The sequence below is a fragment of the Melanostigma gelatinosum genome (assembly GCF_949748355.1).
Source record: "Melanostigma gelatinosum genome assembly, chromosome: 19".
NCBI classification, from domain to species: Eukaryota; Metazoa; Chordata; class Actinopteri; order Perciformes; family Zoarcidae; genus Melanostigma; species Melanostigma gelatinosum.
Window position 1 is genome coordinate 9,588,140 of NC_136652.1, and position 142,312 is coordinate 9,730,451.

General features: G+C 40.9%; 10 protein-coding genes across 12 annotated transcripts; 4 read left to right on the forward strand and 6 right to left on the reverse strand.

The window, feature by feature from the left end:
* Window positions 1–2,952: 2,952 nt before the first annotated feature.
* On the reverse strand, window positions 2,953–20,531 carry knl1 (kinetochore scaffold 1). Its single transcript, XM_079290904.1, has 34 exons — window positions 20,387–20,531; window positions 20,033–20,067; window positions 19,125–19,161; window positions 18,972–19,031; window positions 18,696–18,778; window positions 18,557–18,609; window positions 18,443–18,464; window positions 17,963–18,006; window positions 17,818–17,870; window positions 16,864–17,617; window positions 16,681–16,733; window positions 16,229–16,447; window positions 14,398–14,856; window positions 12,591–13,049; window positions 10,752–11,241; window positions 10,505–10,545; window positions 9,659–10,198; window positions 7,956–9,449; window positions 7,751–7,871; window positions 7,592–7,647; window positions 7,401–7,499; window positions 7,196–7,311; window positions 6,723–6,813; window positions 6,438–6,554; window positions 6,254–6,341; window positions 6,053–6,115; window positions 5,940–5,979; window positions 5,750–5,854; window positions 5,496–5,596; window positions 5,001–5,066; window positions 4,587–4,696; window positions 4,300–4,421; window positions 4,030–4,155; window positions 2,953–3,634 (listed from the first exon to the last, which is right to left on the reverse strand). Exons 2-34 carry the CDS (start codon window positions 20,059–20,061, stop codon window positions 3,538–3,540), a joined length of 6,408 nt encoding a protein of 2,135 aa, XP_079147030.1. The 5' UTR covers window positions 20,062–20,067; window positions 20,387–20,531; the 3' UTR covers window positions 2,953–3,537.
* A 257-nt stretch (window positions 20,532–20,788) lies between these two features.
* knstrn (kinetochore localized astrin (SPAG5) binding protein) lies at window positions 20,789–23,457 on the forward strand. The gene is made up of 9 exons (XM_079290376.1): window positions 20,789–20,868; window positions 21,266–21,310; window positions 21,424–21,559; window positions 21,647–21,676; window positions 21,772–21,871; window positions 21,998–22,112; window positions 22,210–22,271; window positions 22,502–22,576; window positions 22,670–23,457. Exons 2-9 carry the CDS (start codon window positions 21,280–21,282, stop codon window positions 22,793–22,795), a joined length of 675 nt encoding a protein of 224 aa, XP_079146502.1. The 5' UTR covers window positions 20,789–20,868; window positions 21,266–21,279; the 3' UTR covers window positions 22,796–23,457.
* An 8,531-nt stretch (window positions 23,458–31,988) lies between these two features.
* Window positions 31,989–35,220, forward strand: mtif3 (mitochondrial translational initiation factor 3). 2 transcript variants are annotated; one of them, XM_079290644.1, is made up of 4 exons: window positions 31,989–32,057; window positions 32,959–33,421; window positions 33,539–33,690; window positions 33,996–35,219. In XM_079290644.1, the coding sequence occupies exons 2-4, from the start codon at window positions 32,962–32,964 to the stop codon at window positions 34,257–34,259; spliced, it is 876 nt and encodes a 291-aa protein (XP_079146770.1). In that variant the 5' UTR covers window positions 31,989–32,057; window positions 32,959–32,961; the 3' UTR covers window positions 34,260–35,219. The 2 variants fall into 2 exon arrangements, with proteins under 2 accessions (XP_079146770.1, XP_079146771.1); XM_079290645.1 differs by having other exon boundaries at window positions 31,992–32,099; window positions 33,996–35,220.
* Window positions 35,221–35,358: 138 nt separating this feature from the next.
* heca (hdc homolog, cell cycle regulator) lies at window positions 35,359–43,359 on the reverse strand. Its single transcript, XM_079290643.1, has 5 exons — window positions 42,934–43,359; window positions 39,986–41,027; window positions 38,508–38,674; window positions 36,688–36,842; window positions 35,359–35,769 (listed from the first exon to the last, which is right to left on the reverse strand). Exons 1-5 carry the CDS (start codon window positions 43,088–43,090, stop codon window positions 35,605–35,607), a joined length of 1,686 nt encoding a protein of 561 aa, XP_079146769.1. The 5' UTR covers window positions 43,091–43,359; the 3' UTR covers window positions 35,359–35,604.
* Window positions 43,360–45,195: 1,836 nt separating this feature from the next.
* Window positions 45,196–49,530, reverse strand: abracl (ABRA C-terminal like). The gene is made up of 3 exons (XM_079290534.1): window positions 49,429–49,530; window positions 48,538–48,603; window positions 45,196–47,770 (listed from the first exon to the last, which is right to left on the reverse strand). The coding sequence occupies exons 2-3, from the start codon at window positions 48,596–48,598 to the stop codon at window positions 47,586–47,588; spliced, it is 246 nt and encodes an 81-aa protein (XP_079146660.1). The 5' UTR covers window positions 48,599–48,603; window positions 49,429–49,530; the 3' UTR covers window positions 45,196–47,585.
* Window positions 49,531–52,297: 2,767 nt separating this feature from the next.
* On the forward strand, window positions 52,298–66,536 carry reps1 (RALBP1 associated Eps domain containing 1). Of its 2 annotated transcripts, XM_079290694.1 has the most exons (19): window positions 52,298–53,018; window positions 55,803–55,926; window positions 57,382–57,611; window positions 58,157–58,319; window positions 58,946–59,070; window positions 59,959–60,121; window positions 60,232–60,295; window positions 60,571–60,725; window positions 61,212–61,342; window positions 61,749–61,829; window positions 62,641–62,728; window positions 62,935–63,033; window positions 63,298–63,358; window positions 64,145–64,343; window positions 64,438–64,632; window positions 65,171–65,260; window positions 65,470–65,639; window positions 65,721–65,826; window positions 65,915–66,536. In XM_079290694.1, exons 1-19 carry the CDS (start codon window positions 52,866–52,868, stop codon window positions 65,981–65,983), a joined length of 2,466 nt encoding a protein of 821 aa, XP_079146820.1. In that variant the 5' UTR covers window positions 52,298–52,865; the 3' UTR covers window positions 65,984–66,536. The 2 variants fall into 2 exon arrangements, with proteins under 2 accessions (XP_079146820.1, XP_079146821.1); XM_079290695.1 differs by lacking the exon at window positions 61,749–61,829.
* Window positions 66,537–70,114: 3,578 nt separating this feature from the next.
* clu (clusterin) lies at window positions 70,115–78,763 on the reverse strand. The gene is made up of 10 exons (XM_079291004.1): window positions 78,690–78,763; window positions 75,063–75,228; window positions 74,454–74,602; window positions 73,979–74,149; window positions 73,455–73,625; window positions 73,149–73,350; window positions 72,684–72,824; window positions 71,848–72,074; window positions 71,204–71,379; window positions 70,115–70,858 (listed from the first exon to the last, which is right to left on the reverse strand). The coding sequence occupies exons 2-10, from the start codon at window positions 75,178–75,180 to the stop codon at window positions 70,846–70,848; spliced, it is 1,368 nt and encodes a 455-aa protein (XP_079147130.1). The 5' UTR covers window positions 75,181–75,228; window positions 78,690–78,763; the 3' UTR covers window positions 70,115–70,845.
* Window positions 78,764–84,769: 6,006 nt separating this feature from the next.
* Window positions 84,770–102,878, forward strand: scara3 (scavenger receptor class A, member 3). The gene is made up of 12 exons (XM_079290699.1): window positions 84,770–85,206; window positions 94,159–94,194; window positions 94,579–94,620; window positions 94,799–94,918; window positions 96,929–97,009; window positions 97,368–97,486; window positions 97,662–97,906; window positions 98,324–98,543; window positions 98,900–98,988; window positions 99,418–99,610; window positions 100,048–100,225; window positions 100,299–102,878. Exons 1-12 carry the CDS (start codon window positions 85,200–85,202, stop codon window positions 100,787–100,789), a joined length of 1,821 nt encoding a protein of 606 aa, XP_079146825.1. The 5' UTR covers window positions 84,770–85,199; the 3' UTR covers window positions 100,790–102,878.
* Window positions 102,879–115,189: 12,311 nt separating this feature from the next.
* Window positions 115,190–120,680, reverse strand: LOC306793508 (uncharacterized protein; the record flags this gene model as incomplete). Its single annotated transcript, XM_079291150.1, has 3 exons — window positions 120,300–120,680; window positions 117,520–118,350; window positions 115,190–115,218 (listed from the first exon to the last, which is right to left on the reverse strand). Exons 1-3 carry the CDS (start codon window positions 120,553–120,555, stop codon window positions 115,190–115,192), a joined length of 1,116 nt encoding a protein of 371 aa, XP_079147276.1. The 5' UTR covers window positions 120,556–120,680.
* Window positions 120,681–127,050: 6,370 nt separating this feature from the next.
* LOC306793069 (adenylate kinase 7-like) lies at window positions 127,051–132,378 on the reverse strand (the record flags this gene model as incomplete). Its single annotated transcript, XM_079290520.1, has 18 exons — window positions 127,051–127,107; window positions 127,217–127,375; window positions 127,506–127,723; window positions 128,228–128,425; window positions 128,560–128,625; window positions 128,712–128,840; window positions 129,150–129,255; window positions 129,402–129,530; window positions 129,716–129,865; window positions 129,991–130,068; window positions 130,282–130,372; window positions 130,523–130,611; window positions 130,729–130,812; window positions 130,965–131,075; window positions 131,153–131,247; window positions 131,332–131,446; window positions 132,046–132,195; window positions 132,295–132,378. 18 exons carry the CDS (start codon window positions 132,376–132,378, stop codon window positions 127,072–127,074), a joined length of 2,088 nt encoding a protein of 695 aa, XP_079146646.1. The 3' UTR covers window positions 127,051–127,071.
* Between the last annotated feature and the right edge of the window lie 9,934 nt (window positions 132,379–142,312).

Consider the following 142,312-nt stretch of genomic DNA (forward strand, 5'->3'; position numbering starts at 1 on the left):
CAAGGCATGGAGTTGTTCTACGAACAAACATGGCCACCAAGGCCAGAGGAAGGGAGGGACAATGGAGGCGAATTACTTCAGACTGGAGGTGTTGGCAGGCTGTCGTTACAGTTAAAGCAATGGTTGTTGGTATGCTTGAACTCTGACCTTCTTTAAAAATCCACATGAATTAAACTGTGCTAATGAGCTTCTGCATATCCACATGCACATCCACAAAATAAAAGTAGATATATACTGATAGAGGTCTGGCTTAGCATTGCAGACACAGCAAAGCCAAACAACACTGATCTCAGAAGGTAGCTTTGGGTGACTCCAAGTTATATTTATGTGGAAGTATAACGTCCAAACCATTATTTATGTCTCTAAATATCAAATCATTATCCAAGCAGGACTTGGAGCCGAGGGTTGCCGCGACAGGTGCTTTTGTTTCTAATCTTGTTTCTAGAGATAAAAATGAAAAACAGTCCTTTACTAGATTAAAGCGCATTCTCCATTTCCCTTTCTTTTCTTTATTGCATGAAGCACCAGTTTCCATCTTCCAAAACCAATTCTGCCACCTCCAAGCTCTCCCTCCCTGGTGAAATACTGCTCCTGGATCTGTGGGTAAACAGATTGGGACCAGGTTGCTTGAGGCCAAATGTTCCCACTTTACAGAATTAGACATTTGGACTGTCGCCATTTTTTTCATCTAAATCCCAATAAACTGTTACATTTGTCGGTCATGAAGGAGCTTCATTGCACCTCTCATATGTGGTGATGCATTTAATGTCAAGTGGAAACGATCTTGACATTATTGGGCAACACAGCAGTGTATCTTTAATCAACTTGGATCAATTTGATTTCTTGTTTCATCCCATTTTGGATCCACCCTCACAGTTTATCTGATTCAATTGGTTTAACGCCGTGCAATGGTGACTGGGTTGAGATCATAGCTGTTTTACAGGTTTCACTTTTACGTTAAAAGATAATGAATTACAGATTTTTAGCGACAGTAGCAGCATGGCAACATGTCTATTGATTCCTTTGAAATATAGTCGGGGTTCCCAGTGGCTAAATCCTGCTGACTGATCCCCTGACTTTTCCTCTAGTGCCACCATGACGTTGACATTTGCGGTTTTGAGTGAAATTTCTTGTGAACTATTGCGAATTGCCACAAAATTTGTTCTTGTCATAACTGACTGACTTCAAACTAATTTAACTCTTTTCATTGAGCATCATTATAAGGTCAAAAGTTGTAATATTTGGTCATAAAATATAATTTATTCCAATCCCATCTGGCTCATCTGTACTTTGTGTTTAGTGCTAATTACGTTAGCATGCTAATGTGATACAACTGAACACTTACTAAAAGTTCTGTTTTGTGCCTTTTACTATCAGTGCCCTGCAACTTACACAAACCCTTATTACAAGCACCTATTCAATCCCCCCAAATCTCTCACACACACACACACTCACACTCACACTCACACACACACACACCAGTGCAACCGCTCTGTCTGCACCGTCTATATTTGCAACCCTGCCATCACTTTGAATTCACTTAACTGGAGTAAAAACCAACTAATACCTATTTGTATTGTGTTCTGGTCTAATGAATGATTCAGGTTCCTATTGTAAACAAGGACAAATGCTTCAGCGGATCGATTGAAACTAATTTGAGTTTGCTACCAAATGCTACTTCAGCCAAACCTAACGCCCGCCTGGACACCCTGTGTGTCTTCGATCTGGTTTGACAGCAGCCGTTGTTTCTGGGGGAAGGGACGGAGGAACTCGTGTCCCCCGACGGCTCACTAGAGGGTGACGGTTTGGAAAGTCCCCTTTGACCTTTGACGTCGGGGCTTGAGGAATGGACAGCCCCCCCCCCAGAGTTTCCAATGAACTCTGGACACTGTCCATGTCAGTCATGTTTTGGCTGTCGCCAATGAGCTTTAGCAAGCTCTGCAGCTAGATACTACCATGTTTATGTTGGTTCAAGAAAAGACAGAGCCGACACAGATGAGCCGTCTTTGATTGATGCCAACGTGCAGCTGCTCTCTGGTCATTGCTGAAGGGTTACAAGGTGTCTAGTAGCCCTAAGATCTGTGAAACATGGTTAAACTCACCCGGAAACAAAACCAAGTCTAATTTTGTGTTACTAAATTGTTCATAGATGAAAAGCAGCACAATGTTGTGCTGCACAAAAGTATTTGTCATTTGCAGTTTATATACATAACATACATATCTTACATTCGCTCCATGATTATCCAGCAGTTCTTAACCGGTCACAAGATGGTTAAACAAATTTGGAAAGAACATCTATATTTGTGCTACTCAAAACTTTTACATTTTCGTCCGGCTATTTCTGGCCTTCAAAAAAAAAAAATCCTTCAAATCAAACAATCTGAGCAGGAAAAAAACACCACTGGTTCAACTGCTCACAGATATCCACACTACGGTCAGTAGACATTGAGGTCACAAACCAAAGTGTGTGTTGAACAGGTGACATGTTTTACAGAGCTATGGCGCCCTCTAAAGCATAACCACAGTATAGCATTTAACACTGAAGGCGTGTTTTAATAAGGGAATAATGTCAACTCGGTTGATGTCATGAAGTAGAACAGAGCAGCACACAGAAGAGTTAAAAAGACATTTTGTAGAGGATAAGTGCAGTGACAGATGTTGATGGTTGACATCTCAGCTGTTCAAACACAAAGCCTATCAAATCGGTTAATACGGTCTTAAAGCGCATTAGTCTCATCAATAACACAATGTCTGCCTCGTAAGATATATATTTCACATTCTGCAAAGTGATTTATATTATTGATGATACATTACTGAAACAGTTCAACCTACATGGTGTAGCAGATTAAGAAGACTACAGAATGTAACCTGTGAATTGATCTTCATTCAGGTGCATCCTGGGAATAAAACACAGTTCAGCAAACAATAGCACAGACAAAACAATTGAAACTATTTTTTTTAAATGCACTTACATTTATTTAACAAGTTTTGGTCTAATGACTAAAGTACAACACATCTTTGAAAAATGAAAAGAGGAACTGTCGTGACAAAATATAGTGAAATATATTTACATATGTTCAGAACTGTACAAAGCTACAGCTGGATGTGACGTGTTTATAAGCAAGACAAAGAACTGTAAGCTGGGTTCACGTTAACCACCTGGAGGAGACTCTGCACTCCAGACCAGAGAACAACAACCGTGTTTAATCTGTTCAAGGTTCACATAATCACGAAACAAATCTAAATTGAACCAAATTCTAGCAAGATGACATAACAGAACTTCGAATTACTTGAATAACCTAAAATAATATCTGTATCACATTTACATTCTTTCTTATCCAAAAACAAACTTGTATGTATGTCTTTAGAGACATTTCGGGACATTAATGTTGGCGATTGTAAATAATGGTGATAACGATTTGCAAAACATTTACATATATATTTATCATTTTTTAGATATAAAAAAAGCCAGACAACACATTTCAAAGTTTTAAACATCCATACTGTACAAAAGAGTTTGAATAGAAACGATGGGTCTCAACAGAGCAGATTACCATGAATGGTTTTGACAATCTTGGTCAGGAGGTTCTTGGCTGGACTGATCGACGCCACAATCTCCTCGATCTGCTGGATCCTGCAAATAAATGAAAACATCAAATATATATCAAACTAAATAGCGCCACGTCAGCACTGCGCTTACGTAGCGCTGAAGTGTCTGTACCGGTTCCTTTCTATGCACATAAAAGCCTCGAGCAGCCAAACCAAATAGGCAAAGAAAGAGAATATGATAAAAGTTGAATCATTTAAATAATAAAACCCTAAAATATGTCATAAATTCATTCTCCCATTTACATGCGTAACATGGGGAAAGAGAGCGAAAAAAGACTAAGTATAAATAAACTCTTTGGTTTGTGGTGAAAAACACATTTTTGTTTACAGGCTTTTAAAATTGCATTTCCCACAAAACAAAAAGGCAGGAAAGCATAAAATCATCTATTTCTACTGAATTCATATTTGAGTCAAACTTACGTCGCGTTTCCGAACACGTTGCTGAAGCTCTGCACTTGAAGGACATAGCGGTGGTCGATCACGTCGACAGAGAAGATCACTTCAAACTTGGAAAGTGTCTTGAGAGAGCTGAAGACAATGTGCACTCTAGAAGAAGACGATGAAAAGAAAGGATATTAAACAATATAATGTGAGCTTTTATTCTATTTCTGTTTATCAACACTAGTTGAATTGGTTTGTGATTCATCATTATATTCTAATATTCAGATTTTGGTCGGGGAGAGTTCTTACCGAGTGTCCACACAGCTGATGTGGAGAATATCAAGCCTCAGACCTCCCCACATTTTCAGCAGACGCAACTCCTCTCCCAGCAGACGACAGCGACTCACCACCAGGCCAACATCATGGAGCAGCTACGCACAGCAGGAGACACAATGAAGTTTCACATAGACTGTGTAAAACCCTATATCCACGAAAGGTAGAACACAAGTATGAGACAGAATACTACGGGTCCACAACCTGCAGCTGCACACGTGGCCGTCTTGCAGTAAACGGAACACATCTCCATTGACACCTACCATTGTAACATGTCTGCTTGTTGGATACTTCTCCACCCAGTCATGTTCTCCCTCCACGTACTCTGAGAGCAGCTTGTGAACGAGGCAGGCGTGGCCCTGTGACTTCTCATCTAGTTAGAAAACAAAATTTACAGTAGTCGGCTTTTTGTCTTACAATAAACAAATTGCCGGTAACAAGAATGTCCTCAATCCTCAAAATGTATCCTCATTATAAAGCCCACACAGACCACTCGAAGAAGCATTTGATCATTTGACATGGAAGGTATTTAGACGGGCGAGTAGATGAGAAAGAGACACGAATCAAGATTTGAGCTCATGTAAATCCAAACACACACGTATACATATATAATATATATATAAAATATTCATCACATATTCTGACATGACACGACTTTTTGCATCGTTTTTTCTCACCATCAAGTTGAAATTTGAATGAGACGTGTGATATTTTCCTCTCAGGCTGATCACCAGCATCCGTACCTACAAAAACAATAAGAAAAGACAAATAGTATTAATTGGAAAAAACATTTATATATATATAAAAAAAGAAGCTTGACTGTAAATGCAAACGCATAGTCTTTTCAGAAACACAAGTCAAGTAAATATACTTTCACTCAATGTCTGCCTAGTACACACACTACATGTCTGTGTGTAGTTTGGCTGGTAAACAGTAGCTTTAACTGCAAAGCTGAAGTTAGAATGGATTAGTGTGGCTAAAAGGGCAACATGGTTAAAATGTTCAGCCTTTAGAGACTTATTGGTGGATGCACATGTTAAATTAAAAACAGAAATTCTTGTAGAAACAGTAGGACCGCGGTCCACCATGTATAAGCCGTACCAGCTTATCTAAAGTTTAAAAATCAACTCCCTGCTCACTCCCTCTGTAGCGTCCGTCTGTTGAAGACTCACCGCTGGACTGTTCATACAGCAGCTCCAGCCGCAAGGTCTCATTAAGGAACGTGTAGGTGGTGCAGTCGTCGGTCTTCTCTGCAAACCTCCATTCATTCAGCCTGAGGTAAGAAATGTACAAAAAGGCTTTTAACTTTAACATCGTTGTGTAACATGAAAGTGGTTCACGGTGCAGCATGAGCAGCTTTTTTTTTTTTAGGTCCTCCGTGTTTTGACACTTAAGCTGTGAAAGTTCATTCAAATGAGAAACGGACATGTGCAGCACGTCGACGGGGCTCTCGAGGTTCCTCGTCTCAGCTTTCAGCCGGTTCAGTTTATTGGAGTTCTGCTTCTTCTGCATCTCCAGTTCGGATATTTGTCTTGTGGCAAAAGCAAAGAAAATAATGAATATCTAAAGTGTCTAAACATTAAAAAAAAAGACATTCATTAATATTCTCAACTCACCGTTCATTATCCGCCAAAGCCTCAGCGACTGTCTGCATTTCTGTAAAAAAAAAAATCAACATTCAATTCACGCAGATAAAAATAAATAATAACAATGAAACGGTATTAGTTACCTTCCTGACGCGAGTTCAGACTTGGTTTGCCTTCGAAGCCCTTTTCTTCAACTGCAGTAAGTTCTAGAGGACGGGAAAAACAAATCATCACATCCACACCAACACAGCCCGTTTCTGTGGGTGTGAATCATTAACCAGTCACACAGAGAAGGTGGCACAGTGAACTGAACAGCCAGGAGTCAGTTTCCCACAGTAGCATACCGATTTCTGTTTTCCGAATACAATCGTCCAAACTTTTCAGGATCTCATCTGCTTCCTCAAGCTTTCCTTTCAACCTCTGCTGCTCCTCCTGAAAAGATGAGAAATATCTTTAAACCTTCCACGTGCCCCCAAAAGACCCAGGAGGTTGTAATTCAGTTTGGTTCTGTGTGTGGAGGACTCTTACCAGATCAGCCTGCACCAGGTTGGAGTACAACACCTCCTTCATTTCATGGGACTGAACTCTGCTCAACTTCCTGAAGAGGTTATTTCTCTCTTTTAGTTTTGCACCAAAAGAATTGAGCTGTGAATTCAAAGAAACACAGTGAGGGTCAGGAGTGGAATCATACAGCTAACCGATACTCTTTCCACTGCTACATCTACATGAACAGCTACATACACTGTAAACAGGTCACATGACAGGAAAATAAATTGCAGTTAAATAGAAATACACTGGGTGGTCCTTTCATACCTCCGTCTCTGTAAAATGTCTCACTTCTTCCCACAAAGGTCTGTTAACAACCTTCAGTGGTTTGTCTCGGTCCTGCATTCGCTCCTTCAACCTGGGCAGAGGACAGAACAGGCCTGTGTGTTATTTTAACCTCTTAGAACAGTTCCTTTCTTTGGATTTTCAAAATTGTATTCTGTAATTCTGCCACTAAATATCAAAACATACACGGGCTATAGGCTGAAGCCACAGGTGAAGATTCAGAGATAACGGTGGTATTTTGGCCTCAGAGCTTCAGCTGTTTGGTTGGTTCATGTGTATTCTTGCTATTTTACAATAACTGACGGCAGCAGATGGCCAAGTACCACACATTGCACCTTTTTAGGGGCCATGCTGACCTAAAGTGCGACACGAACCCCCTTCAAGGAAGAAAAACCACCCGGTTAAACAGCGTGACAAACTAAAGTCGTGAATGTGTTAAACGTAAGCGTGCATACCCCTCCACCCGTTCTGTGAGGTTGAGGACGTCGGTCTCATACACCATCTGTTTAGGACGGTAGATGTGTCTGTCTCTCCATAAGTCCATCGCTGTGCAGTCTGTGTCTGACAAACGCTGCAAAAAAAAAAATGGAAGTAATTTTACTACATTTGGCTGTTCTTCCATATATATATTTTTTTTAACATTAATGAAGATGAACGTACTCTGCCGGGAAGGATGCTTTGCCGAGGAGTATGGATGACGAAGTCTATGTTGAAGAGGTTAAAGAACTCCAACACTGTAATGGTGCCATCGTTGAGTTTCTGGAATCAAAACATTGAGGGCAATAAACAAAGGAATTTAAAAAAAAAAAGACTTTTTAACGATGTATTCATAACATATGTCAACAATATACCTGCACATCATTGGTGTAGTCTTCAAGCTGGGATTCAACCAGGCTTTGTTTGAAAGCTGAAAAAAACAAATACCGGCGATGATAATTGGCTGAGAATCTGAGGATCCCCAATTGTGTCAGGAACTTGATGATACTCGATGTGAATCCAAAACAACTTACTTGATTCAAATGTAGCTTCACATCTGGTGCTGGCGGAGTGAGAGCTGTTGGAGTAATCTGTGGTCTGTGACGTCGTGCTTGGAGCTCTAGCAATGTTACTGTCGCACTCCACAACATGAGACTGAACATCGGAAACAAATGAAGGATTTAAAGCACGTCAAGGTAAACAAAGTAAACAAAAGACATTATCCATTATTTGACCTACCGTTTCAACGTCAGTGGTCGCCTCAGTGGAGGTTTTCATTCTCTCTTCATCCTCCGTGTTTTCGTCTCCTGGCAGAGGTCTCTTTTTCCCGTGGACAGAACTAACAAAGTCCGGTTCAAACACGTCTTCCTCGAACAGCTTGTGCGCGTGGATCCCGCGGGAAGCACTCACTTCTCCAGTGGCTCTCTGAGGACTCATGTCCAGCATTTCAGACATATCTTCGTAGCTTAGAAGCTCTTCGTCGTAAATATCAAAGTTGCTCAGTTTACTCGTGATATCGACAGAGACTGTCCTCGTTTGTTCTCCCACAGGATTCGGCTTCTTTGCGTCTTCGGGTTTGCCTCTTTGGGGGAGTTTTGCCTTAAAGCTTCTCATTGAGAGTCTCGACATAAGTTGCTTCGTCTTCAGGTTGAAAGGAGTTGCAGTAGTAAAGGGTTCTTCTTCTTCTTGCGTAAGACTTTGGGCTTGTGTATTTTCCTCCGTGTTTACCAAACCCACTTCAGGTTCAGCCTCCATTACAGCTGTGCATTCGGTTTTGTCTTGCGAGGTTCTGTCCGTGTCGTGTTCCAGTCGAGGCACAGCTGCTGTGCAGGCATCCATGGCAACAGGTGCTGTAGCCGTTATGTGGCTGAAATGTCTTACTTTTGATTGAAGATCGGCCAAACTCATTCGCCTGGACTTCCGTGAAGGCGCTGCATCAACGTCATGGTCGACAGCACTGGGTGAGCTCTCCATCGTCTGCGGCAAAGTTTGATTTCTCGGGTCGCACCCGGTCACCGTTTCATTCGAGGGAAGAGAATCGGGAAGGTTTGTGATTTCAGGGTCGGATGATCCCAGTGCTTCACTGCCTGACTGTGAAGTGACTTCGGTTTTCTTCGACTGGTCAGAATTGGGGCACATGTCCTGGGTGGACGAAGGGCACCGAGGCGGCTCCCCTGTCTGTCCCAAAATGCAGCCCGTCTGAACTTCCCTCGTATCCATGCTTACATCTTCCCCCATCATGGTTTCATTCATTGGCTTCTTCACGGCAGCTGGAGCTTCCTTTTCAGGACCCACCTCAGGCTTCCGTGTCTTCACTTGGTCCAGAAAGCCATTTGTGTCTACATCTTTTTGAGGAGACACTTCAGCAGGAGCCACTTCAGCAGGAGCCACTTCAGCAGGAGCCACTGCGCCGGCGATCACAGCCCAGGGGCCACTTGTCTTAGATAATGAGTTTCTAAATCCTGGATCCAAAGCGTGTGCTGGTAAAAATCTGTTACTCTGCCGAAGATGTGAATTCGATGCCGATAAGTCGGCAATATTGACAGTGAGGCACTGGGACTCATCCATAGCTGCATCGGTTGCAGCTATGGATGAGTCCACATGTTGGCGAGACCGGGGTGCCAAATTGGTGGCAATGTCTACAATGTGATTTCTCGTCACATCCATACAGTCCTCTTCAGCAGTAAACCTCACTGTCTTCTCTCTGCAGTCGTCTTCAGCGTCGAACTTGACCTAAAGGAGAAAGTCATAGAAACTGGGTCAACTTTTATAGGACAGCAAGTTAACATTATCATTTCATAATTAAAACATGAAAAGAATGGATTCGTGCAGCTTTAACGGAGGTTTAAAGATGCAGTATTGGGTCAAGTGCGCAGCATCGTGATTCCTTCGGTAAACATATTTGTGTAAAAGATCAGATTAAGGGAAGGTTTAAGGCTCACCTGATGTTTTTGCACCTTCGTCTTTAAAGAAGCAGTCAATGAGGTATCCAAAGCTGATCCCAGCGCTTCATTGTGCTGCTGTCCTGAAGTCATCTGTTTCTTCACACTTCCACAGGAGGTGTACATGTCTTGTGTGGGGAAAAGAAACTGGAAAGGCTCGTCTGAGCCAGTGAGTCCTATAGTGCGACCCGTCTGAGCTCCAGTCATGTCCATGCTCACATCCTCTTCTGGACAGTCTGTCCCTCCATTCGATGAGTCTCCGATGTCAGAGGACTGTGCAGCTGTAGGCGTCATTCTTCTGATCACAGGATCACCACTGGGGCCACTGGTTTTTGAGAGGCTTGTAGTAAAACTTGGATTCAAACTGTGTGCTGATCTGTTTCTAGGCCGACCATCTTGTTTCTTTACAGGGAGAAGTGCATCTGATAGTAAATTACTTGTAATATCTACATTGAGGACCTGGGTCATATCCATCGCTGCATCCTGTGCAGTGAACCGCACGGTTTTCTCTCCGCAGTCGTCTTCAGTAGCAAACTTGACCTTTGGAAGGGAAAAAATAAAACGCTGTAAGAGTACAGTCCTAGAAAACATCAATGACAATTACATTTTTTTATATGTATATTGGAGACAATAAATATTAAGTATGCTGCCATTTTCTAAAAGAAATAGATAAATGTAATCACTGAGATTCTGCACAACTTGAATCAATAGGTAGCAATGCTGCACGGACCACAAACAGCTCTTAAAACACAACTTAGTTTTAATATCACAGGTGATTTATATGAATTAATTCTGCAAAATAATTACACACTTCAAAAATGATAGCAAGTGAATGTTTAAGCTCACCGGATTTCTTTGCACCCTTGTCTTCAGAGAGGTTTCCATACCTGACGAGAGGAGAAAGGGAATCAAAGTAAATGCAAATGAGAAAAAGCAATCAGACCCATTTAAAATAGTAGTAAATGAAATTAAAGGCACTGTAAAGTTGTTATTTGTGCTGAAGATGAAATTAAATGTTTGCTCAGATGTTAAAATTTTTGTCCTCTCATCGTCTCTTTTTGGTTTCTCTCACTTGATTATTTGAGTTCCGTACCTTTGCGGTTAGATGATCCCAGCTCTTCATTGTTCTTCTGTCCAGAAGTCATCTCTCGTTTCTTCACACTTCCACAGGCGGTGTACATGTCTTGTGTGGGGAAAAGAAACTGGCAAGGATCGTCTGAGCCAGTGGGTCCTCTAATGCGACCCGTCTGAGCTCCAGTCATGTCCATGCTCACATCCTCTTCTGGACAGACTGTCCCTCCATTCGACGAGTCTCCGATGTCAAAGGACTGTGCAGCTGTAGGAGTCATTCTTCTGATCACAGGATCACCACTGGGGCCACTGGTTTTTGAGAGGCTTGTAGTAAAACTTGGATTCAAACTGTTTCTAGGCCGACCATCTTGTTTCTTTACAGGGAGAAGTGCATCCGATAGTAAATTACTTGCAATATCTACATTGAGGACCTGGGTCATATCCATCGCTGCATCCTGTGCAGTGAACCGCACGGTTTTCTCTCCGCAGTCGCCTTCAGTAGCAAACTTGATCTTTGGAAGGGAAAAAATAAACGCTGTAAGAGTACAGTCCTAGAAAACAGACAATTACATTTTTTTTTTTATATATATTGGAGACAATAAATATCAAGTATGCTGCCATTTTCTAAAAGAAATAGATAAATGTAATCACTGAGATTCTGCACAACTTGAATCAGCGTCGGAAATACACAAGGGCAAAGGGCAAAACTGCCCCTAAGAAATATCATTTTGCCCCTGATATCACTAGGAGAGGGGCAAAAAATGCCCCCGAAAAAAATGGAGCGCTTCCTAATCAGACCTGTGACTGCGGTCAACTCAGCAGACACTTACATGTTAGTGCACCTATATGCTGACATTCACGGTAAACGCATTTAAACGGCGCAGATCGGGAGCGAGCGAAGGACCTTGAAAGTTAACGGAAAGATTTACGTGAGACAACATCCGGTTTTCAGAATAAGATGCCAACAAAGTATACATATTGCATTATGGAAATTAGATTAAATGAATTATAGTCACATTAAGTACAAAACATGCTACCTGCATCTCGTGAGTTAAAGGGAAAATACACCTAAATTGTGCGTAAAGTGTCTTTATTCTTTGATTTGAGGGTTGCTGGAAATGAATAACACCTGACTGACAGTCAATTAAGATATTTTACTAAGTAAAAACTTTGAACTGAATTTGTACCTTCAAATGGCATATTTAAAAAAAAATTGAAGGTGCTATAAAAATGTTTTTCTCAAAAACTCCACACGACTAATGCATAAGTTCAGGTCAGAAGTGGGTAATATCACAATATTTGAGGTGCTACAAAAATATTTTTTCTCAATAATTCCATACAATGACTGATGTATATGTAATCATCGAGGCATCGTTGACTTAATAATTGTTTAAAACATTTAATAATAACAATAAATAACTACAAATGAATAAGAATAAAATTGAATGTGATTGTCTGATTTATGTTTGTTTTTTGTTAAATAAATCTAAGAAAACACTTTGAATCTGTAGGCTACTGCCTAATAGTCTTATTATTGCCATTTGATGACAATTGTTCATATATTGTAAGCATATGTATTATTTTGAACAAAGGTTAAATGTTATTTCACAAGTCACAAAAAATGCCCCCAAATTATTGTTGAAAATGCCCCTGGATTTCAGTCAGTGGGGGCAAAAAGTGGCCCCAAAACAATATGTGAATTTCCTACCCTGACTTGAATCAATAGGTAACAATGCTGCACGGACCACAAACAGCTCTTAAAACACAAGTTAGTTTTAATAGCACAGGTGATGTATATTAATTAATTCTGTAAAATAATTACACACTTCAAAAATGATAGCAAGTGAATGTTTAAGCTCACCGGATTCTGTCCTGAAGTCATATCTTGTTTCTTCACACTTCCACAGGAGGTGTACATGTCTTGTGTGGGGAAAAGAAACTGGAAAGGATCGTCTGAGCCAGTGGGTCCTCTAATGCGACCCGTCTGAGCTCCAGTCATGTCCATGCTCACATCCTCTTCTGGACAGACTGTCCCTCCATTCGACGAGTCTCCGATGTCAAAGGACTGTGCAGCTGTAGGAGTCATTCTTCTGATCACAGGATCACCACTGGGGCCACTGGTTTTTGAGAGGCTTGTAGTAAAACTTGGATTCAAACTGTTTCTAGGCCGACCATCTTGTTTCTTTACAGGGAGAAGTGCATCCGATAGTAAATTACTTGCAATATCTACATTGAGGACCTGGGTCATATCCATCGCTGCATCCTGTGCAGTGAACCGCACGGTTTTCTCTCCGCAGTCGCCTTCAGTAGCAAACTTGATCTTTGGAAGGGAAAAAATAAACGCTGTAAGAGTACAGTCCTAGAAAACAGACAATTACATTTTTTTTTTATATATATTGGAGACAATAAATATCAAGTATGCTGCCATTTTCTAAAAGAAATAGATAAATGTAATCACTGAGATTCTGCACAACTTGAATCAGCGTCGGAAATACACAAGGGCAAAGGGCAAAACTGCCCCTAAGAAATATCATTTTGCCCCTGATATCACTAGGAGAGGGGCAAAAAATGCCCCCGAAAAAAATGGAGCGCTTCCTAATCAGACCTGTGACTGCGGTCAACTCAGCAGACACTTACATGTTAGTGCACCTATATGCTGACATTCACGGTAAACGCATTTAAACGGCGCAGATCGGGAGCGAGCGAAGGACCTTGAAAGTTAACGGAAAGATTTACGTGAGACAACATCCGGTTTTCAGAATAAGATGCCAACAAAGTATACATATTGCATTATGGAAATTAGATTAAATGAATTATAGTCACATTAAGTACAAAACATGCTACCTGCATCTCGTGAGTTAAAGGGAAAATACACCTAAATTGTGCGTAAAGTGTCTTTATTCTTTGATTTGAGGGTTGCTGGAAATGAATAACACCTGACTGACAGTCAATTAAGATATTTTACTAAGTAAAAACTTTGAACTGAATTTGTACCTTCAAATGGCATATTTAAAAAAAAATTGAAGGTGCTATAAAAATGTTTTTCTCAAAAACTCCACACGACTAATGCATAAGTTCAGGTCAGAAGTGGGTAATATCACAATATTTGAGGTGCTACAAAAATATTTTTTCTCAATAATTCCATACAATGACTGATGTATATGTAATCATCGAGGCATCGTTGACTTAATAATTGTTTAAAACATTTAATAATAACAATAAATAACTACAAATGAATAAGAATAAAATTGAATGTGATTGTCTGATTTATGTTTGTTTTTTGTTAAATAAATCTAAGAAAACACTTTGAATCTGTAGGCTACTGCCTAATAGTCTTATTATTGCCATTTGATGACAATTGTTCATATATTGTAAGCATATGTATTATTTTGAACAAAGGTTAAATGTTATTTCACAAGTCACAAAAAATGCCCCCAAATTATTGTTGAAAATGCCCCTGGATTTCAGTCAGTGGGGGCAAAAAGTGGCCCCAAAACAATATGTGAATTTCCTACCCTGACTTGAATCAATAGGTAACAATGCTGCACGGACCACAAACAGCTCTTAAAACACAAGTTAGTTTTAATAGCACAGGTGATGTATATTAATTAATTCTGTAAAATAATTACACACTTCAAAAATGATAGCAAGTGAATGTTTAAACTCACCGGATTCTGTCCTGAAGTCATATCTTGTTTCTTCACACTTCCACAGGAGGTGTACATGTCTTGTGTGGGGAAAAGAAACTGGAAAGGATCGTCTGAGCCAGTGGGTCCTCTAATGCGACCCGTCTGAGCTCCAGTCATGTCCATGCTCACATCCTCTTCTGGACAGACTGTCCCTCCATTCGACGAGTCTCCGATGGCAAAGGACTGTGCAGCTGTAGGAGTCATTCTTCTGATCACAGGATCACCACTGGGGCCACTGGTTTTTGAGAGGCTTGTAGTAAAACTTGGATTCAAACTGTTTCTAGGCCGACCATCTTGTTTCTTTACAGGGAGAAGTGCATCCGATAGTAAATTACTTGCAATATCTACATTGAGGACCTGGGTCATATCCATCGCTGCATCCTGTGCAGTGAACCGCACGGTTTTCTCTCCGCAGTCGCCTTCAGTAGCAAACTTGATCTTTGGAAGGGAAAAAATAAACGCTGTAAGAGTACAGTCCTAGAAAACAGACAATTACATTTTTTTTTTATATATATTGGAGACAATAAATATCAAGTATGCTGCCATTTTCTAAAAGAAATAGATAAATGTAATCACTGAGATTCTGCACAACTTGAATCAGCGTCGGAAATACACAAGGGCAAAGGGCAAAACTGCCCCTAAGAAATATCATTTTGCCCCTGATATCACTAGGAGAGGGGCAAAAAATGCCCCCGAAAAAAATGGAGCGCTTCCTAAGCAGACCTGTGACTGCGGTCAACTCAGCAGACACTTACATGTTAGTGCACCTATATGCTGACATTCACGGTAAACGCATTTAAACGGCGCAGATCGGGAGCGAGCGAAGGACCTTGAAAGTTAACGGAAAGATTTACGTGAGACAACATCCGGTTTCTTCAGACCAACATCCGGTTTTCAGAATAAGATGCCAACAAAGTATACATATTGCATTATGGAAATTAGATTAAATGAATTATAGTCACATTAAGTACAAAACATGCTACCTGCATCTCGTGAGTTAAAGGGAAAATACACCTAAATTGTGCGTAAAGTGTCTTTATTCTTTGATTTGAGGGTTGCTGGAAATGAATAACACCTGACTGACAGTCAATTAAGATATTTTACTAAGTAAAAACTTTGAACTGAATTTGTACCTTCAAATGGCATATTTTAAAAAAAATTGAAGGTGCTATAAAAATGTTTTTCTCAAAAACTCCACACGACTAATGCATAAGTTCAGGTCAGAAGTGGGTAATATCACAATATTTGAGGTGCTACAAAAATATTTTTTCTCAATAATTCCATACAATGACTGATGTATATGTAATCATCGAGGCATCGTTGACTTAATAATTGTTTAAAACATTTAATAATAACAACAATAAATAACTACAAATGAATAAGAATAAAATTGAATGTGATTGTCTGATTTATGTTTGTTTTTTGTTAAATAAATCTAAGAAAACACTTTGAATCTGTAGGCTACTGCCTAATAGTCTTATTATTGCCATTTGATGACAATTGTTCATATATTGTAAGCATATGTATTATTTTGAACAAAGGTTAAATGTTATTTCACAAGTCACAAAAAATGCCCCCAAATTATTGTTGAAAATGCCCCTGGATTTCAGTCAGTGGGGGCAAAAAGTGCCCCCAAAACAATATGTGAATTTCCTACCCTGACTTGAATCAATAGGTAACAATGCTGCACGGACCACAAACAGCTCTTAAAACACAAGTTAGTTTTAATAGCACAGGTGATGTATATTAATTAATTCTGTAAAATAATTACACACTTCAAAAATGATAGCAAGTGAATGTTTAAGCTCACCGGATTCTGTCCTGAAGTCATATCTTGTTTCTTCACACTTCCACAGGAGGTGTACATGTCTTGTGCGGGGAAAAGAAACTGGAAAGGATCCTTTGAGCCAGTGGGTCCTCTAATGCGACCCGTCTGAGCTTCAGTCATGTCCATGCTCACATCCTCTTCTGGACAGACTGTCCCTCCATCAAATGATTCTCCAGAAGCCCTGCTTGTATTTCGTGACTGCTATATATATATGTATGTATATATAGAGAGCACATTTAAAAACAACATTTGTTTGTAAGTGCTCTCCAGTCGAGGCAGATGGGTTATGATCTGCCTAAATACAGGTATACATAATTAAAGACATAAGGTGCATAATTGGCAATTTAGCTTCACTTAATGTCAGTACGGCATGACGGATTGTTTTCAGACTTAAAACGTACGTAATACTTAAGTAAACATATTTTAAAACTCACCTCGTGTCTTTGATTGAAATCATGTTGAGATGGATTCTTCAAGGACGTCATATCTGAATTTGGAAATAGAACTAAAATGCTTATTAAACTGTAAATTGTCATCGTATCATAAGTTGTGAAACAATATCAGCAAGGAACATTTACGCCATTAATCAGTCAGCTGGTTGATAGAAAATGAAATACCTTGAGGGTTGAATGGTGCCTGTGGTTTACTGATCTGCTCCTTCTTGGTCTTCTCTTTTGTCTGAGACACTCTGCTGTCATGGTGGGAGTACATTTCTTCTGTGGGGAAGAGCCACTGGAAGGGACCATCGTCATCAGTGAGTCCCAGAATGCGACCGGTCGGAGCTTCAGTCCTATCCATGCTTAAATCCCCTTCAGGACAGAGGGACCTTCCAAAAGAGAATTCAGCGAACTTCCTGGATGAACTCAGTGACTTCTCCATCACAGCTGAAACAGACGTTGGAGCCTGATTTTCTTTATCCACATCAGCCCTTTGTGTTGGAATCTGGGCCGTGGAGCAGTTTGCTCTTTCAGACGATGCAGCAGGCGCCAACGTGGTGATCACAGGATTAACGCCGGAGTCACTCGGTTTGGAGAGACTTGCGAGGAAGTTTTCAAATCCAGCATCCAAAGTAGGTGCTGGAGACAATTTGTTTCTGTTCTCTACTCTCAAATCCATATTTCTGCTGGTGGGCACTGATACTGACCCAGTGCTCAGATTGTGACTCAGGCTCATATCCATGGCTCCATCACTGGCAGTGAGCTTCACTCTGTTCTCTCCTCTGACAGGTAAGGAGTCATAGTTTTGGAGGGAAATGTCTGCAACCAATCCTGCAATGTTTATTGTGTGACTGTGGGTCATGTTCAGGAATGCATAATCAGTACGAAACATCACTGTCTTCTCCCCAAAATCCTGCCCAGTATCAACGTCGGCCTGGTGAAGAAAAATGGCTTTATGTCAATGAATGGTCACTAAATATCAAGTTCTACATAAAAACTTCTCATGAACATCATAATGAAGCATTGTATTAATACAATACATATGATCACAACAAAGAAACTTAACCATTGGTGGCTGCGACAGTTATAAGAACACAACTCGGACAAAAACAGCAAAAGTAACTTCAAGCTCACCGTGTCCCTTTGTTGAGAGGCATGCAGAGGAGCATTCAACAGGGTTTCCATTCCTGAATTTGAGAGATTTGAATTTAGTAAGAGTCATCTTACACTGTAAGAAATAATGTGAGTATGTGGTAATAGCTGTAATGAATATCTCTACCCATTATTTGTTGAATCCCATCTTCAGTGACCACCACCTGGACCCTTATGAAAGCAAACACACAATATTAATTTTGCTACCACAGAACATTTTGACTGTAAGTCAAAGATTAGCATCTTAAAATTAGTGCTGGGCAAGTTAACGCGTTAATTTAGCGTTTACGCATTCATTAATTAACGCCGACAATTATTTTGTCTGCGTTAACGCATTTTTTTTAATTTATTTTTTTTATTTTGATAGTCTGTTGCTAGGAAGTCTTCAGCAGACTACGTTGATGCAGCATGTGGGAGAAGTATAGTTAGATAAACAAAAGCAAGACAAGCTAACAAAAGCCACAGAGAAGTGGAGACAAACTGCAGCCGATTAGTATTCTCACAGCGTTTGGTGTGAACGCACCAATCGTTGCCCAGCACTAACTAAAATCCAACATTTTCAACAGGTCAGCAGCTTAATATGTGCAGCTTGAGAAGATCACCGTACCTGTTTTGTGTGGCTGTCGCTGCTGTGGAAAAACAAAAAAAGGACAAATATTACAAGGCTGCTCCAAAAAAACAAATAAGAACTGAGACACTTATACATACTAACATTACATACTTGTTATTAACTCTTGTGAAGGACTTCGGGCAGGAGAGGCATTTTTTATATCCCTGTAAAGAAAAGAATACAGATTAGGTTGAAATGTCAGCGTCCTTGCGGTAAATCTGAGCCTGACTTTTTTTTGGTGGCGTCTCACTTTGAGAACAAAAGGACGTCGTTGGCCGCAGCAAAACTGACTCTTCTTGAAGTTCTCTTTGCCACCGGTTTGGCACACTCCACCTGAGTGAAAATAAAAACATATAAAGTAAAATATAAAGCCATAAAGTGTTTACCTCTCAAATGTATCCTTGTTAGGGTGACAATTGACACTATATAAAAAAATGTTATGATTGGAGCTCATCTTTCATGATGAGAAATATCCCCATTTTTACATATAAACACTTAACATTTTTAAATCTAGCAATTCAGTTACCACATGTTCCTGCTGCTGTGGTTCAGGGAACCTGACTGATCTCCATGGTGCTTTTAAAATCTAAAAATGAGAAATTGCAGAGGTTATGATTCAGGCCTATGATTTGAATGGAAACTACATGTACTTTGTCCATGAATGATTTGTAGCACTGACCGAGGAAATGCGTCGCTTGGAGAATCCACTGCCTTCACTGTAACAGCACATGAAACACAGTATTCAGCTGTGGTGGGTGTTTGTTCTTATAAAATGTGAATACAGTCTTATCACAAATAAATGGTAATGGTAGCTACAAAGATGGCCTTTAGGTTTATGTAGTCTGTTGCTTTGAAGACACGCTAGTGCAGGGGTGTCAAACATACGGCCCGCGGGCCGGACCCGGCCCACCACGTCATTTTATGTGGCCCACGAATCCGCCAGCAAAAAAAAAAAAAATAATAATAATAATAATTTTTTTTTTTTTTTACAAAAATTTAAAGTTAGATGTGAAAATAAAAATATCCCCATGGTCGAAATTATGAGATAGAAAGTCGAAGTGATGAGATGGCATGTTGTCTGTGTGCCGACATTAAAACTATCACAACAGGTGGACAGGAGATGCAACAGCCCATAAAGAGGATTTCCAACAAGTTTCTCAACATGCGTACTTCTCTGTACTGAAACGTCATCAGTCTCAGCCCAAGTACTGTTCCAATTCAAAGTTCACATCGAGCCAAGCACGGCCCTAATGCCCGGATGTGGCTCGCTCTGCCCATTTTACCCGGGATGCATCGGAGGTGACTTGTCTGTACTTGGGACAGCCAAATATCCCAGAATGCATTTTGCACCAGCAACAGGAAACAATGGCGGAGGAGAAATCACACAACTGGAAGTACGTGTTGTGGAAGTCACAGATATCCCGGGAAACTAAACTAACTATGTTAGGAGTACCGTAGTTACATTTACACGTCTTACATTTACAACCGGCCCTTTGAGGGCGACCGTGATGCTGATGTGGCCCCAGAGTGAAAATGAGTTTGACACCCCTGCGCTAGTGCTTTCTTCTCACAACAGTTTCTACTCACTCATTATTGGCAGGATCCAGAGGCTCCATTTTCAACTGTGAACAAATGAAAACAGAGCTCGATGAGGAAATCAGAGATTCTGCAGTGCATTGTTACATTTAAGTTGGTAAGACATGACATTATGTCACATTTACCTGACCTTTCTTCATCTTTAGCTAAAGAACCAGATATATATATTTTTGTGGGATAAAAAGATAGATCCGGTGCAGTGTTTCAGGTCAAATAAGTTGCTTTATGAGTACTGACCTCAGTAGCGAGCATACATTGTTTGTACCTACGCTAACGTTCGTGTTGGTCGAGCATTAACAAAACAAGAACAATAACTGAACCCAAAATAAACATTATAGCGCATACCTTGTAGTTGTTGTGAGATAATTCCTCGGTTTTACAGCGGATAACGTTATGTTTTTACTTCTTAACTAACGTGAAATAGCTTTCATGCTGCTTATTTTTAGCTGGGTCGACGTGCGAAGCTGTGAGCTGCAGCTAACGTCAACGAGCCTTGAGGCGAACGTCTTCAGTTTTGAATTAAACCGCCTCCACGCATGCGCAGTGACCTATTTCAGTGGGTTTTTGTCTAGTCTTTCGCTGCTTATTTCGACAAGTGCAGTATTGTTAACGCAACAATAATAACAGAATAATACACATGCCGCTTAGCTCGAATTAATCAAGACATACAAACCTTCTGACGACAAGAAATAGAGAAAAGTAGTTTTCGACATACAGGAAGTAACGGACTCAAACCGGAAATGATCACAGAGGGCGGGACGTTTTTAAATTCGTGCGGCTCGTTTTTGGGATTGTTGACAAGTCTTGTACTTATCGCATCCACAAAGGTAGGCGTTGATGTTGTGTTGCTGAACCCTGTCACACATATTGGTATGTTTCAGTTATGGCGAACGTTTAACGAGCACCTAAGCTAAGCTAACTAGACCCTTGATATGTTTATTTTTTGAAGTTCTCTAGCGAATGTTGAATTTGGAAACTCGCACCAAACTCTATTCAAAAGCAGTATGTTTGTATTAATCTTCCTGGTAAAAGTGAATATAAAGGTCCTAGTATTATATGATTACGTTGTCGACGCTTTAGTAAATGTTACGCAGAAACAGAACGTGTTTGAATATGTCAGTTCAACAGCTGGTTCAGTAAACATTTCCAGGAATTACTAAATTGTAAGTTACTTAATCAGATGGTTTCTTCTTACACGTGCCGTTTTCATTGCTTGCGTTGTAGTCATTGCACAACAGATGAAGCGAATGGCATCCAAAATTCCAAGAGGTGAGCAGAATTTGGTATTTTTGGACTGTGTTGGTGATTATATTTATGTATATTTTAATTGGATTTCAAGACAAACAAATCCGATGTCTGATTAACAATCTTGTGTTTTCCAGGTGTGCATTTACCTGCAGAAATGAAGAAAGCTGGTGATACGTTTGAATCCAAAGACAGGGCACCTCTATCTGCAACAGAAAACGCTGCCCAAAAGTCAGATGGTATCCTCAAACATCAAAAAGAAAACGTGCCAAAGTAAGACATGTGCTAATCAACACTATACTATGTATGGTTGCGTCACAGCTATTGAATTCATTTTTTTTTTTTGCGTTTGTCTTGCAGGAAAACTGTTGCTCCCAAAGCACTGAAAGGGTGAGTCTTGCATTACGTTGCATATCCTGAACATGCAGTGAGCGTCAGCCTTTTTTTTTCTTCTTCTCACAACTTTATATTGCACCTGTCTGTAGGGTGCCCACCAGGTATGGACAACAGGCAGAGCTTAAGGGGCAAAATCAGCATCTGATGGCTACCAATGGGGAGCTGCAGAAAAACCTCTCTGAGACACAGGTGCAGGAAGTAGTTTTAATGAAGTACTTGTATGATTGTAACATATCTAACTACTTGCATTTATAGAGTTCACTTGTCTGTTGTCCGCTGCAATTAACCAGCATTTCTTTCTTTGTCACTTTGCAGCAAAGAGTGTCTGAGTTGCAGCTGCAGTTCAGTGAACTTGAAAAGGAGAATGTAGAGGTTCGGAAAAACCTGAAGGACTGTCACATGCTCCTAGTCGCAGCCAAAATAGACCCAGGTGAATATGTATCCCCTTTTTTCAAAATGTGTTTTTCTTTGCTTGATTTCAGTTGTTGCTTGATAGAAAATAGCGTAATTGCTCTTTTGATGCTTAGTTTTGGGAGAAAGGGTTGGATCAGCTGCGCAACAAAATGAAGATGAAAGAAAAGAGGTTATGGTATGTATATTTTATTTCAGTTTACTTGATGTTATAAGTTGTCATGTTTTAATCACACTCACACAAATAACTACAAACATGCACTAGTTGTATACCACATATCTACACAATTAAAGTGAAAAAAAGTACATTTACAATATAGCTGTATCCTACACATAAAGGGTAACAGTCTGTTTGCTATCATAGGCAGTGCCATCTATTGAACACAACTTTCATTGTCTCCATTTCAGAGTGTGTCCACAGACCTGCTGACTGAATTAAAAGCGTTTGGAGACACTGCATCAGAGCAACGTGCCCGGTTAGAAGTGAGTTAAACTCACACTTTGCTGTTTGTTGTAATTGCTTTTAAGTGATGATCGCAGTGTATTTTAAATTATCCTCATTTTATACACTTCTAGGACATCCACACAATGATGTCAGAACTCTCAGAAGTGCGGGAGTGTATGCAGGAACACGAGAACTTCTCCCTGGAGGTGGCTGAAATTGAACACGCTCTCAAGGAAGCAGAAGCCCTCTTGCTGTAAAAGTTATAATAATTCCTCAACTAAACATTAGTTTAAAATTTAAAAAAATGCGTATTGATGCATAATGTATGTTTTAATGTTGGTCTAACTTAATCTGAATAAAATATTCTTTATCCTCGTGATCCTGATCTCATTTTCATATTCCAAACAGTCAAAACATGCTTTAGGAAACATTATTTTTACTGTAATATCCACAACTAAAGATATTTTATTGGTTGAAGATCAAATAGTCTTGAAAATGTAATTTTAATAAAATACGAATATTCATATTAGGCAGTTTTTCTATAGAAAAAAAAGTTTAAAAAAAAAAGACTTACTAATTAACTCCACAAAAAATACAGCCTTTTCTGATCTGCACTGAATGAAATTGTACAAACCAAATTCTGGTCCTAAGAAAATAAACTATAGTATTAAAATAATTTTCCCATACACCAATAACCTTCAATAAATGTCGGGGAAGATACCCGATACAATGTTACACACCAGTAAACTTTCTAGTTCATTCTACTTGCTTGTAGTCTCCTACTTCAAGCTGTCCATCATCACCCTTTAGTCCTCATTTTTCGACGAGGGCTTTTCTTTTTGGACGTTGGCGTAGGGGTTCTCGCAGCTGTGCACGCTAGTTTGAAGAGTGCTGGTGCTGACTGAGACTTCCTGATCCTTGATTATCTCTTCTGAGTGGCTGGTGTTATAGTAGTAGATGAACAGGAAGAAACCTGCCACAGACAAAGAAAGATGGTCACTCATACGGACAAGTTGAGCCTTTTGAAATGTAACGTATTCATAGTTTATTGCTACTTTACACTCATTGCTCATGCAGGTGGGTTTTACTTTCAGTCATCCATCCTTTTACAGCTTACTTTTATAATAATATTGGAATGATCACTGACACAAAGTAACTGCTGTGGCATCATGCTAGCTTTGATAGAACAATGGCATGTTTTTTTTTTGTGTACATTGATCCATTTGGAGGAAGTGAGACGACATCCAGCCGACATGGAGCAACATTATCATTCATTTGGTGCCGTGTCTCTGGCTACCAGTTGAATTAAGACCAATGTTCACTGTCCTCTAGCTCTTTTTTTTGGTCCTAACAACTCCTGAGGGAAATGTCTGTCTCTTAAGCTGCAACACTTTCCACTATGTTCACCAGCTCGCTAAGTTTGGCACTGGGGAGGTTTGCAAGACTGAACTCAAGAGAGCACTTCTCTTCAAACAAAAAAAAGCAGCCAGCTGGAAATGATGCTAGAGCGCTGTAAGAGTCCACCAAAACGGTTAAGGTGCAGGCTATATGAGTTCAATGTGAGTGTGTCACCACAAGCAACACTTTGAAATTCATACATATATAGATATTAATTAAAGCAGCTTAATCCTGTGAGTTAAGTAACAACAACCAAGCTATATGAGCAGTGATTATAAAATATGATTCAATTGAATTATTTGAAATGCAACAGAGCATTACATTATTATCACACGGACCTTGGAAAGAATTCAAGACTGTGAAAATGTAGTAGGCGGGGATCCGGAGGACACCGTAGGCGAAGAAGGCAAAACCCCAAGTGATACCCATCATGCAACACAGTCCCAGGATGACTGCAATGCTTTTCCTGTTTGTGCTTAATGCTCCACTTCCCGTTCTCTTGAGACAAAAGAGCCAGGACAGTATGACGATGAAGGTAGTGAAGGTGAAGAGGAAGACCAACGCATAGTAACCTATGTTGACAATGTAGTGCACGTCATTGTCCATTATCCAGCACCTTGGAACAGAGAGACATGTCAGTAAAGGAAGAGACTCGTATGAACAAATGTGTGAATTCTGTATATTAAATATATATTCCACACACTCACATGGCCACAATGTCTTCAGTGTCACTAGTATGGACGGATTGTTTGCCATATTTTCCTACGATGAGCAGGACGATCACAACTACACTCGGTAGGACTGGAAATGGACAAAGAAGATTTACCAAGTAACTACTGACTTGCAAATCTCATGTCCATGTTCAGATCAAACAGAAAATACCCGGTGTACTCACCCCAGCTGGTAACGGAGACTTTGAGTATGTAGTGACGGATTACAATTTTGCCTCCCACGTACAGCTGCAGGCCGAGGTGGAAGGCCTGCACAGCAAACCAAGTAAAAGTGGCCAACATAAAGTAGTGCATGAGAGCCCCCAAGATCTTACAACCCACTGAGCTGTTCATTTTTGCCACGAAGTCGTTGATCAGGAAAGTGAGGTTAAGCAGGAACATGGCCGACACCATGTGGATGAGAATCTTTGTTGATATACTGGCCTTGGTCTTCCTGTAAGAGAGACACATATAGACAAATCATTGTTTTTTTATGATTACCCCGTCTGGTGAAGGAGTTACAGCTGCTATGAGGAACTTTATTTTGTGTTTATAAAGCAGTAGTGTTTCCGAGAATCCCTTTAGAAGACTTCTTATTTTACTGCAGCAGGGTCTGACAGTCAGCCGCGCTCAGTCCTGGTAATAATAACTTTGAGGTTTGGATTGTTGTTCGGACAAAACAAGACATTTGAAAGGGTTTCTTTGAGTTCTGGGTAATTGTGACAGTATTTCTCATTATTTTCATACACTTTACAAACCAAATGATGAATGGATTAATCAATAAAACAAACAGCAGATCAATCAATAAAGAAAAGAATCATTAGTTGCAGCCTTATATTAAATGGTTAAAACTTAGCGCCACCTCACAAGAGTATAACGCTGCTTATACACATTAATGCATGAGTAATAATAATGTAATCATATTCTGTGTCATAGTATGTCATTAGATATCATAAACCCTCACATGGGCTATTTCTTTCCATTGAGAACTTTAACTTTTGATACTTTGAAGTACATTTCCCGATACTACCTTTCCAATACAGCATTTTTATTTGTAGATCTTTTTTACAGCGTAGTATGAAAATAGAAACGGAATTCTTCCTCCGCCTCTGTAAATTTGTCATTGTCATTTATCGTTGTCTCGTTATTTAATAAATCCGAAAGTAAACTTCCATAATGCTATGTGTATTTATTTATCTATAAACAGTGTTTAAATGCAACGGTAAGTGCAATAGTGGCTTGCAAATATGAATGCGTGAGGAAAGGGACAGATGGGATGTTAGCTTATTTTCATGAAGTATTCATAACACGGTTGTTTCCATAGCGCTCCTACAACAAAGCTACTATTCAGCGGTCTCATTTCCCGATTGCAAATGTATGACAGTGTTCTGCTGTCCTGAAGAGCACGCTTATTTACATGAATTATCACTCAATCAGCTGGCTGTGGGACAACACAGCTATTGACAAGAGATGTGTTTGTTTCCTTGTTTAAAGACCAAAGAACAACTGATCAATTGGTCGGCCGATGACTTTTTCCGATTAATGCCTTTTTTTAAGTAATCGGAACTATTTTAAAAGGCAACACTTTATTTTACATGGTCATAATTTCCTGATACTGAAACTATTTAATCTGAACCTAATTATGGAGACATGTTATCATTACCTCATAAGGAAGTGCATGAAGAGGACTACGCCGAGGAAGAACATGGACAAGCCACAGCCAACTTGGGTGATGATGGTGAGGTTCTTCAGGTCAGCACTAGGTATGGTTTCATTAAGAGGAGCCTGCGAAGAGCAACAATTCAACACTTTATCACATGGACTGGCATTAATGAGGATGGTTGATGATGAATTGCATTACAGAGGGGGAAATTCAGTAGCTACAGACGGTCATACAGAGGAATGTCCATATATGTGTATTCCACTGGGAATGCCGATTGAAAGGACGAAGCTTAGAATGCCATGAGAACATTACAAAAGACGTAAGACGTACCAATAAGACAGCAAAAAAGGTCAAATGCGAACACTCGCATGTAATGTTGGTCCCGTTTGTTATCGTCCGACATCCGTCATCAGTCCAGTTTGGTCGGCTTCCTAAAAGACAGGATCAGAGCATGCAGACAACGCAGAGCTGAAGCCGGAGGGTTCACGAGCACATTGAGTGAGAAACAACGCTCCATGCCAATAGTAGATTTCAAACATGTAAAATACGGGAATAGTAAACCCAGGTGTAAATTAAGGTCAACCAAAATCAAAATGTGTGAGACACTCAATCAATTTGACACTGTATCCGTTCTATTGAAGTGTCCCAGTGGAATAGAATTACATGGCCAATTACAGCTCAGCTCACTATTGTATCGTCTCTGTTATTTCACGTCCTTTTCGAATCTACATTATGGCAGCAGTCACATACTGGGATGTTGTCCCTAAAAAACATCGTTAATGTTGTTGATGACACTTGATGTGTCAAAATGTGTGCTGTGGGAAAAGCTCTATTCTATTCGTAGGTAATATAGACCGAAAGAAAATCTTCTTGCAATTACCATCACCATTCCATGAACGACAAGATGGAATTCTTTCCTGTAAAAACAACAGAACTGCATTAAAACGTGCTCTTGGATGGTAAACAAACTCAAACAAATACAAATAATACACATTCCATAATGCACAATATATATATATTTTTAACTTACGTCTTCAACGTTCTTGAAATTGATGCATATTTTGTCTGTGAGATTGGTGACCGTGGCTCCCATTTCAACTGCGAAAACCTCATCACCTAAAATAGTGCTGTTGTTCACATCCTGAAAAAAAAATGAAACTGCAAAATAGTAACATGATTATATTTCCTTTATCATTGAAGGCGACATTTTGATATTGTTTCTTACCAAAGCCAGATTGTTGAATCGTAAAAGGACTACAAATGGCACGCTAATGTTCAAAGCCAGGGATTTCTCAAACGCTTCTTTTGGCACTGAGACAGATCTTGCGAATTGAGCCAGAATATCACTGCCGTCTACAATCTGCAGGGAAGAACACAAGTGTGTTGTCACAATGGTGTACAGTGCTGTTTTAAACATTTAAGAAAAATAAAACTGTTTGTTTGAAGTCAATCCAATTATAATCCAGGAAATGACTTAGTATCTAGGAAATGACTCAGCAGTCTGCCTGCTCTGCTACATTAGTTTTGACCTTTCACCTCAATCTCAGAAAGACAAAAATGTTGAACAAAAGTGAGTTATTTCCAAATGAGAGACAGGATGGCATATCCTCAAAGTTGAGATGGACTACTTATTTCATGACTCTGAAGTGGTAAATAAGTAATGGTAAGTATTGCCTGAGGAAGTGTCCATTATTAGGAATTAACTTCAAAATTACATTACAGTCACTTAGCAGATGCTTTCATCCAAAGCGACTTACAATTCAGATTCTATCACAATTCTACACCGTAGGCACAGCTACAGGAGCCATTCTTTGGGCTAAGTGTCTTGTTCAAGGACACATCAACATGAGACTAGTGGAGCCCGAGCCGCCGATCCTCTGATTGAAGTTCGGCCCTGCTCTCCACTTCGCCCTATATATAATAATAATAATAATAATAATAATGATAATACACCCACCTTTATGCTGTCATTTGGGGCCGAATAACCAAAGAAGACATCATCTACATCCACAGGGTCTGTTTCTCTCACTATGATACCCGTAACTCCTTCTGTCACAGTCAGTGCAGCCGAAGACACGTTCATGGAGCTGACAATGTCGGCCATTTTGTCCATGACTTCGCTGTTGACGGAAGGAAGAATATTCAATATGTTGACAATTCTTCATATACATTTTTACATATATTACATTACATTGTGGTAAATATATATGAATAGCCCAAAAATGTTTTCTCCCTTTGAATTTCAATGTAAAATAAAACAGCACATTGTTTATTTCTGTAAATTGTCAATCTATTATTGAAGCATTATCAGCAATACAGACAAGGTGAATATGAATGCGTTGCATTACATGTCGATTTAGTGGTGCTCATGAAATTTTCAGTCGTGCTCCACAGTGTGAAAAGTCCGTCTGCTTTGAAAAGAACCAGTCTAGCTGTTTCAAATCTCAACAACCTGTGTTCTGGCTGTACAGTTGTAATCATCTTCTCATTTCACTCTCGGCAAGAAAGCAAATTAAAGCATGTTTCCCAAAATGTCTTACGCAGCTTTGGCAGCGTTGAAGGGTTTTCCATTTTCAGGTGTATTATTCCCAGGCACCGTAACTTTACTCTTCGGCGTTTGCGCTGGATTATCACACCTTAAACATGTTTTGATTGTTGTTGTTATGTTGATGATGAACTTGTTTTCTGAACCTGAAAGGAAGGGACATTGATTTTTATCTCAAGCGTTAGAATCTGTACAGTAAGATACACAGTTGGTGCCATTTATAGCCAGTGTCCGTAGCATTACAAGCATGATGTGCATTATAGAGCACAAACGGCAAGACATGAACAAATAGTTACGCAATCATTGCTCCTCTGAGAGGAACTCACCTGGTTTGCATTTGTTCACATCATATCTAGCTCCTTTACATACTGTGCTTGTATCCAAACCTGTAATCCAGCAAGGGTCTACAAAGAGAAACACTGTCAGAATCTTCACATACACAGTAAAGAAAAAAGTGGGACAACGCTACAGAAAGTGCACTGATAAAAATATTTAACAATCTCTTTGAAATTACAATTTTTAATTTTATTAAATTTGTAGCTAACACTATGAGGGATGGTAAAAAAAAACAAATTGAATTAAAGACTTAATTAAAAGAGACTTGTGTCATCATCCCAATTTTTACATTGAGCGTAAACGTAATGATACCTTTATGGAGACAGAATTGTAAAACAAAGTTGTTTACCTGTGACAGTGTCATTAATGATGAGCGTTGAATCTGAATAATTTGAGAATTCCATGTTGACAAAAGCAAATCAGCAAATTAGAACGGTTGTTTTACAGTTTCAAAGGGCCAAACACACACACACACACACACGCACACACACACACGCACAAGCAAACAGACGTATGTCCAACTTTCCTCTCTTCTCATCTGCCCTGTTCACTGAATAATAAATACAGTGAAGGTGAACAGAATGTCATTTCATGTTGCTCACAACATTTAAAACTGACATCGGAGAATGTAAAAAAAACAGTTATGTAATATCACCTGCGAGGTCAGATAATGTGTTGTTGCACTGCCTCCCGTCCATGACATGCAGGTGCCATTTATGGTCGATGTACAATCTTGCGAGGCGTAGTTCATAAGAACCGTTATATCCTTTCACTTGAGGATATGTATTCCCAAACTTTCCTGTTAATTAAAAACAGAAACACAGTTAGATCTTTATTTTGTTGAAATGCTAATGTAAATGCAAAAAGAAATGAAATATTCTTAGTGTAATAAGTTGGTTGTACTCACCTGCTGGTTTAGTCACGTTTCTCTCCACAAATAGTATGCAAGCCTTAGCTGCAGAGAGGTAACAGAGTAAGAGCAAAAAGGCTCAGTCTAATGTGTATGTACTTTAACAACAGCCATCGATCTACATGTGGTGTTTTCACCCGTCAGATGGACCCTACATTAGATGCTTAAGATATGTCACTGTATTTTATCGTTTTAAAAAGATAAATACAGCTACCAGCTGTAAAGGTGCACCTTTCCTCCCAGACTTCGTTTTGTTCCCCAAACATCAGTCAACAGCTACTGTAATTAAAATGTTTATAATAGTTTCAACTCACTCAGATTCCAATGGTCTGCAGTGATGAAGGCACTGAACTGATCAGGAACCACAAAATAAAGTCGTGTCGGTTTCTTGTTAAAACAACATTTTAATTTCTCCCAGGGGTTCTTCATCTTGTTCTTCATCTTGTTTTCCCCGCATTCACCTGTTATATCTAATGAGACAACAAGTTAAACAAAAAAAATCTCCAGACAAGGTGTTCTCCAGACATAATCGTCCCTTATGAGAATAATGCAATATGATATGTAGAGGCCACTAGACGTTATCATTTGGAGATTTTGATCACGTACAAACAGGATAAATCCACAGAAGCCCCACGAACAAAACCCAAGTCATCCAGCTCATGTTGTTTTGATGGCATTAACGCTCTGTCAGGACGTGCGATCGATTCCCTGCTGCAGAAGATGAAGAACAAGTATAGTTCCAAAGTTCTTTTTCAATACAGATTGTCAGCCAAAAGTATTTTACCGGTGCTTCTTACCTTTCTGTGGTTAAAGCGTCAAAGCACTGAAGAGGAGCACTGAAGAGCAGCACTGAAGACAGAAACACTGAACCTTTTGGACTCATGAATATGTTGTCTGACTGACTTTGCATCGCTGCCCGCTGAAAGCATTTTGTTTTGCAAATACACAGTTCCAAGAAATGTCCGTGCGCCTCTCTCCTTTGCAAAATAACCAAAACAACATTTTGAATATCCAGTTACAATGTAACCAAATTCAAGGAATGAATGGTGGCTTTGACGCACAGTAAGCTTGTATGAACATCGTTGTTGTTAGCATGAAGTAAAAATGTATAAATAGGCCTACCAATTAACTCTTTACCGTGTCCTTTTAAAAACAGCCTCAAGAATTGAGTCTGCTCATAGCCTACTTCTCTTTTATTATGTTTTGTTTTCTGAAAAGTAAATGGTAAATATTCCAGGGCAAAGTATAATCAATGGGGAATATTTCAGTTTTAATTGCATTTTGAAATTGATTTTCAAAAAAATCTTCAATCCATAAAAAGGAACTCTTTGTTTATTGTTCTTAAAGTTATTAAACGAATTAACTAAACATTAAAGTACTAATTGGGTCACAAAAAGTAATTCAATTAAAAAGTAATTTAAAAGTAAAAGTAAGCCTAAGTAATCAAATACATCCAAATGATTTCATGGCTCTGAAACAAGATGTTCAACATGAAACAACTGTGCTAAATGATCAAAACAATGAAATAACAATGAAAGGGTTTGTAAGGAAAAAACAAGTTTTATTTTTAATTCGTTTTTGAGAATTTTATAGGCAAGAAATCAACTGTGTAACATTGATGGAGAACTGAAACCGCTCATGTGTTACCTACTGTGGTAGCTCCATGTAGCCTACTAATCAAACAATTAGTTACATTATTTTCACCTCCATTGCATCAGGATGGATATACAGACATTTCAAAACCTGGGCAAAATACAACTAGAGCCACCTGGATGGTAAGATGACTAAGCTCAAATAAGAACGTATGATATGATGACGACGTGTCCCGCTCTGTGCGGAAGAGGGCAGCATCGGGGCTTGGCTGCAGCTGTTCTCGCTCAAATGACACGAAGAAGCACATGGCGGAAGAAGACTACAACAGTCACCCTGCAATATGAATACACGACATTGATCTACAGTGAGTAAACAGCACAACAACGGGAGATAATTGGAGAAAAGGGTAATACTTTACAACTGTTTAAGTGGCAATTACACTGACTTTTAGGCCCAAACTAAACGCTGCCAAGATGACCGTAAACGGCTCTCTCGGTCAACTCCAGACTCCCTTTTTAAACCGTAGTTTAATGTTGACATGTTAATTCCACACCAAGTGCACCGCAAGGCACTTACTGCAAGGCGTTTTTATGAATTGAAAAGGCTTGCTGGCCAGTTCGGCATAACGTTAGCTGATTAATTTTTGAATTAAATGTTAGCTTTTTACAATTTGCTTGCAGTTGTCACTGCGGCCAGAGTGTTTTACCTGCACGCGCACGCTTGTCAGAATGCCTGGTGAACGATATAAAGAGAAGGGAAAATAGGTGTTCAACTTCCTAAAGTAAAAATCAGGAAATGTGGTGTATCACGAATATCACAGCGGACCCTGAGGGGTTGTATACACATCTTATTTGGGGTGTGTGTGCAGTGACATTTAAGAAGGGCAAACTGTAATTGGCCGATGTGTAAATGGGGGCGGGCCTGGTCGGGTGCAACAGGAAATGATGTCACAACTGTATGAACTGGCTGTTGATACGAACGACATGCAGCTGATGATGCAGTTTGTGATGATGTTTGTGATATCAGAGCTAACTAACCCGTAGAGTACTTTAGCAAATAAATGACAATTATATATTTTAATTCAAGTGTACCTACAAGACATTACTTAAAATACCTTCAGAGGCAAGAGAAAACCCTGAGATAGCAAGCGAATAATGGTAGTATATGTGTCAAACACATATAAACCCACGTAGTATGCATTTAGCAAAATATTTTCGTGATGTATGCTGTTTCACATAATCCCCTCTTTCTTTTTTTGTATCTAGGATATGTCTGCAGGTTGTGTGGGGTGGATGCTGAGCCGTACAGTGAGAGCTGTGTGTGGTAGCAGCCGAGGCTACTGGACGCCAGTGTCGAGATTCGCGCTACCCGGTGAAAGATCTGACCTCGTTGCTTCCTCCTGGAGATGGTCTCAATTCTCCACGGCTGCAGACGACACAGAACAGACTCCCGCACCGAAGAAGAAAAACAAGCACGATCCCAAAGCTCATGCCACAATCGGCGCCGTCGGCCGTAAGATCCCACACCGTGAGATACAGGTGATAAGTGAGACGGGCGAGAACCTGGGCACCATGCACCGTTCAGATGTGATCCGAATCCTGGGCGAGCAGGGTCTCAAATTGGTGCTGCTCAACGAACGCAAAGATCCCCCCGTCTACCGGCTGATGAGCGGCAAACAGATCCACGAAGAGCAGCTGAAACTGCGGGAGAAACAGAAAGCAAAAGCAGGTATGTGGTGTCCCGGCAGGTACCCTCAGTATTCAACAGATCTCTACAGGAAGTAAAAGATGTTCACACAGTACGAAAGTCAAACGTGATGAAACACACGTGTTCTCTTCTCCACAGCCCCCGTGCAGGTGAAAGAGCTCACCTTTTCATCCGGCATCGCAGCGCACGACCTGTCCACCAAGATGAAACAAGTGGAGAATTGGCTGGAGAAGAAGAACCATGTCAGACTCACTCTGCGATCAGGACGCGGGGGATCGGCAGTCGACCTGGTGAGGGGGAAACGCTTTCTGTTGTCTACTCCGTCCTCTGCAACTGAGACAGGTTCAGAATAGCACAGCTGTGTGCGTTCCCTAATGAAACATCTGCATGGCAGAAATAGTCACAGATTTAACGTTATCTGCGTACAAAAAATGACAGTATGGAAATGTGTTCACAGTGAATAGTTTGTCCACCAGACATTACTGAGAAGTTTATTTTTCACTGTTCTTAAAAAAGCAAGTCAAAGGGATTAAAAAGACTTGTTTGTGTTAAAAATCTATTCCCCCAAAAAAACCCATTGTCTTATTTTCCACAGGACACAACTCTGGAGCAGATAGTGCAGCAAATGGAGGTGATGGTCGGATTCGTTTCCAAGCCGAAAGTCGTACGTGACGGTCAAGCAGCCATGTGCGTCCTCCGACCACCTTCAGCAAAGGAACTGTCACAGAAGAACAAGGACGCAGCGTCGCAGTCTGACGACTCGACTTCAAGAGCCACTGAGAGCGAAACACCCGTTCCTCCTGTTAGCAACACAGACACAACAGAGGAGTCTATACATGGAGATAAAACATTCTCATAAAAACTAATCCAATGCCTTAATTTCGTTGTGTATAGTGTTTAATAAAGCCTGGTGTGTAATAATCCAGCGAAATGGAATGACCATCGGCCCTCTGAAAGTGTCACAGGTGGCAGAGCTACGATGGTACCAACTTGTTGTGCAACAGCAGAGTGAAGTTTTTAATGTATAGCGCCCCATGTTTGAATACTGCATTACAGGCTATAGTGACCTAAACACTGAACTTTATTTGATAAGTGCGGGTTTCATTCTTAAAAACATACTCCTGGGTTGGTCCTCTCCACTAAAAGATGAAGGCGGTTTCTCAAATCATTCAGCTTTTTCCTTTTGAAGGTGCAGCGTGTAGGATTAGGCGGCATCTAGCGGTGAGGTTGCAGATTGCAACCAACTGAAACTCGCCCCATGTGCCGAGCGTGTAGGACAGAGGCTGACACAAAAACACAAATCCTGCGGAAGCCCTATCTAGAGCCAGTGTTTGGTTTGTCCGTTCTGGGCTACTGTAGAAACACAGCAGCCGGTTCATTCTAAGGTAACGATTCTGTATTTCAGCTTGTTACACACTAAAGGAAACATACTTAATAATCTATTCTCATTTCTGCCAATCGAGCCCCCTAAATGATACACACTGGCCCTTTAACTCGCCCTGTCTGTAAATGTAACCTGAATGGCCCAGATGTTTGTTATTAGATGGGGCTTGAGTCTTCACATGTGACATTGAGAACAGACTTTTGTACCCAAAATGTGATGAATACATGTTTCTTGTACAAGAACAAGGACTTTTTACCCACAAACATACACCGATGAACAGGTTGACGCCACAGGATAAGTGGAATCCATTGATTTTTGAGCTAAAGGATGATGATGATGATGATCCGCAAATGAAAGTTGAAGCATTTGGAAGATCGTCCCCGTTGAAGTGAAATTGTTTTTGGGATGAAGATATCAAACCGACACAAACGCATATCTTTCTCTTCTTTATTTGAGATTCATCTTTATGTTTTTGGTAAAAAAAAAAAAAAGTTAAATAAAAGCAAAGTTTGGCATACTGATACATTCATTTCTCACAGATGAGTGCGTTTGCTTGACTGATGTGTCAGTTCTACACTTTATCAACACCTTCCTGGAACTGCAGATATACTGTCTTGGAACTTTTTTTTCTTTCTTTTTTTTTTTTTTTGTTAAAAACTAGAGTGATAACTTTTTCCTATACATAAAACAACAACAAAAGAGAGTGAACATAAAAACATAAAATCACCTTAAGGCCCCAAAAATAATATCTTTCCTAGATTGTGTTTAAAAATAAATTGAGAACAAAAGCAGCTCAACTAGCCTGCATGGACAGCATTTGTCAATAAGCCTCGAGTACTTTGTAGGTGGAGAACGGTTTCACAAAGTGATAGTCCAGGTTGCCGCAGTGAGGGCACTGCTGGACGTTGCTGTACTCGGAGAAATACTGCATCCCGACTCGAACGTCCACCACCGGCTTCCCGCAGTGCTTACAGTTGAGACGAGCCTGAGGACACACAGGGAGGACGCAGGTCACTAAAGAGGACGTTTGAATTACTGCAAAACAAGATTTGACCAGGAAGCTCAGGACGTGTGTCGAAAAAATGTCAACCCAAGACTCCACTCGCTAAAACTAACTAAACTAAAAGCAAGACAGAATTGTATCCGACTCTCTTCTGTTTCAGTTGGATCTATGTTTCAAGAGCGTTTTTACGATTCTTTTGCACAAAGCTAAATTGGTATCGAGTGTACTGGATAGTAACATTTGAGCACCTCCTCAACTATTTTAGCATTCATAACAGTAAATTCATATGGCATACGGCTTTTTAGCAAAAGAGCAACAATAGCATTATGAAGTCATTTCTGGTCCAATATTTGCTCTCCTCTGGCTCTTTTGTTGGTCCCTCAATGCTCCACTATGTTCACCAGTTAGTCGTAAACTGAGTTTGTCTGCTGTTTGGTGCTGGACAGGTAGTGGACAGCTTTTTGCTGAAAATGGCTGCCTGCTGTGGGTTGATGACCAAAAACAATGAGCTGAAAGACACTAAAATGTTCCATAAGGGGAAAATCTGAGGGGAACTGAGTTGGATGATAATTCTCATGGTTCAGCCACTACGAGTGATGCCTCACAATTGAATCCATTGTTGATATACAGGTTCAAATTCACAAGAGGAGGTTATAACACTCAACCTCCATGTAAAATGTCAGCCTCCTAAGGCAAAAGCTGTGGCCGCCAAAGGGTCGGGAAATGTTTGTGGACCGAGTGACCGGCAACAGAGCCGCGAGTCGCAGCTAAAAACACGGATTAATACAACTTTAATTCCAGTGAGCAACCGGATGACGGCAGCATTGGAGAGTACCACTGTTTCTCTGCCCATTGACCTCCAGGACACGTGTGATATTAGTCAGAATAATCGGTTTCTACCTGGCAACACGGGGAAGCAGCCAGTATATCGTAGGTGTACATCGTGCCCAGTTGGTGCCAGCTCCCGTCCCAGCGTGACTTGCACTTGATGCAGACAATCTTGTGGACGCCTTCTAGACAGTCCACACAGATGGCGTAGAGGTGCATTAACCTGCCTGTTAGAAATAAAGAAGTATAGTTAAGTATTACGTTCACAGAATAACAAGACAGTCAGATAATCAGCCAGGGAAATTAAAAATAACAAACTCCTGATTGCTCCCATGGCTCATTATCATGCTTCTGCAGTGCATGCAAGATAAATAACAGTTTCTATGTCCTTTCATGTTGTATACAGACCAGAGACTAAGCTACCGGAGTGATCACATCCTAAAAGATCAGCCTGGCAAGGACCAAAACGAAACCTTCCCAGCTCTGCACAAATTCTGTGTGGAATGCCAAACAAGCCATTCTTGGAAAATAGTTGCAAGTGCTTTTATTTGGCGTGTTATTTTTAAATCTACCCAACAAGAGCTTTGAAACCTCGTCAAACTGAAGCTATATGGAGGAAATACAATGCAGCTGACCATTCAAATCCCATTATGAACATGAATGCATTCAGAGCCACTCACATCGAGAGTCGTGACTTTTTCGATGAAGACGTGTTGTAAAAATACGCCCCTGCAAACTTGCTCACCAATAAAACAAACAAACATGCATTTACATTTGTTCAGGACAAAATCAAGCTCTTCAGCTGTTAGCTACCGTTAAATAAACAAACAGCTCACTGTTTAACTGTACAGCATGATTCATTTCTCTTGCGCCAACATTCATATTCTGCCTGATGCAAAAGCATGAAGAAATAATCCTTTCATGCTGATGCATATCAAGCACCATACATATTCAAAGCTTGTGGGCCAGAACATCAAAGGAGCTTCGCGCTGCTTATTCCCATTCATGTGTGACTGAGCCAGCAAAAAACCGTCTGTCTATATTCACAGCGTGGACTGAGCTTACTGATGGATTAACCAGTTGTAATTTCTATTTGTAGAAAAGAAAGCTTGACATTTTAACTAGAATGTGAATTTATAATTGAGCAAACATAACATAATCATGGTTGCAATTCATGTAGACATTAAATGTTTGGTTTTTGTCATATTCGAACAATCCTGAAAGCTGATGTTCAGCCAATCCAGAGCTTAATAACAACACTTGATCAATGCGTTTGTTGGTTTTCAGATGAAACACTGTACCTACAATAGAAACTGAACACAGCGTAAATAGTTTTAACATGTTTTATATCAATCACAGATGGTAATTTTAGTTTTCTGTGAGATTATACAGGATAAATGCTTATGTCAGCATGCTCACAACGGCAATGCTAACACATATCTAATATTTACCGTGTTCATCTTCTTAGTTTAGCATGTTATATTTGCTGGTTAGCTCTGAACACAAGGTAGAGATGAGGCTGATGGAAACGTACAGGACACATTTAAATGTTGGTGGTGCTGGATAAAAAGTTAAAGGATCATCAAAGTTTCATCTTCTGGGAACAAAAAATGTCTGCGCCTAATTTTAAGGCAATCCATACAAATAGCATTTGAGAAATCAAACAAAAAAAAACACGAACGTCAACCTCATGGTTGCGCAAGAGGAAAAGTCAGAGGATCAGTAGAGTCGGTAGGATTCATCCTCTGGGCACCATGAACGTCTGTGCAAAATTGACTATGTCAGGATACAGAGACAGTTTGAGCAAATATGAAAAAAAAAAAGCTATTTTTTATGATCCGTAGCTGGAAGTATTTGTTTCGCACGCCATGCTCTTGCAAACCAGGTCTTACCTTGAAGGTGGCAGGGGACGTCATACTCAATCTCGTCGTGGCGTGAAGGGCTGAGAAACAGAGTCCCGTCCACCAAAGGAAACTGTTCAAACACAGGCAGCGCCCTGTGGCACAGCGCACAGTTGACCACGTTCCTCTGGCTCGCACTGAGGGCCGAGAGGATGAACCTACAGGACAACATGCACAGAAACATTAGGTCCTCCACACTGGATGGGGCCTCTGGCAGGTTCACGCGACATTCCTTCTGGTTTTATCAGAGTTGTCTTTATAAACAAAGAATCAATCCCGTGAGTTGTTTTGCGTGCCAACGTTTCAGGCTGAAACTGGTGATATTGTAACGGTTAGAGTAATAAGGTGGGCACGTCTAACGCGATAAGAGGTGATTACGATTCTGTAACAGCCCAACACACAGAAGAATAAAATGAAGTATTCTTTAATACATATTTGTGTTTCAAGCAGTAATAGTTAAAGAAGCAATCATGGTGTCGTCACGGATCTCTTCAATAAGTAAATGAGACCGCTGCATTTAATCATTTATAATTTGCAATGCACTCTGGGTGTTTTATCTACTTTAATCTGTGTCATGGTATGGTGTTAAAACAATATCTGATTGAGATTCATTTCCTGCAAAAAGGTAATATACTGAATCGCTCATATTAAAATACATGTTACGAGGTATGTTTCTTAGATATTTAACAATTAATTTGACTGAGCAAAACTGGTTTCATAATAACACACAAACTATAAGCTACAGTTAGACCACTTAACAAACGCAACGTTACAAACCAAGTCTTATTATACAGTGTAAAACATCATCTTTCGTCTTCTACTTTTCAGGTTAATTAGATTTAAACAAATGATCATGAGCTGTTTTGGACTGTTGGTTGGACAAAACAGGCCATTTAAATATGACACCTTGTGTTGTGGAGAATTGTGATCAGCATTTTAGCAGACCTCCCAGCATGCACTGCTTGAGTGTTAAAAAACTCTCCAGAGAGTCCATTGTTGTGTAGTAGAAAGAAAAGATGTATGAGGGGAACCTGCTGTGTGTCTTTATTACATGTTGAGTTAAGTCACGGTTGTTTCTTTTCATAATAATGAAAACTATTTGAACTGTGATGAAGGTCAGTATCAATTTCAGACTTTTCCCCACTGACACTTTCTCATTCTTTTAGCTTTTGAAAGTGCAACAGTAAGTCCAGAAGCAGCCATACCAGTAGATCTTGTCCATCATAACTGACTTAGAAACTGAGAAATGTAATGTAACGTCTGATTGTAACTAATTTCAGTTTGACGAAACACTTGTTGGCTCAACTTAATATCTTACATTGGTCAAACGTGTTTTTTCGTATCCAGTGAACCTAACTCAGCCAGTTACATATCTTCAAAACTCATGAGACAACGTTGAACTAACCACTCAACATCAGCTCAGTTAACTCACATTTTAAGGCAGAAGGGAAACATGTTTTGCGGTGTACCTGCGCAGCTCTTCTCCCTGGCCTGCCTGGGCATCGTCCTCCATGCGGACGTGGTAGGTGTTGAGTTTATGTCGAGGGATGTGGGTGAGGAGCTCCGAGAGGTCCAGCCTCCTCAGGAACTGCACCGGGTGAGAGTGCGTGACGTCGCCCACACTGCCGGAGGAGAGCCGGTGGTGGAGCGGGAGGGCGAAGGACAGCGGCAGGGGAATTACAGACCCGGGGTCGAGGTGGGGTCCACCGCCGGAGGCTCCCATCGAGCAGCCGCCTCCCCGGCCGAGAGCTCCCGCGACCAGCAGGTGTTTCCTCTGCGGGTCCATGTGGACAGCTGATTTGAAGAACTCTCCCAGCTGACGGGAACCTCGCAATCCTGCCCCTCCAGCTGCTGCTCCTAGGACGGCAGTGGGGGAGAAAGGGAAACCAGATGGGGGAGACTGTCCCGGGGAGTCACATGGTGACTTCTGAGGAGGCCCCAGAGAAAAGGGTCCCCCTGTCGGGAGCCCTCCTACTGCTCCTCTCTCTGAAGAGTTCTGACGGTCCATTGATTGTCTCCGAGGTAAGTCCTGACTAGAAGCTCTGTGGAGGAGTTTACCTCCTCCTATACCTGCTGCTCCTGGCGGCTTGCTTCTCTTGGGCTCATCAAAAAGCCCGTCCCCGGGCCCTGCGGCCCCTCCACTGGACCCGTTCCTGCTCCTCTCAGTTAGCTTCTTCTTGCGCTCGTCGGGCATACGTTTCACCTGATACCAGTCGGTGTCTTTCTTCAGGTGGCCCTGGCCGCAGCGGCAAGAGCAGAACCTGAACGCCAGGTCGTAGCCCTTCTTGGTCCACATGTTCTGCCTGCACTGCTTCTCATTCCAGGACCGCGCGCGGCCGATGCAGTTGAACTGGACGAGGATGGAGCTCTCCCACTCGTAGAAACACTGCAGGTGCATCCAGTTGCCGTAAGGGCAGATCTCGTTGTTGCAGACCACCCGCTGGTAGTCGTCCTTCTCCAGGTCGATGGGACGGGCAAAGCTGCAGCCGAGAGGGGTCGCACACTGGCCCTCTGGATGAGTAAAGACAGGAAGGGGATTAGTTCGTTGCGTTCTCATCACAATTTCCCACAAAATCGGGATTTATTCGCCTCATAAATGAGTAACATCTTACTGAGCCTATGCCGCATTGTCTATTAATCACTCAGTTACTTTTCTAATTAAATAGTTAATCATTTGTTCAAATTGTGCAGGGGAAAAAAAACAAATAGCATCTTGAAATTGCTCATTTTCGAAAGTCCAAAACCAAAAGTTTTTCAATTTAGGGCTGCAGTTTATGATTAATTTCATTATCATTTTTTTTTTTTGATTCATCATTGAATAGTTTGGTCGAGTAAACATCAGAAAATAGATTTTTTTTTTATGTATTGGGTGACTTCTTCAAATATCCAAAACCTAAAGATAATCAATGTCCAATAAAATAAGAAATTCTTCCATCAAAAGAAGCATGAAATGCCTTTCAAACGTGTTTTTGTTTCGTCCGAGACGACGGAACCATTCAAGCAGTCTCTCCATCATGAGTTGCATATCAACAACACGACATGAGGTGAACGTGTTCAATTTGAGATGTCCTTGCTGCCTCATCGCCATCGATTTATGAAATTCAACTCGGCCATCCAAGCCTGTGAGCGGCTCTTTTCAAGCTCCACACTGAGTTCAGCTTTAAATTAATCTTGCTTGGACACAAAAGAAACCACACATAGCTCCTTAATTAAAGATGTTTTCAAAACTTTACTTACTTTCCTGTCCTAATTATATATTTAATCGAATATTTTTGTGCTGCAGATAGACTTATCTGATCATTATGTTCTTGGTTAATCGATTCATTTGTTCTTAAGTGAATAAGAAAATAGTACAAAAATGCAAGGTGTGATATTAAAATTGCTTATTTTGTCCAGTCCACACCCAAAGACAATTCAGAATTATACACTTAACTCCTCTGAAAAACAAATATACATACAGCTGTGGTGCATTTACGTGTTTCTACAATAAAAGTGTAATAATAACATCATAAAGTGACTCAGAAGACCACTAATATCTGAAGTGCAAGAACCAGCTTATGTTCTGAGGTCTGTTTTAAACCAAATCTGAATGAAAAGCTGGAGGAGACGAGCAGCGCACGGGTCAGTTTGTCTTTATAGCTGTTTAAAGTGTCTCTGGGAAGTTGAGCTGAGTGCGCAGACAAGCGGTGAGTTGTCAGTATTCCTCTCGAGGAAGGCCACAGCCGAACACTGTGTGGACAAGGTGCACTTCAGGAAGCGAGAGCGGAGGCCTGCTGATTAACACCGAATGTAACAGCCTTTCACGCGGATGTAGTGTCATGCAAAGGAGTACTCGTTTCATAGGTGGTAATTGTTTATTTCCCGGAAGAGCTCGAGGCGACAAATTCCATCTGACAATTTAAAGACGTCTTGCATTTCGGGTGCTATTCAAACTCGTAAAAACAAGACGCCAGACTACAAAAACACGACTACCGCTCTCCAATTCTGCTATCAAGCAACACCTGTCTCAGTCACATTTCAACTTATTTCCCTGCTCTTGTTGTTTTGCGCCAAAACAAACCATCAGTGTAACTCAGTCACACAAACCGTGATTCCAATGCAGCAGAGTAGAAACTACATGCTGGTTCACATACACACAACGGACAAACAAGATCCACTCAATGCATACAAGGCCTAAAGTCGTGATCGACCATTATAGCCTATGCGTGCAGACAATCAGGTAACCATTACGCTAGGACATTTTTCAACCGAAGTTTGGCACAGTGTTCTCTCCGGATTGGAAAATGAGTGGAGCCATTTGGAACGTCGCAGTGCATGCATGTCAGAGGTGCACAGACAGGACAGCGCTCCCCCCCCCCACCTTGGCAGGAAGGCAGCATCACTAAACTTCTACATCTGTGTACGTTTCCTCTCTTACCACTTGAGCGCTCGTGCCTGGGTGCAGCGGCAGTAGCAGCCGCGGCCGCGGCCGCGCCTCCTGTTGCGGCCGCACAGGCTCCATTTTCCTGCTCATCTCCGCTGCTGTTCGTGCGTTTGCTTTTCTTTCCCTTGTTGTTGTTCTTCTGGTTGGGCATTGTACAGGATTCGGATGGCAGTGTTATTTTCGACCTCTATCAACGGCTGCTGTCAACGTCTGACATTTCTGTGGACTCCATTTCTGCAGTGGTGCTTTTTTGTTGTTGTGGTTGCAGTGCTTTGTCTTTGTGTTGTTGTTGTTTTTGGTGTCCTCGTGGATGACAGGCAGGGTTTGATGCAGCTATGACAGCAGCAGTTACAAAAATATAAGTTGCTATAACCTTAAAGAACGAAGGCGTGTCCGTCTCTTGTTTTGATTCCTGCTCTGCTGTTTTCTTCCACCCCTGACGTCACGGGACCCCGCCCCCCTCGTTGGCCGTCAACGGTCTGTGATGCATTCATGGCCTGTGGGAAAGCTCTGAATTTATAGTTTCGAAATACAATTGAATTCTTAACAACTCAAACCATTAATCGTTTTATTTTGTTTGTATACATGACAACCAGTGGTGGAAGGAAGTAAATAAGACGAGATAATCTCTTATTGACACGAGTGTATGTCCTTCCTTTTCCTGTTTAAAGCTGCACACATCACAGTAAACATGTTTTACTACCTAACAAGCTGTTAAACATCACAAATATAGATATATTATAATGTGTATATATATCTGCTGCATTACCTACATCTACATCCTGTTGTTACCAGTCCCTAACTGGTTCTCATTACAACATTACTGCACAACCTATAACCTAAATTCCAAAGATATACTTTATCATATTCCTATATTGTAACTCCTGCACTATTGTATGTCTATGTTTACATCTTTGATTGTCATTTACATTTGTACTTGCGTGATTTACGTTTCATAAATATTGTATGAGATTTGCTGGAGGTAACCTGAGTGCTGAGAATGACTGCTTCATGCTGAAAATGGCATTATGCAGAAATATTGCCCCTGTACGCTTTTATTATGAAACATTGTATTGTTGGATGGTTAAGTAACTACCAGTTTACTATTGTGAAGTGGAGATAATTAAAGCTGCTTTGTATATACCCTTGTACGTCTTCAACAGTGCTTAATATTCTATAAAGGTCATCTCAGATAGTGTATGTAAAATATGAATTAGCAACAATCACTCCAGCTGTCAGATTTAATGCAGTGGAGAACATGTGTAAGGTCGTATTACATGGAAATACTCAAATACAACTACCCCAAAATTGTATTTAACCACAGTACTTTTTCATCTCTTTTCCATCACTTATAATAATGCAAATGACCTCCCATAATATATGAGTAAGATATTCTCACTGTACTTGAATTCAGCAGCAGACTCAGCCTTGAGACTAGAAGTTGATGAGAAGAAGTAACATGTATCACATAACTGTGGGGAGGCATCATCTTATATAGCTCTCATGACAGCACATATTTCATCAGCCTGGCAGTGATCCCAAAAAAACCCTTGCAAGGTAACAGGAGCTTTACAGCAGAATAGTACTTAAAACATGGACTATGTACCTCAAAGTACCTGTGCAACAATCAATGGCATTTCAATTTTACCAAATGTTTGAACACCAGAGTGAATGGAAAGTATGACAAGACAAAAGAAAACAAATTGTTCTTCCTGGAGGAGATCAGAGGGGCAGACACCATTCATGAATCTTACAAGACTTATGACTGTGAAAAGGGACAAAACAACCTCAAGAAAACACAAAAGGACCACAAAGAGACACAAAAGGACTACAAAAAGGGGCAAAACAACCAGACAAAAATAACGACAAAAAGAGCTTCAAATTGACACATAATAACCACAAAGATACACAAAATGACAACAGAGACACCTAAACAGAGACACTAAACTACAAAAATAGGCAAAACAGCAGTGAAGTGTGTGTGTGTCTTCCTGTTATGCAAGATATGTGGTAAGGTGTTTGCATGTGTGTCCATTTACATGAAGTGTGATTCCACAGCAGCTGAGTATAGCAACAGTACTTCGATGACCAAAAGTACACTCCATTCATAGCAGAAGTTTTCAACCAAAAATGCACAAACATTGTAGCGTGCCCAGTGTCAGCGGCACATTGAAATAAAAACACAGTGTATCAAGTTTTAGATGAAGAGTCTTCTCACAAAACACACCACAAATCAGCTTCAAGGCTTCAAGTGTAAAGATTTTATTCCTCTGTGTTTATTCCGCAGTAACAGACCTTTATTCGTTCAGGAATGTGTTATTGCCGATACAAAAAGACAGTAATGACGCACGTGAACACATCATGCAGGCAGCCCACAAGTTCACAGAAATGGCTTGAGGTATTGGCCCTGCTCTGATCATAACTTTCTCCACTAAGTGTTATCTTGTGCTGCAATCTGCATTTACGATCCAGAGCAACACACAGCAGGATAATGAAAAAATGACAGTGATGCAAGCAGCTTGTTTCTTCCCAACTCTTGCTTTTTCTCCAATATTTCCATAACTTTTCAGACTTCTATTTAGCCTATATATCGTTATGTATTCTGATGCAAATACTGATGATTACATTTAGCATTTAAGGCTATATTTCAGCTTCATTCATAATCATTTTAAGATGAACCTCATTCAGTTTTCATGATTTAAACACATTTTTGATCCACCAGCGCTGTTTAGAGCACAATCTCCCATTGGGTTAAAAAAAAGAAGAAGAAAAAAGAGACATAATTCAAGTCAAGCTGAAACAAAACAGCAAACACCTGAGCATAAAAAAATGTGCTAGGTTGACACAACAGCAGTGAGTGTGAATTGGTTGTCATAAAACTTGCAGATGAGGCGTTGGTCTCACAGGGCAGAGTTGTTGTGATATAAATCTTGATATTATGCAGGTGAGCACAACCACTGCCAAGTATGAAATGTTACATTCAGGCAAAAATATTTGGAGATTGTTGGTCCTTCAGGTGATTATCTAAGACGATGGGGCAGAGCGAGTATGCGATTGGCTGTTTCTGTGGTCTGAATGAGTGAACAGCCAATCACGTGGCTGCATAATCCTCACTGATTAACAGTGGCATGGTGAAATACAATGGTTACTTGGAAACAATTGAATTTTGACGTTAAAAATATATATCAATTACAATTGCCAGAATTTCATTGTCACAATCTGAGTTTAAAAAAATATATCTATTGGATTATTTCACAAATTCATGTTTTATAACATTTGGTCTGTATCTATTCATATGGTATATTTATTTATATTTGATCACTTTAGGCCTCCATACAAAGCTTGGGAAGCTTGTCGAAACAAAGCAAAGTGATCACGCCTGATCTGCAAGTATCACTTGACCTACAGTACAGAACAGAGAATGGTCATATTTAATTTTAAAAAAACTAATAAAACTATAAATGCACATCTTGTGTCACAAGTAAGACACCTAATTTCATTTACTTAACATATTTTGGTTCTCTCGAGTCGGTCCTGAGAAACATCACAAATTCATCTTTTGCATCTGGCACCAATCACCCTGTAATTACTATACACTAATAAAAATTACACAAGAAATACATTCGCCATTTGCTCATCAACTGTTTCTCTGTTTCTCACAAAAGGCAAGTTTTAGAGGTTTTTTTTAGCAGAGAAAGGTCACCTTTGACCACATGTAAAAAGATGGAATAAAAACTACTCTAGTAGATTGCATCGAGTACAAAAAGGTGGACACGTTTTTTCTTGAAATGCACTTGTCTTTGTAGCTTCTATGAAGGAATTGTTCGTGTATTTCCAAAAGCACTGGTCTCATAAGGTCTTTTTACAAAGTCCACAAGAGGTAGTAGAGATGGCTCATGTAAACAATAAATGTTTTGGTGACACTGTTGGTGGAAACATACATCTCGTTGTCTTAAAGCTGACAGACATAATACACTATAAATGTGAAAACACATTATATGATTTGCAGGTAATGATGTCTTAACTCCCGTTGCCACTTGAGGCTGTTAAAGGGAACAATTAAAGTGCAGCTTTAAAAAAAACGAAAGTATTTGTACAAGCAATATGTGAAGATCAGAGTGCTCCAATTAAAAAAGTGAAGAAGTCTGTCAGAGTGTCTTGCTCTGTGTGCCTGACACCATCAAGAGAAGCATTTGGTTGTGAAAGCCACCTTAAACTGTAAATTCTCCAAAAAAATAACTAAAATTAATGTGTTACACGGATTATTACATTCCTGATTTGTGCGTTTATAGTCTTAAAAGTGTACCAAAATCACATGTTGATAACAGCAGCGCCTGAGAAGGAGAGAAACACGGATTTTCCTTGTCATCTGAAACCATGAATGTGGCTGTTTTTCAGTCCCCGAAAACCAAAAATATTCTCAAATTACTTTTCGTGATAGTTTGGCAAAGTAAAATCAAATGCAGACATGCCAGCTGGGTCCGTACCGTTTGATCTAATACGTTTGAATTCAAAATACTGAGCCCTGCAGATGACGCAAGATAACTGAAAACAGAAGCTCAGTGGCGAGCCGAGAGATGGCAGAAGCTCGGCATTCGAGAGGATTCGGTAAGTTGCTAGAAGACCCTCCGACACCAACTTTGGCCTCATTCCTCGAGCAGGACGATATCGACGTTATCATGGACGCCCTGCAGGAGCAACTCGCCCTCGAAACTGACCACCTTTTTCCTCTTGGCTGCCCGCAGGGTGCCCACCAACGCCTCGAAGATGTTGGCACACCGGTCGTCATTGAACAAGACCCCGAACTTCACTCTGGTTTGACCATCAGCACCTGAAATGAGAGACAGACTGATAACGTTAATTCCAAATGGGACGGATCGTAATCTAAAAGGTAGTAACGACCTGAGCGTTCGTGTATGATTCTAGAATGTTTTCGCAGGTAAGCCGCTCAGTCACACCAGATAAAGTGGACTTAAGTCGCCTATTTGATTCATTAACAAGTGAAAGCAAATGCATGAAGTGTATGGCTTCTTTTTAAATTGGTTTAAGAGATTGAATAAGTGTTATTCTTGGATCTTATTTTGATTTAACACCGAGTTTGAGGGCTTTTTCTTATTGATATATAATATGCTGATTATTATAGATTAACAAAATGTCACAAAACTGCTGAAAAGGCTCGTAACAATCTCCAATAGCCCATGAGGAGCTCTTCAAATATATAGTTTTGTACGACCAACTGTCCAGAACCCAAAGATTTAATTTACAATTAAAAACAAAACAGAAAAGCAGCACATCTTGACATTTGAGATGCTGGAACCAGTTGCACGCTTAAATATTTAATCGAAAACTTAAAAAAACTGAGAGAACGCAGTATTAGCACCAAAAGATGGCTCATGAAAACATTATTGAAGAGTTATTTTTAGACTAAATACAACAAGTGAAGACTGAGGGCTGGTGAGCTGGTCCTCCGGTCTGTTTGTGTTTCCAGCATTAGGAGCAGTGAGCTGGAACTAGACTGATCAAACATCACATGATTGCATGTTTGTGGTTCATTTGAATTCACGGCAGATGAAAGGCAGAATCATAGCACAGACTCACCTTTACTGCCGAGTCGCTGGATCTCCTGCACCAGCAGTTTCACTTCATGAGCGACATCCATTGTTGCTAAAAAGGGAAAACAACATCAAGAGACAAATATATCAACGCAAATAGACTTTTTTTGCTTGAAATTAATCTGCTTATTTTTCTTAAAAGTATCAAATACTCTGTGTAGGATGAGAGCAATTAACCTTGATAAAGTGAATGATTTTAAAAACAATTTAATTGAAATTATGTTTTGCTTGGTAAGCAGAGTTTTCAACAAGAGGGAAGTTATTCCGGAAAAAACAAACCTTGATTTGTATTACCCCCATGGTTACATTTTATTACCCTCAAGGCAATTCCACTTTTGCCAGATTAGTGAAAGGACTTTGGAACTAAACTAATCTTCTTACAGGAAAACGATTGTTATGACCATTCAAAATCAATGCAAAAGCATTTATGTTCATCGAATATACCCAACACACTAGCACGAGCCATCCCTTTAAAAGAGAAGTAACAGCAGCATTGAGATCAAACGGAACGAGCCTCAACATGAACAGGGCGGAAGACCATGAATGCGGAAATGGGTGGATTAGCACTCACAGCTAGCTACCCCGGAGCACGAATCCTCACTGTAACTCATGCATCTGTAGTGATGTGCAGTCACTCTTCAGTGCGGGTTCATGTTCACAATTCAAACATGGCATACATAACTTCAGGTGCAATAGAAAGTATTGAAATAAGCAGCAGATACGAGGTCGCCGGTAACGTTAGCTTCTAACAAATGATCTAGTGAGGGAGCACGGAGGAGTTTCAGACAGCTAAACCGATAATACGTGGTGGCAAAATGATGCCATGAAAGTAAACACTGAACCTGTCTAATTGTTGCATTGACATTTGTATGTTTACCTTTAAATCCGTCTTGAATCTAATAAGATGACGGACTGCTGTCTGATGAATCTGCTGCCGGTGGACAATGCTGCTGCGTTCAGGGTCTGCGCGGAAACTTCCACTACACTCACTCACTCTGCACAAAATCCGAGATTTAGCCAGCTTCTTCTTCTTTAATTGAATAGCGGACTACAAACCAACCTTTAAGGTGCATGCCGCATCCGACTGTACCGGAGTGTGTAACTCCATGGCTTTATGACAGTGTTTAAAAATAATAACAGTAAAAACAAAAAAGACTTCTGACTTCATAAAAAAGTTCTACTCTGGATATTAAACTCGCCTAAAGCCATTTTAACCTGAAATTGTTTGTCGCCTATCTCTAACAGTCTTTTGATGCTCCACACAATAAGCACATGTTCAACAGTTTCTTTACATTTACATTGAGTTCTGTATGTCTTGACCTTACTCTACAAAAAGTGACATCTTCTTTTCCACATTTACCTCTATCACTTCTCACTCTGACTGACGTCTGAATTCTGTTATAATTTCTACTCTGTGTCATTATTCCAAATTTCCTGCCAAAATGTCATTATTCTGTGCTATATTACTGCTTTTGTTTCTAATAATGATAATAATGCATTTTATTTGTAACGCACTTTTCATTTAAAAAAAATCTCAGAGTGCCACAGAGCCAGTACATAGTAAAAGCATAGTAAAAAAACATATTTAAAACATTCTGAGCTCCAAAAACAAATTTCGAAAATGTTAATATCATTTTTGTTTAATACGCTTTTGGCAAGTTTATCTGCAGCCTCTTTTCCCTCTATTCTCATCAAAGACCTGTATAAATATAATAATGCTTCTTTGTCAGCTCTCCATTCAAATCCGACCGCACACCTCATTCAATTTAACACCTTTGTACAGTTGGTCTCAATGATTTTTCCATGTATATTTTTCATCAAACAACAAACCAATATATTTAAATATGCTGACAATATCCATGGGCTTACTGCGTTGTGTTATACCTTGTCCATTACCTATTTTCTTTTTGGTAATCAGCATATAGCGAGATTTTCTACTGACATTTTTAATCCCCAATCATAAGCATCTCTCTACATTGACTATTGCTTTTTGCAAAATTTTGATCACATATGCAAAAGGGCGAAGGAGTTTCAAGCAGCTAAACGGATGTAATAAGTGGTGGGAAAACGATATCAACACAGTAAACACAAAACCAGTTTGAATGTAACATTAATATGCATTTACCTTTTACTTCGTCTTGATTCTGATAAGATGTTGGACGACTGCCACAAGCGAGGGAGTTCAGTCCAACTGGTAAGAGACCCAAGGTAGACCCAGAACCAAGAGATTATATGTCGTCTGGCCATTCGCCCCCATCAAGGGCTGGAACAAGTTGCTGGGGAGACTGACGTCTGGAATAACTTGCTGAGCCTGCTGAGCTTGTTGTCCCTGCGACCCGGCCCCCAGATGAGCGAAAGATAATGGCTGGATGGAAAAATGTTGCCTGGTCTGTTTAGTCTCGATTTCAGGGTCAGAATCCTTCTGACAAATTCTGACCCTATAGCATTGGAATGTTGCAGCAGAAATCGAGACTCATTAGACCAGGCAACGTTTTTCCAAACTTCTATTGTCTAATTTTGGAGATCTTGTGCTAATTGAAGCCTTGGTTTTCTGTTGTTGGCCTACAGGAGACTGGAGAAAAGGATGTTTGTCTCCTCATACCTTTAATAGGTGATTGCAGTGATAGCCCCTCTATGAGATGCCCTGGCTGCTTCATTAAAAATGAAGACAATTTAGGATAGCATCAAAAACATTTGCAAACGTGCTTATTAGACGTTAAGGAACATTTTAGACATTGGCAAGCTTGAAGTAATGTCTTGTTGTGTGGTGCAATTGTGCATGTCTATATACATGCAGATGAATCCACTTTTTAACAGTTTATCTATAAAACTGTCATTGGTAGAACCTCCACACATCTCTGCTCTCTACTCATCACCTTCAACAGTAACCGCAATTTACGCTCTGGCAAATTCATGAACATAGTTTCAATTGACTTATCTGGTTATATGAAGGTAAAATAAATACATCTAGATTGCATTTGTGCCTGTAGTATTCCGGGAGTGGTTTGAGCTCATTTGGCTCTGTGTTGGTGTTTGTTGACGGTGGTGGTCTGTAAGAGAATGTCAATGAAGAAGGACAAGGGATGAGTAAAAACCTATACTCATATCAATGTAACTAGATCATAAGACCCAGAACACGAGAGATTATACATCTCATCTGGCCCCTCGCTGGGCCCCCATCAAGGGCTGTAAAACGTTGCTGAGGGGACATCAGGAATACCCTGCGAGCCGGCCCTGCGCCATGTCACAATGCTCAAATCATGTCAAACTGTTTTCCTGAAACATGACAATGACTTCACTGTTCTGAAATGGCCTCCACAGTCACCAGAGCTCAATCCAATAGCACACCTTTGGGATGTAGTGCGTATACCTTTGCACCACATCCCAAAGGTTGCTGGCAGAGGTTTATAAGAATTTTAATACAAGGAGAAAGATGTTAATTTAGTCAATAAATGTCTACACAATATCCCACCAACACTCTTTTCCACCTCGTATTAAAAATACGAAATAACGATTTTTTATTTCAAAGAGTTGTTATTTATTTCAAAGAGTTACTAATGACACATGATTTTGATATTTTCATGTCTGGGAAATTCGGGATTAAATGGGTTAAATAAGAGCCATTTAAAGGGCGCTGGATTAAATGCGCGTCAACCGGTGTTTTATTTTGAAAAATCCTACCGGAAGTGTTACTTTACCAGGCTTGACACTGGTGGTAGGAATGGCGGCTAAGATTACTACAGGAAGGAACCCAAAGACCATGAAACTTTACTTCTAACGGCCCCGCTGAGGAATTTGTTTCCAGTGAAACGCAGTAAAGCCGGCCCACAACGGATCAGAGAGAGAAGAAGTGCCATAACGTGAGATTAACGCAGTAGACGTCCAGGCTGAGGAAGGGGACGCACTTTGCGACTTGCTAGTTAGCTTAACGTTAGTGCCACTGACTTTGATTCAAGGTAGCCTTTAGCTCGCTGTACTGCTAGCCAGCTGTTGGCTACTTGGCTTGGCTGAGCCCAACAAGTTAACTAAGTAATTAACTGTATGTAAACATTCATTGTTTGAGTACTTGAGTGTTGATCCGCTGTCTTTATCAACAGATAGTATTTGCGTTTTTTTTGTACAGAGTAGGACCAGGCGACAACAAGTCGACAGAGCGCGCTGATAACATTATTACTGCTAACCTAGCTAGTGCAGCAACGCTAGCTAAGTTGGGATCCTGAAGTCTCGCCCATTTTTTGGATCCTGCCCTAGCCATTGGCTAAGGGCTAACGAACGGCCAAGTAGTCTGGTTTTTCAGGGTCAGTTGGCACTACAATGGAAAGTCTAACGCTTACTGATGTCGAGCAGAAATATTACTCGGATTTGTTCGCGTACTGCGACACGGACAACACCAAAAAAGTGGCTTCCAATGGGAGAGTTCTTGACCTTTTCCGGGCGGCCCAGATACCCAGCGAAGTTGTCCTGCAGGTAAGCTAGCGTTAGCCAGTGCCAGTTTTGAAAGTGTTGTCCTCAAGACTGTGAGGCTGTTAATGGACATTTTTACAAACTTGCCTGGCTGTCAGAGCTGACCTGTCCTCCAGGTTAAGCTATGGCTGTGCCATGGTGGTTAGCAATGCTGCGCAGCAGAAGAGACACACCTTCTTCTGGCTAATGTTAGCCTTAGCCAAAGAGAGTGGGGCAGCCAAGTCACATCATTTACTTTAGCTGAACATCTTGGTCTCAAATTGACATCTTATTCATATACCAGACGCTTGTATGTCTGCTCTCCATGCATCTCTTTATGGGCATGTGTTGAACAGCGTCCAATGTACATAACGTTGTAGTAAATTATCTCCTCCATCAGCCCTTTGCTTCAGATTACTGTCCACTCTTTCCTGTCTTCTCACTCCATTAAACTCTGTTATTTTTGCTCGCCACTGGCTTGAGCTGACCTGATGGAAAAGCAGACTCAATGTCGGTGTATACATGTCAATGTGATTTATAATAGCTGTTGCCTAACATACCACCAGCTGATCAAAAATACCTGATTTAGGAATGGTGTTTTCATTCAACCTGCCTATGGAGTGGTCTCGTGTGACGTCACAGTTTAGCTGTCGGCCATGTTGGAGTACATGTTGGAGTACACACAGCCACTGGCATGCACGGCTGAGTCGCAGAACCTATCGATCATGGTGAACTTTTGTGCTGTCTTTGGTTGTGGCAGCAGAGCTGATAGAGACAAGAAATCATTCTTTGGTTTGCCAGCGGTCATTACACATCAAGGAAATGACACGAAGGAGCTATCCAAGCGACGTCGCCAGAAATGGCTGTCGCGCATCTCTCGGGATATAAAGGAATCGAATTTGGGGTACACTCGAGTATGTGCGGATCACTTTATAAGTGGTCAGTGATTTTATTTACAAATTCGTTTGTGAACAGTATTTAATAAAGGAAATATAAATTAAACATGGACATGAGAAGGTTACCGAAGCTTCATCGGCCCGTGACAGCAGTCGGTGCCAGAGATGTGTCGAGCGTGTACAACAGGCGAAACACAGCGATGCAGCCTCAGCATTGCTTGATATGAGTTTAACGTCGTATCATGTATATATATATATATATATATATATATATATATATATATATATATATATATATATATATATATATATATATATATATATATATATATATATATATGTGTGGGGGGGGGGATGAAGTTAGGAGTTAGTTGAAAGTGAATTCCTACACACACGCACACAATGACATGCACGTACAATGTAAACAAACACACGTGTCTGTTTGCGCTGAGTAAACATAGAATATTGCTAAATATCTGACCAGATCTGTATATATTTACCCTTCCAATGACGAGATGAGAATTCTCGACGACCGTTGCTTTGACGTCTCGGACCCATCCACTGACAAACTGATTATAAGCGTCGAGCCCTTTGTAGCACTCCAACTCGTCTTTTGTGTAAGGACTGGGGGTGTTCACGAGATACGTGTAGATGTTGGCGTAGTTTACCGATGGAAGATAAGTAGGATCGGCACTGAAACGATCTGCACTCATCGTATAAGGATCCAAGTTACCAATAACCTTCAATTTGGCAAGGTAGCGAACCTTTGATGCACTATCCAGTGATTCAAAGTATGGTATTTTCGCCGCACTTCCTTGTTTACTCGCCGCCATGGAGGATCTGTATGTACTCCAACATGGCCGACCGACCTGGTAACTAAGGAGATCGTGATGTCAGTGAGACCACTCCATACACGGACCTTAACCCACTGATACTCAAAATTCATGTTACGTTCACATCAACCTTGATGCCATCCGCACGGCCACTGCTCTGTTAACTAAGAGTTATGAGCAGCCATCTCAAATGCAGCAGCTCCATTTTTTCTTCTTCTTGTGTGTGTTGTGACTCCAGGTTTTCGCAACAGGCCGGTATTTGCAGTTTGTGAGTCAGAACCCTGTTTCAAGGTTAACAAGGGGGAGCTGTGTGGTGGAAGAATCGGGCAGTGTTGTAATCGTCTACTTTCAAAATGTACACTGTGGTGGCCAATCGGACACGTACAGCTACAGTGTCGCGTTGTAACAGGCGGAGAAAATCTGGACGTACTCCAGAATAAATCCTTTGTCAGCAAGAACGGGATCAGTCAGCTGTGCAGTAGTCGATGTTGTGCCTCTCAGCACTGAAGGACTCATCTTAATGTGATGAGTTTTTGACTCCCTGGTAGTCAATCGTCCACAGGTTCCTGTTGCCCACGTATTTATCATGCGACACCCCCCACGCCCCACCCAAATTACATTATCTCCTATGTGTTTCTTTCTGTGCACAGTTTACACACTTTGTAGTCTGTGTGAATGGTCAGTCTACCATTCTGGATAAATAAAAAAAAAAGCCTGCTCAGCATGACGTCAAGTACAACCAAATATGTGATAATAAGGCTTATTATCCCGCTGATCAGCTGCCAATAAGCTGAGTAAATGAGCCTGTTTCTTGTGTCGTTTATTTGTGACTTGAAGCAGGTAAACCACATCACATTAACTAAGTAAGTCTTGCAAAACAATCAGCATCTTGTTAAAGCAAACTCTGAATGATGGTTATATATTGTTTATTTTCTTGTTTAACTCTTCCATGTAAAATTCTGTAGGTTATGAATAGTCTGTCTGCTCGTCTCTCAGTAATGGTTAATATCAGAGTTTCATATGAATGCAGTATTGTTAACTATTCCTCCTTGTTCCTTTGCGTGTGTGTGTGGGTTTAGATCACAGAGCTCTGTGGAGCCACTCGGCTGGGTCACTTCGGGCGGAGCCAGTTCTACATCGCTCTGAAGCTTATTGCCATCGGCCAGTCCGGTCTGCCCCTGAGGGTGGAAAGCCTCAACTCGGGTGAGTCCAGCGATGAATTGAACCATTTATCTTTACTTCAGAACCTGCTCGCACAAGCCTGGGCAGATTCCCACTAAAAGCACCATCATATAAAACATACCAGTGACTCTGGACTCAAAAGGGTTTTGTGTGTCTACTCTAGGGCAGGCAAAATCCTGTTTCAGAAATGCTAGCTTAATGAATTTGAGGACGTCATGGGACAGGGAGCAGGGGGAGGGATAGCAATCTTCAAATTAAAAGTCTTAAAGAATGCAGCCTGTGTTAACTAACTGTAAATTATATGCTTAATATCAGTAACATGTAAAAAACAATTACACAAACGCTTGTGTGTGTGTATATGGGGAAAAATATTGTTTACTTTGGACAAAAATGTAATCAGAAATGATTTGAGCCATTTAGCCAGTCTGCACAGAAGTTGGTAGTAGCCCAATATTTGTGTTATCAGCTGCTTGATAATAAGAGCTTTCTATTTATCTTTGTACGAAACAGTCTGTAGTCAAAGCCCTCGAGGGTCTAACTGCAAAATTGCATTTTTCTGTTTGTCTTTGGCGTGACTGCTCTCAAAAACTACACAAGGGAAGATGTCACAGTCGCCCTCTGAGTTACTCGTTTTGACCTGAAATATTGCAACATGGAGTTGCTGAAATAATTTCATAATTTGAATAAATATAAGGAAACACAGGGGTGGCCACTTCCTCAAACCAAAAGTGGTCGTGATGTACAATGTGATGCGTGTTGGGTTTGGGGATGTTTTTTGGACTGAAGAAACCTTTGGCTCTTAAAGATGGGGCTGTCTCAGAAGTATTTCCAGGGAATTCAATGGTTTAAAATGTTCACTTGCTTTGTGCTATCAGAAAGCCTAAAGTCACCCTGGTCATGCTGATATATTGAATAGAAAGTTATTCTATATCATCAGTATATAGTTGTTTATCAAGCTATTTTTCAATGGTTGCAAATATCTAGTTTTGTCGTCGTTCGTGTGGCGAACCAAGAGCGAGGACTTTTCCCCACAATGTCACTATTTTGGTCTGACATTTAAATGTCATGCAAATCCACTGAAGAGGAGACAAACACACCGTTTACTGCAGCGGCAGTAGCATCAACAGACCAGCACTGAGTCCACGCTTTATTATGAGGAAGCCGTCGGACCTGTTTACACGCTGTCGTTTTCATTACTACACTAACGCATATAAACCACAGCCGATTGCAAAAAGGTCATGCTCCTTCTCTAGGCATTCTGGGTAATCTCTGGAGTCAATAACTGAAGTAGAAGCACACGAGGCAGGATGAAGGAAAGCGGCTTCACCAAAACAAGTAAACTCATCAGCGAGGAGTAACCGGCTGATGACACCTGACAAATTTCCTCCTGTTTAGTGCATCAGAGCACCTAAAACAAACAAACCAATCAATCTGAATGTTTCCTCTAATCCTGTGCATGGATTCCTGTCCCACCAGTCAAAGACCTGCCACTGCCCAGGTTCGTGGTGGGGAAGAATGAGGCGGAGGCGAGGCACGCGGCTCTGTACCAGGACTCCGACAGTCAGGGGTTGTACCCGGCCTCCGCCGCTGCAGTGATGCCCAGACCGCCAGGCAGGGGGTTCCAGAGCAAGAAAGGACCCCCGTCGTCCACTTCACTTCCTGCCCACGAGGTCATCCAGCCCCTGACACCCAGCACAGAACCACAGGTTAGTCATTGCACTCCTATCGTGTACATGGAACACTTAAATACTACAGATACGCCACTATCTATACTGGACTACTGTTTCCTGTGCATGTTTTAAGTCTTTCTAGTTCAAATTACGCTCAGAAATTTTGTCCGCTGCTGACATTTTCTTTGCTGAAACCCACAGTGTGTTGCGTGTCGGTTACACAGACCTCATATCGATATGAATCTGTTTCGCTGGCTGGCTGCTTGAACATCCATATCTGTGATGAGCAGAGAGAAAGCCTTGAAGCAGCATTTATTTGCGCGGATGTGGCATGTTCCGGATGGAAATCTTGTATTATAATGAGATTGGATCTGAAAGTTAATACTCATAACATGTGCAACCACGATAAGACAGTTGTGGCTGCACTTCTGCACGCTGAGCTTCTAATTAAGATTTTAAGAAGATTACATGTTTAATGTTTATTCTCATTTAATCTGCAGTTGTTCAGGTGTTTACTGAATGCCGTCTTCATCTGTTTGCATATTTCACAAGATTGATTGTATTTTTACGTGCGTTACCAGCCCGAAACGACGTCCCCCGTGGTCTCCCCTCACCAGTCTCCCCCCACCTCCCCTCACTCGTGGAGGAAACACAAGCGGCAGCCCAGCGGAGGAAACGCAGACAGACAGACGGCGGTGGCTCCAGCTGGAGCTGTGTGGACGCATTTCAGAGAACCGCAAGCAGGTAACGTCCACCGACCCACTGCCGCTCAAGAGAAGATGGTGATGAAGAATTAGAAAGTGAATTGATAAAGAAATACCTCGAGTGTTTCCTGCTTTTTATTCGATATCAGTTTATGTCATGTTAAACTAAATATCTTTGTTTTTTCTCTATTTAACAGTTTAACTAATACTGAAAATAATCGTTAGTCGCAGCACTAAATTACAGTCAATAGGAAGACACCACAAGGTGGATGCTAATATATATATATATATATATATATTTTTTTTTTTGGAGAAGAGTGTGCTTTCTGAAGTGTCGACAACAATGAAAGTACGACAAATTTGGCAGAAAAGGCGATGGCAGCTGTGGCACAGAGCACATACTGGTTGTGTTTGTGTTACTTCCTGGTGTTTGCTGAGAGTGGCAGTTTGTCATTAGAGGAACAAAGGAGACATCACATGCCCCGTGCCATGCTTTCATCAGCACAAAGTGTGATTGAGATATTACAAAGAACATGAATATAATCCTCTCAGGAGCTGAAGAGTCGATAGTTGCAGCCCTTCTCTTTTCCTAATGACTCTTGCAGTGTATTTATTTGTGTATCGTTGGATGTAAATGTGTGCTTTCCTCTCTCCCCCCCGCTACAGGTCCAGTGCCCGTTGATGGAATGTGGCCGTCCCACTCGCCCCCGCCTCCAGGTCAGGAAAGTTGGGTCAGTTTCACAGCAGACACCCCGCCATCCATCCCAGGAATGCATCCCTCGTCAGCCCAGGTAGGGCAGTGTCACGTGTCTGTCCCTCAGTACTAGCGCTGGTCAGACATACTTGTTGCTGAAGCAATTCAGTTTTAAATTCTTCAGCTGACAAGCAAACCCCTACCCTTTCATTCTGGCCCTGATGCTAAAAAAAACAGTTTGGGAATAACTTGAACTACAGACTGCTGGTCATGCAACACCATCAGCTAATCCCACAGTGGAAATGGGGTTTGTGGTGACAAAATAGAACCATAAAAATAAGCGTACATATAGTCAAGGCAGAGGGTAATACAATAAGACTTCAGTATATATTATGAGTGACTTCATCAGGAGGGCAAACGCCATCAACCTCTTTCATCAGATGGAAAATGTCCGTCAGACATTGCAAACATAGAACGTAATCTCACTAACCACAGTGGTGCCTCGAACATGAGCCAATATTTCAATATCAGTGCTTTATCTGCTAGTCGCCTAAAACTCAGCAAGCAACTTGTGTGACATTGCTCAGGCAAAGTGAAAAGCTGTAGAAGCCTCTCTGCTCAGTGCCTGACTTCAGACGGGTGACATGCTGATTTTTAGCGGTTTAGATGATGGAATTAAATTTGTCAAATTGTCATTGATGGGATCTGATATTTGGTCTCGTGTCTGTCCACATCCCTTTTGCTGTGCCACATTCAGACCACATTTATATGACTTTTTAACAGTTTGTACAGTCAAAAACTGGTCAGAAAGTCGACTACAGTACATACTGAAGAAACTGCAGTTGAATACGTAACGCGCGTTACTTAATTATGTGCTGAATCGCAATCTAAATTAGACAAATGTTTATTGCCAGTGAGGTTTTCACTTCACTCCAGTAAACAAACGCAGAAATGTTTGTGGAAATGTCCCCTGTGCTTCATGCAGGACAGCACAACGATACGAACGGTGGCCTCGGCAGCAACGACCAATGAGATCCAGCGACAGTCCAGCGGCTACGACGACCCGTGGAAGATCACAGACGAGCAAAGACAGTATTATATCAACCAGTTCAAAACCATTCAGCCAGACCTCACCGGCTTCATACCTGGTAGGAGAATGCAGGAACACACACACACACACACACACACACACACACACACACACACACACACACACACCAAGAGGATTGTTTTAATCATCTGTTCCGGTGTGTTTCAGGTTCAGCCGCAAAAGAATTCTTCACCAAATCAAAACTACCGATTTTAGAGTTGTCACATATTTGGTGAGTCTTCACTCTCTGAGCTCTGCTGTGTTTGTTTATTTCAATTCTGTGGTGTGTAATTTAGTCTGTTCAATATCTGAAAGGAAAAGGAGAAAATTTGCATTTTCTGATAAATGAGAATCTGTAGAAATCTAAATTCTTCCTTTTTTATACTTAATAAATTACTTAAATGATTAATTGAATGGATCCATTTCGAGAAAAACTCTCTTCTGCAGCTATTGCGATGCGTTTAGTGAGGCTGGCAGACTCACTAATGTCTAGCGTGTGTTTTGAAGGGAGCTGTCAGACTTCGATAAAGACGGAGCTCTGACACTGGACGAGTTCTGCGCTGCCTTCCACCTGGTTGTGGCCAGAAAGAATGGCTACGACCTCCCCGAGAAGCTGCCCGAGAGCCTGATGCCAAAGCTGATTGACCTGGATGACTCAGCAGGTACACCGTCTCGCTCTCTCTCTGTGACGCTCTGTGTCTCCTCTGTTTTGCTGCCTCCCCTATTTCCCAAGCTCAGGCCTCATAAAACCTGAGAGGTGACAGCTCTGCAGTGTGCTCCACCTGAATCGCGGTATCTCATCTATAGATTCACATTCTATGATGGAGCTACTGTACGTTTCTGCTGCCCTCTTAACGTCACGTCCTCTCGTCCTCTCATTAGCTTGCCAGAACAATTTACCTTGCAAAGAAAAACTGACACTTTTTTTGCAATGCAGATCATTGTTTTCTGTATTTGAAGAGAATTGCAACACATTAGACGGTTATGTATCTCTTTTGGGTGTCACGTTCCATGTAAATCTTTTTAGCCATGGATTGCGAGTAAATTTAGTTGAACAAGGGTGTGTTTTTATCTATTATTGATTGTTGTGTCGTTGGTTGTGTGGTGGGAACCCCGGCTAACCTGTGTGTATTGTTTTGGGGATTCAGAGGGCTCGGAGCAGACTGCTGACGTCGGATACTCGGGCTCCCCGGGCTCCCCGGTGGAAGTCACCCCCAGCAAGTCCCCCTCCATGCCTTCACTCAACCAGGCCTGGCCGGAGATGAACCAGAGCAACGAGGTGCACACACACACACACACACACGATTACCTATTGTATCTTCACACATACTGTGAGCTCCATGTTTGTTTGCTTTTGCGGTGTTTGCATTTGATTCATCATAATTAACTGCGCAGGGTTAAATTAGGTGCTTTTTCTTTTATCATCCTCTCCATCATCAAACATAATTACTGATAATCCAGCACCTCTTCTCTCACCACCTGGACTGTGGCGTTCAGCCTGCTGTTCTGTATGAAAGTCTGTTTCCTTTCCACGCCCACCGGCGATGTCTCATCGCCACGTCGTCCGGGCGGCGGCCGATGATGTCACACGACGGTAGCGGCTCCGGCTGATGATGTAAATGTGTGATGTCACTGCACTGGCTGACTGACGTGTTTTTTTCTCACTGTCTGTCTGTCTCCTGCAGCAGTGGGAGACGTTTAGCGAGCGCTCCTCCAGCTCACAAACTCTGACCCAATTTGACTCTAACATTGCACCAGCTGACCCTGTAAGTCAATCACTTAGTATGCATGGTTTGTTTCACCATTAATGCACAGACATTAACCCTCTCTGGATCTCCCTGAGCTCTCTCTCTCTCTCTCTCTCTCTCTCTCTCTCTCTCTCTCTCTCTCTCTCTCTCTCTCTCTCTCTCTCTCTCTCTCTCTCTGTGCATGATGTTCTTTCAAAGTGCAGTCTGCAGCCAGTGTGTGATTTGGCTGGCTTAGCCTCCACTGGACATCACCTTTTTTTTCCTACAGTGACATCCACCAATCACTTGTGCATTTGCTGATTGTGCCAGATACACTTTCCATTTATTGTCAAATGTTGTAAGTACTTAAAATGTTGCGGTTCTTTGTCTTTTACCTTTGCAGTGTCCAAGTCCTTTTTTTTGCTCCTGAGGCGGAATTTATTTTTCTTACAGCATTAATATGCTCACGAATAGCTCTGCACTATAAATCTGGTGGAAAGTGCAGTATTGATGACAACAATTTGCCTTATTGCAAGAGAGTGCATCTTTCTTTAAATAGTTTTTTGGGTAAAATCACTGAGCAGAACCTGAGCATTGCTGTACCCCCCCCCCCCCCCCCCACCAGAATTGTACTCCAGTACAGTACTTGTACAGAGTAAAGCTACTTAGTTAGGGTCTTTACTCTGTCATTTGATAGGCTGCTGTGTATCAAACCAAGTGGATTGATAGATGGAGGCAAAGCCTGACAAAGTAAACGGATAATACAGTGATGTGGACTACAAACGTATCTCCAGTGAAACGTCATAAATCTGTCTTTCTCACCTCCTGTCCCGACATATCCGTTCCTCAGGACACGGCCATCGTCCACCCAGTCCCCATCCGGATGACCCCCAGTAAGATCCACATGCAGGAGATGGAGCTGAAGAGGACCGGCAGTGGTGAGACAACATCTGGCCTCAAGGCTGACTCTCCACAGCAGAGATTACAACTTCATAAATCAGTGTTGTATACTAACGTCATCAAACATCTGTTTTAGTTTACTTTCTGAAGCTGCTACTGACTGTGACTCTGTGAACTGTTTGAAGTTATTCTCTAACGGTTGACTGAACACTTGTGGCCTCCCTGTTATTGCTCAATCCTTCAGACCACAACCACCCGACCAGTCCGCTGCTGGCTAAACCTCCGGAACTGTCCGAAGAAGCCAATTTACCTGCCTCCATGTTCGTAGCTGCCAACACTGTAGGTGAGTAAAGGATGGGCTGCCGTGCCAGAGAAACGGAACTCCACCAAACGCACTGACAGGCTCACTGTTGTGAATTTAAGAAGAGAAAAAAAAGGATCAAAATTGACACATTCTTCCTCCCTGTCCAAACCTGGTGCTCCCTGTGAGGTTGGAACTAACCTGTCATGGAATAAAATCTCTTTTGTATCTCTTGTAAACGCATGATAATCAGATCTTGATCAGATGTTTATGGGATGGTTTTTTTTCTGTGTGTCTGCGCTGAAGGTGATGGTTACAGCAGTTCAGACTCCTTCACCTCAGACCAGGAGCCAACCACAAGACAAAGGTCAGCGGCTATCACGTGATTTGAGTTTGCTTATGTTCTTTATTGTTGAGGTTTATGTTTTCTTACTTTTGTTGGACAATCAACCACTGTGTTCATGTTTTTGAGTTTTGTATCAGTTTATCTGGTTTCTTGACCATCTTTCCACCGCATTGGAAATAGATAAAGTAAAAATGTATATCCTCTCCATAACTCCAGTGTTGGGGGAACATCTAAATGACTAATCATTATGCATTTAATAAATAGTGACTGTTATACATTTACCATAAGCTCATGTCCTCCGTTAGTGTTTAAAGCTGTGTCCTCAAATGGTTTAGTGTGAACTTTCACCGACACTAAGCGTCACAGCTGTTTAGTCTATTAGGAAGCGGTTGACGGCCGAAAAAACACTTCAGCTGTTTGTCCTAAATAAGAATGATAATAAACTTGTAGAAGACGTCAATACTTACGAGCTGATTTGCCACCATGACTTCCTGATTACGATAAAGTGACCTTTTGTACGAGAACGAATTGTAAAAGTTCCAGATACTCTACGTAGACGCCCGTGTGAAACGCGATTCGTGTGTTATCCTTTGTGACGTAAGCGACCCTGTGCCAGCCCACTGCGTGTTGTTTACTCCGTATAAATATCAGAGACTCGGAGACAGATCTCCGAGCAGCCTTGATGTACATTCTGTCTGTGAATCAACGCTGTTCCTTCTTGCAGGAATAAATGCCCCGTGATAATGATTTTTACTACGGCTCGAGTGCATTTTCCTAACCTCCAGAAACATAACCGTTTGTCTTCAGGTCTCAGTCGGGAGCGTCTCCAGAGGCTCTGAAGGTAGTAGCCCCGCCTCCGCCTCCACCCCGCCCCCACCCGTCTCACTCCCGTTCCTCGTCTCTCGACATGAACCGCACCTTCGCTGCCGCGGTTGTTGCAGGACAACCACAATCCTCCACGATAGCTTACCCGCCCGCCGTGCCTCCTCGACCGCTACCCACACAGGTAAGGCGGATATCTCCTCGCCATGAATCCTGCATCAAGGGTTATCTCGACAATATGATGGCCTTCACCCTACTCTCTCTCTCTCTCTCTCTAGACGTCAGCACCACACACTGGGCATCGTGCGGAGGCTGAAGGTGCACCAGGAGGCGGTGCGGCGCTTACCACCACCTCCCCTCATCAGATTCCCCAGCAGCCCAATTTCGCTGACTTCAGTCAGTTTAAGGCCTTCGCTGCATCTGAGCAGCCTTCCAGCCTGCCGGAGGTCGATGTGCACAGTGAGCCGGGACAGGTATGTCGTTACCTGGAGTTTGTGTGTCTCTATCACGAGGTAGCTGTTCATTGTAAACACTTCACAGTTAACTCTTGTTACCTGACCATGCTGTGAGGAACACCGTTCCTCTCTGAAGGCGTCTGCCATCTTTTTTTATTGACGATGCCATTCAGTGTTCAAAGCTTTCACAGCAATGAGTCACGATGCAAACAATCAGCTGTCAACTGAAATAACTTAATTTGAACTTTATATTTACCAAAACAATATCGTCCAGTACATTTTTGTATTCAGATAAGATTGCGAGGGCTCTGCCATTCATGGTTGAGCAACATCCACGCATGATGAACATTTCTTATTTCCAACAACAATAATGGCCATGAGAGTCAGCGCTTTCCCGTTATAATAACACAAATATCATGATAATAAGAAAATTTAAGTTCTGATCATAATACAGTAAATTTGATGGATGTATGTGAAAAATCTATTGTGCATGGTAAAAATAAAATTTGCCCCATCATTTTACAGATAAGCTGTCATGTTTTTTTTGTGTCGGCAGGTGGAGAAGTCCTCGGAGGGAGCCGGCCCTTTAAGAACAGTCAAGAGTGACGGGCAAGCAGACGAGAGAGCCTCAGCTACTGTCAACTCTGTGAGTCAACATGAACATAAATACACTGAATAGACGATCTGATACTTCCAACAGTATCTAAGAAATTTCTCCTTTTGAGACTAATCGATGAATCAATTTATCGTTTTATTTGCAAATACATGAATTACTTAACAGTGAAAAGCTCCCTCCTTGCAAACAGCAGAACTACACAAAGATAGAACCTTTTTTTTCTCATGCCCCCCCATCAGGCCAAAGGTTCTGGTTCTGGTTCTGGGTCTGGTCCGCTCGCGCCTCCTCCAAAGCCTGTGCGGCGAAGGTTGAAATCTGAAGACGAGCTTCGACCGGAGGACGAGCAACATGGTCCCCAGAAATCAAACGTCATAGCTGCCGTCCTGGCCACTCAGCCTTCCATCCCCAGGTAAAAAGACTTTGGCAGTTGTTGTTTAATTTAGTTTTTGTATGTATTTTAGTAAAATAACAAACGTGCGTGTGTTTTCAGGTCAGTAGGAAAAGACAAAAAGGCCATTCAAGCTTCAATCAGAAGAAACAAGGAGACAAACACAGTGTTGGCGCGACTTAACAGTGAACTGCAGCAACAGCTGAAGGTACGTGGGATTAAGAAGTTTCCTTTCTGACTCTTTTTTTCCCCTCTGGTGAAAAAAAAAAGATCACTGATAACATGTCATTTTCCAGGACCTGCTTGAAGAGAGGATATCCCTGGAAGTCCAGCTGGAGCAGCTCAGACCTTTCTCTCATCTTTAACCAACGTGGAGGAGTAAAACTCTGCTGTAGTGAAGCAAGGCCGTGCGCCCTCGGTGTGACTCCCCCCTCCGTCCCTCCCTCCTCCTCCCACCATCACGCTGCAGGGTGCTCCGTTAAAACGCTTAGGCTCAATCACACCCTTAATTAATCAAGAAAAACGTAAGGACCCGAGAGCACAGTCGCACCACGAGGAGGGGACGGGAGCGCGGTGGGGAGGAGACTACACAAACTGGCACTTTTTTTATTTTCTCTAAAGAGAGGTGAACGTGGGGACGACATCAGACTGATGAGCGGTCAGGAGCAGCGGACAAGACGCTCGAACTGCTGGTGTCTGATTACTGTACTCTGAATGACTGAAGAAGAAAGTTCGAGAGTGTTTATCGTGTGTGTGTGTATTTGTGTTCCTGTTTATTGACTTGCTTGAATGTAGCACCACTGTGTTTATTCTCTCTCGGGGTGAAGACTCTGCAGCACCAAACTCCTGTTACAATCAGGCCGATTTAAAGAAGCCGTTTCGTACTTTTTGTGAAATACACTTTGCTTTTTTTTCAGAGTTCGATGGGAAGATCCATATCCATCTCATGTTTGTTACGTATGTGATTAGCTCAGCTTAGCTTAGCATAAAGACTGGAAGCAGGGGGAAACGGCTAGCCTGGCTCCATCCAGAGTTCAAACCTCCAGCACCTCTAAAATTCACTCAACATGTTTGTTTTTGCTTCATCGACTAACTAGAGAGGAAACCGTATTTGTATTTCTCCAAAAAGTAGAACTATTCCTTTAAATGACTTCTCATTTATTCTACTTCCTTCAAAACTGGACAAGAATTGTGGAAAACTCTAAAAGCATTTGTGATTTAAATATCCTCAAAGATGGTCCATCTTCTGAACATTGGCCTCCCGAACGTCTCCATCGTCAAATAATCTAACGAATAGATCACAGAGACACTTTAGAGGCTTTGAAAACCGTAAGCAAGGAACCTAAAATGTACCTTGTTTGTTTTTGACTGGGGTTTGGTGTGGCCGTTCTCCACTCAACATGACGGGCTACTTCTGGACAGGATTTTAATGCGTGTGTTTTTGTGAGGCCTTTAAACTGCTAAATCATCATGGTGAAGGCTTTTTTTTCTTCGTTTTTTTTTCTTCTGTGATGAATGCAGCCCACCTCTCACTTGTTACTGGCCCTTGAAGTCCACGTGTGTGTGTGTGTGTGTGGGTTGATGGCATGATGTGGTGAAAGAATGTATGTTAAACTGTGTCTGGTGTTGTGACTGAATGGTTTAACTTTATGCCAAATGACTGAACTGTCACTGCTCTCTCACCTCTATGTTGGCTCTGTTTAAACCTCTTTTCCCTTCCTCCAGGTTTCACTTGATTTATTTTTCAAACAACGGTGCATCAACGTCCCGGCTTTCTGTTAAACGTCTTATACGTGGTTGCTGTGGTCAGGTCCTGTCCTTTACCTTCACCTGGCTGGGAAGGTAAAGGTGTTTTAGTTAAACAGACATTCACTTGAAGGGTTTCGACGATATTCCAGCTGCTCGACTGCAGGAGGCGGCATTTATGAAGAATTGTGTTGCTGATCGGGGAGAAGTCTTTGTTTTGTTTTTTCTGTGATTTTTCCGATCAGCAAACACGCGTGCACAGATCCAAAACAGAAGGGGCAGATAAGAGTTAATATTGGTTTAAAGATTCATCTGGTTTCCCAAATCGGGCAGTCGGCACTATGCAAGCACGGCGATGCGGCCTCGCACACCAACTATACTTATGTTTGTACTCTGATAGTAGCAACTGTGTGAACAGTGTAGTCTGTATCTCAGATCTTCCAGAACACCATCTACTGTATGTTTGGGATTCATTTAGCCCTTTTCTAATTCTGGAGTCCCCCCCTCTCTCCCCTCTCCCCCCGGCCCAAGAGGGAAATCCAGATCAGTGTCTTATCAGGACAAGTCTGCAGGATGCGACTCTTGCTGGTTGTAGATGAAGCTTAACAGGTTTACAGTCTGAGACCAGTCAGCAGAATGGGGAGACCTGAATGACCCAACTGCACTTTGAACTCTCTCTCTCCCCCCCCTGTTTGCATGTTGGTCTTGTCTTTCACATGTTTTTTTTTTAAAGCTTTAAGAAGAAAAAGATAATAATTCACCACTCAAGTTTGGTTTTCTTCAGTACATCCTTAGAAACGTTGAGGTTTTTGTGCCAGTAAAAGATCCGGTGTTGTTTGGTTAGTTATTATTTGAACTGCTTTGTCCCTGGAGCTTCCTGTGTGTTCGTGAAGGATCTGTCTCCTACTAAAGCCTTACTTCCCCACAGGTGTTCAGGTGTCCACGGTGGCTGACTGACCCCTCTTCCTTGTTGTATCAAGGGTCGCCTTCTTTTTTTTGTTTTTTGTTTTTTTTCTGCTGTTGAGGATGATGATTTACTTCTGGTGTGTGTGTGTGTGTGTGTGTGTGTGTGTGTGTGTGTGTGTGTGTGTGTGTGTGTGTGTGTGTGTGTGTGTGTGTGTGTGTGTGTGTGTGTGTGTGTGTGTGTGTGTGTGTGTGTGTGTGTGTGTGTGTGTGTGTGTGTGTGTGTGTGTGTGTGTGTGTGTGTGTGCTGTTGTTTCCAGTTGTTTCCAGACCTGGAACTTAATACCATTTAAAACCCTCTTATGTTTGCTAGCACAATAGCTCCCCATTCACCCAAACGGTAATCCAGGCAGGCAGGAGCAATCACAAAGTCTTTGATGGGATTTTGAATGCTATATGCTCCCAGATCTGTGTTGTATATTGTATATGATACACACTTTTGGACTCCTATGTAAATTTGCATTAATTGCTGACTAACAGCGAAAGAATATTCTATTTAATTTCTTCTCTCTTGGCTGTGGGATCCTAGATGTTTAACTGCATGGATGTACTGTATCTCTGCAGAGTCAACTAGCAGCTGTGTGATTTTCACACAAAAATAAAAAACGGCACAATATTTTAAACGCTGCTCTCTTTGCTGTCTTTTTTTAAACGGTTTGTTAAAAAGCCCCCTTATTTCACTCTGCTTCTTTTATGAGCAGTAAGGCACTACATGACAACACCACGTTCTGCCAAGGTTAGAGCACTTTGGGATATTTTACATGAGTTTTATTTTTGTGCGGTTTGCTTTTTTTTTTTTTTTAAAGTGGACCAGGCTAAGTAAACCTATTTTAATCAACAGTTGCTTATTTTCTCACAGCTGCACAGTCCTGATGAAGCAGAGCTGAGTTTGTCACTAAAAGTTTAGTTTTTTTACTGATGGATCAATTGTTCCCTCTTCAAAAAAAAATCCCAAACAAATTGTTTTTCTAAGCAATATATTATTTTACAGCAATATTTTAATTTACAGGCCTGTGTGGTTTACATTTTCTTTTTAGTTCGGTTTATGTGAAATCTTTTATAGTTCCAGTAGCAATTAATGGGACAAAAAAAATCTTAATTACAGAAGAATTAATCGTGAAACAGCTCAAATTTAAAGAAAAACACCGTATAAGAGAATAATTTAGTACTGGAAGGATTGAGCAGACAATGAAGACTCAAGGAAAGTGAAAACACAGCAGCAACACCTGCAAATCATTATCGAATTAACCTTCATCGAGAGAAATCTCAAGGACAATCAAACCAAACAGGAAGCAGCTGAGCTGAGAAGAGTGCAGTTTTTTGACTTTTTGCCATTTTTGCAAACAGAATATGTTTTGCTGTAGAGTGGAGTAATATCTACCTGAGCAGAGAATGAAGGCGCTCTCCCGCTGTGTTCCAATAGAGCTTCTCTCTGCTTTGTTTACCGTGCTCAGTGCATGCTAGTGCATGTGAACGTGCCCCACTGGCTCATGGGTGCTGCATCGTGGATATTGTAAAAGATCTCTGCACTGCTCTCAGGTGGTTCGTTATAGCTAATGGCGTAGCGCCCACCTCAGGTTAGCACTGTTAGCTATGAGAGCCCAGAGGCAATAGACATGCTCTTATTTTTGTATTTAGCATCTTAAGAGACCTCCTGGGCTGCCTTAATCTTGAAAGTTGTTCGAAGTCATAAGAACTTTGAAGTCCCTGGCCACCGTGCACTCTCTGTATTAACACATTTTGATTCCTAAATGCATAAATCAACATTGCGAAAAAACAACTTTAAATAGAAACAAAGAAGCTGAGCATGTTTTATTAGATCTCCATTCCTTCATTATAGACTGTTGTACAGAGGGGCTCAAAGCAATCCTAAACATAATCAACTCCTGCTCCCCAACTTAAATCTCTCCAATCAATGAATTTAACTCCAGGAAACCAAGCACTTCCACCAACTCAGATAAGAGCTATAGAAGGGTAGATCAGGTCTTTACAGTCACAGAAACAGATTCAATTCTCTTGCTTTAAACTTTAGTTTTCTACAAATCTTTGCAACAAACAAAACATTAGTTTCTTTTTTAACTGTGGCGAAGGAAATGTCAGTTTAATCTTTATTGCTTTAGAAAGGCTGAATGCAGAGAAAAACAACCTTCCAGACTCAATTACAGACGTTTTGAATTTATACAGAAACACAAGCAGAAATCACTGAAGTTCTATGGCCCCTTTTTGCAAAGGCCAGCTCACATATGTTTTAAGGCCTTCATGTTGAAGGTACTATAGACATGAGTAGGCTGCTATCTACATCTACTGGATATCTTCTCTTACAGCAGAGCTCGAATGTAACAATACACATCTTTGAGGTTAAACTGAGTTGTTTTCAAAAGCGGGACTTGAAGAGGATTTCCAACAGATCCAGTGGGTTGTCTTCAGGTTTTATGTCTTCTCGGGTGTGTTTGTCGCCGGGGCCTCCAGTGTGTTTTGATGAGTCCAGAACATTCACTTGTCACCACAGGTTGGGACTTTATTTGACCACACTGGAAAAAGAGAGAAAGAGATCGTCCGTGATTACTTTATATCCTATCGCCTTTAGAAAGTTGATTTTCAGACAAACTGAAGTCAGAGGACTTTGAGTAGGTTGCGTTGCTAAATAACCACATGACAGCAGCTCTACTCTGTTACTTTGGTCCACTGCCGTTACTGTTCTCTACAAAATGAGAAATTCTAGCAGCTCTGAAGCTCAATCGTAGGTGACCTTGAGGTCATGTGGCAGTTCAATACGGAGAAACATAATCAAGTAACAAGAAAACATACCAGTGCTTTTAGAAATACTTTGAGCTTTTTGGAAAATAAACACAGGTCAGCTGTTCCTCGACACTCACACGCTGGCTTCCTTGTAGCGGTCCAGAGCCTCCTGGGCCACCACCTCAGAGAACTTGGGGTCGGTCCAGGGGATGTCTCTCGGCACGCTGAACTTCACGGGTGGAGAGTCGAAGAGTTGCACAGACACATCTGTTTCTCCGGGCTGATTTTTGTCATCAGTGTCTGTGCTGTTAACCTGCAGTACAGGGACGGTTTCAGTTCATCTGTTAGTGTCACTTAACAGCCTCAACAGACGTGCATTTCCAATACTGATGTACTGCAAACTGTTTGTATGCTGATATAGTGGCTTTTACTGCTGCAACTTTGTTTATTTGGTACTTTTTAAAGTTGCATTATTTTTGCAACGCCGACAACAACAAATAAGTACGTTATTAATAGTATTAAATCCAACTTGCAAGGTGGTCGTCATGCTAAGAGTATGTGTGTAAGGATGTATTGTCCCCCAAAAGAAACAATTGTCATGCATTAAAGGTATTGCTGACAAGAAAAAACAGGCGTGTCACAAAGTGACACTTTCAAACAATTAAAATAACCAAATAATTCATAAAAACATGTAAATTGTTAGGAATTCGTGTTCTTTTCTGATTTAGGAAAAGCTCCATCAGTGACTACACGACTAACATGAAGTAGCATGCGATAATACCATCTGAACCCGGAAGACGTCGTCCTTGGCGTTGGTGTTGTTCGCCAGAGACGACACCCAGCCGAACTCCCTGTTGAGTTGATCCAGGATTGAGGAGGTGTTGAACATCTGCTCCTTGAACGTCTTCAGGAGGCTGTTGTACTGCTGAGTGAAGCGCTCGGCCATGGCCAACGCCTCCTCCAGGTCCTCCTTCAGAGGGCCCTCTAGAGGTTTCGTCCCGGAGCAGTCTGTGAACGAAACGTCATCATTGTGAGCTCGAGTAAAGGAAGAAAAATCACTTTTCTTACGACACTGGGATTACATTAATTAGAAGAGGACACGTTTGTTTCATAGCATGATTTTTTAATGTTGCTTGGCATTTTGATCCCAGATTAAATCACGTCTGACCAAGGACTTTCACTGTGGTGTATTTCAAAATTTAAACAGTGGCCAAAAAGGTTATTGATGTTTAAACATTAAAGAAAATCCTTTGAAGCCCTTCCTGTTTCCAAAAATGATGATAAATCCTGATTGTGTTGCTCTAATAGAAGCATCTCTGTCATTATTCAGGTCTGAAGGAGGAGTCTGCATGAAAGGACACAGCTGCACCTCACTGCCCCCACTTGGAAGGTTATTATTAGTTTTAATACATTTTGCACTACTCATTCATTCATTCATCGAGGATGTTATTCATATTTTATTCCAATTCAACATATTTGTCCTCAGTATTGCGTGTTATTTGTTTTGTTTGGCAGCTCATATGTTACACATCTTGTATCAATGTCAGTGTGTTGGACTAATATTGATCACAGAACACAGAAGAAAGAATGAAACACTTCATCGGCGTGCTGTGTTACCGATATGCTGGATCTCTTTGCATTTCTGACACTCGTCGCGGAACTTGAGGCAGCCGGCTGAGTTGCGGCGAATCTCTCTGCAGGTCATCTTGCCGTTGCCAAAAGGTTTGGTGACGACCACGTCCTCGTTCACGCTGCCGTCTGCGACCAAACACACGGTTGTTTTTGCAATTTACATTTATGGTTTGACTAACGAAATGTTCCCAACCTTTTTCCTTCGGGTACCAACAACTATGATGACTGATCTTTGTAGCATGGTTTGAAATGGTGATTTATTCTTTTGTCATCAAGTGTTTTAAAATCATTTCTCAACTTCCTGTATAAGACACAATTGTAACGTTTACCTGTGAAAGATATTTTCGACTAAAATGTGCAGTTGTATCACACAGCGTCAAAAGACAATTAAAACCTGTAAAATCCTACGAAACAAGTAAAGAGAGCGTCAGAATATGTCAGAAAATGTACCTTCATTAGGAGCTGTGTCTGAGTCCATGTCCATCATGGAGCCCATAGAGCTGAAGAAGTTCCTGCCCATGCCCATCATGGGGGAGAACAAATTCTGGAAGCCGTGGAACGGATCTTGGAAGAGAGAGCGAATGCTTCTTCTCGGTCCCAGGAAATTGGGAAAAAAGAAGACCGGAGGGTTGTAGTGCACATGATCAGCCACCTGAGACACAAGAAGAACACAGAAGCCTGTTAACGCTCTTTGTTCTGCCGCTAGTGTGCTGTTGTATCCATATCACTTTTGTTGATAATGTAGGTAAACAGTACCTTCATACTGTCTGAAAATATGCTGTCCACACCATCGGCCATCTCTGTGTATTTCTCTTCCAGGTTCTTGAGCTCTTTGCTCTGACGCTGGCCCTCCTGCTCCAGGACGTCGATGTTCTCCCCGTTGATCCAGATGGAGAAGGGAGACGTCCTGTTTAGCACCTCCTCCAGCTGCAAATAAAAGGAGAACTTTTGATTTTCAATCCAAAATCTGAAATATCTATATCCAAAATATTTGCTGTTGCGCGACAAGAAAAGCCACTGAAATGATTATTTGAATCCAAAGACATCACTCATAAGCAACATTGTGCACACTTGATCCAAGGTTGCATTACAGTCACTTTAGTTTAAGGGCTTCCTCCAAACAACCAGCAGTATTGATGTTTTCTCAAAGCAATTTAATGACTCAATGAAACTGCATTACATCCCTTATAAAGGGAGACATTGACCAGCTCATATCTGGATTATAATCAAAGCATGTATAATCTAGGATGAGCACATGTGTGTACATGCGATTGTCTGACCTGGCGTCCCACCAGTCCAGATCCACTGTTGCATGTTCGGGAGTAGTATTTTACGCAGGTTTTCTTCAGACAGGGCTTACACTCGTCCCACAGAGCCCTCATGGTCTCGTTACAAACCTCCTGCTCCTGCTCCAGCTTGGCCTCCATCTCCTGAGCCGTAAGTAGTGCTTCCTGGCGCGAAACAGAAACGAAACATTCAAGAGGTAAGCTCTTATTTTGGTAGGATCTTTAGCACTCATTGACAGTTGTTATCGTAGCATCTGGTGTCAGTTGAGATTTGGTAAGTTAGAACAAAGTGATTGTAATATATTTTGATTATTTTTGGTTGAAGATTGTTTTTAATCGTGAAAGAAACGTCTTATTACAGCACTGTTCATCCATTCATATGAGTGCATCCTATACTATTTAAAGAAACACCGTCTCATTCATCAGTGCTGGTATCTGACGCAGAACGCGTCATCGGGCATGTTTCTACCTCTTTCTGCTCCTTGGTTTTCTCCAGAGCGTCCAAAAACCTCTGGTGGTCCTCTGAAGATTTCTGCATCACGCTCTTCATCTCCTTCACTCCGTTAACAGCGGTGACGATCTGTTTATCCAGATACTTTTCTCCCTGGAGTGAGATCTCTGTAAAAAGCAAACACGACATATTTACTGCAGGTGTCGATTCACAGACTCCTGAATGTCTGCCCTACTGCGAACAAACTCATTATGTAATGATAAAATACACGCGGGATGTTTTTGTGTAATGCTTTTCTTGTTTTTCTTTATTTATATGCAATATTATTGATAAGAAAATGCCCTTTTTCTTCTTTCTGCACCCCGTGATACAGCCACATCCCCTTATTTTCACTGTAGGCATTTTCACACAAATATAAATATTTTTCTTTCATTTCATAAAATCTTTCGTAGTTTTCAAAAAGGTTGAGTTTGTTTAAAAAAGACCAGTTCACCGAAATTACAATAAATTTTCTTAATAATTGTTCCTTCTCTTGTGATATGTAGACAGTCGTACACGGTAACTTTAGTTGTAGTTGTGCAGCCTTTCAGTTATTTCTGCTGCAGCCGCAATATCATGTCAACTTACGGTGAAGATCTTCTTTTGATGGCGGAAGGATACAGTTGACTGAGGCCAGAAGAAGAGCCACCACAGCCAGAGACTTGGAGCCCTTCGTCTTCTTCATCATCATCATCATCATCAACATCCTCTGACTCTCACGGGGCCAGCAGGCAATGATGAGAAGAACAAAAACCTGGGAAATGAAACATCAACATCCAGGTTCAGTTTAAACTCCCGGCTTTGGTGTAATGTTGTTGTAATGCCCCTCCATCTCCTCTAGAGGGAGACACAAGCTGCAAAGTATCCAGTGACCTACGCAGCAGAAAATAACTGTCGCTGATCAGCAGTTTAAAAATAACAGCACTGATCAATACCGGCTAATAATTCAGACTCATGCCTGCTGAGTGACTCATTGACCTCCTCTCCTGTTTCATGCGCTTAAACAATTAAAAAGGACATCGTCACCAAACTGACCTCCGATCAGTGTTTCCTGTGACTTTGACTAACTATGCATTCTATAAAGCGAACATCTGGCCCTTTCTCTGTTGACCCATTTGCTCTATGACGTGTGCTCAGTCAGCTGCCTGTATATTTAGCAGAGACTGAGTGTAGCTCCTGATTTTTTCCAAATTCCCATAGACACACACACACACACACACACACACACACGCGCGCACACACACACACACACACACACACACACACACACACACTAGACAGAGAGAGAGTACACTAGACAGAGAGTCATCAGATGGATGAACTGGCCTTCTCTCCTCTCTGTGCAGCTTTTCCCAGGCAGCATACATCTCTGTCCGTGAGCCTCCATCCTATTGATTATCTCTGCAGCCGAACATAATCCTCCCTTTCCCCTCTCAACACACAGCGCAGCGATCTAAATGCACCAATCGAATGACATCATTTTAAAGTGCCAGAGGAAGTTTGCCAGCTATGATCAAGCAGAATGGGCAAAGTGAATAAGTGATGATTAGCGTAGATTGTGGGCAACATTAATATGCTGCTGTAACAGCAAAGCTGTAACCTGTAACTCTTCTGGTTACAGGTTTTCCACAATATTTATGAAAGCTGGCTGCAGGGTTGTTTTCCCATACAAAATACATTTCTTTACTTGCTTTCTCGAGCACTGCACAAAGTGACCATAACTGATTCATTTCACCACTTGGGACGCAGCAGAAACACGCTCTAAATGCAACACTGTCATTGTATCAAGATTAAGTTATGGTGAACAGTAGCGTCTTTACACACTCGACAGCCACGGAGCAACATTATCATTCATTTGGAGTTGTGTTTGTGGCCGAATGTAAGTCGAATATTCACTCTTCTAGCTCGGTTTTTGGTCTAATATGTTAACACGCGTTTTTATGGCTGCACACATGGACGGATTATGAGACGATGGGCCTCTGGTCACGGACATGCAAAAGACCTCTTCAACATAGGAGCAAGACACACCAACTTAATAGTTGTTCAGCTTCTTTTTTAGTGTTTTCTTTATCTTCGTCACACATTTCTCTGTGGTTTGTGTCTCTTTATGGTCATTTCGTGTCTCTTTGTAATCGTTATGCATCTCTCTCTGGTTTTGTGTCACTTTGTGATTGTTTTTTTGTAGATACTTTTGTGTTTATTTTGCCCTTTTCTGTCATCATTTTGCATCTCTTTGTGGTCATTTTGTGTCTCTTTGCAGCCATTTTGAGTCTCCTTATAGTTGTTTTCATCACTTTCTGGTTGTATCGAGTCTCTTTGTGTTCTCTTTGTGCTTCTTTGCCTCTGTTTGTAGTCATTTTATGTGTCTTTTAGGGCCTTTTGAGTCTCCACCTGGTTGGCAGTGTCTCTTTCACCTTTGTAGGTGAAGGTCAGGGGGCCCTGACACTTTTGGGTATATTAGGAAACATCTGGATACCTTAAAAATCCTTTAAAATTGTGGGTTAAAAAAAGAGTATTTTCTGAGGTTTCAGATACATTTTTCAGCAACTATTATAAGTATTATAAAGAAGATTAAGTCAATGTGCTGATGGTATAACCTCTCTGAATCTCTGTGCTTTTAATCTGCAGTGAAAACCAGCAAAAACAAAAGGGCTGAAGGCCCACCTGGGAGCTAAAAAACCTGTCGGATTGGATGGAGGAAAGAATGAGCAATGCATAAAAAACAAACAAACAAACAGACAGAGCCAGAGAGAGTTAAACAAACAGAGAACGGTTGACAGAGAGAAAGTTCAACAAATAACAAAGGAGAAATAATTGACAGATGTTTCCTCCAGGGCCTTCTAGAAAGTTCGGTTTCAGCTTCGTGAAGTCAATAAAACATCCGACGCTTTGTCAGAGTCCATATCTAAAACTAGTTTATCCTCCATCGCATAGCAATACATATATCACGTTATAATAACACTATAGTAATATTAAATTGGTATTATTGTGTTTTTATATAACATGTTAGGCGACAATGTGGTATTCTCTTTCTTTTCTATACAGCGTACATTTCATAGCATTGTAATATTACTGTATAGTGTGTGTATATTGCACATACTGCAAGTTATATAAAACACAACTTTAATATGAACTGAAAGGTTTTGTGGATTCATTGCTTAAAAGCAAGGATTTTGCGCAATGTATTCATCATCTACGTAATTCCTGACTTCAGTGTTTACTTACCTCTTACTGTGCTGCTGTGACACATGGAGTCAGTAAAGATTGATGATATCTTATCTTTTTGAGCTGCCATGTGTTAAATATCTGTAACATTTATACATCAGCTGATAACTGCAGCTGATGCTTGTCTTCACTGTCGATTAATTCCCCTTCTGTTTTTGTCTCAAAGCTGTACACACACACACACACACACACACACACACACACACACACACACACACACACACGACTTCTCCAATGTCAGAAGATGGAACAATGAACTAATCTGGATCATTTGGGCTCTATTTGCTACAAATGGGACACGGTCACATGCGACCTCATTCTGGCCTCATTTCAGATGTTTGGAGATTTCTGCACCCAAAGGATTTACCTGTCATGGTTACAGAGAAATTAGGGTCAGTTCTAATGTGCAACATTCTCCATTTTTAGAACTGCTAATACAGCAAATAGCTTTTCTACAACATATACAGTTGGAGGACTATTATCATTATTATAACTGACAGCATTTTCTTAAAATCCTCTGTCACTGTACATCAGTTCTGTGTCAAATAGCAAGGTAATCTTCCTATTTTAAAGTTAGTATTGCTGCTGGCTGCGCCTAGACTAAAGTGTGTTAAAGTGAACCAACCATATGATGTCATCTGTCCTAATCCAGTTGTTTTGATCCAAAGATGGAGGTCACACCCGTAAGCAATACAAAACAACAGCTGTCACCTTGTCAGCCATGATGTCTGCACCAAGAAAAATAACTGAGGAGACCGGATTTAAAATGAAAAAATAAATACAAACACACACACACACACACACACACATTATACATACAAATGAAAGTTATGCAGACATTTCATAAGCTGAACCTGGGAAATGCGTTGCACTCTATTCTATTGTAATTCATCATAACACTATTGCCACAGCTGGAATAGAAAGAGAGCATTTTCCTCTGAGCATCACCGAGCTGCACACTGTCAACAAAATAAAAGCCCTCTGACTCACCTCTGTTTGTTTCCTGAGACTCCAAACCGTCTGAAGCTGATCCAGTCTCTCTGCTGCTCGTTTTTATACCAGCGGATAACGGGGACGGTGCAGACATGTGACTCATGCAGCTACACCAAAACAAAAGACAATTTCCTGTATAACCCTTCAAAATAAATCTCAATCGTGAACGTTTCTTGTAGGGATAAAGTTTGGGCAAAAACGGCCATACAGTATACTACAGGTGAAAATACAGTTGTAGAGGAAGTAACCTACATCTTTAAATCTTTTTAGGAATACTAATACCACACGGTAAAAACACTCCAGTACTAATAAAATACCTGCACTGAAAATGTTGCTTATGTAGGCTAAAAGTAGGTTATGCCTAAGTAGTGTATCACAAAAATGTATTGTGTATTCATGTAAAAGCAGGATCTTACATTTGATTTTAAGTTGGTTGAGGTGTGTGGAGTTCATTTTTAAGTAAATCATTATTTTAATCTGCAGATTTGTTTTTTGACTAATCGATATTTTTGTAAATATTTTTAGTATTGTTAAATGCCATCACAATAAATCAGAGCCCCAAATTAAATGATTGAAATAATTAAATGGAGGAGCAGTAAATCCTCCCATTTGAGAAGCTGAAACCAGTTTGTACTGGTTTGACAGTTTGTAATTATGTAACTTGTTGTTCAATTGATCACATTTGATAAAAGAGGAGAAGCCCTCCATGTGCCGATATGTCAGCACACCTGCAAAGCAACACTTGTGGTTTTAGTGGTACTGAGTAATTTAGAAATTGTTATAATTAATGCAAACAAATCCTTGGTTGTTGTTGATATTCATCATAATGCTTCTATTTAAAGTCAGTGGATAGCTTTTAAACGGTGTTTTACATGTGTTTGGCCCTAGAGGGGAAAGTCATGTACGATTTCTCCTCAATACAGAGAATGTATAAGGTCAATACATATATTGTAGTACCTTATATATGTAACATATAAAACTAGCAATTTCACTTTGATTAATTGTTTTTTTATGTATACCAATCCTGAAGAGTTACTCCATTTCCTCCACTCGAAGGAAAAATATTTTTTTTACATTTACTTTGAAATCTGAATGCGTTTTCCTGTCGTTATGGTGTTCAGCTCTACTTGACTTGATGCTCATGAGCTGTAAGACTTTTCCACACGTTTTGTAATGTGTTGGCAGCAGCTCTCAGAGGGACAAACAGTTGATTCATCCTGACCGTGACTCAACATTTAAGGACTTAACGTTCACGTGTCTCTGTCTGTACCAAACCAAACCAGATTACATGTGCAGTTTCACACAAAATATGTAACCTTGTCTTATAAATCAAACGTTACTAGCAACATGCATAGTACAGATAATAACACAAATCCTACAATGGCAGCATGCATTAAGCAAAATAGTATTTAAAAATATTTATTTTCCTGCTTGTACAAGCCGTCATTTCTGCTGCGAAAACCGTTTGTTTCTTTAGTCAAACTGCGGAACAGTATGAACAGAAGGGTGTGGGGGTTACTGATAATTACTCACTGATATTAAATCTATCGAATAAAAAACAAAGACGCAACAAAGCTAGACTCGGTGTCTTTTTAATGACACTGTTCTGAATGAAAATCAGCCTGTGCCAACATGAGTTGTCACTTTCTGTTAGTGTGAGGACGTTTTGGGGATTTTAAAACAGCACAAAGGGGTTACAACATGCATGCACAAACAAACACACAACATGGTTTCATAGTAACTGAGGAGAACTGAATCAAGCACCTGTCAAACTAAGAATTAATGTATACTGAAGTATGTTTAAACAAATCAGTAATCCTTTGATTCTTATAAACAAGTGAGGACTGTGTCATCAAAGGGGATGGATGTTCCAGTAAATCTCTCTCTCTCTCTCTCTCTCTCTCTCTCTCTCTCTCTCTCTCTCTCTCTCTCTCTCTCTCTCTCTCTCTCTCTCTCTCTGACACACAATTCTACACTTATACACAGATTCCTTAGTTCTGTGTCAGCACAGGGTCTCTGTGCAGAGTTTTGCATCCATATCAAAACTTGTGATATTTGTCATGTTTTGAGAAAGGTTCTGGTATCTAATTAAATAAATACATTTAAATTCCCCACTTTTGAAACTCTTGCAAAATAAAAGAAATACGATATACCTTAGATTGTTATAATACACTTAATATTCATTTACACACACCCCACATACAGTATACTGCATCCCAAATATGCTCTCCGAGATAAAAGTGGAACTGATCATCCAAATTATTCTATTTTAAGTATTGTTAATGATGATATCTTCACATAAAATTGAATAAATGAACCAAGTCTGTGAATTTGTCGGCCGTCTTGTTCTTTGCTGCCTGCAGCTGAAGCACGTCCACATCAAATATCAAAGAGTTTCACTAAAAACGAATGTTTTAATTGTTCTGAGTCAGTTACAGTGTGTTCTATGAGGGATCAAGCTGTGTTGACCCTCAGTGCAAAAGCCGAATGTGACACTAGGTGGCAGGAGCTCCATTCATATTCAGCAAACTATTTCCCCTGGAGATCCCATCGCTGTATACAATCAGTATTTCAATTCTTTACTGTGTCGGATATATTTATTTTCCTTCCCAGTACTTAAGAATTAAGTCCAATTATGATTGTTATATGAATAAATATTTTGCTGCTGTCTGATTTCTGGCTGCTGACAACATTCCAGTGTTGTTCATTTGCCAAACTGAGTCACTTTGAGCCTGTTAACAGCATCCTGTTGGGTCTAAATAAATCAATAATAGCGACCCAAAAACATCTGCGTTAAGATCATGAGGATAGAGAGAATACTGGATTTACAGACGAGAGTGAGACACGGTGAAAAAATGTCCTCTGTCCAATATGGCCCCCACGTATGAAATTCCAGCCAGCCATGACACAGCATCCATCTCACTTAACAGCGACTCAGCTGTTGACATGACAGCAGCTTTATTTGATTTACGTCGACAAAACAAAGTTTCTATCCATTGAAAACATGGAAATGGCAGCACTAAAACCAGTGATCATGTGTGACACAAACTATTTTAGATTTGTTCTATCACTTTGTGTTTTTCTCTTTTTCTACCTCTTTTTCTGGAGACTTGTTTGCTTCACGACGCGCTCCAAATGGAGCTTCATCAAACCAAGATGCTTGTTGTTGTGAAATAGCAGTTTTCTGTGCAGGAGATGGGACTCTTGGGGGATCTTGCAGTGTTTATCCTTTACTCACACACTCACAGCGTTCCTACAAAATGCTCCTCATCCCATAATGTACATGCAAAACAATAAAAACGAAAAGATTCTGGAGCATTTTTAGCATTTTGAAACAATGGTAGTGTTACCAATACCAGAATGTAGCTACAGAAAGTTTCTGATAAACAGTTCTGGACAACTCGTGCACGATTCTTTTTTTTAGTTCCAACTAATTTAGATGATGCTAACAAAAAAAAGATTGTTTTTTAAAGATGAATGTGTAACAAAGCCTCGTCTTTGTGTTCCCTATCAACACTTATTCTTGTTTTTTACTGTCTCTTGTTTGCACTATCCACCATGCTGCTGTAATCCTGTAAATGTCCCCACTGCGGGGCTAGTAAACGATGATCTTATCTCATGATGTTGGGATTGTCACTTTGTTCTGGTGTTCGTGTAGATAAGTTCACTGCACATCTTAATCACAGTGGCGTGTCAGGGAATGTGACGAGGTTGCCTGTGTACTTGCTTGGCTCATAATGTGTTTCTAGTTTCTGTTTTTTGAAATACATTTTTTACACCAGATTTTTTTCATTAACTTTCAACCTTGTTGTCTTCAGAACCAACCGACATTCAAAGCAGGAGTGAGGGACTTTTTTTGAGCCCTAGCCAAACAAAGTTCAAACTATGTAGATTAAGCCTATACCTGTCAGTGAAAGCTTTCTGTATTTCAATGTAAACTGGAGTTTTAGTGTCTTTGGAAGTATCTAAGTGGCCGCCATGATAAGAGCTGTTAGAATTCTCTAAATGCTAAGGAAAGGTGCTTCAATGCTTCCTTTATTATCTCCTTTAGCATTGGGAACACCATGAAGAAGATTCCAGAGTCCAAGTCTTGAAATCTCTTCAAGTCTACAGCTCTGGCCAAAGCAGCACTACTGAAGCGAGAAAAGGGTAACCAACCATCGACTCTTACTTCCTTTGTTTACGTAATTACCAGTAACTTACGTAAGCTTGATCTTAACACCACACAGGCCAACGGTGCACATGTGGAGTTGCAACTTGCTGGCCTCGAGGTTCGTTCAGTTTGTGTTGCTCTGTGTGGACAGTTTACTAGCCGCAGACCCAGTGTGACTAAACTAATTATCCGTTACGTGACCCTTTGCAAACGTTTTTACTCCACTTTGTCTGTGTGTGTGTGTGTGTGTGGGGGGGGGGGGGCATCATGTGCCAAGCTGCTTTGGTGTTTAATTGGCCATCTAGTGATTTTAAACCATGAAGCTCTGCAGCCAATCCTCAGCCAGTGGCATGGGTTTTAATTTTAATTCAACACACTGATGCAGGGAGCTTTAAATGAGCTGCTCTGGCTTCAAACACAAAACATGATTATCATCACGCTTAATTGGTCCCATTGGTGGAACTGAATGACCCGTGTCTGACGAGCCACAGATGAACTTCAAACATTTGGATGATTCTGGGATCAATTTAGGGGAAATCGTGTTTCTGACCATGAGTGTGTTGGAATGTGCATGAACCGAATGATTAAGAAACGTCACGTTCTGATCAAAGGCTATAGTGGCTTCGTGATAAAGTCCAGCTGACTGATGTTGGTCATTACATTACCTCATGGGATCCTCATTTTTACAAACCGTAGCATCCAAAACCAAAATAACCTGAAAAGGAGAAGACGGGAGAGAGAAGGATGAGGCTTCAAAGCCATTCAGGAATGTGGAAGTAATCATCAAAAGGGCATTATTCACTCAGATTAAGGTTGAGTTGTAATGCAGAAAAATTTGGCAGCACTGAAATGTCGTGATGAGATCTTCTGAAGATCTTCTGTGGTAATCTATTGCAATCAATGTCCTTTTGGGCCTGGAAAGTGTTTCTCTAAATAGTTTTTCTTTATCCGCTGACCATTTGTTGACCACCTACACTACCGCTTCTATCCACAGGGACCGCCAAAATCAACACAGAATTAAAGTTCCTAGTAGCTTTAAGCACATTCAAATTTGATTGCAGGAATTTAACTTGTAACAGAGTATTTCTACACAGTGCTGTTTCTGTAAATGACCTGAGTACTTCTACCACCACTGCTTAAGTCTCTGAAAATACACAGGAGTTGTGTTCACCTTTAATAACTAGAATATACACACATCTTCATGTTACTGTGTGCGTATGTATATTTGAAAGTGTCATAGCGAGTGCAGGAGAAGGAAATAAAGGAGCTGAAACTCCACAATGCCAGACAGCCGCTGCTATTGCCACGTCAGCCGGACGGCCGGATGTGTGCGTTGGTGAGAATATTACACCTGCTGTTTAGTCTTACACTCTGGTAGTCGAGGTTAGCGGGATCAAGCTGAGAAGACTGCGAGCTGGTGCCAGACAGGGATTATAGCTTTGTGTGGGAGTAAGTGTGTGTTCACTGAAACTATTTTCCTGTCTTGCAGGCCAAGGCCATAGATATTCAAGGTGCTCGCACCGCAATGTTCAAACATTTGTTAGCAATTAGCCTCGACCACGAAACTGACTTTCAACAAAACACATGGACCCTCCCTCCCTCTCTCCTCTCTCTCTCTCTCTCTCTCTCTCTCTCTCTCTCTCTCTCTCTCTCTCTCTCTCTTTTCTGTTTTTCAGCCTGTCCCTTTTCCAGTCCCTCCCTCATTTTCCAGTTTCTTTGTTCCCCTCCCATATCTCTCTCTCTCTCTCTCTCTCTCTCTCTCTCTCTCTCTCTCTCTCTCTCTCTCTCTCTCTCTCTCTCTCCCTCTTTCTTACCAACCTTCTTCTTTGTTTTCATCCCCTCTCGCTCCATTTCCTCCCTCCCTCTCAAAAGTTGCACATGGTTTCTGTCTGAAGAGGTTTAGTTTCCTCGGGCTCTGGATGGGAGAGGGATGATGCCAGAAAGCACATGTTCAAAACTCAAGAGGAGCTTTGTCCTTCAGCACTGATAGACTTGCAAAGAATATTTGAAATAATCCAGAAATCAGACAGTTTTTGGGTTGCACAGGTGTATTTGCATTTTGCCCATATGGAATAACATTCAATGTGGCTGAAACCTGACGTCTTTGCTTTTTGTTCACCGATTTTGAATATGTGGAAGTAAGACATTTTGGGACTTTTGGGCTTTCTTCTTTCTTTGCAAAACTGGAAAATGTTTCACGGATGACCTTTGGCACCTCAAAGCTACATTGCTGACTGCCTTTGTTGTTCCTGGACACTTGCTTTGTGGAAGAAAAGGTGAAGAGGACTGCCATATACCGCTATCAAGTTGAACATCAGCAAACTAGTTTGTAAAGGATTCTTGAGTGAAGAACCATGAAAGGTAGAGTCATTTCTCTGATTTCTTAAGGGTTAATATATCGTGTTAATTCTGAGCACCTACAAATTCCATCTTCCTCCTCTCTAGTCATGCAAAAAAAGAATCTTACCAATACCTGTGTGCATTTTCCACTGGTAAAAATACTTAAAAACATAGACATGAACAGTATCCGTCATTGTGGCATTCGGGCAGGCACCTGCACAGAGTACCAGCGACCACATATGCTTCTCATCTGCTGTGAATCTTGGCAGTGTGGCTCCATGAGAAAGTGCCGGTTTGTTGTTCTTGGATGTGAGACTTTGATCAGTCAGCTTTAAATCTCTATGCGTGTGCGCGCACACCACAGCACCGTTTCATAGAACATAAAATGTTCCCTAGCTCTGCCAATCTGCCGCAGATTGACTGAATATCCCCCTTTTAAAAGAGAGAGTGAATGAAAACATATAACATCTGAATTTGAGCTTTCTCACAACATGGCATGAAAGGAGAGCTGCCACCGGCCTTGAAGAGGGCCGGTGCTCGTTCATGGCTCCCAGACATATAGAAGAAGAAGTGAAAGGCTGACAGAGATGGGAGGATACAGTGGGAAAGAGGGGAATAAGAGGGAGCAGGAACAAATCACACACGTGTTGACATAATCATTACCAACTGTAATTGGCATTTAATTCCTGTATTTATTATTGTTTTTAACTTAAATCTTACTAAATTCTTTCCTGTTTTAAAAACGTAATGCCTCTTTCCTCTCATTTCGTTTTGATGGTGTTTCCCTTTGGTGCTACTTTAATAGACGACTCACTGAACCTAAACAGCAACTATCCAATCACAGCTTAGCAACTAACTACAATCCAGCAACCCCGCTAACATTGAGATAGCATTATGATTGTTTAGTCATCATCCCAACAGCCAATTCTCTTGCAACGTTGAATGCATATATGAATCTGAATCTGTTCAAATGAAAGAATATTACATTTTTCCTCATAATAATTACTGGAACACATTAGCTTCACACTGCAATGCAAGAACACTGTGGTTTCTTAGTTTGGTGTTAGTTTGTGATCGACATCAATCTTCAACTTGGGAAGATATCATATGGCCAGCAAGTTCATATCTAAGATCTCTTTTACTGGGTTCCCATTTTGAAATAAGTCAGCTTGAAATGTAGAAAAGTCTGGAGAGTTTTTCACTCAAGGACTTCGCTTCATGAGCTATCCACAGCCGATGAAGTCTGCTTGCAACATTTGTCAATCCAGCCGGACAAACGAAACGAGAAATTGCTCGAGGCTTTCTCTGTCCGAAATCAAGGACCTTGAAAAAAACAAGTTATGTAGTTTCTGTAGTAAATCTGCCACCATTATCAGAGACTGCATTTTGTGTTGTACAAGAACGGAAAAAAAAAGCAACTGCAACTACGGCGGCAGGGCTCAACAAACGTACGGTGGCTGTCACTGCTCACTGCTGTGTTTTTCTTTCGACACAGCAAATTAACTCCCAAGAACATACAGTTGTCAGCGAACAGTACAGGAGGTCTGTTAATGTGGTTTCCAGCCCTGCCCGACCAGATCTAAACATGCTGCCTCATACATTCCTAACAGGGCTGGAGGGGGGGGGGGGGGGGGAGTCAGAGGAGCTGAGGCAGGTGTATGGCTGGCAAAGGAGAAGGAAAGAGTGAGGGAAGGGGAGAAGAGGAGAGAAAGGGAGGTACAGACAGAGAGATTTTGTTGTTTTAAATTCTGTGACAGCGTTATACATTTACAGTCAAAGCATTTTGAATTTGGGTTGAAAAGAGAAGGATGTCATATTGACTTGTTCTTTCTGTGCGCAGTGTGTACTTTTTCATTTATTTTTACTCACATACTTCTGTGTATTTTGGTTTGGTTTGTTAACACTGGAACACAGGGATTTTCCACACAATTTTATGCCTCTAACTTTGGGTCAACAGTTTTTCTGGTTCAGCATAACAATGCCCCTGCACACAAACCAATTATTGGGTCATAAATCCGTGGCTGACTGTGTGTGAAGTCTGTCCAAACTAGTTTCATCGTTATTCAGGTAGCACCGTGAAAAAACAACAACAACAAAAACAGGAAGTTACAATAGCATCACAATCTTCAAAATTAGAGACAAATTAAATTATTTTTAGACAATATTTTGACCCATTATCTCGTCAATCTGAACACGTAATATATTAACAACCTAGTTAACGTCACCTTTGTTGGTTTTGTTAGCTAACAGTTACACCTGGCAGTTTCTTTTTAGTGACACTCAATGACAACTAACTTACCAATGACTAGTTTATGTGGTACAACCTGTTTTAATTTACAGATGTGTACATATCCACTTTAGTTAACACTGATGGTATAACTGTAGGCTAAATATGACAGGGTGTCCACATACTTTAAACCATAGATTATAACTTGCTTTCGGAAAGCTTTTCTTATTCTTATCATTATTCTGTCTCTCTGGAAAGTTCAAGAGGGTGAGCATGTGAAGTTAAAACGAAATACTGAGAGGCCTGCAAACAAAGCACTGGGGAATATTGCACACGCCCTTTGGCCTCGAAGCCCTGTAAACCGATCCGGGCTTGTCTCTGTGTCTGAGCGTGGCTGTCCAAATTGGTTTTATGATACGTTTGTGGGATCGTGACTCTGAAACTCTCCCATTTCACTGCCTGACCACAATAAAAGAACATTTTCTTGTAATGACTTGTCTATAACTTCAGCTTCGCCGTCTTCAGAGACACATACCGGGCGTTTATAGTTTTGCAAGAAGACCACACATTCCAGTCAGAGGGCACCTAAATGGCTTGGATGTCAACAGAGGTTTGGCGAAGGACTCATTTGGCTTCATGAGTTGTGGTCAAGACCTCCACTCTGATCTGGAGCAGGGCCCATCTCGTGACTCCTGGTTTCACTTAAAGCTGGCATTTACTGAGGTTCTTGAGGGGAATTTTCTGGTCGAAATAACTTAAATGAATAAATGAAAGACGGGAACACGGAACAGCGCGACATGTTTGATATATGCATCTGCTCGTGGGTATTTCCATGTTAAATTGTATCATTCAGTGATGTGACATTACAGGAAATTCAGGGCATGTTACCCACCAAGGACAACATTTTGCTCAATCCCCTGGCAAATGTTCTGTCCACGGGGTAATGAAGGGAGGGACAGGGTAGGAAAGGGCTTTTGAAAGTCCAAAAAGCCCCTAAGACAAACCACCAGACATGAAGTGGTGCTGAGGGTTAGCTGACTCAGGCCTGGCACTGTGTTCACAAACACCAAAGGTCCGATAAAACAGGATGGAGGGAGGCAACCCTGTCTCGACGAAATTATGTTCCCATACAACTAAACTGCACTCTCAATTACGAGTGTCTCCATGTGGATGAAAGAACAACATCCGATATTTTCATTTTTATTTTTTTGTACTTTATTAATCTTCTAGTCTTCTACTTTTACTTGCTCACATTCACCTGTACATGTGACCTTATGGAACTGATTAGAAACAATCAGAAATGTATAGAATAGCTCTGTAAAGTAACCTGTAACACGTCTGTCTCATATCCTGTGCGTGCTGTTTTAACTTGCTGCTTGCCTTGATATTTTCATAGGTGTGGTGGCTGGTCCACTGTACACCATCTGAACCAGCAATATACAGTACAGTATACCAACTGGAACCACTGCACGCTCCTTCCTATCTGAACAGCCTCTTTAAGAAGATACGGTTGCTTTGAAAGCCATTTATGAGAGGATTTTGTGATTGTGTGATTATCATTTTGGAAAGATGTTGGGCCTCATGCTATTTCATATTATCTTACTTTTTTCTGCGAAGTTTGCTTAACTTCTCTTAACGGCACATACTTGTCATATATTGCAAGTTGCAGCCTCCTCAGTTCCTGAGATTTGATCATTGACATAGTCAACGCCGCTGAAATTGCCATATAAGGCTAGCGGTTCAGCTTTTCGTGGCAACTGTTTGGGGGACTGACAACAGAGTCTGAGAGTCAGGAATATCACAACCACCTGAGTGATGGATGTGTTTGTGTCTTTCTCTGCTTTGTGATGGTGATTTGACGATCCGTGTTGGATCAAAACATTGCTCGATACAATTTAAATAGCCGGAAAGTATAGTACAGGGTGCGGATCTTTTGTCTGATTTTGGGAAGCAGAACAGTATACGGGTGTAATGTTGGGGTGTCGACATACTTAATAAGGTCATCAAGTTTATTTAATCAAATACAACATTTAATAGTATTGTAGTATTTATGTGGCTGGCAGCAGTATTATTTTTAGTCCAGTAACCTACACCAGTAATTAGTCACAAAAAGTATTACAAATTTGGAAATATAGTCTTTCCCGACCTTGTTGTACTTATGTTGAATTATCCACTGTTCACTACATCCTTTGGAAACAAAACCTCTTTGAAGTGTTTAGTTTTGTTATATTTTGTTTCATACATTTTACATTTCCAGCTTCTCTTTCAAATCGTATTTACTTCTTGTCACAGCACAAGTGCCATTTGGCTGCAGTGTGTATACACACTGCAGCCAAATGTTTCCATCCTGAGTCTGCCTCACCGTCTGGATAAACAGCCCAAATAACACGTCTCCTTTGGTCTTTTCTGCAGAACACCTAACTGCAGATAATCCAAAAATTCCTTATTTTAATATTGTCACAGATGTGTATTTTCATGGTCAATTGTTCGATTACAAGTCTTTGTATGATTACATTTTAAATTTAGATAAATATTCATAATTTTCTCAATGCCTCCCTATATTTTAGTAATTGTTAAAGTCCCGAGGAGGTAAAATTAAACAGTAAAGCAAAGTGCCTTATCTTTGAAACATGTCATGAAAGGTTTATGGAGATGCTCCATGTTTCTTTGCTGCAGCAAATTTCTGAGCAATGAAGTTGTTGACGAAGAACAACTCACTTGACACTTTGGAGCATTGTCGAATTGAAGTGTAAATCTGACAAAGAAAGAGTGTGTCCACTGATTAAGACTGAACCAATCAGTTTTTTCAGTAGTTTCACAGTGTTTTGCCGTTGCCTGACTGTGTAGGTGTGACCTGGTGGAGGCCATGTTGTGCTGCTGTCAGGTCAGCTCAGTTCTGCTCTGTGAGTGTTGGACAGGTTGACTTCCTCACTAACCAGACAGCCGTGAGCGTTTTTTCCACAGAGAGAAAGGAAAACATGAGGAAAGAGAAAAAGTTAGGGAGGGAGGTGAGGAAGGAGAAACGAGACGCAGGCAGATATTTGAGGGTGGACGCTGAAAGGCATATTTTGGAATTTTAGCTTCCAATAGGAAATAATGTGCTGACAATCAAACATTTGAATCTGACCATTTTTATGCTACATAAGTCCAAAAAATGAGAGGAATTCCGTTTTCCCCTCAAAAATGTATTTTAATCAGGGTGGGAAAATTCTCTGAAATGAGATTTAGACCATATGGGACATAAAAACTCAAAACCCCAGAAGTATGATATTATGTGATGTTACTATTTCAACTCCTTTTTTTCCTATACTGCCTTTAAATTAAAGTTGATGCTCATGTCAGCAAACAGTTGCATATTTACACATCCAGGAGACACAGACGTAATCATTCATGTTGTTTTTCAAGTCCAACATTCCCTCTTCTCTTCGCTCTGTGTTGGTCTTCACCAACTCCTGAGATAAACATTTGGCTCTCTAGCCACAGCCACCGATTGACCCTTTGCTAAGTCCCGCCCCCTGCTGCTACTCCATCAAGCTGTCAGAGCCACCATGAAGTGACACTGTCACTGACTGCACTCCCTGCGGAAATAATATTTAATTATTGGAAAAAACGTAAAAAGCATTTTTCTGGGAGAAGCAGACAGAGGGGTCTACAATATGTGTCCAAGATTAAGCAGTGAAAACAGGTTCAAAAGATAAAGACAGAAGCAAAAGCCTACAGATCACAGGGTAAAAGTGAACCAGCACATCACCTGGTGACCGAGACAGAGGACAATGAAATGAAAGCACAACTTTGTTCCTGTAAAGCGGGGTAGGTCTTTATTCACTGTTACAATCATGAAAAAGCAAAAACAGCACGTGTATACATTCAGTATACCTTCAGTAGCCATTTGGTTTGTCACTACAAACACCCTTGACCCCACACAACATAAAAAACAGAGACAACCTGTTTTGTCATTCAGTTCGGAGACTTTGTTGCCTATTTTTAGACAACAAAAAGGTTGTTAATACTTGATCTGCAGGCCATGTTTTGTGATGTTCTTGTAATCACAGATAGATTGGCTTCATCAGAAAGTAAATAACGGAAAGATGTAATTGAATAACTGGCTCCACATCGATGTTGCTCATGCATTCATGTTTCTAATAAAAGGCAAGTACTGGCTGACTCTATCAACAAACCCATGTATCAGTCATTGTAACCCTGGAGGAGTTTCCTCTTGTCCTCGTGAACCACCATGATATGTTTTAGCAACTGCAGAGCGTCAGTTGAGTTTGAATTTTCTGCCAAAAAATATCCGGGGTGGACATGCAATTCTTTATCCTTCTCGCTTCCTCTGTCTAACATCCTTTACTCCTCTCCTCCTGTTTTCCCCTCCCTCTCTCCCTCCATCATTATGTCTGCGTCAGTGTTTTGTGACTCAGACCTGACCTCAGCTGATCCTCCGCTGATTGATGTAAACAATCACCTCATTGTGGGGTTTGCAGGCCAAGTTTACTTTTACTATCACTTTAACGTCATTGTTTTTGGAGATTATGTCATGTGTTTTCTTTATTTGGTTTAACAATAATTTCATATGTGCAAAACTTAACATTAGAATTCTCAAATAAAATTCCCATTTGTCTCACCACCTATCCCATAATGCTATGCATGATGTTCTCTATTTGAATTAATTAGCAGTTGTAGGTCAAATATTTACACTAAAACAGTCTGGGATAGAAGTGCTGAGTACACAAGAAATAATAAGGTGTATATTTGTTAAAATATACTTTATTCATGAGAAATGATGTACGTGATACTTCAGAGCTTCATCAGACATTGTGTGCAATTGCTCCTGGTTTTATTCCCCCAGACATTTTCTCTTGTTCTCTCCCTGTAAGAAGCCAGCCTTCTCTTCATGACGAGCCGATTGGGTTCAACCACAGATATTGATCCACAGCAAACATTTGGTTTCAGAAATGATTTTGCAACATTCTTTATTGGCTTGAGAAATGTAATAAAACACAAAAATAGAAGACCTTTTTACAACCAAAAATGGTCTGTAAACTAGTAAATCCACACTAACAGTTACACCCATTTTTAATTGACATAAAAACACACAAAGGGACAGAAGTTAAGGTTGCACAGTGGAGTGACAGATGGTGCCAGGCCATTGTTCTGATGGCCCGTTGTTCCGAAACCTCAATAGTTCGACAAATGTCCCATTGGACCAGAGGCCCATTCGTCCAACAGCCTGAAAACAAACTCCCATTGTTCCGTAGGCCCATTGCTCTGACAATTCAAACTCTTCCTGCAACAAACAGAAGCACATGGCTAATTAATATGCAAAATTACATCAATGGACCTCACCAGTTGCTATTTTATTTCTACTCTGCCTCCGGTTGGCCTTCTCTAGCATTCTTATCCTTAACCCAACAAATTGTACTCCTCATGCCTAAACCTAACTAAACCAACCATCGAAGGCAAAGAGTAGCAAGAGGCAGAGTGGTGGGTCATGCAATTTTTAGCTTGATCCTGATACATACATTTATTCAGCTTGGATTTGGAACAACTACAATAAACTCCAAACTAAGGACCCAGTTTCTTCTCAAACCATCAAATGCTTATTTGTTCCATTGCTACATTTTCACTGAAAATAAATACAGGACTATAAAGGCTGCTGTGTTTACCTGTGTGAATATGACTGGATTTCACTAGTCATGAATGAGCAGCTGATGCCAAACAGCTATTGCAAGCATGACTTCAGCCTGAGCTAATGCTAAATCCCATTTACAAGGACTTTGAGAACTCTCGAAACCTTTCAGGGCCACTAAAGCTTAGAGTTGGACTCACAAGATACATCTTTGGTGGAATATTCCTTAAAATTACATCACATCTGTCTAGACTCCGTCCACACATTTTCCACTTTTCCACAATCACAAACGTCATTGCAAAGTCATTTCGCTGTGCTCGTTTTCAAGTGCAGTTCTGAAGTAAGTTCGCAGTAGCATGTGTAATGTATATTACATTATACAGCAATATTTCCTCTGTCTGGCACTGTTTGCTTGAAGGCCAGCTCTTTTGGCAGTATCAACACGGCCCAATGGCAGTTGGAGTCCAGCTGTTTTTCTTCAGCTACTCAGCACCCTGCCAAATCCTTTTTTTTCCTGTTTATGACTGTATATGAGTGTATATGAATGTGTTACCCAGCTCTTTTCATTCAGAAACAGCCAAGGTGCAACAAGGTGTGAGGTGGGGTACCAGTTGGGGTGGTGTACAGTTAATGACGTGTCGTAAGTTCATTGCTGTTCCATACACTTATTAAAACATGAGAGTAAATGTATTTGTTTATTAGGTCCTCTGGTTTAATTCTGTGGATGTCATGCATCCTTATTTCAGTCTTTTCCACCAAAGAATGTGTGATGACAACTTCCTCAGGCACACAATACTCCCACCAGAATCAGCACACAAAACCAACAACTGTTCTCATACTTTGAACCACCGAGGGACTGTTTTCTACCGAGTAAGCTGCTCAGCTCAGAGGGAACATTTGAGCAGAACAAAAAACATTATTTTTATTCTGCCAAGAAAGCAGTATCGTACTTAACATGTTCAGTAGATTACAGAGACTTCAGGAGGAGGCTGCAGGGATTGTGAGGCAGCAGTTTGTATGATTTATAACATGATTAATAAAACCTGTTGGTGGCTCCAACAGAATTGGTTTCAGTCCATTAAATACCTTTTTTCTGACTTTCTTTCTGTTTTGGCAGACAACTATGGTGGATACGAGAACCAGCTTTTCAAAGGTAATGATCAAAGTTTTCTATTGTCTCAGAAACGTAAACGTCAACCGGTGCACGATACGTGGTCGTCAGCCACATGATGAATGGGATGTTGTCCAGATTTCCACAATCTGTAAATTGTTGCTGCCCTTACTCGATCTTTTAAGATTCACCTCGATCGGTTTTAGAGAAAAGTAAAGTCTTGGGAAGCAAGTATCTCACCATGTTTGACCGAGACAGAAAATGATCCTCCAAATCATATCCAACATACATATGACATGTATTCATGTTACATTTTCATCATTAAGCTGACGTATGGCATAGCATTGACAGCCTGGCAACAACTTTCAAAAGTTTGTGCTGAGCCCTGGTCATGTTTGCATTGTTTCTTCTTGTCTTGTTTTTTAGAGGAGGATTTCACTGGAGAGGAGGAAATGCCTTCATTTAGAGGTGAAGGCCACACACACACACACACACACACACACACATTAACATACACACAAGTCTTACAAATAACGTAATTTGCATGATGTTTTTTATTTTACCAATGAAATACTGTGTACACATGTGTGTGTACATGTTTGTTTGTTTGTATTTATATGTGTGTGTTCTTTGAACGTCCCTCCAGGTCGGAGCAGAGGTGGCTGTATGAGGTGCCAGCAGAGCCACTCCCTCCAGCTGGCTATCAAAGTCCTCTATGGATTTGTTGCATTCCTCATCATTGTTGTGGCAGTGCTGGCGTCGCTCGGTGGGTAAAAGTCTCAAATCCCCAAAACACCCTTTATATTAACGGACTCTCACACAGAGACGCAAATCTCCAAGTTCAGAAGTAGAAAACAGCCTTAATTAGGTTATCCTACTGATTAATGCTTAAACTATGCATTAAAAAGAACAAGAATTAGGCTTGTCATGGGAAAACAAATCATACTTTTCAATGTACGTGGGTGTCTTAATAAAATACAGCCTATTTAACTCCCATCGATCAAATGAATGTGGCCCTGGGCCTCGTGTGCCATGTTTTACCTGCTCTGCACCAACAGATGCTTTTCACATTAACATCACATTTTGTTGGGTTTGAAAGTCGTAAATCTTCATCTTTTACTACCGTTCGGGGATCTCAGGAGTAGAGAGGAAAGGGGGTTGGGTGAGAATGATGTAAAATCCCACATAACATGAACAAGCTTGTATTCACGTACAGAAGTATGATAAATATGAATTCACCTAGTACATGCTGGAGACATGTGGACATGCTGTTTGGATGGGGGGAGGGGAGGGGGGGGGAGAAGAGGAGAGGAGAGCTGTGGATGACAGCCAGGTAGATGTCAGTCATTTTAAACTTATCGACCATTTTGATGATTGTTTGAGGAAACAAAGACGAAATTTGTGTCGACCAAGAAGGATAAATGTTTTGACAAAACAGGTAAGAATTTTGATAATTTATGTCGAAAAAAAAGAAAAAACTAAATGGGACATACAACATGTGTCATTGGATGGAACACCATTGATGGTGTGTCCTTGTAATATGTTAAAATGACGTGCCGCCACCACAGAAACAATTAGGTTTAGGCAACACAACTACTTGGTTCGATTTAGGGGAAAAAAGATCATAGTTTGGTTAAAATAAGAAGGCTTACGTTTGCCGTACGCCCTTGGCCCAATTTTTAATCATGGCTGGTGTGATCCCATCGCAAGAAAGTCTCTAGTTTATGTTTGTGTCAACTTCCAGCACAGCTGTACAACACCAAAGCCCTGGAAACCTAAGTATAAACAGAAAAGATATTGCACTTGGCTGCAATTCCCAAACTGTGCATGTGCACATGGAAAAACAGAAAACAATAACTTTTGATTTTCTGTTCCCTGCTGAACAGCCATTTTATTGAAACAATTGTTCAGCAAAAATATTTTAAGTAACGAATGTGGAATGAAGTAACACATTTGTTTCGCTCTTTGCTCCCCAGAAGAAGAGGATTGTTTTGAGTGAAGTACACTTTGCCAAGGCGTCACATCTAAAACATAAAAAAAATAAATCAAATACTGCTGATAATGCATGTGAAGAGATCTAGTGGTTGATTTACACACAGTCTATAAGAATATTGCTTATGTATTTATACTTATGCTTAGAATTGAGCAAATCCATAAGCCATTTTCGGCATCACTATTACAGCAGCTAATACAGTGGAGCAGGTGATATGTGCATCTGGAAGCATTTATATATGCAAACACACCATGGGACGGACATTCATTAACCCCCTGAGTCAGGGCTTAGGATGCTGAAAAGGTCTGCAAACACACATTACTCATGCACTCTCTTGCACACTTCTCAAACACACTCACTAAATTGTTGTTGCTCTCTTGGGAAATATGTTGGGAGAGTAGGACCTGGCCAGCTGGCTAAACCATCATTCATCAGTGTTTTGGTTATCTTTGTTAGCGAATGAAAAATGTACGTGTTTTATTGCCTGGGCTTGAATTTCAACTTCCTGTTTTTACCCCTTTAAATACTTCCCATGTCATGTTAACACTGAAGTACTAATGATGATAATCATTTCTGTATCCACTCCTCTGCTTTCGGAACCATCCTCCATGATTATTTGCATTTTTAAAATGAATGGTTTAAGTAGTATTGACTTACACAAGAACAAAGCAGTGTTCTTTCACTGAAACGTAAATCCAGAACTCAAGAAAAAGAATGATGTAATTTTACAACCCTTTAACATATTTACTTTTATTTACTTTATCAACCTCTCTGTGTCTCCAGTGTTCAGGAAGGTTGGCAACCTGTCTGAGGAGGAGTCCGTCTACCACAAGAAGATTAACAGGGTTCAACAAGGAATAGAGGGTAAAGTAGCTGAAATTACTTACAAATTGTCTGCATGGCCTCGTATACCCTAAATCATGGGGAAACAAAAGCAATGGAAAGAGACTTATGCACACGGAAAACATAGTCTTCAAGGTTTCTTGGAGTAATAACTAAAAACCCTATATATATATATATATATATATATATATATATATATATATATATATATATATATATATATATATATATATATATATATAGAGGCGCTCAACATATCTTTTTCTCTTTTACACACATGGTTACCAGAAGCGTGTCATATACAGACAACTTGAACTTTTCATCATTCCTCTCTGTCTCTTATCTTCCCTCCTTTTCGGTCTCTGACTCTAACTCTCAGATCTGAGCTCCACCTCTAACTGTTCAGGCTGTCTGGATGTGACTCTGTACAGCGAGGAGATCAGCAGGCTGAAGAGGGAGTTTGAAGACATCCAGAGAATGATACTGGGACAGGAGCAGGTACTGTGTGGTGAATCACAAAACAAACTTGTTTTGTTCAACCAATAGTCCAAAACCCCAAAATATTTAATTTGTAAAGATATAAAACAGATCCTCACATTTGAGCTGTTACAGCCTATGACTTCATTCATTTCTATTCACAAACTCTGCCTCTTTGATCCCTGTCCACCTCCAGGTCCTGGACCAGGCCTCCCAGACACAGGCCACCCTTAAGACCACCAGCAACCGGCTGACACGCGACATGCAAAACCACCTCATGTCAATCAAACTTGTAAACCAGTCGCTGGAAAGATACCTGGATCGGGTTGAAGGCTGGAAGGAGGTGATCGAGGAAACTGAAGAGAAAATGAAGACGCTGGCGGACGATCAATACGACATCAAAGCTACGGCACAGCAGGTTAACACTACAGTGGCACTCAGGTGAATGAAAAGATGTATTTTACACGAGAAAAACAGATATCCACTACGTGACACATTAATTATTCAGCTTTATTGTGATTGGAAGCTTGGCAGGTAAATATACAGTAACACTCAACCTGCAACGTGCGGAACCACCGTGACCAGAGGAGTGCTTTAATCATCAATTGTTTTTGTTATTGTATTGAAATACTATCAATTTTGATCGGGTGATGATATATTTTTGAAATGTATTTATTAAGGGAATCTTTATGTTTTATTCATTCAGTAAAAATAGTGGTTTAATACAAATATCTACTTATACACTTTTGGCTGCTTCTGTAGTTAGTACAGTAAAAAGATAAATACAGCAGACACATTTTGAAAAATAATGTGAACACTGCATCTCACATATCTTCTGCGTTTTCCTCTGCTCTCCAGTACAATTTGGATAGATGCTCTGCAGAGAAAAGCAGATGAGGAGACCCTGGTCCTCCAGAAGTTAACCACCGAATGGCAGAACTACAGCCGAGTTCTGAGCGCCATCAAATCCAACACTAGCAGCACCACACAAGCAATGCGCTTCCTCCAAAACAACATAGTAGCAGATCACCAGAGAATCGCCATGTCCACTGAGGTGTACTACGACCTCACCCAGCAGGTGTGTGTGTGTTTCTGTTTGCTGCATTGAACACCCACCCCATGTGCATTTAAAGAAATATTTTATTGAAGAAAAAGAAGAGTTGTAATTGTTGTAACTGCAGTTGTCGTAGGCCAAAGGTAATTTCAATCCCCTTAATGATTTTTCTTACCCGTATATGACAATCTCAGGTATGTCAAAGGTGTTCACTCTATAGCCCACTCGACCATCGCTGCTCTCTCCCTCGCTTGCATGTTGACTGGCTTGAGTGGTAAACTTTGAAGGCAATGTGTTACAAACCAACAAATGTAACATATTATACCTTTAATGAGGGTCCTCACAGGTTAAGAAGTATGACATGTCTGTATTTCTTCCAGGTGATGAACCTGCATATGCAACTTGACAATATGACGTCTTTCATGGATGAACATGAGGAGAACATGCATGACCTTCACTACCATTCCAGGTAACACACATGTACTACTACACATTAGAGGACATTGTATTGACTTACATCAATCCCCTGGAGGAGAACTGTTACCTTTAATGCCTTATCCCTATCTTTGCCCGAAAACTTTACTCCTGATCCTGATCTCAACCTTTACCCCATGGCCATAAACCAACAGCCACAAAAAAACCTCATCCTGAGTCAAAGTATAACCTTAACGCTAAAGTCAACTCTTAAAAGTTTATTTACCTTGTCGCGAGCAGCTTTTGTCGCAGATCGGAGGTGAGTCCCCACATGTGACATTGTAAACATATGTCCCCACAACGCAGGGAATATATAATACAAACACACACACACACACACACACACTCAACATGCACACACAGGAAGAAAGAGTATTATCATTAAGGAAAAACAAAAACTCACACTGTAACCATCCCTCTTTAGGTACTATGAGAACCGGACAGGTGAGCGTTTCTCTGCTTTGGATGGTCGTCTGAACTCCATCTCCATGGAGATCGACACAGTCTCCTCCAGCATCAACGCCACCGTCAGCCACGTCCAGAGCATGTACAAGTACATCAACATCGAGAGCTCATCCTGCCAGAGTCGCATGGGCAGACACACTGAAGATCTACAGGTAGTAAACACAGAAGATTTCTGTCTTCTTGCTTATGTTTTAATGAACACACAAAAAAAGCTCTGCACAGAGAAAGATTTTATTTTCAAATGTTCTGTAGTATACGACCATGGAAAAAAACCTTTTAAAAAAACCAGACCTCCTTCATAAGAATTAACCCTACCTATTTTGTCTGATGACACATTTGCTGCTAGATAACTGATATTTCGTGACTAAATAATGAAAAGTTAGCGATAGCTAGCTAGCTAAATCTTTGAATTGTTTGTTCAAAACAATTTTTCTTGATATTATTGACAGCGATAACATATCACATAGCTTAAATGTTGATGAGATTTTTGTACTTATATTTACCAAATTTCTCCCCCTTGTCATTCGTCTACTCTCTCGGGTCTCATTCTGCTGCTTATATTCATCCTCACATCCTCTCTTTTGTGCAGAACCTTAACAACTCAGTCTTGTTACTCCTCCGCTTGGCCGACACACTGAGACAGCACAACATGTTCTTGAATGTTCAACTGGATGTGGACATCAGGAACCTGTCCATGGTGATGGAGGAGATGAAGCTTGTGGATGTTCACCATATCCAGCTCATAAAGAACTTTACTATACTAAAAGGTAAAGTAGATTTTGTCATATATGAAATTTACAGTTTATTTTTCAACTTAACCTCACGGTCTTCTCTCAACAGGTGCTCCTGGACCACCAGGACCCAAAGGGAACCATGGTGAGACTGGCTCAAAAGGACCCTTGGGACTGACTGGGAGAAAAGGTGACCGAGGCCCTATAGGAGGCCGTGGAACTTCTGGAGAGAAGGGTTCGCTTGGGCCCAAAGGAGGACCAGGTGAATCAGGACCAAGTGGCAATAGAGGGACAGTGGGAATCAAAGGTGCTGAAGGGTCTCTTGGCCCGCCAGGACCACTTGGTGAGAGGGGCCAGAAAGGTGATGTTGGCCTCTCCGGTAGAGAAGGCCCCACAGGACCTGCAGGGCCTCAAGGGCACCGGGGTGTGGCAGGACTACCGGGCCTCAATGGGCCATCAGGAGCAGGGGGGAAACCAGGGCCAGTAGGGCCACCTGGATCACCAGGAACCCCTGGACCTCTGTGCTTGCCTTACCCCCATGCACGAATCAACACCCAGCAGCGGACCGTGACACCTGCTACTGGGTCCAAGAGACAGTAGAAAGATGGACGAAGACGTGAACTAAGAGTTGATTTGTCCAGTACAAAGAAGAATTATTGACAGATGAAGGAATGTCACCCATTGTGACTGGAGATGCAATAATCCACTTTGATGGAATTATGCAAGACAATTGAGAACTTCATGAACAAATGTGACAAATCTAATTCAAGATGGGGCTTTTATGACATGGCCACATGAAATGAACCAAGAGGAAGATCTAGAAAATAGAACTGAACTGTTGTCGAGAAGTGAAATTACCCATGTTTGTACAAAATATGAATATTGTGGTATGTTGGAGAAAACTTCCCTCATACAACATCGTCTGATTATTATTGTTGATGTCTCTCTCCTTGTACATCATAGCCAAAGAAAACCCAAAGATAACAAGCTCCGTCCATATATAAATTACATAGCATGAGATTTTACCAGAATAAAAAATTGGCGTTAGATGATGAGATACCAGGAATAAACAAACAAAAGACATCTATTATTAAAGTCTTGTTGAATGTACTGGAAGCAAAGGACATTTTTGAGGTTGCTGTCAAGCCACCGCAACCTCAGGGGGCGTAATAAAAAGGGGGTCTTTTAACCACGGATTTGGACTAAAGTAGTGGTGTTTCTCCCATGCAGAAAACCCAAACTAAATTCCCATGCACTTCTATATGGGCACAGAAAAAAACATGTCTTTTTCTTCACATCATGTACATATTGACACATCCTTTTCTGATGGTTGGCACTTTATTAGTTCTTAAAGTGTGAACATTAAAGTCAGTTTGCTTCTCGTTTAGCATTTCAGAGCAGGTACTCTGAAGACATGTCTTTCTTCTTCTGGGCAAAGTTTTCATTTTATGATCAGCGTTTGCAGAAGTACATTTTCAGAATTCATGGCCTCTGAATTTGTCCGCTGACGATCTTTGTTTTACATTGTATGCAAGATTTGCTATTATTGTTGCTGTATAAATGAAGAAAGTACTGTAACTCTTGTTCACATGTTTGTGAAAACATTTTGGAAAAATAACTAATTTGCTTTCTCTCTGAGAGTTTGATGAGAAGATTGATACCACTCTCATGCTTAGAGCTGGAGCCAGGGTGTGATTAGCCTAGCTTAGCATAAAGACTGTAAGCAGGGGGAAACCGCTAGCCTAATCTCTAAAAACAGATTGAGTGGACTCCGGTTGCATGCAGGTAAACAGTCTGTGTGAAGACCAAAAGGGGTGGAACACATTGGCCAAATGCAATCTCTGAACTCGCCAGCAATTGTCTGTTGATAATTTAGCTTTTTATTCGTTAAAAAATAGCTTCTAAACTGGCTACTTGTTAAACAATCCGATCTTCGACGTCATCTATCAACTCCATTTTTACGTCTCAAATTACTAATCTGACTGCAACCAATGACAGACCCTCGAAAGAGGAAGACTTTCCCGGGTATCTATTATCCAGATATCCACCGGCTCCACCGGAACCACAGAAATATTAGCCAGTGGCTAAATTTCCGTCAGATCCAGCGATATTGCAGCTAGCTTACTAATTAACACAAATTTTGTTTGTATAATCCATACACAAACAGACATTCTAAATCATCAATCAGAATTCATAACAGCACATAACTCCCTGTTAGTTATTGTAAATGTTTGTCCATATCAAATTTCAAAAACAAGATACATCCTGGTAAATATTTAGTGGCCGCTTTCAAACGTGGTACCAATCCTCTCATCTAACTCATGGAAAGAAAATAAATGAATATACATATTTGACAAAATGTTGAACTATTCCTTTTAAGAGGTATGAAGGCTAGGAAGCTAATGCAACTCATTCAACACATGAATGAATAACAACAACAAATAAATGATTGTAAACATGACAAGTAATATAATTAAAAAAAACATTTTTCCTCAGTTTATAACACTTGAGATAACAGATTATTGACTTATAAGAGGGTTTAGGTTTTATGATACACACACGAATAACCTTTTATATCACAGAGACAAAAACGACTTACAAAAAGGGAAATGTATAATTTTTGTAAACCTGTGTTTTGTAGTGAAATGTGACTGGTTTGCATCGAACTTCAATAAAGCTTTTTTTTTTTGAACAGACTTGTTCTTGTCAGTTTCCTACTGTACTTCCAAAGCAGAGTGCCATTGTTGCCCCATGAGGGGAACGAAGCAGCCATTAATTCAAAACACATGTCAAACCCCTCCCATTCGATTTTTGAGGTTTTCTTCCAATGAGTCAAAAGATATTCGATTGTCTAGATTTACTCTGTTTTAACGTCGGTGCTTCTTGCAGTTCAGAGTGTAGGTTACAAATTTAAAAAAACAAGAGTTAAGGAAAGCATTTGTCCTTGTCCAAATACTTTTCAGAATATTTTAATGTGACAATCAGCAAACAGTAATGTCAGAGAAAGGCTAATGTGGGTGTGTTGCTGGAGAAAAACAGTTGAAACTGCTCTCCTGCTGACGGATATTTTCACTTTCTCGTTGCTGGAACATGACAGGCCTTGTGGGATGTTAGGAACCTGATCTCTAACAAAAACTTCCTTCATGAATCCACCCAAATCCCTCATTCCTGCAGTAACTATTAGTTATGAGCATGGAACATTTGCTCTAAATCACGCGCTGTTTTCACTTCAGAAACGTGATGCAAGGGCGTAACATTGCTGCTGTTTCTGATCTATGAAGCAGGAAATATGGTTGATATAAAATCCAGGATTAGATTTATATGGTCCTGGTTTGAATGCTTTATTCATACGTCAGACGTCCTTCAATTTCAATTTGACAGTTTTTCTTCTTGTGGTGAGGGAGACCTCCTGCAGACAAACTATTCCCATATGTGGTGCCATAAATCACGGACTGTTGGACAGTCCACTTCATAACAAAGGTTACCACATGCAGCCACAAGAGAGACGCTCCGAGAAAGCAAAGAGACAATGGAAGAAAGAAGGAGAATTAATGGAAAATGTGACAAAGAGAAGGAGAGGACTTTAAAGTCATTCAAACCCCATAGATGATGTTCTGACCTAAAATCAGGGTTAAATGTTTCTTTAAGATGTGAAATCAAGTCTCTTGATCTCTACTGGATGAACGAAGTATCATAAGGTAGAAATATTTGGTCGCAATCTTTTGTGTTTGTGTTGTAAGTGTGATTGTATGAATTTATGATGCTGTTTTTTTGCTTGCGTTTAGTTTTTTTTGTGTATTCATTGCATGTTTCAGTGTGTGTAGAGTACATTTTTTAACCAGGCATGTATTGTATTTTTAGAGCCCTTTCTGCCTTGGACTGTGAGAAACACTAATTACTAATTCCTAGCACCTGCAACAGCTTCACTTGTGTTAATAGACGTGTGATTGAGCCGATCCTAAGCCAAGGAAGATAACAGGTGGAGCAGAACAGATGCTCAACAGAGATTTGCAGGTGATAATTAATTATGGAGTCAAAGGCAAAAAGGGCTGTAAACACTTTTGATGCCATTTGTTGGGGCTGTGGGTTGTTCAGCTGGTTGTAAAGCTGGCAAAAGTGGCCAAACAAATGATGTAATGCAGCTGGAACAGCAAAAAACTGTCAGTCGATGATTGACTTAAGCTGTGATAAAATATGACAATACATTTGTGCAACCTTTCCAAACCCCGAGCATTACATTGAAGCTTTAGTTCGGCTAATCCTGACTCTTTAAATACTACACCTGTTCTTGATAATTCATTCCTTTCTATGGGGATTTCATCCATCAGTTTTTCAGCTTTTCACAGTGCCTGTTCCAGCCTCAGTACTTTATCAGTTCAGCAACATGCAGTGATTCATGTTTCCGGATGTCAGCCCGCCATCAAACTGAGGTTCACTTGAGTAATATGGGAAAAGGGGTCTTGGGAACCAACCAGTGTTTACATTGGCAGGAATCACTTGTTCATTTTGGTTTGCTGTGTACACCACATGCCTACTTTCAAGGTATATTTAAGAACTTTAAAATGACCAGAGGTCACTGGAGGGGGATTTTTGGAGGAGTTTAATTATTGTTATAGTGGTTCAGCATCTCTAATCCTAGAGGAAGAAAACGATGAAAACATCTGCAGTGTCGTCTTTCTGGTGACTCAGAAAAGCAGCAGTGTTTTCATCATGGGTTTTGAAAAGGTTGAATTAACCTGAAGGTAGTATAATGTACTTTTAAACTACAGCAAAGAGAAAAAAAGTTAAAACATGAACATTTTCAAACTGAACAGAGACAAAGAGAGTCAAAGGAAGTGAAGTAAGATGTGTGAGAAGTGTGGGCATGGGGTGCTACAGCTGTGGTGAAAAACACCAGGCCGAGCCAGAAAACCCAAAGGCCAGATGTGCTTTCTGGAACCAGGTCTGACTCTCCCAGGTGGAATATATTTCACCGCTTCATACACGGGACATTTTTCACACAAAGCTCGAACTTCAGGATTTATTTTTCTGGGAGTTATTAATGATCGGGACGTAACACCTCCCTCCCTCTTTCCACTTGAACACTTAAAGGCTGATTGGCTGTGACGTGGATTGAGTAGCTGTGATGTACTGCGCTGGAGTAATGGTTCGCTGGCCGACGCACGGCACAGGACCAGTGCTTTCTGCTGACTCAGTGATGTGATGTCATGCCTGAGGTGATGAGTGAGCGAAAATTTAAACAATAATATTACATTTCATTCATGTTCCCCAGAGGATGAATCCAACTGACTTTGTTGGTCTTTCTTCCTCTAACATCACCACGAGGTTGGCTTTTTAAGTGAAATGTCTTAGCAACAATTATATGTTCATGTTGTGTTTAATGCTATTTAGCAAAACGTAGCACGTTAACACACTAAACTAAGAAGGGGAGCATTGTCATTGTGAGCATGATGTATGTATACATTCTCACATCCAACGCCAAACTTTGTCTCATTATGACAGCTGAGCTATCTCTGCCAAAAGTCAATCCACTGTCGTGCAGTTGCAAACTTCTATAAAAAGGTAGTAAATGAACCGTGATTTAATATTTTCCAAAGACAAAAATAAACCTCACCAAAGCCTTTTGATGGACATGTTTGTTCTTTATAGTCACTGACTGCCTAACTTTGCGATTGCTTACAACTTTGTAACTCAGGTCAATTCATTTTCCAGATTTTCTCTTCTTATCTTTTAGAAGAGATCAAAATGTACAGATGTCATGAGAAAAGTCATGACGACATTGAATCTGCCAGGAGTGGGACGTGGCACACAGAGAGACATTACCTAACCTGGACTAGCACACACACACACACACACACACACACACACACACACACACACACACACACACACACACACACACACACACATGCACACCTACTCACTCAATTTGAGACATTAGCTAACAGTTGAGGTGACAGGCCCCCAAAGAGCTCATTACGTATACAGCTGTAAAAACACACTTGGCCCTCTGGCTCAGGTAACCATTATTCTATACGTTTGTGTGTGTGTGTGTGTGTGAGGGGGGGGGGGGGGGGTAATCACACCTGCTGCAATGTGTGTAGTGAGTCAGCAAGTAACTCTGAAAATAAATATTTTTAGTATTTGGGCCTGTGATTGAAATGCACAAATTGTGAAATTGTGATTGCCATGCTGTGCCATGCAAGGTGCAGTTCAAGCTCCTCAAAGTTCAAATTCCTCACACCTAAAAGACAGAATAGGATAATCTCGCAGTGCCTCCTGAAATGAACAAGTGTGGGCAAATACATTTCTTTCAAAATATTGGCTTGAAAAAGGGGTCTTGGGCGGACCTTTTGAACCTTTAAAGTCAGCCATCTTGAGACGGTTTTTCTATTGGCAGTGAGTGCAACGAGGAGGGTGAGGACTCGCTTCGTGCACGAGACCGTCAGCAGAGTCACAAGACGAGGAAGGAACAGTCTCAACCCTGTTTTTACCCCACTGATGTACTTCACAAGTTCCGCCTCTCTCATTGCCATATATACTGTGTACTTTCTTGATCAAATAATCAAAAGGCATCGCAGAGATACATTTTACGTGCAGCAATTTTCCTTTGTTTGCTATGAGCAATCACAGTAATGATGGAAACAAATACATCAGACAATGCACAGGCAGTTCAGTGATTCCCCCGCTATTGTGGTTCGACTGTCCTTGGAATAAAATCCACATTCCACTTAGTCTGAGACTGAGATGAGACCAAGTAAAATGTGATCAACTCCGAGACGAGAACGAGACCTTCAAAAAGTGAAAGATCGCGTCAACATGATGGAGAGCTGGTCAAAGAAAAAAACGTCATAAGAAATCCCTCCTACATAATATATGTGAAAATACAGACTTGCAATTTTCACATCACACACCTGTTTACCTTGAGCACCGGCCCGGCTCCGAATCCGCTCTCTGAGGCTGTTTTCCTCCACTAGAGGTCAAATGACTCGCCTGCAAAACAGCTTCCTCCAGGCGCTCTGAGGTTATTTCAATAAGTAACCTAACGTTTCATACAGAGACCAAATTAAAGTATTATATGTTTGTTTGCTTTGCGTGGCAGCAGGGGGGGGAAATGAGGTCTTGTATTATTGTTATTACCATGTGTTTGGGGTTCGGATTGTAGCTTCAGCCCAATGAGGAAGATTATTCTGCAGTCACCGTCAGGCGAACATTGGCTGAATTGTTTTTCCCTCATGTCGTGTGAACTGGTTCAGCTTTTGAATGCTTAGTTTATTGACACAGTGCGGCCGACCAATTCCAAATACAAATGTCCGTTCAATGAACAACAGAAAGATCATTACAATTCTAGACACAGAATTGTAATAAACACAGTTAACTTTGTTATTTTCGTTTTGTCATTTTCCACAAATATTAAGACAAGCAGTGAAAAACTGCAATATGACGGTGGTCTTGTCGTGGGTTGGGGGGGGGGGGGGGGGGTTCTCTCGTCTAGCCTTTTGTTGTTTGGTGAAACTGAGTACGACTCACGCAGCGCCCCACATGGCAGACAGCTGTGGTAACCGAGAGGACGAGCCGTGACAGTCTCTCAACATTGAAAAACAGTTTGGTTGGGGGGGGGAAAGACATCTCTCATCTGCTTTGCCATCCTCTATAAATCTTCCTCATCTCAGTCACAGAACACTTCTGACAGTTTTCAAACTCTGGTGCTCATCACTTAACGGTCAAAAGCTTGTTTTGCCACGATTTTGCACTTATCAGGCGTCAAAGAAACAGTTGTATGTCACCATTACACTCCACGTTTTAGCAATAAAACTTTTGGTTCATGATGTTTCTCTTCAAGATTGTGTTTTCAAGACAAGATAATCAGTTCAATACGGCTGTAGCTTAAAAAACAAGAGACCTTTATCCAGCTGATGTAGCAGCAGAAGAGTGAGCCATGAGTATCTTTCAGGCTGCATTAATAGATACTTTTTACGTTATTTAATATAATGTAAGGTGCCGCTTCAGTGACAAACCCACCAATATTTATCACCCGACTCTATGGAGCATTTTAGCATTTTTCAGCTCATTGTTTTGGTTTTAAAACCCTCGACTTTATTGTTTTAGTTCTGTCTTTTGAAGGTTTGTGATAATAAAACATGGTGTGCTTCTTTGAAAGCTGCACCCAACGCATGACCCTGTGCAGACACACAGTCAGACCCTTGGTTCACCCTCATCCAGTGTTTCTGGGAGGAGCTGCAGTATAAAATCCTCTCCTCATTTCCCTCCATGTCTTTAGAATAACAGAAGTGCAGCTGCTCAACTCACTTAGCTCTGCTCGTTCTCTCTGCTCTCTGTTTTATCTCAAGTGAAGCAGAGCCTCATTCACTCAGTGCAGCAGCTCTGCCAGAGGAGGAATGTTGGCCATTGGCGAATTTAAATATCCTCTTCCCCGTGTGACGTATACCAGGCTCCATACGCAGCTATACATCTGTGTTCTTCCATGCTCTAATGCTGCCCTTATACGCTCACTAAACATAAACACTACACACATGTGCATGAAATGACTTGTTTTTGTCTGGGTTTCATTTGCACATGTAAGCAATTAAAAATACCTCCTGTCTATAGTTGTATTTAATGAAGTTATTTTGTATCTACATTGTCAATTTTATCATTTCTTTTTACAAAGCAGTTTGAATTACTTTCCTAAGTAGCTTTAGTTAACCATGTCAATTTCCTTCGAGGGTCACTTTGCTGTAGTTCAGCTCCTTCCAGTGTGAAGTAATGGATAACTTGCAAAGCTATAGTGTCAAAGCAGCTTCCCCAGCACTTCATATAGAGTATATATAGTGTATAGTGGAACCAGATGTGGCGTTTGCTTGTTATGTGTTGGTGTCAGGACAGTATGTACTGCACTGTAAATGTACTAGTAGGTGAAACACAGACACAGTGAAATGTGACAAACAAAAGTCTGTTTAATGTAAACAAATCCATTTCAGCACAGATAATCACTTCCATGGGGAGCAGATTCACGGCGATGCACTAAATGTGACTGGGCCTTTAACGTTTTGAAAGCAGCTGCAGGAGTCAGGGGGTCCCCGGGGCAATCAGAGATAATTATGGGATGTTTATAATGCCATTGCCTGAGACACGCGTACACATGTATACGCACACGTAACCACCCACCTACTCAGCACATTCTTCACTCATTCACTGATGTAAACGCAGAAAAATAAGAGCCAAGATTGAGTTAGATCCCTCTTATTACCTCCGCCTACATGTTTTCAGTTTGGTTCGTTTGTCAGCAGGCTCAAAGTGTTCCTAACCAGGAGACCCTTTCATTCTGCACGCTGACGGATTTCGACTGATGTCCCAAACTGAGGTCCAATTAGCATTTGGAAACCGTTCAGATATTTGTATCTGTGATTGATCGAGAGTGCCCGTTTACCCTGGAGCCTGCTGAGAAGTCATGAGTAGCAACTGCTGAGACATCCTCTAAATGAGTGATAAAGTGTCATACCTTTCATGTCAGAGGTGCACAATACTAACTGGTTGATAGTACACACACAAGATCATGTATCCACACACACACATGTTGTATATGGAAGCACAGAGAGGATTTTTTTCATCAGATAAAATAGATGTTTTTCTGCAGCAACATCCAGTTTGAAAAAGCCAGATTGAACAGCTGGAGCGCACATGCTGGAGGTAGAAAAATACATCTCACAGGACTGCAGAACATCACCTGGTCCGTGTAAGCTGCATGTCCTTAATAAGTCTGATCACAAAAATGATTTCAACTAAATGTGCACCAGCAACAACACACAGACACAACATGTTGCCCGACCTTTTGGACCCCTTGTGGGTGACTGGTTTGCATGCACGGTGAAGCATGTCTGTATGCACACACACACGCGCACACACACGCGCACACACACACACACACACCCTCTGTCTCTCTTCTGGCTGTTTCATTATCCAACAAAAGCAAACACTGCTGTTAAACACAGCTTTGTAAAAAGTGTGTGTGTGTGTGTGTGTGTGTGTGTGTGCGTGTGTGTGTGTGTGTGCATGAACATGTGACACTCTGCTCTGCTGTGAGGCAGTACAGTAGGTCAATAAGGCCGACACAAGGGGTCCGAATTAATAATTCCTTTCCTGAAGTGTGTAGACAATATATGCAGGACTACTCGTGGTAGTCATGTGTGTGTGTGTGTGCGTGTGTGCGTGTGTGTGTGTGTCGATGAGAAACACTGAGATGGTTCAATACACTTCTCTATCAACATATGTCTATGGTATGCTGTGTGGTAGGTGTGTGTGTGTGGTCCTCTTCTAGCATTTTCAACCACCAGCAGATGTTAGAGTGACCACCACGGGGGTGGTACATGCTATTTCAATGTTTGCTGTGTGTGTGAGTGTATGTGTGTGTGTAAGTGTGTGTGTGTGTGTGTGTGAGTGTATGTGTGTGAGACCACTACAAGGGTGGAAGAGGTTATTGTGACTGCAGCCAAAGCAGATAAAACAACATGGCTAACTGAGACCACTTAGGGGTTTTAGACTGAATGTTTTTTATAAACTATCAAATTAGTATATGTCATAATAATAATGATAAAAGTGTGTTCGCTGTTGTAATTGCTGTGAGGTAAAAGTAGTAGCAGTGGAGAGAAATGGTACAGCAATGACAGTCAGAGTACTAGCAGTAATATTTGTAACATTTATAGTATACGGTACAGTAGGAGTAGTACACTGTATTTAGCCAGTTAAGATGTCTCTTCCCAGCATGCTTTGGAGCCAGTGAGAAGTCTCAGTCCAACAGGAGGCAGCTGGACCATCTGGGATGATGACTCATGTTTTCCAAAACAGACCTGAGAGCAAATACAGCCTCAGCTATTTACAATGGATTCTCTGCATTTCTCCGAAACTTTGTTTTTGAGAGTTTCCAGCTTGAGGATAACACTACTTAGGAACTAAACTTGCTCAAGTGCATCGTGGTAAAAAAATAACTAATAAGTAACTAAAAAGAATAATATCCTCCTTTTACAGCAGTCAAATACTGGAAACGAGGAAGGGAAATTTACTGACTTTGGGGTCCAGTAAAAAGCTGAACTGCACATTCTGAAGACGTGAATTACGGGAATCGTGGCTGTTTGGCCGGACATCTCGTCGTTTCTCCCCATAAATATGCAATTAAATGTCAGCAACAGAGCTGGACCTGCTCCCTGCCGGGGATGTCGATCCGAATTTGTCGATCCGAATTTGTCATGCCAGACCACTCTGCCTCTCTCAGTGTCACCAACAACACTTTTATTTTGGGCTGATTGGGCCGACCCTTTGCCCTGTTGCAAATTACAGTGTCTCTTGCCAGTATTTTACTCCCTGGTCATTTTTATTTAAGAAGCTGTCATTCCTTTTTACCGTCACATGACCTCCACACCTGCTCCAAATTCCCTCATCAGCTCCCCATTTTTATTTCCTTGAGCAATTGTTCCCAGAGCCTCTTGTCCCTGGCTTGTTTTGACACATCGACTGCCCTTTTTAAAGTCTTCTGCCTGTTTGGACGACCTGCTTGTTTCCAGTGGTGTACAGTAACGATGTATAAATACTTCGTTACTGTACTTAAGTAGTTTTTTTGGATATCTGTACTTTACTTTACTGTTTATATTTCTGTTGACTTTTACTTCACTACATTTGGCAAAGAAAACTGATACTTTTACTCCGATACATTTCCCCTGAAACCTTCGTTGACAAAATCAAATCTATCTTCAGAAACAAAATGAATCACGAGAGCAGCGTCGGGGACTGTGGTGGAACAGACTGCAAGCCAGCAGGTTTGGTGAATCAGTGGTCCGAGCAGCAAGTTAAATCATTGGTTCATCACGTTAATGCGCAATTGCAAACAAGTGCTCTCAAAGCCGCGGTGTTTTGATTCCCAGTGATGCCCAGGATGCTACATGCTATAAGCTAGCGGGCGACTACATGTGTAGCATTCCACACAGGATGGGTGGGATGAGGAGAGGTGGATGGTCAAACAAACACTGGTGTTTCCTCCAGGAGGCCGCAGTTTGTGCCGTGTGTGAAACGAGAAGCCAGTCTCACTCCCTACACTACAGGACATTTACAACACCCGCCTCACCCGCAAAGCACTCGGCATTGCAGGTGACCCCACCCACCCCTCCAACAGCCTCTTCAGCCTCCTGCCTTCAGGGAGAAGGTTCCGCAGTCTCCGTTCGAGCTCTACCCGGCTGAGGAACAGCTTCTTCCACCAGGCGGTCAGGATGCTGAACTCTCTCCCTCCCTCTCTCCTCTCGCTCCCCCTCTCTCCCCCCCTGCCATCTCTCCCCTGACCTCTCTACCCTCCCCCTCACCCACCTTTCCCCACTGCCTCAAATGGAACATACCAGGACATCTACTCCCCCTCACACCCCTTCCCTCATCCAGCACCAGTCACTTTATCAGCACCAGTCACTTTTTATCAGCACCAGTCACTGTTTATTCTCTGCTGCTACTTGGTTAATCCTTTATCTAGGCCCTTATGTTCTTAACTTTATTCTATTTTATTCTATTATATGTTATATGTTCATGTCTATATTACACTGTGGGACTGCGAGAAACGGCATTTCGAATTTTCTGTATGCATAACACATGTGGAAACTTTGACAATAAAGTGAACTTTGAACTTTGAACTTTGAACAATGTTGATTTATTTGTGACGTGACTTCCGTACTTAAGCAACGCCACTTCCGTAGATATTTTAACGCAAACCACGATCTTTTCCTAAACCGAACTAAGTAGTTTCATCGCCTAAACCTTCGTTGTTTCCTGTAAAGGTGGAAGTTTATTTTGAAAAGACAGTATGCATGTAACAAGCGAAATCAGACTCATGTTGCTGGACTTTTGCAGGAAAAACGCACGAAAAATGAGGAATAACTTTTCGTAAGATATCAATAAAACGGGTATGAATTGATATCATTGTACAAAGAACGACATGAGAATATCAATCTCATGTCTGTAAGTTAAATCAGCTATAATCACTCTTTTAAAGTGATTAGTGACTCGTCTAAAACATTTAAAAAAGGAATAACTTCAATAGAATCATTCTAATACACTGTAGCTTCTTTACATTCTAATACACTGTAGCTTCTTTACATTCTAATACAATGTAACTTCTTTACATTCTAATAGAATTGTCTTTTGAAGATGAACAGGACATTTTTCAGTTTCAAGTAATGACTGGGTTGTTCCTTTCGGTGCTGCTTTAGTGTTGATCATGTTTTGATATTTGAGTCATGTTGTGGATGATCAGATGGAGTTATGATGGTAGCATTCGCCCAATTGCAGATTCAGCTTGAGCAAAACCTTTGCCTATTGTACAAATCAGGCCCATAGGAGTTTACAAGGCAGCTGTCCTTTCTCTAAACACTGACCTGATGCATCAAGTGGATATTTTTTGCTGAACATAATATTATGCATTGGCCTCTACATCCTCTAGTCTAATGAGCAGACTTATAAACGCACTGTTACAACTCCTTCATCGTGTCATATTGCTTTTCGGAGAATTATGATGATAAGTTCATAGTAGATGCAAAAGTATACTTATGTACAATATATTATGTTGAACATTGTTGCTCCTGGATGAATCACAGCCAACCCAATTATTGTCAACACAGCTCATGTCATTGGTCATGGTGCCACAGCACTTAAAATAATAAACTTCATAATTCTCAAAATTCTGAACCTTTGCTTTTTTATTAACAGCATTTACTTGTACTTTTACTTTCAATACGTAAGTACATTTAATATCAGAAAATTACTTTTGATACTTAAGTACAATAAATATCAGATACTTTAAGACTTTTACTCAAGTAGTATTCTAATACTTTTACTGGAGTCATTTTCCAGCAAGGTATCTTTACTTTTACTCAAGTGTGGCTTTTGGGTACTTTATACACCACTGCTTGTTTCCCGCTTTGAACAGCGACACAGCAGACTTTGTGCTTTTACCTTCCCTGTTAAGTGTCGTGCATTTGAGTCGTATTTACTCAATAAAATGTGTTTCTCACCAGCAGTGCACTGGTGGCAGACATACTCAGATCTTTTAGTTGTACAAAAGTAGAACTACAATGTAGGAATACTTTGAAAACTATTTGCATCAACATCTACTTAAAGGAACAAATATAGCAGTGAAGAATGGCCCATTTCATAACAATGTAAATTATATCCGTATTTTTACAATCCTGTGGTTGTTGTGCAAATTAGCACAGAAAACAATGAACTCATTAGGTTAAGTATGTAACTCTTTCTGTGTAAAATGTACTGTAAACAGCAGGAGCGCACATGTAAACACATACTTGTGTTGACAATGACAAAATAATAGTTGTTTAAACTGCAGGGTTCAGTTTACTGAGTAAAGCAAACACCACACAGTTGTTTTTTCTTACTCTTACCACAGCACAGGTAGTACTGGTTAAATAATTAGCTTCAGGTGTAGGAGATTTAATCAGCCTCATGTCTGGACCAGACACTACTATCATTTTAGAATTTAAAGGCAGTAGAGTAGGGTTTCAGGATGTAACATTTCAGGAAAGTTACTGTACAATAACCTCAGGATATAATCCCCACAGCTACAGAAACAATTACATTGCTTTTAAAGCTTTAACAACCTGTAAAAGGCTGTTCTTGCCATTTTATTGTGGTCATACTTTGTACATAAAGAGACGGGGACAGAATGCAATCAGTAGTGTACCGAGCTGGATCAAACACAAGTTACCTCAGGGGCCGAAGGTGATCCGATGAGGCGTAACCCCTCTCTGGGCTGGCTTCTCAAGAAAATATGAAGAAATGGATTTGGTCGAAGAAACCGATTCGTTATTTATTAATTTGCATTTAAATCAAAGTATAATCTCTTGGTCCAAAATACAGAGAAAAAATCGTTAACTGAAAAATATAAGAAAACATCACCAGAGTGTTTAAACCCCTTCAGAGCAGTTTACAGACAAATGATCTTTAAAAAACTCTGACTCAGCCAGCAGACTGGCTGGCTATGTGGTCTATGGAGGAAAAAGTTAATGATTAACCCAGCGCAGGAATAGACCGAGTGAGCTTCTCTCCCGACTCAACTTCAAAAAATCTTCCAAGTATTCTTAAAAACTCTGACTCTCAAAGTCTGGAGGTCTGCAAGAATGTAAAATTTCTACCCCCGTGCATGTTCGAGACTCCTCACACGACCGCTCACACGACTGCTCACACGACTCCGCACAACTTGCTCTTGGTTTAAAACTGTCACTATTGATACTCTTCTGGGGCTGGGGGCCCCGAGCACTTCACACATAACTTGATTGATGACACATAAATTCCCCCTTTCTCCCACGTGACCTTAAACTCGGGTATGCTTTGATCTTTTACTTGATGAATGACCTTACATTCCTACGACTGCCGACTCGGTCTAGTGACTTTGTCTTTGAAGTCTCTACTACCCTAATGTCCGACACCTGTTCAAGTGCCTCTTTAATCTCCGGCCGACATGGTGGCGCCCCCGCCTTCGCCCTCTGCTTTAACTTCTGGCCCTTTTTTGCCCTCGGCGTGAACCGAGAAGCAAGCGTGGGTGTGTGTGTGTGTGAGTCTGTGAGACCATCCTGCTCTCGTGTGTGTGTGTGTATGACAACAGAAACATGTCTGTGTGACAGGTGCAATCTTATAAGAGCCTCAGAGTCATATGCCTGATTTAACCAAGGCTTTGCCGGTAGAGACATCACGATTTCGCAAAACATCCACCGTGTTCAACAGTTTAAAAAAAACAAACATGTAACACAATGTATGAGGGCCGGGAGTGATCAGGTCCAACCCCTTTGCTGCCGCACCAATCCTGATATATTGTGTTGGAGCTGTGTGATAAAGTCAAAGGTGGGCCCTGTTTCATGGTTACCTAAAGTTGAGCTGGTAAAAGTGCTCATACACATGAACAAGAGGCCTGGGGAGCACAATGATTAGGGTAAGATGATGGTACGATCAAGAAAAGCCACCGGCAATCTAAAAAAGTATCGACAAGTTGTGAACACATTCAGGAATGTGTCGGCCTGTTGATCAACTGGAAGGAACTATAGATCGAGATAAGGCTGTTGTTGGTTTGTGACGCCAAAGAATGTGTAGATTGCTTTATCTCAGGACCTTTTTATGAGTTTGTGTCAGACAAGATGACAATTTTATACCAGTAATGGCAGCAGCAAAGAGTGCAAACTGCCAAGTAAGATAAAGAACTATTGAGTCACACTCCAGGCACTGATGGATTTAATCCTGACGAACAAAGTGTGCTACGTAAAACTGTATGAACCAGTGAAATACACAAACCTTCTACTTTTTATTGATAAAATCATTTGAATACAATATACTGTGCACAGATGCAGGTAAAACCATTGTCTTAAACTTACATTACCATCAAATCAATCATCAAAACTATTTCAAACTGTACAGTTGGCGCTCATTCAGTGAATGACTTTTTGTATTGAAATCAGTGTAGTTGAACCGCGGTTAATCATGTGTAACTTCAGAGGTGACTCGTGCTGAAAGCTTTTATCACAAACGGAAACTTTACTGCAACCAGAACAGCTAAAGGGGATTGTTTCCTGTGTGGGTATTCATGTGTGCCGTTAGATCTCTGTTGCGGACAAATCTATTACAGCAAACTGATCAGCTGAAAGGTTTCTTTCCTGTGTGGGTTCTCATGTGCGTCTGTAAATTTGAACGCTGGTTAAAATATTTCTTGCAGACTGAACAGCTGAAAGGCTTTTCTCCTGTGTGGGTTCTCATGTGCTTCTGTAAATTTGAACGCTGGTTAAAATATTTCTTACAGACTGAGCAGCTGAAAGGCTTTTCTCCTGTGTGGGTTCTCATGTGTCTCTGTAAAGTTGAATGCCGGTTAAAAGATTTCTTACAGACTGAGCAGCTGAAAGGTTTTTCTCCTGTGTGGGTTCTCATGTGTGTCTGTAAATGTGAAGGATGGTCAAAAGATTTCTTGCAGACTGAGCAGCTGAAAGGTTTTTCTCCTGTGTGGGTTCTCATGTGTATCTGTAAATGTGAACGCCGGTTAAAAGATTTCTTACAGACTGAGCAGCTGAAAGGTTTTTCTCCTGTGTGGGTTCTCATGTGTGTCTGTAAATGTGAACGATGGTCAAAAGATTTCTTGCAGACTGAGCAGCTGAAAGGTTTTTCTCCTGTGTGGGTTCTCATGTGTATCTGTAAATGTGAACGCCGGTTAAAAGATTTCTTACAGACTGAGCAGCTGAAAGGCTTTTCTCCTGTGTGGGTTCTCATGTGTGTCTGTAAATGTGAACGATGGTTAAAATATTTCTTACAGACTGAGCAGCTGAAAGGCTTTTCTCCTGTGTGGGTTCTCATGTGTATCTGTAAAGTTGAACGCTCGTTAAACGATTTCTTACAGACTGAGCAGCTGAAAGGCTTTTCTCCTGTGTGGGTTCTCATGTGTATCTGTAAAGCTGAACGCTGGTTAAAATAGTTCTTACAGACTGAGCAGCTGAAAGGCTTTTCTCCTGTGTGGGTTCTCATGTGTCTCTGTAAAGTTGAACGCCGGTTAAAAGATTTCTTACAGACTGAGCAGCTGAAAGGCTTTTCTCCTGTGTGGGTTCTCATGTGCATCTTCAGATGTTGACTCTTGCCAAATGTTTTCTCACACTCTGAGCATCTAAAATGTTTTTCACCAGCGCTACATGTTGAATCACTGACATGGACTTCATCAGGTTTCACATAGTTTAAACCTGACTGAGGTTCTCTGGTCTTCTTCCCATCACCCTCATCAGTGGCAGAAGAGTCTCCAGTCTTCTCATCAGTATCTGGTTCTGGATGTCTATCTGGATCCAAGTTCCTGTCTGGTTCTGGTCCTCCACAGTCTTCTCCATCAGCTTCTGTTCCCATCTGTTTAGTTTGTCTTTGATGAAGCTGTGAGGACTGAGCTTCCTCTTCTTCATCTTCACTCTTCACAGGAGTGAATGAGAACTTGACATCAGCCTCCTCCAGACCTTGAAGCTGCTCTCCTTCCTGACTGGTGCAGAGTTCCTCCTGTTCTTCTTTAATGTGTGAGGGCTCTGGGTCCTCCTGGTCCAGACTGGAGCTCCAGTCCTGCTGCTCAGAGGGAACCTCTTCTTTAACCAACAACAGCTGCTGGACGTCTGCAGGAAAACAGTAAACACACACAGAGGGGTTACAAAGGGGGGGGGGGGGGGGGGATCTACAAGTATTAACAATTTATTAAGTCAAGCATCAAAAACACAGATCTATGGTTTCACAAAACACAAGGATTGATTAAGCAGCCCTAGCACCAGACAAAGTCAGGGCTCCGTATACACATCTCTCCTCTCAGTGTTTTGTGAGCCCTGTATCGTTACACTTTATTTGAACTTGTCCAGCACAGGGACGCATTATCTTCACCCACACACAAGCCAGGGTTGGGCCGCATTGTGTGTGGGAGTCCTGGAGTCTCAGGGATGGGGAAGGTGCTGTTCCTGCAGGTTGCTACACAATATCCCACCGCCTAACCCGATTCACAACACAGCTAGTTATAAGTTTTAAGCTACCACCTGCGTGTCAGAGCGCCCTCTTTGTACGGGGAGCGCGTGAGTGCCTCACCAGGAGATTCAAACCTTTGCTCTATGACACACGCAACACTTTTGCAAATGAGCACACACATAATACTGTTATGTTCAAAATTTCTCAAACAAAAAGGTAAAGGAAAAAGCCCCCCCCCCCCCCCGCTCTCTTTCTTCCATCATTAAGCAGGGCCAAATCAGCTGGTTGAAGTTTAAATCAAAAGGAATTAAATATACTAACAAAAGAAAATGCAGTTACAAACTGAATTACACTATCAGTAGTAATATTCCATGAAATAGAGGCCCCATCCGCACCACACGACAGACTGGTGTGTCCGCTTCATGGTCCAGATGAGGTCTGATTATCTCCGGGGATTCACAGTTTCTTTGTCCCTCCAAAGTCTCTGAAATGTCTCATATTACACATTCCTTAGCCCATCGATCAGCTCAGTGATTGGCTGAACCCGTCGGACTTCAGTCGGCCACTTCCTTGACCAATTCACCCCCCTTCTTGAAGGCTGTGCTCAGAAACTCTTCAGCAACATCCCCCTCTCTCTGACTTCATGGCGGTGTCATAAATTCTCTGGTTTCTCTCACAGTGCACAACAAATTCAGTAACTCTCCTTTTAGTTTAAACATTCTACAAGTGAACATATTGTAACAAATAATATCCATCGCTAGGAGCGCTTTAAAACTTAAATTCCTCACAATACTTGTACGTTTAATGCCTGTAAATACCACAAGCATATTTCTACAGTAGCGAGAACCATCGCCTATACAAAATAAAGTGATTCGTTTTCATTTAACCCTGTTACTGCATGGCTTAATATTAATCAACATCTCAGCCCTGCGTCAAGCTGCACTACAAACACACACACAACATCCTCTTCCTGAAGCTCTTTGACCTCATCATCTCATCAGTATCTGGGCCTCATGTTTCAAGTTATAATCACCATGAAATCGCCTCATTCTACTTTGAGTTAAACAAAAAAAACTGCAACCAGGACCGCCAGTGTTCCGGTTTAACTTTAATGAGTGACCACGTGGACTGAACCGGAACACGGAGGGTGATTCATGTTTCATCACGTTAGCCGTTGACAAAGTTCCGCATGCAGTGAACGTTAACTTAACCCAACAAGTCTGAACGGTAACGGAACTTAAACTTTAACGAGGGAAATGAAGACGGTGTAGACATCTTAACGCTGATTGGCCAAGACTCGACACGTCGCATCAAATATGTTTTATTGCGAAGATCACGACATCACATTTTCTCCTCGTCTCACTCCAATCTGAGAAACGCTGGCTGACCAGTTGCCCCCCCCAAAAAAAATATAAACTCTACGGATCTACACTCACGTGGATGATATATTTTGATTCAAAACGGCTTATTTCGCCGAAAAGCGACACGTTGGCAGGTATTAAATCAGGAGAATAAAACGACGAAACGGCAACAGAGTCTCACTCCAAACTACATTAAAAGTTATCAGCCGGAGCATGAACAGTGTTTGAGAGAATAAATAAAGTGAACCCACGTGCTCTTTGTATCCGGATTTCCGGGTTGAGAACAGCGTCCAGAAGTTCCCGTTGTCGCTTATTCTCCTCTTTTAAACGAGAGACTTCCTCCTCGTACTCTGCTATCGTTCTTTCAAACAGACCAATTATCTCTTCATCAGCCGCAGTTAGTCGCTGGTTGACTAAAGATCTCAGCATTTCTAGTTTAGACATTTTCACTAAACAACAGAAAGTTTCCGCCAGACGAACTCCGTTAAAAACACAGTTTACTCTCATTAAGCTCTGGTTAGCGCTGTGTTGGTCACTTCCGTCCCTGTCCGTCTGTTTCCAGGTAGCACGCTACGCTAACTTCAATAGCTTTATAGGCTACTAGGAGAGTCTTCTTCTCCTCCTCCTCCTTCTTCTTCTTCTTCTTCTCCTCCTCCTTCTTCTTCTTCTTCTTCTTTCACTTTAATGGCGGACTACAAACCAATGTTTAAGGCGCCACCTACTGGACCGGAGTGTGTAACATCATGACTTTATGACAGTTATCATTTAAACACAATAATAATGTTAGTTATAAATATAATGAAACAATTAGAAAAAAACTTCATATTGCAGTCATATTCTGGCCTTTTAACCCGTTCCATTCAAAATATTAAATAAAGCCCTTTTAAGCTGAACTTGTTTGTCCCCTGTCTCTAAGCCTTTGATGCTCCACTCCCTTCCTGTATCTACCACTCTGTTCTTCAGTCTTTCTCTTTCCACCCTGAACTTCCTCCACTCTATCAGCACATGTTCTACAGTTTCTTTACAGTTGCATATCTCACATTTATCCCACTCTGTCTTTTTCATGATGTGTATAATGTGTCATTGAGTCCTGTATGTCCGAACCTTAATCTGAAAGTAACATCTTCTTTTCTACTTTTACTTCAATCACTTCTCACTCTGACTGATGTCTGAATTGTGTTGTAATTTCTACCCTTATTGTCATTATTCCAAATGTCCTGCCAAGATGTCCCATCCAAAGCTTTTACCAGAGAATGTCGAGTACTCCCAACCATTGTACAGGACAGTCGATGCTATAGTTCCGTTAAGTCCACCCTTCTAATCCAGTGTGATAGTGCTGACTCAGTTCTCCTCACATGTAATGGCAGTTGCCTGGATTTCACCAGCAATGCATTCATGGGTGTGGTTTTGACTCGGGAGATGAGTCAGAGGAGAACCATCCAGTAGAAAAGGTGAACAGATAAAAGTCCATTCATACAGGTTCTACGAGGAACATCCGGTTCCGCTGCAACTTGGTGGGTAACAAAAGCCCCTTAAACTAATAAAATAGGATATCATTACTCCTATCTTCAGGTACCTTCCATCTGGTCCATATGTAACAGTTGTGGGTCGTGGAACGAGACGACTCAAGTGATTGTTTTCCAACATTTATTTATTGAAGACAAAATATCACCAATGAATTGCCTTCAGACCGTTTTCTGCCCCTCTGCTCCCTCAGCAACGTGTGATTTTATTCATTTTCTTCAAATACACACTGACCAATCAGAGCTCGGTACGTGGACCGTTCATGAATATTACATAATCACAGTTTAAACTGACAAATGCAAAAAAACGACAGCTGGCAATAAATCTCAGACTGTGTGAATTAGTAAATTAACGGATTTATGACATCACTGCTTCATTTAGAGCACGATAGATCTGACTATAAGTACATGTGTGTATTATGGTAAATTAATGTGTTGCAGATGTGTTTTCATGGCGTGTATGACAATATTTTAGCCTTATTCTTTCAGCTGTAGCCTTAGTGGTGCGAAACAGACTTGGGAGTAAATAGAAAAGAAATGTGTAAATATTCTCTCATCACACATTCACTGACGCGTGTCGGCTTCTTGAGTCGTGTCTTACAGTCTCCGGCTACTTTAATGTTTGGTGTGGGTGATTTTAAGTTATGGAAGGAAACTTCCTCACTGCTTAGAATTATATTTATATATATTTTTATTCATTTGCCCAAAAGTCAGTTTCACATCGCTGGGGTCTCAGCTGAAAGAATAAGAATACATCAAAGTAGAGAAGCCAACGTTGATTTATTTGTGACGTGACTTCCGTACTTAAGCAACGCCACTTCCGTAGATATTTTAACGCAAACCACGATCTTTTCCTAAACCGAACTAAGTAGTTTCATCGCCTAAACCTTCGTTGTTTCCTGTAAAGGTGGAAGTTTATTTTGAAAAGACAGTATGCATGTAACAAGCGAAAACAGACTCATGTTGCTGGACTTTTGCAGGAAAAACGCACGAAAAATGAGGAGTAACTTTTCGTAAGATATCAATAAAAAGGGTATGAATTGATATCATTGTATAAAGAACGACATGAGAATATCAATCTCATGTCTGAAAGTTGAATTAGCAATAATCACTCTTTTAAAGTGATTAGTGACTCGTCTAAAACATTTAAAAAAGGAATAACTTCAATGGAATCATTCTATACACTGTAGCTTCTTTACATTCTATTAGAATGTGAAGAAGTTGCATTCTAATACAATGTAACTTCTTTACATTCCAATACAATGTAGCTTCTTTACATTCTAATACAATGTAGCTTCTTTACATTCTAATACAATGTAACTTCTTTACATTCTAATACAATGTAGCTTCTTTACATTCTAATACAATGTAGCTTCTTTACATTCTAATACAATGTAGCTTCTTTACATTCTAATACAATGTAACTTCTTTACATTCTAATACAATGTAGCTTCTTTACATTCTAATACAATGTAGCTTCTTTACATTCTAATACAATGTAACTTCTTTACATTCTAATACAATGTAACTTCTTTACATTCCAATACAATGTAGCTTCTTTACATTCTAATACAATGTAGCTTCTTTACATTCTAATACAATGTAACTTCTTTACATTCCAATACAATGTAGCTTCTTTACATTCTAATACAATGTAGCTTCTTTACATTCTAATACAATGTAACTTCTTTACATTCTAATACAATGTAACTTCTTTACATTCTAATATAATGTAAAGAAGTTGCATTCTAATACAATGTAACTTCTTTACATTCTAATACAATGTAGCTTCATTACATTCTAATACAATGTAACTTCTTTACATTCTAATACAATGTAACTTCTTTACATTCTAATATAATGTAAAGAAGTTGCATTCTAATACAATGTAACTTCTTTACATTCTAATACAATGTAACTTCTTTACATTCTAATAGAATGTGAAGAAGTTACATTCTAATACAATGTAACTTCTTTACATTCCATGAGAATGTAAAGAATACATTCTAATACAATGTAACTTCTTTACATTCCATGAGAATGTAAAGAATACATTCTAATACAATGTAGCTTCTTTACATTCTAATACAATGTAACTTCTTTACATTCCATGAGAATGTAAAGAATACATTCTAATACAATGTAACTTCTTTACATTCCATGAGAATGTAAAGAATACATTCTAATACACTGTAGCTTCTTTACATTCTAATACAATGTAACTTCTTTACATTCTAATAGAATTGTCTTTTGAAGATGAACAGGACATTTTTCAGTTTCAAGTAATGACTGGGTTGTTCCTTTCGGTGCTGCTTTAGTGTTGATCATGTTTTGATATTTGAGTCATGTTGTGGATGATCAGATGGAGTTATGATGGCAGCAGTCACCCAATTGCAGATTCAGCTTGAGCAAAACCTTTGCCTATTGTACAAATCAGGCACATTGGAGTTTACAAGGCAGGTGTCCTTTCTCTAAACACTGACCTGATGCATCAAGTGGATATTTTTTGCTGAACATAATATTATGCATTGGCCTCTACATCCTCTAGTCTAATGAGCAGACTTATAAACGCACTGTTACAACTCCTTCATCGTGTCATATTGCTTTTCGGAGAATTATGATGATAAGTTCATAGTAGATGCAAAAGTATACTTATGTACAATATATTATGTTGAACATTGTTGCTCCTGAATGAATCACAGCCAACCCAATTATTGTCAACACAGCTCATGTCATTGGTCATGGTGCCACAGCACTTAAAGGAATAAACTTCATAATTCTCAAAATTCTGACCCTTTGCTTTTTTATTAACAGCATTTACTTGTATTTTTACTTTCAATACGTAAGTACATTTAATATCAGAAAATTACTTTTGATACTTAAGCACAATAAATATCAGATACTTTAAGACTTTTACTCAAGTAGTATTCTAATACTTTTACTTTTACTGGAGTCATTTTCCAGCAAGGTATCTTTACTTTTACTCAAGTGTGGCTTTTGGGTACTTTATACACCACTGCTTGTTTCCCGCTTTGAACAGCGACACAGCAGACTTTGTGCTTTTACCTTCCCTGTTAAGTGTCGTGCATTTGAGTCGTATTTACTCAATAAAATGTGTTTCTCACCAGCAGTGCACTGGTGGCAGACATACTCAGATCTTTTAGTTGTACAAAAGTAGAACTACAATGTAGGAATACTTTGAAAACTATTTGCATCAACATCTACTTAAAGGAAGAAATATAGCAGTGAAGAATGGCCCATTTCATAACAATGTAAATTATATCCGTATTTTTACAATCCTGTGGTTGTTGTGCAAATTAGCACAGAAAACAATGAACTCATTAGGTTAAGTATGTAACTCTTTCTGTGTAAAATGTACTGTAAACAGCAGGAGCGCACATGTAAACACATACTTGTGTTGACAATGACAAAATAATAGTTGTTTAAACTGCAGGGTTCAGTTTACTGAGTAAAGCAAACACCACACAGTTGTTTTTTCTTACTCTTACCACAGCACAGGTAGTACTGGTTAAATAATTAGCTTCAGGTGTAGGAGATTTAATCAGCCTCATGTCTGGACCAGACACTACTATCATTTTAGAATTTAAAGGCAGTAGAGTAGGGTTTCAGTGTGTCAAATGTCAGGAAAGTTACTGTACAATAACCTCAGGATATGATCCCCACAGCTACAGAAACAATTACATTGCTTTTAAAGCTTTAACAACCTGTAAAAGGCTGTTCTTGCCATTTTATTGTGGTCATACTTTGTACATAAAGAGACGGGGACAGGAAGCGCTTCAGTTGTGATTTAGTTTCCATATGAGCGAGCCGGCAAACAGCTTCTAATTAGCTGCTTGATTGCACAGATTCTCAGTCACAAACCAGACACCAGATTGACCTCCACAACAAGCAGAGCAAACATTCAAATTTAATTTGACAACAATATCAGAACAAAGGCCCTTTTCCAAAGTCAGACTCATGTGTGTATGAAAGCTCAACAAAGCAAGACAATGCATCGTATAGCTTTATTGTCTTCAGGTTGAATTGAGAGAAACGGAAACACTGAAACAGACATTTCAATACTTGAATACAGGTGCTTGTCTCTCTTTTATGCCTCTGTCAAGTCTCGAGATAGAATTCCTGCACCACCTTGTGTTGAAGAAGCAGACTTGTAGCCTGAATGAAAGTTGAACGATTCACATATGAAAGAAATATATTTAGATAATTTTGGATTGTAGGAATAAGTTTTGTTTTTATTCTGGCTTTTTTATGAGCAAAGGAAGAATTATTACATTTCTTTTTAGTGATAAATATCAAAACAAAATGTGAGTAACCATGTTTTCTTTCAGCAGTGAAATATTGGAATGACGTTGATTTTGATCTTATGCATTTTTTTTATGAATTTGTTTGTATTCCGTCTCTACTGTCTCAACTTCAGCAGGAAGATTGTTGTGTTCCGTCTTTGCTGGATTATAACCGGTCAGCACGCTTCTTCCAGTAAGCTCTGACTCTTCATCAGAGTGGGAGTTGAGTCAGAGACCAGATGGAGGCTGTAAAAGGACCGATCTGAAATGAGTGGAAACCTGGCAGGAATATCAAGCTTCCTAACAAACACTGCGCCAGGAGAAACATTGGTATTTTTTCATGTTAAAAGTGTAGTTCTTAGTGTTATGAATGTGTATACTTATACCATATCACAATATACCTGTGAAGTATTGTATTACTCTCTGTGTGTTTGTGTACTATGTTAAAGCACAGTTTGAATTAAGTTAGTTGTTTTTTTAATTTGACGGTTATAAGTATTGGTGTAAGTATAATGAGTGTTATGCACACACGTTTCTCTGGGTGAAGTCATTCATAGTTTGGCTTTCATATTCCCAATGTGCAGGACCCAACACTTTATTTTCCACTTTGACGGCGAGCTGAGATTCTTTCTGACATCTGATTTCCAATCAATCAATACGTGTATGAAGGTGTAGACCCTCCAATGGAGCATTTGACCTCTGACCTTCTCGTCATTAACAATCCCTTTACGTTTACATCTGCAGACTGGATGGGAAACACAACCCTTTATTAATATGTATACAGAATTTATAATGACAAATGAATGACACAACAGCTGCTCTTATTAATGGCTTATGAATTATCTAACAAGGAGTATTAAATAGTTTAGTATCCATTACTAAACTCATTCGTTGGTACATCTTTTATAAAGAGACCTACTCACTGAGAGTAGCATTGACCAGGGACTTAAATAAAGTATTATCTATGCCTGCTCAGTGTTTGCCCTCTTTGCTTCAGGTAAACTAATAAATGACAACAAAGGCACAAGTCTTATGAATAGAATCTGTGACGTTAAAGTCACATCTACAGGGACAACCTTCTAATGAAATTCCTTCAATCTTTTCATGTTACAATCATCTTTCATTATGTGACTGTAGGAAAAACAAAGGCTCAAATAAATAACACGTATGGGCTCATTTCCTCATTAGATTCATTGTTATTGTTGTTGGTTGTTCCTCAGCAGATGTTCAGCCTGCAAAAACAAAACATGACATATCAGCTGCTGCACCAATTCACTCACACAGTATTTAACAGAAGGCCCCATATATGCCTCAACATGAGAACCTCTACTGTGTAAATACCAGAAAGTCGACGGGGTCCTCTGGTTTGATCTTGCAGCAATCCAACATGGCTTCAGTGAGCGAGGGCATCACGTGCTTCATCAGATAGTTCCTCAGAGGAAGAGAGTGAGCTTCCAGCAGCTCGTACTCCTGTCGCTCCACCTCGGACAAATCCCTCTGCTAAGGAATGATGAAATATTTGAATTGGCTGATCGTATTTACAAGTCATTGTGTTCCAGCGAAGTACATAAACCCGATGCGGCATGGTAATCCATCTCCACCATCTATGAATGCATTACACAACACTCACCCACTCCTCATAGCGAGCAGCCATCTCAGCCAGTGCAGCTTCATTCCTACGTTTCTTCTCAGCAGCGTCTGCAGCCAGTTTCTGCTTCCTCTCTTCATCTTTCTTCCTGTCCTCCTTCTCCTGCTCCTCTGGACTCAGCCCGCAGTTTTTGGGAATCCCCACCATCTCTGTGATCTTCTTCATAACATCTGTGTACTCTGAATCACCTGTGGTGACCTCTGGAGGAGGGACAAGACACACGTACTGGTAAGAAACATGACTAAAGGAAACATGACATCCAGCATGTCGATCCTCGTCATTGAAGAAACAGTTTGTTTACTCGGTTTCTTAACAAGAGTTAGATGAGGAGATCGATACGACTCGCATGTCAGTATGGTGGAGCCAGCAGCTGGTTAGCTTAGCTAAGCATAAAGCCTGGAAGCAGGGGGAAACAGCTAGCCTGGCAACAAAAGAAAAAGAAAATCTTCTCTACAACAAAGCGAATAAGTATATTTCCCTAAAGGTTGAACTATTCCTCCTGAATCTTAGACATTGTCACTTTTTTCACTTGCCCCGTATAAAACGTGACACAAAGCGCTGTTAAACACAGACAGACAGAACGGTACGAAAACCGGCTTCCAACGATCAAAACTCACATTTTCTATGATTTAATTTTCTCCACATCTCAGGTAAATATTCTCTTGATGGTCTAATATGAAATACGTGTCGTTAGAGGAGAGTACCAATATGTTCCAGGAGAATCTCAAGCTCATCAAAGTAGTCCAGCAGGGTTTGCTCCGCCGTACTGAGTTGTCTGTATCTCGTCAGGCGAGGGACAAATTCCTCCTGAGTGGAACGCATTTTCTCTGCAACGCTCTGTGGAAGTCTCTGAGCTCTGTTTGTCAGGAAATCATCTGTCGCGTTGAGGACAAAAATGTGCTCTGCAAAACATGAAGCAAGTAGAATAAGAATGCTTGGTCATATTAGAGAAGAGAGTTTGGGGGATTGCCTGCTATTCCGCAAGAGCTGAATGGTTTGATTTGTGGTTAATTAAAGTAACAAGTACATCAACAACCTGGAGTGATCTGCTCGTTGTACATGGGTTTTTTGGGCGTCACATCCTGGTTCTCTGTTTCCTCAGCTGCATGATAAAAACACCACGTCTGCATTAGTGTTTTTAATATTAATAAACATCACATCGGAATTAAATGAATGGATGAAACATACCAGAGAAAATCAGCTTTGCCTGCTCGTAAGACTTCGGGAAGCCATCGAGAACAAATCCTTGGTTCCTGCATGGCTTTGAATTCAGATTTTCTCTCAAAATGTCAAAAACCAGATGGTCAGCCAGTCGACCTACCGGACCAACACAGTTGTTAGAACCTAAAGTGAGCAACTAAAAGACTCTCTATGCAACAACAACCCTTCAACAATCCAACGACAGACATACCAAATGCAAAGGGCTCAGCAAAATGAGCACAACCTCTTCCTGGATACAAGTCTCTTTCTCACTTTTAATATCTTATAACATTGTGATCAACAGTTTTAGCGTACAAGTTTGAATGAATCCAAGAGCTGCTGTCGTCAAACATCCAAACCACAACGTTTCATAGCAACAAACCAAACCATGTCGCTCTTAGTTTGGTCTGTGGTTCTCTGACTAACCTGCATTCATTTCCATGCTGTTGTTAAATTGTTCCAGTTGTTTCTGTGCAGCAGTCGCTGCCTCTTCACTGTCAATGTCAGGGTCAGCTTCATTCACTATCTCCTTCTGCAGCAGAGAACAAGAAACACGAAAAATGAACAATGAGTCTGTATTGAGTCTTAAATTGCAACGAAGGCCTTCCACAAGAGGGCATTATATTTCCTTTAGTTGAGTTAGTCTGTCTGGGAGGCAAATGCTTTTATCCCACTGACCAGCTGTGCGATCTTTTCCTCAATGACCTCTTTGATGTTGATGTGGTGTATTTGGTAATGACTGCAGAGCTTCTCTGCAATGGTGGTTTTACCCACAGCTGGAGGTCCAACCAGGAAGATTCTGATTGGCTGTGAAAAATAAACGGGGAAAAAGGGAAATCATGGCAGCTTTTACGCCCCAAATACCCCATCAATGTGTTTGTAATGTTGTGGATTACTTTACTGACACATTGAATCTGGCCATACTGTAGATCTGAGCAACAGAAATGGTTTAAATATATTTTAATCTTTCCTGCTATCTGTGTAACACTCACAAGAAGCTGCCTGGTGTCTTTGTACTCCTCAGCAATGCTCGCCATGTTTTCAACCATCCCAGCTTCAGACGTCCAGCGGAGCCTGAAGGAGTCTTTTATAATAAAAGCATCCAGGCGGAGGTCGATGTTAAGGTAATCCAATTCATCTGGCTGGAATAAGTCAAGGGTACGAAAATGAATTCACAAATGTAGAAAGACTTGAATCTGCACATTAAGAGATAATCCAGACTAGATTCTTATTTATTTTAAATAAGAATAAACATTTCACACTGTACCGTAAAAGCCTTCGTGGCGATGGCATCCTGCTCCGGTACCTTGTTCATTTTTCCGGACCCAAGTGTGACGCTTATCCTCTGAAGGGTTAAGAGTCAGAGAATAAGATTAGTTTCGAAGCATTTTTGGAACTTTCTTTTTGTCATTTTCCTTTTGTTCACAGTAGAAAGCTCACAATAGTCCCCAGCTGGATTCTAATCAGTATTGGGTGACCAGGTCGACCTACAGTAGTGTTTCACAACATCTTAATTTTCTTCAATGTACTGCTGCATTCATGTTTTCAATAAAGTTACCTTTACAATATCCTCTAAAGTGTTCTTGGAGTCATCGACAGCAAGAATGTACTTTGACTTTGGCTTGAGTTCAACGATGTTTTGGATCACTCTGAAAAGGAAAGACAATTCAGCCCTTCAGTAATTATCCCCAAAATATATATATACAGCATATATATATATATATATATATATATATATATATATATATATATATATATATATATATATATATATGTAGGAGTACAGAAATTTAAATCACCCTCCAAGATCATTCACGTGAATCATGGGGATGTGATTCGTGCCCTGTCCAAAGAGAGGAACTTTTGGAAACTGCATCAACCAGGACACCTGTTCAAAACACAAAAACATTATTTTTTACAGAACATGATATTGCAAATGAAGGTATTGGTAAATATACACATCCATACAACATCCTGAGTTATTACAGTCCACATTCATATCTACCTTGAAGAAGTAGTGAAAGAGGTTCTCTCCTTTTCCGTACTGAAGACCACAAGCTACAACATATCCAGTGAGCTTGCACTTTTTCTGTAAGATTGGAAAATCACACAGAATCTGTGACGTTTACATGCATACAACATGTTCATGTTAAAGGCCTTGCTTAATAAATTGCATGGAGTAAAATGCTGCTGGCATATTTGTTGAGTATGTGGAACTTTTCATCCCTAAAGTGTACATACACCTCTACGCAGTTTCAGCACAAGATTCTCCACATTATTGTGTTTTCTGAAATTGGGATGTGGCCTTCTTCTTCTGAACTCTTCCTCTGATAGCAGAACATCCGTTTCTTCCTGAAGAGACAATTATAACATAAATGGTCGTGTTTTATTCACAGGACGTGTTGGCCAAGATTTTCCTCCAGGCTCACCAGATTCGGTGGCTTGGTCATGGCCCAGGTCATCACACTTGAGACTAAGATGAACATTTTTCGAGACTTGAAGTTCTCCATCTCGGCATTAAGGGCTGTTGTAGAAGACAGAAAACAGCATGACAAAGGAAACAGCAAAGCCAGTCCACTGCATAATAAGCCTATACTTACTCCCTTACCGGTGATTGCCCATGTGGCTTCTTCAATCTGCTGTTGTGTAGCACTTTCTGAGATGTTGTACACCACTACGTCACACTCCAGCAGGCGCTCAAGAAGCTCGTCTCGAGTTGGTGACTGCCAAAAGAGATTAGATATACAATTACACATTGTCTGTACTCATAATTTACAAATAGGTATTTTAGTTACTTGTTATGGCAAGTAAAAGCAATACAAAATACTCAATTAAGTAAAAGCCCTGCATTTAAAGTATTATCAGAAAAACATACTTGGCATTAATATGTTAAAACATAAATCGTTTAAAATGAGGCAGTTAAAACATAACAGTACTCTTTATGCGGAACGACTCAATAACAGAATCTTATATGATTATTGATGATGCATTTTAAAAGTAGCTTTTCATTGGTGTATATATAAGGAGCCAATTTTAACTATGGTGGTAGTAGTAGTAGTAGTAATAGTAATAGTAGTTCAATCTATAGCAATGAATCCTATTGTAGGCTATGATTTGTAATTTAAAAAGCTGTGTCATGTAATGTGCAAGTACGGTACCTCAACATCGTATCCTAAGTATAACGCTTGAGTAGATGTACTTCGTTACTTTCCCCCACTTTACCTGTTGCATTTGAAAGTAAAGCCCAGAAACAATGCATCAAATGTCCGCGTAGACGAACTGAAGCATGACAACGTTACTCGTCATTTAACTCCTGACTCACCGGATACTGCTCAAGCAGAAAGTTGTCTTTCCCATCTTTGGTGGAAGGAGACACAGTTCCCACTATTTGAAAAGCAGGTTCCCTTCGAGGGGAGGCTTCTTCTTCTTCCTCCTCCTCCTCCTCCTCGGCCACGCGCGATGTCGATAAAAACTGTTAAGACGGTCAGAATGAACACTGTAAACCGTGTGGACGACAAGCCATCTTATATTACGTTAGCGGGTCGCAACTAATTAGCTTAGCGAACGTTACCTGAGCGATGTGTTTGGAGGAATATCTGTCGACGTCGTTGATAAAAATACGTTTGGGACGAGTTTGTTGCTTTTTGTCCCCCATTTTTTTTTTTAAAGGCGAGGATTTGCGGTTACATATGCCTTAATCTTTTTTTGTAGTAACGATTAACATTATGACATAAAGGAATTGTGTTAAAGCTCTTACTGACGAAGTAGTACAGCTAGTTATTGCCGTTGCTTCCGGGGTCCGTTACTATGGACTCACTTCGGTTGCCACGGCCCCAGCATGAGAAGGATAGTGATTAACCCCCGCTGGATCATCGTCACAATCAACACAATGTATGAGGGCCGGGAGTGATCAGGTCCAACCCCTTTGCTGCCGCACCAATCCTGATATATTGTGTTGGCGCTGTGTGATAAAGTCAAAGGTGGGCCCTGTTTCATGGTTACCTAAAGTTGAGCTGGTAAAAGTGCTCATACCCATGAACAAGAGGCCTGGGGAGCACAATGATTAGGGTAAGATGACGGTACGATCAAGAAAAGCCACCGGCAATCTAAAAAAGTATCGACAAGTTGTGAACACATTCAGGAATGTGTCGGCCTGTTGATCAACTGGAAGGAACTATAGATCGAGATAAGGCTGTTGTTGGTTTGTGACTCCAAAGAATGTGTAGATTGCTTTATCTCAGGACCTTTTTATGAGTTTGTGTCAGACAAGATGACAATTTTATACCAGTAATGGCAGCAGCAAAGAGTGCAAACTGCCAAGTAAGATAAAGAACTATTGAGTCACTGATGGATTTAATCCTGACGAACAAAGTGTGCTGTGTAAAACGGTATGAACCAGTGAAATACACAAACTTTTTACTTTTTATTGATGAAAACATTTGAATACAATATACTGTGCACAGATGCAGGTAAAACCATTGTCTTAAACTTACATTACCATCAAATCAATCATCAATATAATCATCAAAACCAGTGGCGGCTGGTCAATAGAGGGCCATGGGGCATGGCCCCACCATAAGCCACACAAAAAAGGAAAAAAAAAAAAAAGAAATTATAATAATCATAAATTATACAAATTTTCAATATTTGTGTTTTTGAACTATGAAATGTAACCAGTAATGTGTGTAAAATATGATATCTGCGCAAAATATATGCTTTTCCTGCTCGTCCTCTCCCCGTGTGCTCGTGCTCTCTGTCTGTGTGCACGACACTCTGAGAACGCGCAGCTTGGGGGGCCGAATCGCTTTGGCCCAAAAGAGGCGGGTCTATGAAGCAGTTTAGCCAATTGCTGATTCAAGATATAAATGAGTGACATACAATTTAGCCAATCAGCACCCTCAAATAGATTCAGCTGTGGGCCAGAACGATCTGGCCCATAGCGGCGCGTTCTCGTCAGGAGAAGTCTATACAGGCGCCCGCGCCACGAGCACTCCTCCTCCAAGACCCGTTTGAGAGGAGAACTTTGGCGGAGATTCTGCAGCCAACGAGCTGATATCAGATCAGCCTGACCTCACAATCAGACAGCAGACCAGCGGGAAAGGGAAGCAGTACATGCGGAGCTTCACTACCAGCTGTAAACCAGACAGGTTTGGCTAGCTGGATGACATCATGCTAATCATTTATTTAGCTTTTTAAAACAACGGGGACGGATCCAGCACGGACAGTTACCGGAGTGAGGGATGAGGAGGTAAGGAAACATGAGAACACCAGGGTAGGGAGTGAGGGATGAGGTGGTAAGGAAACATGAGAACACCAGGACACACATGAGAACTCTGTCAAGCTACATATTAGATAAAGTGAACATCTTTTCTTCTATTCAGCTGTCCTCAGTCTCATCTGCTTAACTTGGTCATGGAGGCATCAGCATGTAATACAGATGTTAAATTAACAGTGAAAACTCATCAAAGCTTAATTTAACATCAGTATTCATAATTACACTTCATGTTTACTTCTCCTGATCTTTACCTCCTATAATAAGGTCCATAGGGGCATCTCAATAAATAAACATATTATACAAGTGTTATTTACTGATTTTTTTTCGTGTTGGAATACATGTTAATTATTTAACTGCCAAGTAACAATGCGTGTTTGATACTTACATTTTTTTTTTGCATTAAATCATACTGGGATGTTTGCTGAAATTGATAGGATGGCCCTACCTAGAACATGTTCCACCAGCCGCCACTGATCAAAACTATTTCAAACTGTACAGTTGGCGCTCATTCAGTGAATGACTTTGTATTGAAATCAGTGTACTTGAACCGCGGTTAATCATGTGTAACTTCAGAGGTGACTCGTGCTGAAAGCTTTTATCACAAACGGAAACTTTACTGCAACCAGAACAGCTAAAGGGGATTGTTTCCTGTGTGGGTTCTCATGTGTCTCTGTGAAGCTGAACTGTGGCTAAAAGATTTCTTGCAGAATGAGCAGCTGAAAGGCTTTTCTCCTGTGTGGGTTCTCATGTGTATCTGTAAATGTGAATGCTGGTGAAATGATTTCTTACAGACTGAGCAGCTGAAAGGTTTTTCTCCTGTGTGGGTTCTCATGTGTATCTGTAAAGTTGAACGCCGGTTAAACGATTTCTTACAGACTGAGCAGCTGAACGGTTTTTCTCCTGTGTGGGTTCTCATGTGTATCTGTAATTGTGAATGCTGGTTAAAAGATTTCTTGCAGACTGAGCAGCTGAAAGGTTTTTCTCCTGTGTGGGTTATCATGTGCATCTGTAAAGTTGAACGCCGGTTAAACGATTTCTTACAGACTGAGCAGCTGAAAGGTTTTTCTCCTGTGTGGGCTATCATGTGGTTCTGTAAAGTTGAACGCCGGTTAAAAGATTTCTTACAGACTGAGCAGCTGAAAGGCTTTTCTCCTGTGTGGGTTCTCATGTGTATCTGTAAATGTGAATGCTGGTGAAATGATTTCTTACAGACTGAGCAGCTGAAAGGCTTTTCTCCTGTGTGGGTTCTCATGTGTATCTGTAAATGTGAACGCCGGTTAAAAGATTTCTTACAGACTGAGCAGCTGAAAGGCTTTTCTCCTGTGTGGGTTCTCATGTGTATCTGTAAATGTGAACGCCGGGTAAAAGATTTCTTACAGACTGAGCAGCTGAAAGGCTTTTCTCCTGTGTGGGTTCTCATGTGGTTCTGTAAAGCTGCACGCCTGTGAAAAGATTTCTTACAGACTGAGCAGCTGAAAGGTTTTTCTCCTGTGTGGGTTCTCATGTGGTTCTGTAAAGCTGCACGCCTGTGAAAAGATTTCTTACAGACTGAGCAGCTGAAAGGCTTTTCTCCTGTGTGGGTTCTCATGTGCATCTGTAAATGTGAATGCTGGTGAAATGATTTCTTACAGACTGAGCAGCTGAAAGGTTTTTCTCCTGTGTGGGTTCTCATGTGCTTCTGTAAAGTTGAACGCCGGTTAAAAGATTTCTTACAGACTGAGCAGCTGAAAGGTTTTTCTCCTGTGTGGGTTCTCATGTGTGTCTGTAAAGTTGAACGCTGGTTAAAAGATTTCTTACAGACCGAGCAGCTGAAAGGCTTTTCTCCTGTGTGGGTTCTCATGTGTATCTGTAAAGTTGAACGCTCGTTAAAAGATTTCTTACAGACTGAGCAGCTGAAAGGCTTTTCTCCTGTGTGGGTTCTCATGTGTATCTGTAATTTTGAACGCTCGTTAAAAGATTTCTTACAGACTGAGCAGCTGAAAGGCTTTTCTCCTGTGTGGGTTCTCATGTGTCTCTGTAAAGCTGCACGCCTGTGAAAAGATTTCTTACAGACTGAGCAGCTGAAAGGCTTTTCTCCTGTGTGGGTTCTCATGTGCATCTTCAGATTTTGACTCCTGCCAAATGTTTTCTCACACTCTGAGCATCTAAAATGTTTTTCACCAGCACTACATCTTGAATCACTGACATGGACTTCATCAGGTTTCACATAGTTTAAACCTGACTGAGGTTCTCTGGTCTTCTTCCCATCACCCTCATCAGCGGCAGAAGAGTCTCCAGTCTTCTCATCAGTATCTGGTTCTGGATGTCTATCTGGATCCAAGTTCCTGTCTGGTTCTGGTCCTCCACAGTCTTCTCCATCAGCTTCTGTTCCCATCTGTTTAGTTTGTCTTTGATGAAGCTGTGAGGACTGAGCTTCCTCTTCTTCATCTTCACTCTTCACAGGAGTGAATGAGAACTTGACATCAGCCTCCTCCAGACCTTGAAGCTGCTCTCCTTCCTGACTGGTGCAGAGTTCCTCCTGTTCTTCTTTAATGTGTGAGGGCTCTGGGTCCTCCTGTTCTTCTTTAATGTGTGAGGGCTCTGGATCCTCCTGTTCTTCTTTAATGCGTGAGGGTTCTGGGTCCTCCTGTTCTTCTTTAATGTGTGAGGGCTCTGGGTCCTCCTGTTCTTCTTTAATGTGTGAGGGTTCTGGGTCCTCCTGTTCTTCTTTAATGCGTGAGGGCTCTGGGTCCTCCTGGTCCAGACTGGAGCTCCAGTCCTGCTGCTCAGAGGGAACCTCTTCTTTAACCAACAACAGCTGCTGGACGTCTGCAGGAAAACAGTAAACACACACAGAGACGTTACAAAGACATTTTAGAATTGAGCAAATAGTCTCCTGGACATACACTTCCAGAGTATCACTAGAACCAGATAATACAACTAGAAAATGCATTTCCTGCTGAAAATGCATTAGAATGCTGAAAGCTGAAATTAATTGTGAGAAAATTGCTGAAAATAGATATCCAATTAAAAAAAAAATTGCAAAAAGCTTAATAATTCAAAAAGTTGAAAGATTACAAATATGAAGTTATATCACCCCTCTCCTGAAAGAGCTGAACATTTTGATATTCGAACGGTTTCTGTAGCTTAAAAGAATTCCAGCAGTAGTGATATTTGTTGTAGTAGTAGTAGTAGAAGTATTATTAGCACTACAAGTATTAGTAGCAGTAGTGATTAGTAGCAGTAGTAGTAGAAGTTGTAGTCGAAATATTAGTAATAAGAAGAAGTAGTAGTATCAGTAGTCGTAGTAATAGCTGTAGTAGTATTTTATATAACAGTAGTATAATAAGTAGTAAAGTCAGTTCTTGAAGTAGCAGTAGTACTAGTAGCAGTCGTACTAATAGCTGTAGTAGTACTTGTAGCAGTCATACTAATAGCTGTAGTAGTATTAGTACTGGTAGTAGCAAGAATAACAGTATTAGCAGTTGTGGTACAAGTAATAATAGTAGTGGTAGTAATACCAGTAGTGGTAGTAATAATATGTATGGTAGCAGTAATAGCAGTAGTAGTAATAGTAGCAACAGCAAAAGTTGAATTCACAGTAGTAGTAATACTAGACCTATTAGCAGTAGTAGTTGTCGCAGTATTCGTAAGAGCATTCATTATTTCAACAAAAAAGCCTAATTTTGAGCTAAACGTTTAAATAGTTAATCCATGAGGCTTTTATTTTGAAAGGGTGGGACTGGGTGGGGGAGGGAGGGGGAGAGGAGACAATCATCATGTTTGACACAAACAGGTTATTAAATGACAGGCTTCATCACAAGCAGTTCAGTTAGAATTCACTCTCTGGGGCTTTTATTTTGAAATGGGGTGTGGGGGAGAGGAGACAGAATCATAATGTTAGATAAACACAAACCAGTTATTAAATGACAGGCTCATCACAAGCATTTCAGTTAGGATTCATTCTGGCGTGTGTGTGTGTGTATAGTGGAGGAGGGGGGAAAGACTTCTAAAGATCCCTAAGACCTGAATGACTGTATGAGAGAGAGACACAGACAGACAGGGAGAGGGAGAGAGAGAGGGGGAGCGAGAGAGAGAGCGAGAGAAGAAAGAATTCATGAGAGAGAGAGAGAGAGAGAAGAAAGAATTCGTGAGAGAGAGAGAAAGAGAAGAAAGAATTAGTGAGTGAGAGAGAGCGAGAGAGACTGATATCTCTGGCAAACTCTCATTTGGAGATTGTACTGCGTTTTATCTTTTACAGCTTACATGACTATTGTCCTGCTCTGCCATGTCTTTCCTCGTCTCTCCGTCTTGTGTCGCGGTGTGTAAATGTCACTCGAATCAGGAAACTTATCAGAATACTCACATCTGATTGGCCGAGCTGCAACACGTTACAGCTGCAACAAATCATGTGTGTGCGGCTTTTATTTTAAAATGGGGTGGGTGTGTGTGTGTGTGTGGGGGGGGGGGGTCCTCTAAAAGTCTCCAAGACCTGAATGACTGTCAGAGAGAGAGCGAGAGGTGCATGTGTGTCTGTGAGACTGGATGTTTACCAACATCACTAATTTGCTCAATGTGCCTGAAGCCATTTCATGGAGCTAAAACAGGGAAACACCTCTCAAACAAATCATCAAAACTCCCATAACCGTACCTCCTATTGCTCCGATATTAATAATTGAGAGGAAGGATGACTTGAGAAACAGATCCTGTAAAAATTGTGTCTGTAGTGTAAAAAATATGGCTTAACTGGCGATCTACGATGTTTTTGAAGCAAAATTTAACATTTGTCTCTATGGAGCAGAAAGTTGGTTTTTTGTAAGAAATGCGAGTGTATAACTGTGTTTAGAAGTTATAATAAGTGTTTAATGATTCATATTTAAGAATTCATAATCATAAGTGTTTTGGAAATGCATAATTAAGATAAGCATAAAGGTGTTTTAGGATTAGTAGCTAGAAGTAGAATTTGAGACATGAAGCTTTTGCCAAAAGTTGCAAAGTCTTATCTTTTTGTCATTGAATGGATTAAGAACGAAGGGACAGATAGCTTTCTAGACAGGTCATGGCCGTGCGAGGGTCCTGCGAGAAGGAGGAGCCAGCTGGATTTAGCCAATAGGAACTTTGTTGGATGTTTTTCAACTATGTAAGGCGGGGGAGAAAGAACGACCGGTCTCTTGCTCCGGTTCCACTGTGTGGGTGTAACGTTTTCGGGGTGAGCGGGTCATATTCGATGTAACTGTAGATAATGTACTTCACGATGAGACTGTTTTAGCTTCAGAAGTAATAAACACTTTTGTTTATAATTGAAACCGACTCACTCTTTGGAAAGGCTGGTCTCCCACAGTTTAAGAGGCTCTCGAACTCAACAAATTTGGCACCCCAGATGAGTGGCCTCTTCGACTGGTTTCGTGCAGGCTTGACGGTTGTGAACCACGGACATTTTTGGAGTGGCCACAACGAGAGGTTTGCAGATCCATTTCAGAAAATCTGTGACGGTAGTTATAGAAACCTTAGCTGGAAATGTCCGTGGTCTGCGGCCTGAAGCTGAACACGAGGTGAGTCGCATGGAGCTGAGTAGTGTGTATTTATGCTATGCTATGTGTAGCGTTTGCCATCTTATTTACGGGTACTGACAATGAGGGGGAATATTACGAGTATGTATTATATTTTAATACTGTGTGTAAGTATTAAAGAATACTGAGATTCAGAGCGTTTGGTAAGCTGCGCGGACTGGGAGTGCATAATCGGTAAGCGTTGAAGGGTGGCAGCCCTGATGGGCCTGATCTGTGCATTCTCGGGTGTGGTGGACCAACACTGCTCGGTATAGGTAGGACCGGCGGAGTCAGACCGTCGGGGATTCCTGCAGTAAAGGAGCCCGATCTCCGCGGACTACCTCGCCGGCCTTGCCTAGAGGTTGAGTTTTAAATGGTGTGGTTCAAAACGGAATAAAGACACTGACAAGAAGGGTCTGGTGAACCATGACAGCTTCGGTAGCATGTGGGAGCAGCCAGGCACTGCTGCCGGGAATCGGGTCTGCATAGCTAGGATTGCCGCGGAGTGCTTGGGGCTTTGAATGCAAGATATTAAATGGTAAATGATAAATAAGTCCGGTAGCAGTTGTGTCTTGTCATGTGCGTGGTTGCCGTGTTGGCGATAGCGTTGTGGGGAGATAAGATTGTAAGAACACACTGGGTAAAAGGTTGTATACGACTGCAAATACCGTGCTTGTAGCCACGGGAGCTAACGTTAGCTCAATGCTTTCTCCGGTCCTTACTGAAAATAGTTAAAGGGAGGTGCTTATAAAGAAACCGGTGGATTGTGAGAGGGGACAAAGGGCGTATGAGTGGAATTAAAGTGTGGGATTTTGGTGAAACGTGCGTGTGAAGATAGTTTGTTAAAAGTTCCGCTTCGTTGTTAGCATAGCAGTTAGCATAGCTGCTGGCAGAGGCTAAAGGTCAACAGGATGTTGGGGTGTAGAAAAAAACGTAGAAGAAGGAAAAAACGCAAGAAAGCAACTCCACCACCGGCGGCCAGGAGGAGTGACTGCTAGAGAATAACAAACCTGGTGTTTCGAATCTGTGATTACATTAGTACTAAAACAGTCTGACATCTGGTGGCTTAGAGAGGCAATCACAGCATAGTTTTATAATATTACAAGAGGTACGCCACCCAGTGGATTAATAGATAAATTACAACAATAGAGTTTTTTAGAGATATTCATTGTCTTGAGTCTATGATCTGTAAGCCTACATTCTGACTTTGGTTTTAATTAATCATTTTAACTGCAGTTGTTGACTTTGGTTTTAATTCAGCATTTTAACGAACATCAATGGTTTCAGTTGTGCTTCGCCAATCTATTTAAATTTATTCATTATTAATTTTAATTTTAAACCTTTTGAATTCTGATTTGAAATTAGATTTTAATCTTTATTTTGATTTAGATATTGAGTTTGATTTAAGAGTTCTAACTTCAATTTTGGTTCAAGATTTCTTAACATATCCAGTATTGACTAATTTCGGTACATTTGCGTATTTTACATGGTTCCGAAGAATCAATTTTGACACGGGACAGCGCTAAAATAGTTGAGAGATCGTTGACCTCTCATACACTACAGAAGTATGCTAACATTTACTGCTGAACTTTGGGCAGTTTTGTGTTTGTTTTAATCAAGGTGCGTGGTCTAGTGGATCCAGATCTGGGAAGTGGAGCAGTGGATCCGAGTTCTGGAGTCAATGACCGCACACAACGCAACACAGAGGGTGAGTTGACTTTGACTTCATTAGGTGACAAGCGTGTACATTTAACACACATATTAGAAACTAGACAAACACACACACATAACACATGAGATTGAAGGATTTAGAAAGTTACAGCAAGTTGCATTAACTATTATGGTAAAGTGTTTAGAATGTCACATGCAGGCTCATTCACTTCACAGCACATTTAGAGCATTTATTGGACAAAATATACTGCTGCTGTCTCTGTTCCCCCCACGATCTGAGTTGTCAAGGGGGGAGATTCCACATTCTGACTTACTTCACTGACTACAGGAACAACGCGGCTCCTGGTAATCTGTACAAGGGAATTCAATTATTACAAAATGATGTATGGATGCACCTAGGTGATTGCCACGTGATCTCTTACAGCAGAGCTATCGTGGCAAAGGGAGGGGGGGGATATGTAGTGTGCAATTTTGTTGTATAGATAAATCCACATTTAAAACTGTTTTAGTATAGGTGCTACTCACATTTTTTGGTATTTAGTACTGTGGGACTACCTGAGGTCCTGAAAGAGAGACTTCAAAACCACCACCCCCAGACCCGAGAACCCCATCTACACCAGTATACCAGTCGGTGCTGACAGAAGCACACGGGCCGACGGAGCTTCTCTCACCTCTCCTGCCATATGGGAGGAAGAAGTGCAGAATAATCTATCCCTCTTTGTTAAAACCCTCAATCCAGGCACCTGTGTACAGAGTAAAGGGGGAACACTGGATATGGACGTGGAGACTCCAGGGAGCTGCCAGGACGAAGCAGGGCGAATGGGGTGCAGAGAAAAGAAGATAAAACAGGAGTGGAAGATGGGGAGTGGCGAGTATAAGACAGACGGTTGTGTGTTCCTAAAACCCAGAAACAGACAGAGCGCAGCCACAAGTGATGATGACACCCTTGACGACACTGATGAGGACAGAAGAGAAAGTTAAGTGGAGCAGCCGGAGGTTGTCCACTTCCCAGACGGTTCAACAGGAAAAGGAAGGCACCAGAACGCTATCCAGAACATCTTTATCCTGTAAACGGTGAGACGCCACCATTAGCCCAGACCCAACAGTACCCCTTG

What these genes read in the sequence shown, in the direction of transcription:
- knl1 (XM_079290904.1), bottom strand. Translation starts at nt 20,061, where the DNA reads ATGGAGCCTCTGGATCCTGCCAATAATGA. An exon ending in TGACTTCAGGACAGAATCCG is followed by an intron (nt 14,857 to 16,228) that starts GTGAGCTTAAAC and finishes TCCCTTCCAAAG; the next exon opens with ATCAAGTTTGCTACTGAAGG. An exon ending in ACCTGGTGCAGGCTGATCTG is followed by an intron (nt 6,342 to 6,437) that starts GTAAGAGTCCTC and finishes TCATCTTTTCAG; the next exon opens with GAGGAGCAGCAGAGGTTGAA.
- knstrn (XM_079290376.1), top strand. Translation starts at nt 21,280, where the DNA reads ATGAAGCGAATGGCATCCAAAATTCCAAGAG. An exon ending in AAAACCTCTCTGAGACACAG is followed by an intron (nt 21,872 to 21,997) that starts GTGCAGGAAGTA and finishes GTCACTTTGCAG; the next exon opens with CAAAGAGTGTCTGAGTTGCA. An exon ending in ATGAAAGAAAAGAGGTTATG is followed by an intron (nt 22,272 to 22,501) that starts GTATGTATATTT and finishes TCTCCATTTCAG; the next exon opens with AGTGTGTCCACAGACCTGCT.
- mtif3 (XM_079290644.1), top strand. Translation starts at nt 32,962, where the DNA reads ATGTCTGCAGGTTGTGTGGGGTGGATGCTGAGCCGTACAGTGAGAGCT. An exon ending in GAAACAGAAAGCAAAAGCAG is followed by an intron (nt 33,422 to 33,538) that starts GTATGTGGTGTC and finishes TCTTCTCCACAG; the next exon opens with CCCCCGTGCAGGTGAAAGAG. An exon ending in GGGGATCGGCAGTCGACCTG is followed by an intron (nt 33,691 to 33,995) that starts GTGAGGGGGAAA and finishes TATTTTCCACAG; the next exon opens with GACACAACTCTGGAGCAGAT.
- heca (XM_079290643.1), bottom strand. Translation starts at nt 43,090, where the DNA reads ATGCCCAACCAGAAGAACAACAACAAGGGAAAGAAAAGCAAACGCACG. An exon ending in CAGGGAGAAGAGCTGCGCAG is followed by an intron (nt 38,675 to 39,985) that starts GTACACCGCAAA and finishes GTTGTCCTGTAG; the next exon opens with GTTCATCCTCTCGGCCCTCA. An exon ending in CGTCCCCTGCCACCTTCAAG is followed by an intron (nt 36,843 to 38,507) that starts GTAAGACCTGGT and finishes TATTTCTAACAG; the next exon opens with GCAGGTTAATGCACCTCTAC.
- abracl (XM_079290534.1), bottom strand. Translation starts at nt 48,598, where the DNA reads ATGGATGTCGCTCATGAAGTGAAACTGCTGGTGCAGGAGATCCAGCGA. An exon ending in CCAGCGACTCGGCAGTAAAG is followed by an intron (nt 47,771 to 48,537) that starts GTGAGTCTGTGC and finishes CTCTCATTTCAG; the next exon opens with GTGCTGATGGTCAAACCAGA.
- reps1 (XM_079290694.1), top strand. Translation starts at nt 52,866, where the DNA reads ATGGAAAGTCTAACGCTTACTGATGTCGAGCAGAAATATTACTCGGAT. An exon ending in TGACCTGGATGACTCAGCAG is followed by an intron (nt 60,726 to 61,211) that starts GTACACCGTCTC and finishes TTGGGGATTCAG; the next exon opens with AGGGCTCGGAGCAGACTGCT. An exon ending in GAGCCAACCACAAGACAAAG is followed by an intron (nt 63,359 to 64,144) that starts GTCAGCGGCTAT and finishes GTTTGTCTTCAG; the next exon opens with GTCTCAGTCGGGAGCGTCTC.
- clu (XM_079291004.1), bottom strand. Translation starts at nt 75,180, where the DNA reads ATGTTGATGATGATGATGATGATGAAGAAGACGAAGGGCTCCAAGTCT. An exon ending in AAACCAAGGAGCAGAAAGAG is followed by an intron (nt 74,150 to 74,453) that starts GTAGAAACATGC and finishes GTTTCGCGCCAG; the next exon opens with GAAGCACTACTTACGGCTCA. An exon ending in AGACACAGCTCCTAATGAAG is followed by an intron (nt 72,825 to 73,148) that starts GTACATTTTCTG and finishes GTTTGGTCGCAG; the next exon opens with ACGGCAGCGTGAACGAGGAC.
- scara3 (XM_079290699.1), top strand. An exon ending in GGTTCAACAAGGAATAGAGG is followed by an intron (nt 97,010 to 97,367) that starts GTAAAGTAGCTG and finishes TCTAACTCTCAG; the next exon opens with ATCTGAGCTCCACCTCTAAC. An exon ending in GACCTTCACTACCATTCCAG is followed by an intron (nt 98,989 to 99,417) that starts GTAACACACATG and finishes ATCCCTCTTTAG; the next exon opens with GTACTATGAGAACCGGACAG.